Below are 121,896 nucleotides of genomic sequence, written 5' to 3' on the forward strand. Positions count from 1 at the left end.
GTTATATGAGAAGTTCAATGAATAATGCAGCCTTCATTAAGTTATGTAAATGAATGTAACTTCGTGGGTGGGTTAGAAATAAAATATTTAACAAATCTGTTTACATCCAGAGAGTAAGAGCAGCAGAGACAGCTTTTAAAGAATCTCAGATTGAAATATTTAAAAGGTGACAGACAAGGAAAGTTTGGTAGTAGGACATAATAGTGCTGTTTTAATGGGTGTTTACAGCTCGCCTGTCAGTTGTAACATAGGCAGGGCAACATATTAGGTATTTTCAGTTAATTAAAGTGTTATTTGTTCCTTTATCAGCAGTCCCACCAATGCTGGTTCACTTGTGCATGCTGTTGGTGCCCCAGGGACGTGTGTGTGATTCGTGAGGCTGGAAGGATCGTTTTAGCAAAAGTGACTTATGATGTACTTGTTTGCCAGGTCATTCTGCTCACAAACACACACTCATTCATACACTGTTTTATTTCCATGCATGTTTTTCCCTCCAATTTATGACCATTTAGGACAGCCTAAGTCTCCTCGGGTGAAGTTTACAGGATAACTGCCGCAACACGAGAAAACGATAACCCAAGGGCTAAATCAGCTATTGACAGCGTGCTTTCCTACTGCGCCCACGAATGCCAACCTTTCTTATGCCTCTCCCAAAACAAATCCTTGGATTTGGGCCTCACAGCTTACCCAGAAGGTCAAAGATTGTTGGAGGCTGTTTTTGAGCGAAGAGGGGAATAAATTCCAGAGCTGAGGGCCCCTCACAGGATCTCTCCAGAGATAAGTCACCAAAAGACAGTCCCATGTGCACTCCTTCGGGTAGGAGGCAGCTCAGAGACTTTCTGAGGTGGTTTGGAGGTGAAATTACGGAGATGTGGGTCCAGAGCAGCAGTCTAGGTACAGCGAAGAGTTTAAGGAGGAGATGTGCTCAGGCTCACAGCTACTGAGATTGGGTTAAGTCATCTCTGTTAACGCTGGTTTAAATGAAATGGCTTCCTCCAGGAACCACTGTTTCGAGGGAAGAGCACCAACTTCATTTGTTTGGGGTTTTTTCTGCTTTAGATGTATGGGGTCAATGTTAATTTACTATATCTGTATCTCAGAAATATACTGCTTTTCCACGTAAAATGTCAGCAGAACAAACATCTCTTCAGGATTAGACCTGAATTTGCAGTGGAATGGTGGTAGGTCTTGGTTTTCTTGGCTTGCTGACTTAATTGACAAAAGAAGCACAGGAGTGTGGTATGCTTTATCAAATGGCCTTTATTTTACGTCTAGGCCCCTCTGAATTAACAACCTGCCTGTATCCTGTGGGAATGGGAGGAGGGGGCTGGATAGTGCCCTGCTAGCTGCAGTAGTGCCAGCCTGCGCAAACAGGGTTGGGTTTTTCCCCTCTTACTTACAAGTCCACATCATACACCTACTGATGAAACACCCTGCCTCTCTCCAAAGCTTCCCTCGGGACCGCAAAGTAATCGGAAAGGGCTCCCTGACCTGGCAATAGCCTCCTCTTTTGTGGGTTGTCCTTCACGTTGACCAGAATGGCAGCAGACAGGGTGGGAAGGCAGGGGGACCAGCCGTGACAGCCCCAGCACCCCCCCACCGCCCCGGCTGCAGGACACGCAGGTGACTTTCACCCCGGTGTCACCCTTCTTGGCCTGACTTCCCTTCCTCTTTGGTGTCGTTATATTAGATATACATTATTGATGTTAACGATGCCGCCTAGAGCACTGCAGCAAGCTACTGCATGCATTATAAATCTGGCAGTTAGAGAGAAAAGTTCATTAATCTTATCAACAGATTGCTTGAAGTAATGGAATGTTGTGACCTTTTTGCTTATTGTATGAAATGAAATGGCTCAGAATTGTGACATTTCTGAGGGAACCTTTCCTCTAACTGGGACTGAGATCTTGATGGTCACTGAAAAGCACTAATTGTCAGTCAGCATTTCTAGAAAAAATTGCAAATTTCAACCACGGAGACGTACACAGAAAAGTACATTTTACAGAGACAAGTTACATGCCTGCAAAGTGGAGCCATCCACTTTTTTTGGAATTGTCTTATCAGTCTCCTGTTTTGCATACTCTTAATACTTTTTTTTTTTTTAATCAGCAGTTTACAGATGTACTTATTATCGGAGCATTTAGAAGGAGGGAGAGGAGACGAGACGGGCCGAGCATGCTGATGCGGAAAACTGAGAATCCTGGAGCAGTCAAAGGTACTACTCGTTTATTTTGGTGGCTCCTGGGTGATTGTTCTTTTCACCTTTTACTAACCTGCAAATGGATTAGTCCTCGTAAACTAAAGAGGAGAGACCAGTGCACAGCCCACTGCCCCAGAGATAAGGTCACAAAGAGGGGACGTGTCCCGAGTACAACCTCAGAGAAGAAATAGAAGTCTGAAGGCATTTACACGAGGCTGCCATTGCGCTTTACTAGCCCGACTGTGATTTACCGTATCAGTTCAACTGCTGACACCTTTATGTCCCTCCCTCCTATCCCAGCAGGCCACAGAGACACAGTCCATGATAGATGCTGGTGAACTTTTCCTCTGATCACCTTCTGAAGAACTTTCCCATAATCTATTGTTTTCTATCACAGTGGAAAACAAAACAAGGGTTTTTTTGACTTTCAGTTACCAGCTATTTTGCCCTAACTTTAAAGCAATGTACTGAATTTATTACATCAGTGTGAAAGAAGTTTTAAACTCTTGTCTCTTTATCCTACTCCCTGAACTTAACATGGTCCAGAGTAAATCAACGTAATTGCTGTTAGACCTACATTGTTGCGGGAATGTTTTATATTCCATGTTGTCAGTTATTTAGAACAGTTAATTGAAATTGCAAACATAAAAAAAGGAAAGCTACAGTTAAGAAATTAACTTTTTTTTTTTTTGTGCCTGTGGCTACTGTATGAATTATATAAAGAGCTAACATTAACTTTAATGTAAGACCAAAAGTTTCTGGAATATCTAAAAGAAAAAATACAATTATGGATTCAGGGCAAGTATTTCCTTTAATTGACCACATAAAAATATAAGAAGTCATTCGGGATTGAGAAAAGCAGCTGACCTAGCATTCTTCTCTGAAACTCCAAAATACCTACCAAAACGTTGCATTTGCTTCTAAATAAATAAATGCCACGGGCTGCACCTGGTTTTGTCTCATCAAAATTCAGCACCAGTATTACAGCATAAAGGGGAAAAGAAAGTCACAGCGATGTTAAGAAGGGGCATATTGAAGAGAGTGCTCTGGGAAGAGAAAAGGGAGGAACCGCTGGAAACCCTCTCCTGCAGGAGTTCCTCCCCTGCCCACCCTGGGGTCCCCCTTCCCGCGGGAGGGCTGAGCAGGGGTGCGTGTCCCAGCAAGCCTGTCCTGCCAGCAGAGCACCAGCAAGGCTGGAGTAAGGAGCTAAGGAGCTGCTGGTCTGGGAAGGAGGTGACCAGGAACGGCTGAGCCAGCGCCTGCCAGTCACGTCCTCATTGCAGCGCCGGTCAGCTTCATCCCTTCAGCAGAGGGCTGGGATCAAAATGTTCCCAAGTATGTTCTCACTGTCTTCCCTGAGGCTCTCTGCCCTCCCTGGGTTGTGACAATACAGCGGTGCACTGGTCTTCTGGTTCCTGTATATTGATGGCAGTGAACAATTTCTATTTAAACAGGATTTTCATTGCAGTGGCCCATGAGGCCACACTTCAGTGTCAGGCTGTCTGTCACAGCCAAAGGTCCTGCTCTGTGGTTTGAATGTGGTTGGGAAGCTGTGGATGCCCCATCCCTGGAAGTGTTCAAGGCCAGGCTGGATGGGGCTTTGAGCAACCTGCTCTAGTGGAGGTGTCCCTGCCCAGGGCAGGGGGGCTGCAACACGATGATCTTGAAGGTCCCTTCCAACTCTAACCATTCTGTGATTCTGTGAATGTGAGACAGCGGTGAGTGCAGGAAAGGCAGCAGGAGGGAAAGGATCGGTGGGAAAGGTCTGGGCAAGACGCAGGGTTACATCTCATCTACAAAGCTGAGCAGACCTCGCAGGGTGTCTCGCTGAACCAGAGACCTTCTCCGAAAGTGCCCGGCTGCCACCGCGTGTCCTCGCCCTGCCCTCCGGCTGGCAAAAGAGGTGCCATCGCTACAGGTTTCTCCCTGACAGCTGCTTCCCAGGGAACCCCCCGTGTTAAAAGCGAGCCCTAAGCCTGTCTCCTGGCAGGACTGGCCCGGGGCAGCCCAACCAGTGGCCATGCAGGGCCAGAGGGGGTTCTCTCCTCCTGGGCCGCCGCTCAGAGCTTCAGGGCCAGCAGCCTGGTCTCAGGAAAGGTGCAGCCTCAGGCTTTACAGAGAGGTTTGTTTCTCACCCCTGGGAAGAGGAGAGCTGGGCTGTGAAGAAGACTCTGAGAGGGGACAACAGTGGGTTCAATCCCCTGGTGGGTCCCACGGCAAAGGTGCTTAGGAGGTCACTGCTGAGTTACAGATACACCAGTAACGATGGCCCCAAAGCTTTTTATTTTACAGCTATCACACTTGAGCTGGCTTACAGGGATGCAGACTCAAAGTTGTTTTCTTTAAATTATTTTGATAATTGGTTTCTTAACATTGCTGCAGAGAAAAATTTGGCCCAATGTCTTTTAAAAGATTAAGTCTTTTTCTTGCTATTCTTTCTTCATATATTGAACTTCATGCTTCTCAAAGCCCTATTTCTGGGCTCTGCTATATCACGGTGGCTGGTGTGGTTTTGGAACAGTTTTCAGCAGAAGTGGCACAAATACAATAGTGGTATTACTAACCAGTCTTGTACTCCTGAATTCCTTAAAGGTGACTGCTTGCTTTATCTGACAGCATGAAGTCTGCAGTCAGATATAGAAATATTTACCCACGCTATACAAATGCATGTAGTTATACATCTACGTATGTAAGTTGGGTAGAAATACGTAAAATGTTTTTTATCTCACATTACCTACACTCTGCAGAGAAACACAGACACACTGTGGAACTGAATTTTGACCTGTCACCTCTGAAGCACAGCGTCTGTCCCATCCGGCTGCTGCTCCTTGTTTGCTTGTTTTTCCCGAAGGCTGGAGGAAGCACAAGGATTTCAGAAGCTTCTGGATCGGACCCGCTGTCCTTGCAGCCAGAGCAGAGAAGGGGCAGGAGTGGGGTCAGGCCACCAGCTTGGGACAAGGGCAGTGTGGCTGCCCTCCCGCCTGCTCAACTTCTTTGGACGAAGAGGCCGTGGGCATGCCACAAGAGCCGTCGGTGGGGAGAGCAGAAGCCCTTTGCCCACTGTTTTTACTGGACACTTGTCCCGCAGCCTAAGCTGGTGCAGGCACCGGGGCCACCTCCCTGTCACCTTCCTCCTTTCCCATCCTTCTGTCCTTGATCCCTCACCTCTGCCCCTGCGCTGTGGCTTCCCTTCCCTCCTGCAGATCCCTGGACAGAGGGTACATGTGCTTTCATGCCCCCTCATGCCCCCTGCGCTCTCTTCTCTGTTCCAGGCTTTGCCTTTCCCCTTATCTCCCACAGCAGTGCTCAGGATCTCCCCACCTCTCAGTAGGCTCCCATCACTCCCATCTGAATGCCCTTCCCCAGGCTCCTACCCCTGGTGAAGGCAGTCTCTCCAGTCTTTATTTGTCTGGGAAATAGCTCATTTAACTGGGACAGGGAGGATGGGCAGAGATGAGAAAGAGCCATTGTTATGCTGAAAGCAGTTAATGGGTGCCACCAGACACTTGTGTGATCTACAGACCGTAGCAGAAGTCCCTTAGGCGGTGCTGGTGCTGCCCAGGGCACAAGGGTTTCTCACTTCCCAGTTTTCCGATTTTCTTCCAGTTGAAGAAGAGCCTGGCACTGGTTACACCATTCCTTGGCATTTTCGAATGGATTTGATGGGGTAGGCAAAACAGACCATACTACAGAGGGAGAAACACTCTCGAGTTGAGCAAAGGCCTTAGGAGGCATCATTACAGACCGGAAGCTTTGGCTTTTGGAGCAGGGCTGGCGAGCTGTGCAGGACGTGTCCTGGGTGGGAAGGACGGGCTGAAGCTGCAGACAGGGCTCCACATCTTCCCGGAGTTGGCTGTGCCCTGGGTGGCCTGTGCTGGAGGGTGCGATTTGGTGACCTGGGTCCTTACTCTTTCTTGAGTGTTTAAACATGCCATGAGAGAGGGGGAAAAGAAATTACACTTTTTCAGGAGAAAATGCCTTTTTTACAGCCAGACGCTGGGCCCTCAGCAGATGTGTCAGTCAGCTGCATGCTCTCAGTGTCCCTGTTTGGTTAAGGAAGCCTGCCTTTGTGTTCCCTGTAGAAATTTGCCTTAGTTCTGGACTGGACTGCAGCTTTTACGGTTAATTGGCAAAAACACTGTCAAATAATTAAAAAGCCTAAATAGCTCAGGCTTTTACACCAAAAATCATTCACTGTCATATTTCTTCCACTCTTCAGGGGGCTGCCTGATGGAAGCGGTGCGATTTGTTGCTCACTTTTTCAGTTCTGCTGTCTGAAGACTTGAAAATTACTTGAATTTTCACCCTTTATCATTATTTTTTTCTCTCTCTCCCTCATCCTCTGCCTGGATCACAAGTGCTGACTTTAGCATTTAATGCTCCACAAGCAGTAAGTCTCTCAGAGTTTTCCTTGTGACCAAAAAAAGTGGAAGATGAGTAAAACTGCTGGTCAGAAATTAAGCGTTACTGATTCGTTGAAAGAAATCCAAGTGGCTGGTGGGATGTCTGTAAATATGCTGTAAGGAATCACCAGTGACCTCTGTGGGGAAGATAACATGTGAGAGAGCGCCTACAGGTACACCTTCCAGACTGGTGTGGAAGATGGCTGTTTCCATATTCCCCGAGAGGTGTGGGGAGGGGACTTGAAATAAATCTTGTGAGAAAGAGCATGGCTGGCATATGGTGTCATTCACCCACGAGTCACATCCAGCAGCTCAGCAGTGGCTGAAGTTGTTAATATATCACTGCCCTTTAATGGTCTATGAAAATGAACTTTTGATCCCAGTCCTGTTTTAAGTAAACAGATGACCCCATCAAGCAACACCATCCCATTTGGGAGCTCAGCGGAGGCTACAGCCGGCAGTAAAAGATCTGCCGTTCACAGACACTGCTAGTCAGCTGTGAACTTTTGTCCAGGGGGGTGGCGGTGGTGAAGGGACACAGGAGGAGGCAGGAGGAGTGACGCTCGGGCCTTACCAACTCCTGGTAGAATTGTTTTGAGGAGTTTTGGAAATTAATAATGTTATCCATGAGTAAACTCACGAGGCAGACAAGGTTAGTCACCCTGCTCCCCAAGGGGCTGCCCGTGCGATGGCAGGAGAGAGTTCGGGAATGGTCCGGCCGTCCCTCGCTCTGGGGACAGGGGTGTGGGGACCGGCACTGCCGCGTTCACTGGGGTGACGCTGAAGGGTGACGGTGAGCACCCGGGCAGGCTCTGGCCCCCTTGGTCTGAACTGGGTGACAAAGTGACTCAGTGTTTCCAGCAGAGCTAACATGCAGATTGAATCGTTCCCTTTCAGCGCTAGAGACCAAACATGTATTGCAACGTGCTGTGCTCAAGGGACACCACAGGCCACTTCAAATTTGATCTTAGAAGTGTTTTTTCATGAACAAGAAAATTCACTGTCTATAAACCTTTTTTTGCAGATTACAATCTTCTTCGCTAAGCCCAAGTCATTGGTTTAAAGTTAAGGACTGCCTTCCACCATAAAGCTGGATAGCCTTTTTTTGCTGGGGGGAGGAAAGGGAGCTGCACGGCCTTTCACCTTCCAGCTTTACAAGCAAAGCCAAACTTCTGGGCAATCACTGTGCAAAATGCTCTTTCCCTCCCCCTCTCCCAGCGATGGCTGCAAACAAAGGTCTTTAGGGCTGGCTACTCCAGACTCCAGGACTTTTAAGGGTCTTTACTTGACTGGAGATCAAAGGTTTCTCCCTAAAGAGTTTATCACTCAGACAAATACTCTGCAGTTAGCATTTCAAACTGGGTTTACAAGTCAAATAATTTAGCAATTTCTTCTAACCATGTGGCCTTATGCGGAGGCTGCTGGATGCCAATTATAGCACGGCTTTGACATGGAGTGTGGCACTACCCATTGACAAACTGTGCGCCCTTCTCACCAGTCTTTACCCCTGAGAAAAGAGGTTTCCACATATTCTGAGTAGGTCCCAGACTGCTCAGCTGGGGCTGGAGTTGCCTTCCTGGGGGTGTTTATTCCTTGCTTGTCACCTTCAGTATGTCTCTGCATCTCTCTCTGCCCCTGCAGAAAGTGGGTTTTCTTCCTTGGAAAGCATAAGAGCTATGAAGACACATCATCGGATGGTGGGTGTTATCATCATTGGTGTACAGTGCAGCAATGGGACTAAAACCATGTCTTAAACATTGTTCAGGTGTCCCTGACCATTAACCCTCCTCTGTTCAAAGTTATCAGCAGGTCCTGGCACTAGGAGGAAGAGATTGCCTGTTGTGCTGGTGCATATGGGCCAAGTCAGCGCCCAAAATGCTGGTGTGGGCAAACCTGCACCAGCAGCTCTTTCGTGTCAGCTGCTTGAGTCCAGAGGTCTGCTTATTTTCTGTGCTAGATTTTCATCTGTTTTGTTCTATGTAGGTTCTTTCTGTGCTCGTCACTTGGAGCATCTTCTAGAAGTGCGTTGAGCGATGACATGGGATCCCCTCTTGGATTCATGTAGCTTTTCGTTTCATCAGGCAGAGAAATGGAGTCATTGACTTGTTTTGCGGAAGGAGAAGTGTTTGTTTCTGTTAGTCTTTTACATACATCTTCACAAAAAAATCAAAGAAGGAACAAAACAAACTGGTTTGTTTACTGTTTTGTGTAAACTCTGTTTACACATATTTTATTTTAATTTGACTGTAAAATTAGGGTAGCAATATCAGATGTCCATTAAATTGTGAGAAGAGCAGTAGATGGGATTCATTGGAGGGCAGGTGCCTGGGCTTACACAAACTGTCAGCTTGTTGTAAGGGGAGCTGTGTCAGAATTATTACATATTCCTTCTTTCTGCCCCACGGAGGGAGGCTCCGCTCTGCCTGCCAACGGTGCGGGCACAGGACCTGACTTGGGCTGGTAATCCCAGAACAGCAGCATCTTATGGTAGCAGAAAGTGATCACTGGGTCAGGTTTTTCAGATAAAAGGCTGAATGTTCTCTCACAGCTTCTGTGCAAGCAGTAATATATGCAGTATTTGGGCAACTTTATTAATAATAGTTTATCTGGCTAATTGTTTTCAATTGAAAGTGCAGATGAGGTAAGGAAAATGTCAGCATATAATGGGTAACTACTTTCCATTTAGGAGAGTTTTTTTCTTTGGGGGATATTAGGTACAAAATATCCCCTCTGGTTTCATTTGGCCATGGTATCTGCTCACATCCTGATAACTTAATAGCGCTAAATTCATAGGAAGCATTTTTGATTATCAGACCCTTTCCCTCACAGAGAGGGTGGTGATTTTCTAAGTTATTGGGGAATGTATGTTTTCTGGTCCCCAGGCTGGCAGTTTCGACAGAAGCCGAGGTCATTCACCCAAACGCATTGGCTGTGTGGGTGTTGCAGGCTGGAGGATACAGGTGGTGTTGCACCTTTCTCCTGACCAGCTCCTGCACATTAGCCTGTCCCTGCTCAGCCTCTCCACCACACAGAAAGCCTTTGCAGAAGGAGCTGAAGCTAAGGGGGTAACTATGTCACTTTAGAAGCATGGAAATTAATTTCACTATTGGAGCTCCTTTGATAGTGAGGGCTTCGGCTACACCGTTTGTGAAGCTGTAACTCTTTTGAAGAAAGCTTGACTAGGCTGAGGATGAGTTTGATGCTGTCATTTTGGGTACCGTAGTGGTGGGGTAGCTAGACGAATGTGGAGCTGATGGGTTCAACTCTATATGCTTTTTACATGGCCATCTACGACCTTAGATAACAAATACCCAACCTTTCTAATCACGAGTTTGATTTTTGAGAGGAGAACGTTTCAAAGGATGAAAGCTAAGCTCCTAGGGACCCTCATTCCAAAGGCTCAAGCCTTACCCTCTGTGATTTAGCTCAATTGTTTCCTATCATGACAGTATAAATCAATGCACTGGGGAGCGCATTTGCCCATCGTGGTCCTGGGAACAGCAGATAAAACTGCCAAGGGTGAGGCAAGAAGCGGCAACACTGGTTTACTGCAGAACTGCTCGGATTTCCTAATGGGCTATCAATACTTCTGTGCCTGAATGCGAACATCGTCCACTTTATTATCTCTATCTGGAAAGAGGAATTGAATAAAAGATATTCGTAGACCTGAACCTTTCTGAGTGATTAATCAAGTAGTAGGAGAATTTGGACTATGAAGGTTAAATCTGGAAAACAGCTGTGTTATGGACTGAATTAATGCAAAATAGAAATTCCTTGTTCTCTCATACCCTATTTGGTTTGTTCATGTTATTTCAATGTAGTAAATGGGCATCCAATTTTGCATTCCTTACTCAAATGTACAATTAATGTAAAAGAATCACCTTGTCTGGAAGGGAGCTGGGACAGGTCTGAGTTACAGCAGGGGGCTGCGCAGTAAGTCATACACGGCAGACCAGTAACTCCTTAGCACAATGTCATCGCGTGCCACAAAAACTACAAACTAAAATATTCACACTGACTGTGAAAAGATCTTTCTGCACTTCACCATATCCTAAGGTATGTTTTCTTTCGGAAATAACAATATACCCAACTTCAATATTACCAGGTCAATATTTTGTACAATATATTCCTCCCATTACTATTGCGTGGTGCAGTGGTTCTTGCCAAGTTCAGTATCTGCTGATGCAAGTGGTGGGAGGAAGTGAGGAGAGAAAGAACTGTTGTTTCTAGATTTTCATTTTGAGAGAATCTATATTAATGTGTCAACATCTTGCATGTGTTACTTTACGGATAACTTTATTTTGGCAACAACGTAGTAATTTTTATATCAGAGCTAGTATTTTTTTATCATAAGCAATATGTGTTACCATAGCACTGTACTAGAAGACAACTTTTTTGACACTGTTTTTTCTTTTATAGAGAACGACCCCAGCAGACTTCACTCTGTTGCACGACACGAGCCTTTTCATTCTCTTCTCCAGGATCCTGTCAGTGCAGCAAGTCTTCTCTTCCATCATTTGATTTTGAACAAAAATTAATTTAAAATGTGGTTTAAGGTGAACAGTATTCCAGATGAGGCTCAGACAAAACCTCCTGCAGTGTTACGAATATTTTATTTCCACTGGAAATGCCTCGCCTCGTATATTCCAGCATCACTTTTTGCTTTTTACAGCCATATCATGTTGGCTACTCAGTCTTTCCATGATCAGGTAATACCTCCTGATTTTTATTTTTTTTTCCCTTTCTGTTGTTTCCAACTGATAACACCTTTAGTCTAATTTAACTTCTTGTTATTAGTCACTAAATATACACTTGTACTTCATGTATTACTTTTCATCCCACTTTTGCTGCTGTAGTCTTCAAGAGCATCTGTTTCTCCCGTGTGCCGTTCTGCTTGTTCTCTTTTGGACACCACCACCCTCTGGCTTTTTGTTGTCCTATGAAACGAGACGGTCACAAAACTGATCACTGAGAAATGGCAGCAGTAATTTCTCCTCTAACCACCTCTGACCAAATATTCTTCCTTTCAGCACCTTCCCCCCCCCAGCAAAGTTCTCATCCTCCTCACGACTCTCTCAGCTCCTACCTCCTCTACCTGAACTAACCACCACTTAGGGAGCATAGCATCATGTGCTCCGCTGCAGGCTTTTCCTGTGCCCAGAAATTCTGTTATTTTCTCAAAATGAGCCATCATAATATGTCTCACCCACTCTGATGTATTTGTTCTGAATTCTTACTGGTAGAGCTGAGCTTCATGTGTTAGTTCTGTACAATTTCCTACGAAACAATCCTTAACCGTCAGGAAAAATGTGACATGTCTGCATTTCAGATAGGGATGATGGGCTTGTTAACAGGTGCATCTGTGTGACATCCAATAATTATATATATCCAATAATCCAATATATATATATCTCCAATATCCGATATATCCAATAATATCTAATTCCCACAGAAGAGAGGGGATAGAACGTAATAGCAGGATATTTTTTTTTAATGCTTGTGTGACTTGTTTTTTTGTCTGTTGGTTTCTCCACTCAGAATCAAAATGATGAAATTCTTTCAAAGCTGATGAAAAAATACGCGTGACTACAGTTGTGCAAAAATATCATCTTTATTTAGTGATTGATTAAATCTCTGTAATAGGGACCTGGCATAGTTGATCTGTACTAAAAGAAAAACATGTTTCAAGAAATATTAATACTCTCCTAATTACATAGAGATTATGTATATACTAATGCCTTCATGTATATGCTAATGCCTTCATTTCTGTATCATTTTATGATTTTATGTTCTTTTGAGATCTAGATCTTTGTGAAGCACAACAGAATTGAGAAGGGAAAAGAGGAATTTTCTCTCTGCTATGGACAACCTCAAGCAGGTATGATTACCTACAGAAATCTATCTGTATAATATTGAAAAAAATAGAATTGAAAAGTAGAGAGGGTTCAAAAAGTCTTCATGCTTGGACTCTCTTGTAAAATCCCTTCTGTAGTTTGTATATTAGCCATTCTTTTAATAGTGGAAAAGGTTTATTATTCTTCAGATACAGACTCCTAGTATTTAGGTTTTTTATATTTTTTATATTTTTTTAATCAATTACTTTTCTCATTAGTAATTTTCTGGAAAAGGGAGTAAGTATGTGACTTGGACTCATATTTGGTCAGATGACAAATACATCTGAGAAGACACCGAGACCTTTTCTTTACAAAATGGAAAGAAGTCATGATAAATAGGTTTTTCCTCCTCAAAGGAAAATAATTGCATTTTTATAACTTTTGAAATCCAGCTAAAAATTATAAGAAGGTAAACACTTCTGCAGATGACTTCAGACTTAGACACCTGGTTTTGAGCCCCAGCACCACCTGTGCCGAGTTAAACGGGAGAGGAAGGAAGTACAGTATTCAAGGGAAAAAGTAGAGGGCGAGGCAAAGCGATGTCCCCCTTAGGTCAAACAAGAGGCTGTTTGTAAATGACCCTTCTGAGGCAGACGTACGACTTCCCAAGATTGGAGCGTTCTACAAAGGGATGCATAAATAGCAGTTGTTCACAGCAAGGGTTATACTATATGGCTATTAGAGTGAATAGAAGCAACTCACTTCTTGCCAATGACAGGAAATAAGGTCAAGCAAAGATAACAGGTCTTTGAATTAGAGGTTTTCAAAATATTAGTCTTACGCCTTCAGTATGGAGTTGAATGAGTGATTCTCTTCAAAATGTCCTACTTCTAAAACTCAGGGGCATTTGAAACTGAGTGTATGAAACAGCAATCGTTAGGCTCGATACCTGCCTTACCCAGCCTCACTTACTCCAGAAGGCAGTACAATTAATAACATAGCCAATCTGAATGTAGGTAATTAAAAAATGCAACTGAGGGCTTTTGGGGATGTTTTGTTTAATCTGTTTAATTTCTCTCTAAAAGAAAGAGACGAAATCATGAAATGTGCCATTACTGTAACAGCACTGCTAAACATCTGACTTACTTGAGAAAAAAAATATTTGTATATAACAGCATATCATTTACTACCAGTCTTTAATATCTGTATTCCTGTGGTGCAGAAATAGTTCTCCTTTTCCATAATGCTTTAGTGGATTAACTACATAATCCATTTCCAGAGTGACCAAAGCCTTTGGCATTTGACAAAGGAAAATTGATCTTTTCCTGTTACATGTTGCTGAATGCGTCTCGTAAGTCATCAACCAAAACTAGTCATTACCATGTTTTGGAATGCAAGCATTTAATATCAAGATTTGTTAGGGAAGTAGTTTTACAGTGATTCCTAGAAGTTCAGTCTGATACTGCCCTCTAATCTCATCTCTTCAAATCTTACACGTTTTTTTTTTCCTTTAAGTCATTTTAAAACGTAAAGCAATTGGATCTGTGATAGGTGATATATGAAATTAAATCACAGGCATAATTTGGGATAATTTAAGATCTTACGTATACGTACCACGTTCAGTAATCACACAATAAGTGAACCTATATAAACATGTTTCATAATGGGGTGAATTCAAAATTAGTGGAGCTATCAGCAACAGTGAAGATACGTGCAAAATGTGAAAAAAAATTAAGTATACCTTTTTTTGTAGCCCCCTTTGTAAACTAGCACATTCAATTAATTTCATATTAATATTTTGTAGTCAAAACCAGAAATGAAAAAATAATTAAATGCCAAATTATTTCTTACAACTGATATACAGCTGTAACAGTTTTGTCTCTACTGTGTATGTATTTCATATTTTTAGTAGGTACAAAATTTGATTTTGCACATACATTGTTCTTTCAATAAAATACAAATTACTGATCACTGCTAGCTAAATAATTTCTGACTAGTTAGTAAATTCATGTAGCACAGATAGACTATGTATTTTGTTCTAGTGTTCGTGTTTCAAGTCAAATGCATAAAGAACAATGGATAAGGTCATTTTTTTTAAAGACAATAGAAAGGCTTGTCTTTCATTTAGCAAGAAAGGGTAAAAACTCTTGATGGTCATTAACATGTGTTAACTGGGCTAGAAAAAAAGATTAAACATCCTTTCACATTATCCCTTAATCATAGGCAATTTCCTTGGTGCAGGAGTTTCATACCTTTCAGAGGGATGTCAAAATGTCCCATCCAAGCAGATCAGCTGCAAGACAGGGGAAGGAAAAGGTTCACATGTTTGTGTTCCTTTTGTAATGCTGCAGCTCCCTCTTTAAAACAACAAAAAGCATATTTCCACTTGGGGCTTTGCATTTAAGTGAATATTTATATTTTGTGCTTTGTTCAGTAATAAAATGCCAGTGATGTTAACTACATAGATAAATATTATGATTGCATTGTTTCTGATAAAAATGTGCTGTTTGGGCAGAAGAAATATGAAACATTAAAATATATTTATTAAAAGTAAAATGTTATAGGTATATTTCACGCCTACAAGAAATACTTCAGTTTAGAGAGTGATCTATAACCTATAATGAGATCTATAATAAGGAACAAATGCTAGGAATAATCATATTCCAGCTATATTTTAAAGATTGCTGTTTTGAGACCATGATAAGACAAGGTTATGTAGTTAATAATGTTTTCTTCACTACTGTACCTCTCTTTAAATGGTGGGAAACAAAAGAAGGAAGCAGCCCTCTTCAGCTGGGTCCTATCACAAACCAAATTCAAATCTGAACTGCAGACTGACTACACAGGAAGGGAGAGACTGTCTTCCTAGAATTTACATACTATTTTCCAAGGTCATAGATCAAATCACTTCATAAAAACTGAAGATAACATCTCCCTGCTGTTAAAATTTCTTCCAATTAATTTTTTACATACTCCAGTACATGGCCTTGGGAGGGTAAAATAGAAAGAAAAAATAAAAGGGTATGTTATGTATTTGGAGCCTGCCAAATCTAAGTAGATCGAGGTTCAGCTTTGGTTGTATTCTCTCTCCATTTTAGCCGTGTTAATGGCATGGTGCTTATTCTGGACTGCATTCACCTCAGTCTAGGTGTGCCGGAGGAGGAAACCTACTCCGTATCTGGAATTTCTTGAAGTTTAGTGGAGTTTGCCTCTAAGCTTTTGGGTGTGCTTCCTCCGCAGCTGCTATTCAGCAGCCGAGTTACGCTGAGCTATGGCCAGGGATCAGCAGTCAGCTTTCCCGACAGCACCTGCATCCAAACACGCAGCAGCAACCGGGACTGGCTGCCTCCTTCTCCCGGCATTACTTTCATGCAGGGAAAGTGTTTCTTATCTCTATTTCCTTACAGAAATCTCCAGGTCTCCATTTTCTTTTGGCCTTACCGAGGAAGTGGGAGAGGGACAGAAATAATTTCTTTCTGCAATTCAGTTTTTGGCTTTTCTCACAAATATTAGCTCTTGTTTACTTTGACAGTCCTCATGTTGTTTGGAAAAAATGTTAGAAATAATGTTTTCTCTCTCTTCCCCCCTCCCAATTTTAATTTTGCTGATTTTTAATAAAAAAAATTCTTGAGTTTTCCTTTAAACGGTGTGCAGAGTACCATCAGCTTGACAATATGTTCTAGTTCTTTGTGGTTTTATATGTATGAAATATTATCTGTCTCACATCGGTCTTTTTTTCTACTCTTCATTAACTTTAATGACTGAGTATTTCTACTGTATATTCTGTGAGCTCCCTAAAGTAAATCTCTGAGTGGTATTTGGTTTTCCTTCTTCCTTGGGTCTTTAACTTTTATTTTAAAAGATTTAAGAACTGGTGCTATGTTTCCTTGTATTTGTCCTCTTGAGCTATTCCTTATTCTTTAAAAGATTTTACCCAGAGTCTGCAGATTCTGTTAACTCTTTTGTTGATGTCATTCTGGCACAAAGGATGGCAATTTTCCAGGGTTTGAATTATTTTTTTGGTAACTATCTGAAGTTAAATATTTTTATAGGCTCTTGGGAGGTTTGCAGCTCCTTCAAGTTTGCCATCTGTACCTGGAGATGCACTAGCTCAGCGAGCATGGCTGTGCTTCTGTGCCATGACTATGCAGAGATCAATCATTCTTTTGCAATTTTCATTCCCAAACTGCTAAGAGGCTTCCTGAACAGCAGCATCTGAGATGTATTTTAAAATTGTTCTGTCCTGTGTGTGGTTACTATCATAGAATCAGAATAGTTTGGGCTGGAAGGGACCTTTGAAGGTCATCTAGTCCAACCCCCAGGCCCCCCAATGAGCAGGGACATCTTCAACTAGATCAGGTTGCTCAAAGCCCTGTCCAGCCTGGCCTTGAACCCCTCCAGGGATGGGGCACCCACCACCTCTCTGGGCAACCTGGGTCAGGGTTTCATCGCCCTCATTGTAAAAAAGTTTCTTCCTTATATCCAGTCTAAATCTCTTTTTAATCTCTTTCAGTTTAAAACCATTACCCCTTGTTGTAACAGGCCCTGCTAAAAAGTTTATCCCTGTTTTTCCTGTAGCCCTCTTAAAGTACTGAAAGGCCACAATAAGGTCTCCCTGGAGCCTTCTCTTCTCCAGGCTGAACTCCCCCAACTCTCTCAGCCTGTCCTCACAGCATCTCCATGGCCTCCTCTGGATTTGATCCAAAAGGTCGATGTCTCTCCTGTGCTGAGGCCCCAGAGCTGGAGGCAGCACTGGGGGGGGGTGGGTGTCTCACCAGATAATGTGCAATTACTGCAGTCCCAGTGTGTTTCTTTGGATTTTCTTAATGAGGAAAGTAAGTGTCATTATTCCCATTTCAAATATGGTTCAGCATGCTTCAGTTTATAACTGCCCCTGTCTTCTGGTGAGTGACATACTTCAACACCGATTTTCAACTGCTCAACTCGTCCTCACTACTGGAGTTTTAGGATGGTTACTGTGCTTTATGTGTGGTTTATAGCTCAGCCTTTTAAAGGAAAACTGTTTAAAGACATAGGATTCTACATAGTCTGAAATTCCTGAGGTTTTGGATGAAAAATGCTTATGAATTGTTGTACAAATTTGAGTCCTGCTTTGTCGTATTTTCTATCTACACAGGTGCAGGGTTTTTTCTTCTCTTGCTTTACACGTATGGACTTTGTCTATCGTAGCAACATCCAAAACCATTAATATTGTATCTGAGGTGCCTGCTGAGTGTTTCCGACACTTTCCTTGGGAGGGGCACACATGTTAGTAATGATATCTCCAGCTGCTGCTAAATAAATCATAATGCCATCTTAAAAACATTGACAAAATAGAACCAGATTCCATATTGAAAGCTGGCCAATCTTTCATATGAATGTATTTCACAGAAATTCCTGGGCACCTGTTATAAGACTTACTCTTCACTTTTAATTAAAAGATATCCATAAGTATTTTTATTAAATACCTAAGCACACGTGGTCATATCTTTTTATCTTTTGTTTCTTCTCCACAGAGTGTAAAATCATCTGCCAAGCATTGTACTCTGTGCAAGGCTTGTTGTTTGAGGGTCATGTTCAAATGGGGAACCTGAAAGATGAAAAAATTGAGGTACAACTCTGAAACTATGTTTGTACAGCCAGTACATAAAATGCTGCCATCAAATGCAGGCATTTTGTTTTATTTTGTTTTGAGCTGTCCTCTAGAAATGAAAATATAATGCTGGTATCACTTCCTGCTGGAGAAGCATGAGTATATTAGAGAAAAAGTATTACACACGTTTTAATAGTAAGGAATGAAAGCATATATGGGATAGGATTTTTAAATAACTCAACAATACTTCCATATTTTTTGCATAAAGGTACCCAACTGAAATCAAATTCCTGAACTTTGAAGGTTGCTCTGTTATTTTTTTGTTTTCCTGTTCTATGATGAATGGATAGGCTTCTGCCTCACAGTGTAGGTCTTTCTTGTAATGCTTTTTGCCCTTTGTGATCTTTTCATCTGTATTACCAGACTTCTTTTTTGTCTGAGGCAAACTGTACAGTTATAAAATCTACCACTAGCATAGAGCATTCAAATTTACTGGTGACTTTTTACAGGGAGTTCTCCATGTTCCTTCAGTACTTTGCTCTCATGGGGGCCAAGAAATCCTTTTTAATAGTCTCTTTCAGAAATATGACTTAGGGGCAATTTTTCCTAGTCTATCTGTAAGCTCTGCAGACCACAGTCTGCTTTCAACACAGGTTTTCAGGTAGTCATGTCTTCTGCTCCTGCTACGTGCTGCACCGTAACACCAGAGTAACAGCAGTTGTCTTAAGAAGGTGAAATGAGGGACAACCTTAGGGCACGCAGACTGTGGAGAGAAGCATATATATGCCAAAGCTCTTAAAACTTTCAACTCAAGTCTCCATGAGAAAGAACTGGGAAGCTGAAAACCAGAAGTAAGTTTTTAATTAGCTAAACAAGCTTCATAGCCTTCACGTGCAACAAAACCAGTCTGTATTACAAGGAGGGTATTTAAACCATTGGCTGTTCTGTACAGTGGGAGAAGTAGGGTGTATGTTCAGAGGCAACCACTGCTGCTGATATTAACCTACTGGTTTCAGTGCATACGGCTACTGCCATGCTGAAATTCTGTGTCATCCGAGAGCTATTGAGAAGTGGAATGTAAATTAGAGCAGCAGTGCAGCATCACTGAATGTTGACCTCTTCTCGTTCCTGAAGGTAGCTGATTCACAAAGGCGGTCAGAACATTTACCCCTCGGGAGCTTCTGAGGAACAGAGGACACTTGATTGGACAACATAATCCGGTGGAAATTAGCAGGTACTTGTATACGTTCTGGTATCAGTCACCAGCCAGCTGTGACTAGTATGAGTGCTAGCATGGAATCATTCCAACATACAACATCACGCACGTGTGCAAGCAAGAAATACCACCAAGAACCTTACGTCAGAAGTGATATACCACACACCTACTAATTTAACCTTTGTAGAAAATATTGCAAAATGAGGAGGCTCTGCGTGCCTTTTGTTTAACTTGCTGTATTTATTACCTAACACCTTGAAGAAACTGTTAGAATACTGTTTATCTTTATGCAAAAAGAATCCCTGAAATTGTGCCAAGTGCAATGTTAGCATGGTTTACAGACCATTCGCATACCCACAGGGCTAGAAAGTCTGCCTAGGGGCATAGGAAAGGTGTAGTCTAGTTTGGAATGGCTTAATATGATGAAGGATGTAATGTAATCACTGGATACTACAAGGTAATAAAGCATTTTGGATTAAAGATAGAATTTACAGGGTTTTTTCCTCTAGTTTAAATGTATGCAAAGGAATGACAAGTTGGGTTTTTTTCTTACGTTTTTTCCTCTAACCTTGTACTTTCAGTCATTTTGCTTTATGAATATTGCATAGTAACCATCCATATTTTTGAAGCATATTCTGTTCATTAGTTTCTTTTCTTCCAGTAAAGTACTTAACAGCCAACAGTTTAATTGTGAGCTCATTTAAAAAACATTGATAGTGTAACATAAAATGAACACAGAGTTAAAATTTAATGGATAAACCACTGAGACTATTAGAACTGTTCCATATAATAAATAAAAAAGGGGAGTAAAAACTGTCTGGGGTATTGTCATACACAAAGTACGCAAAACATCTCATCTGCTTTCTGGCATTAACCCAGCTGAGACCTAGCTACCATGTAAAAAACAGATTAAACTAACATCCATCAAGGTGAAAGATAATTATTGCTTGTGTCAGACAACACCTGTTTTTGCAGCATTCCTCAACTGAGTTAAACTAGAGACATGCTGAAGCTTTCCACTGAGTTTTACATTTGACAGTTGCCTGAAGCAATTGTGTCTGTGAAACACCTTCACCTCTTCCTTTGTTTACTTTTTGGGTAGACTAAAAATGTTAAAATACTAAACAGAAAATTTTATAATTAAGCAGAAAATCCAGCAGCAAAATATGTAAAGTCAATGATGGATGTCTATTGAAAAAATGTTACAACAGTCAGTCTTTTGTGAAGTCTACATACAGATCTACAGAAAACATTCATTTGAGAATGAATTCTGCTTACATTACTCCAGTGAGTAACGCCACTCACTTCACTGGAAGATGGTAAGAGTGAAAGTAGTAGTCCCTTGATTATGCCATAATGCACTCCTGCTACCTTTGAGCAAAGCTGCGTAGGTTGTAAGGCAAGATGTTGGTCCTACTACATACAGGAATCTGTGTCACAGGCACAAATTCCACAACACGGTCCTGCTCCAGTTGTGCCGAGACAGCTTAGAGCCCATGGATCAAAAGAAAAGTAATGATACATATGCATGCTATAGCTTTCATCAGTCAGTTCACAGAAGGATTTGGAATCTTTACTGGTTTGTTTTGCCTTTTTTGTGAGATGTAGGATAAAGTGTGATTTTGTGACTGTAAGACCAACAGAGGTCTTTTGAAATAGACGTCTTTTGAAATAGAACTTAATTTTCCTCTCTATAGAAAAAACATTGAAAACTATGTCATCAACTGCTCTGCAGGGTACAATCTAACTTGATCAGGTTAAATAGATCCAATCCAAAGTTCACTTATATCAGAAAGGGTCTTTTAATCAATTGAAGTGGGGTTTGGATGATACCAGGTGGGTGATTGTGCTAAACAGTAGCCCCTAAATTAATTAGACAGGAGGAGATGTTGCTTTAGAAGAGAGAAGGAAGCGCAAGGTTTGGTAGACTACAAACTGCACATTTTGCCAAGAGGGAAGAGAACTGGGAAGGAGTGCAAGTAATGGAGCACCAATCTTCCCATTAAAAGCAAAACTGCCAGCACATGGTGAACTGTGGCACACTGTGTTCAAAAGGTAAAGAAAATCCCAGTGCAAAAAACGTGCTTCCCAAGAGAGAAACGCAGAGGTCGATAGAAGAGAATGAGCCGAGGTCACAGATGCGGTGTTTATTGGGGCAATAGATGCAGAGGCAGCACAGCAGGCCTCGCCGCAAGAGGAGGTGGCAGTCAACAGTGAGTGGCACTAGCTGTTTTTAATGGCACACGGCTTGTAAAGACTGCACACAGATTTGAAAACAAACATGATCAGATAGAGAGATGTGAAATGAATAAAATGTGTAAGCCAAAGGTTTTAAAGGAACATGTATTGCCACAAACAAGTGAGAGGCAGTTGCACTGGTACAGATAAAAGATGTAGGATCATCTTGTGGGAAATCTTTGCTGAAAGACCAGGCAGAGAAACTATTGGGGTTACCTCATCTATTCTTAAGAGTTTTATCTGAGAGTGTGTCAGGGCAGCATGGTCACAGCAAGGGCAGTGCTGACGCCACCCACAAATACAGGGTTTGAAGGGACTGCAATGTTACCTTTTCCATGGAAAACCCATTTGGAGGGCAGACCTTGGTCAGCAGTGCATGTCCTTAAGTGAGTAGCCACACTCCTGAGAGAATTTAGACAGCAGCAGACAGAACAAAATCAACAGAGACCACAATTTGGCTAAAGTCAATCTGCATTTCACCAAAAACTTAGTAGCCTCTATAGATCCCTGAGTTTTTGTTAAGATTGTAGTACAAGAGCAGCACTAGGGACTGACAGAAGAAGGACAGTTGGTGACAAAACAAGCATGAACATTAAATAAAATGGAAGCTCTGCAAAAATCCTGGTCTTACAACAGACAACAGAATGACCAAGATATGTACATTTCATAATACTTTAGCAACACCACAGTACTAATTTCCAGAAACTTCAGAAGGATGGATGGACAGAGCCCCAAATGTAATCTGACAGTACAGTAACCAGAGGCAGGAGTTAAGAGTACGCAAACAGTAAGAGTGTGTCTATGGAAAGTGTTTTATAGACAATGCCTCAGTAGAGGATGAGGTCAGTGGAGAAAGCTGTCAATTATTTGAGCTGGAAATCTACATTGCTGGGAGCTGTATTAACAATACAGCTGGTACTGATTACATAAAAGCAGTACAGGAAATACCAGAAAGAGAAGATAAAAAATGTCCTTTGGTTTAAATGTATGAAAAATACATCTTCATAGTTATAGTGATAACTGCGGAAGGTCTTAATGCATTTCTTTACATTTCTCATAATGTTCCGATCCTGTGCTTTTGAAATTTAATGGATTTAGAGCATGATTCAGTTACATCGAACTTAACTAAATAAAAGGTGTAATTGGTGATTAGAGAAATGCAATGATATCAATGGGAGGACCCAAATAACTAGATTCCATATGATGTTTTTCAGAGTTTTATTTTTCAGACAAATCCAAGTACAGACCTAACATACATTCTTTCAAATCCTAGCCGTAAAAAACATTGGTATGATTATGAAACATAATCGCCTTCACCCTGGAGTTTATAGCTTCGAACTATTTGAATGCCCAGTCTATATTTCTAACTGTGTTAACACTTTAACCTCTAATACTGTCCGAAATGGTTCAAAACCAAATGCCCAGGGCAACATCCAATTTGAAGAACAAGTCATTGTGATTAGCTGCCAGAGAGGAGATGATTACAGCTTGAGTCTGGTTCAAGGAGCTGGTCCCCAGACCACGTGTACCAGCTGAGTCCCACGTAGCAAACCCTCACCCATGTATCTGTGTGACACCACATGAGCTGGTATCAGTGTTGACCGTGGCACTATATTTATCTTACAGATTTTTCCTGGTCTATGACGACCAGATACCTACACAGCTAAGACCTGTTTATGAAACTCACCCACTCCTATCTCGGTTTCTAACACATCTTTTTGCCTAGTTTTCACAAATTCAGTTCTTCTCCATTCATTTCTGTTCAGAAAGATGGCTAACAATTATTTTCCTAGACTGTTATTTCACTCACCTCTCTCTCACAATCATTCTCTCCATAGTCTCAGTCAGCATAAGTGATTTGTCTTTTAAGGAGTTTCGTAGCTTATATGAGCTTCTCATTCAGCATCTAAAGGTCAACTCCTATTTTTAAACTGTTAATGATGCCAGTGTCTATTTTCCACTTGTTACATTTTCAAAAGAGCAGCAGAAAGCTTTCATCCGTATATTTGGCAGAAGCTCCATTAAGAACTTCTAAAGAAGTGCCACTTATTTATCTTCATTGCCCTTAGATACAATGCCTACAAAAAAATTGCCAACAAACGACTGCTGGGGTCCTGAGATGCCTGTTCCTCAAGCTGACGAGTATTGTTCTGGTGTTCTGTTGTAAAGCTCTGTGGTAATTTGTTCTCTTTTATTTAATAGTAGAGCACTTTGGGGCAGGGACTTAGAGAGTTTTTCTGCTTTGCATTTATGCAACATTCCTAGGACCTGCAGTGATGCCAACAGAAGAATAATTAATAAAACTGTGTACAAAATTATGTATCCCAGAGGCCAGAGTTAGTTGCTGCTCCCTGTAGCTTATGAAATAGCTACACACAACAGCCCATAAATAGAAGACTTTTGCAAGATCTACAGGCTATCTTGAAATGCCTTGTAGACCCAACCTTCCTTCAGCACCAAGCATGGAGATTCTGTGTGATTAAAGATGTCGTATCTAAACAGACTTTTAAAAAGCTTGTGGCATTTGCTGCACAGTTCCAAACACCATACTCTTCATGTTCATGTGTGTTTGCTACTTTGCTTCTGCTTACTCCAGAATTAATAAAACTGGCCCCAGCCAATTTCAGTGGCGCTGCTTGCTTTTAAACTTTCTCCCTCCAAATCTCTTAAAAATGCATGCATCAACACAGCAGTCTAACAAGCCATTTTAGGAGCCGATTTGATTGATGCTTCTGTAATAGGTTGCCAGTACAAGTCCTACAACAAATTAGAAAGAAATGGGAGAGCAGGGGCACACACAGGGTCTACAGAGCAAGGGTCAGCTTCCTAAGTCTCACAGAGGATTCCGTGTTTCAGCTGGGGAATGGGTTTGATATACTGTTCTGAACTTCCCAGAAGAAAGACAAGGGGATCTGAAGGATTAAACACACATTGGTCATCCACACCTGTCATCGTGAAGGTAACGGCAGCCTCAGGGGGGCTGGCAGCAAAATCTTTCCTGTCCATTATCATTCCAGATGCCAGAGGTAACTTTCTCTCTGGAGGGCCGTTGGGTGGAGAGAACTTTGGGCTGAGGGGACTGTTGGGTTTGAGGGACCGTTGGGCCGAGGGGGCTGTTGATCTGAGGGGACTGTTGGGTTTGAGGGACCATTGGGCCAAGGGGGGGCATTGGGTTTGAGGGGGCAGTTGGTCTGAGGGGACTGTTGGGTTTGAGGGACCATTGGGCCAAGGGGGGGCGTTGGGTTTGAGGGGGCAGTTGGTCTGAGGGGACTGTTGGGTTTGAGGGACCGTTGGGCTGAGGGGGCTGTTGGGTTTGAGGGACCGTTGGGTTTGAGGGGGCAGTTGGTCTGAGGGGACTGTTGGGTTTGAGGGACCGTTGGGCCAAGGGGGGGCGTTGGGTTTGAGGGGGCAGTTGGTCTGAGGGGACTGTTGGGTTTGAGGGACCGTTGGGTTTGAGGGGGTGGTTGGTCTGAGGGGACCATTGGGTTTGAGGGACCGTTGGGCCAAGGGGGGCCGTTGGTCTGAGGGGACCGTTGGGTTTGAGGGGGGCCGTTGGGCTGAGGGGACCGTTGGGTTTGAGGGGGGCCGTTGGGCTGAGGGGACCGTTGGGCTGAGGGGTGGGCACACAGGTGCGGGCAGGCAGCAGACATTAGCGGAGCTGCCAGAGCCCAGCCCGGCAGTCAGCCGTGGCGGACCCGGCTGGCATGGCAGCGGTGCCCTCCTCTCCCCGCCGACGGGCCCGTTTCCCCGCTGCCTTCCCGTGGGGGCGGCGGCTTCTCCCTGCAGCCGGTGCCGGACCCCGCCACCGGCCTGAGGGGGCTGCCTTCCCTCGCAAAAGCCTCGCGGGTTTAGTGCCTTTTGCAAGCGATATAAGAAGATAGCGGGACTGTTAATTGCAGGTACAAGGCATCCCTTTGTCCAGCTGTTTGAAATTAAGTGGGTCTAGAGTTGGCTTTGAGTGCCAGCTGAAGTTCTTCATTGTCATTATTTGCATCTGTATAACCTGTTAATTGCGTGATCAGGAGCGGAGCGCGAGTCGCGGGGAGCGGTCACAGAGGGTAAAGTTTGCTTAATTTAGTGCGAAGAAGCCTCCGGTGGGTTGCGCGCACCTGAGAGGCGCGGAGCTGCGCGGAGCTGCGCGGGGGCGGCTGCCGGGGTGCCGCCGGGGGAGAGCGCCGGGCCCGCCGCTGGGCGGGGGGCAGCCCCGCAGAGCCGGCCCCCGGGGCCACCCGCTCCTCCTGCGCTTCTTTTTTTCTCCTTTCTATTTTTTTTTTTAAATTACCGCAAGGTAGATCTTCGCTTTCCTCGTGCCTGCAGAACGCTGTCCTCGCGGGTGAACAGAAAAAAGCGCAGACATCTCAGAAGTAAAACTTACCTGCAAACGAAGTGGAAGGGTTAGAAATGGAGCTGTATAATTAGGCTTTGGTCTTAAATGGTAAATTTGGAAGATTTAGTTGGAAAAGAAAGTTAGTAATATCAAATGTCTTTAAGTAGCTTTAGGAATCTTCTACTTCTCAGATCTGTCTTCCTGTCATAGTTCAGCTGAATAAAAATTTATCTATAACTTTATTAGTAAGCTGCATCGGGGTGACATAACTGTAATAGTTAGCGATTATTACAGCAGCTCTCTGTTAGTGATCTCTGGGTTGCTCTTTTTCACTCTTTCGGATGGAAGTAGTAAGTGACTCCAGTCCCCCAGGCTGGTGAAATACAGGTTCTTGTGCACTATGGTTATTTTCACAGGGAATTTACAGGGCTGTCAACAGTTGTAAGGTTTTATCACTCGTCTCTTGGTATTGTAAGGCTCATTTGAACCCTACGTAGTATGGCAGTCAGCACTTCTACTGTGTTCAGAAATCTTTGTCATTCATGTATGCTAGTGACTTACAAAACTGATTGTGAACTTGAAGAGCAGGACATCTTGCATGATCTTAAAAGTAATTTTAAAAGCCTGGAAATATTTTTCCAAGTTTGGTTGGTTGATAGGTCTAAAATTGATAAAGCATGAACTGAGAGTGCTGTAGAATTTTTAGTAGTGTTAAGAAGGGATCATAGCAGTTGTGTGCAAGCAGGCCGAGATTTGGCGTCTGTGAGGAACATCAGCGTAAGAATCTTAAATGCACTGTTTTCCTTTTTTTTTTTTTTTTTTTTTTTTTAAGGACTCTTTCTGGTATATGTCAGGAATGCAGGTGACAAATTTTTTCCTTTTGGAAAAAAAAAAGATTTCAAGTTCTCCATAATAAAGAGAATCCAGCCTGAACATAAAAATTAAATAGCAGTGCAGGGAGCCAAGTGAATTCATGTGTGCAGAGTATTTTTTTTTTTTTTTTTTTTTTTAACTAACTTTATCTGTGAACTCCCAGCCCTGGAGCCTATTTGAAATAAGATAGGAAGCTTCAGTGTTGTCACAAATGCAGCTACAACTTGTCCTGGGGAAGCCTTCGTAATGGGGTCAGGTAAAGTTCAATGAACTACCAAACCAGCACTATTTCAGAAATGCTAAGGTGCTCTTTCCACTGATCTCTCCACTCTCTCTGCCTGTTATTAAACTGGTAGTTTTTACAACATCAATAAAGAACTTTCCTACCCAATTGCCCCAGACAAAGGCCTGAAAGCTAGGTTTAAACTATGAAAACTTTGTGTTAGGTTCATTTAGATTGTTTTGCTGTGTCAAATACTCACTCGAGTTCAAAAGTTCAGATGAACCATGAACTTTGTCATTTCACAGCAGGCAGTTCTACAAATATAATCCAAAAGTGAAAAAACATGCCATATTTAAGGTGCATTTGTTGTTCTGTGAGGAATATACTTGGGAGTTCCACATCTGCAAAGTTCTGCTTGACTTAAAAAAACTTTTAACTATTTAAAAGACGGGAAAAAGCCTAAGCACAATTAAGCCAAATAATTCCTTGATCCCTGACCTTTTAGGCTTTCAAACCAACACATATTCAGTGACTAATCATTACTGCACAAACTAAGCCCAGCTAATCTTCTTAATAAATTGTGAAGTCTTGTATGCCTCATGGTTTCAGTGATGGCTTTTCTCCCCGTCTGGAACATTGCAGAATATCAAAACAAATGGGTCATGGCTTTATGTATTTGTTTAAAGTTTGAATCTATGTCATCTCATGATAGTCTTGAGTTGAGCAGGTTTTACAAGCGTATCTGAAGTACAAGACCGCTAGGAATGACAAATAAGTCAATGCAATTTTCACCTACTTATTAGATAACAAAAATGTGTAGGCAAAAACAGTTTGTGCAAAACTATTTTTTAAATGTGGAAATTTACCAGAAACTGAAGAGCCTGTAATAAATTCAGCTTCTGTTCCATGAAAAAGAATTCCTTATGCCTACTTTCTCCTTCCTTCTAGTAGGTCTGGAGACTCAATCTATCAGGAAGAAGCAGCATTTCTTTTTCAGACTTAAATCTGGAATCAGAAACAACTGATTTTAGGCTGTTGTCCTGGACTGTTAATAAATTGTAATTCAGGGCTCCCCAAAATTGCTACATCTGTTTAAAAAACAAAAACAACAAACCCAACATGACATTACCTGAAATGTGTTTTTAGTATCACATATATTTTCTGATTTTTACATTAGAAATAGTTTGAATTTTTGAACTTTATGCTGTGTAAGGGCTGGGACCTTGTTTTGGGGGCTTATCATATAATTAAAATGCTCTTGGAACTTCTCATTTAAGGAAAACAAAATAATTAAGGGGTTTTTTTTGTTAAAGTTGCTGTATTTGGTCTCTGTGTGAGGCACATGCTCTTTGCAGGAGGAGTCATTTTATTATTTGAAATAATTCATTGCTATTCTTGCATTACTCAGCAAAGAATAGATATAGGGAAGAAATTAGCAATTGTGTTGTTTGTGAACAACAAAGAGAAGAGAATGAGGAAATGTCAGATTTGGTGGACATCTGGAACAGTTCAAAATCTGTGCTGCTAAGCCCATAGTTGTAGTTGAGATTGTGATCGAGCTTGTGATGTGAGCTGTGGTTGTTACTAGGATCACTACCCATCTCCTCCCTGTTTCTGAAGGCTTGCGTTTGCTAAATGGAAAAAATACAGGTTGTAAGAAAGAGTGCATTGCATGTCTTGTCTGATAGCTGCAGATGTTCATTATCTTGGGCAGTTCTGCTGCGGTACCTTAACCAAGTGCACCTCTTCCAGGAGCCGAGGATACTGTTATGGTTTGAGAGAACCCATAACAATCTATTGTCGTTAGACAATTATTCTATCACCCGATGACCCCTCCCCACCCAGAAAGGGGAATCGGGGAACACAAAGAAACACAAAGGTTGAAGTGTAAATAGATTTAATAGACTAAATAATTAATAATAATACTAAAGAACCAGTATTAATCCCGATACTGATATAAGATATACAGGAATTATACTCAGCCATCTATATCAGTAGGAAGCTGTGCACTCCCAGCAGTGGATAACAAGTGTCGGACACTGGGAGCGCAATGGCTTCAGGAGGAAGGGAAGGGCTCAGGGCTCCGGCACCGGGGCAAGGAGTTGCCTGGACCCGCCGCCATCAGGGAGAGAGCCTGCTATGCAGCAAACTTTTCTAATTTATACTGGGTGTGACGTTCATGGTATGAAATACTCCTGTTGGCCAGCCTGGGTCAAATGCCCAGGCCAGGCTCCTCCTCGTCCCTGCACCTGGCAAGGCTCAAAAACACTAACCTTGAATCCCACAGAGCCTGGCTGGCTATAAAGTAAATATTTTCACAAATTCAGACACTAGAGTCTTCTAAAAGTGCAATTTTCCCCAGCATTAGAAGAAAAGTTAGTCCTGTGTCTCTCAACCCAGGACAGATACTAACTCCTGGGGCAGCTCCGCTGCAGCCAGCGTGAGCTTTCTTCCTGCATTCAGGCTGCTGTGGGAAGAAGCCGGAGAAGCAAAAGCAGAATTTCCAGAATACAAGCAGTGCATTTCAGTGGCAACAGCTTCCTACTAATGCTGGCATGAAGCATTATATACCACATCAGTGATCTGCAGCGTGAGCTACAGTCTTCTCTGAAGGTTTGGTTATAGCCTAATCTATACATATGCATTTATGCTGAGTAAAAATCACAGAGCAGTACAACAGACTTTCAGGATTCTAGGTCTAGGTGAGGAAGGCTGTCTCCTGAGACCTCTCTTCCACCGCTTTTGGAGATGGGCTGGTGGTAGGAGAGTCACTGAAGATGAAAGCTGTAGGCTACGTCATCACTTAGACTCTGGGCAGCCTTCTGTAATGTCATCAGGAAGTGACTTTGGACACCGCTATGCGGCAAAGCATCAGAGGAGGCACAGAGGTGGCTTTAAGCCAATTGAGCATTCTGTCGCTTCTCGGAGAGCTCTGTGTGAATCTGTGCAGAGCTACAACATACGTATAATAACCTGTGAGCTGAAGAGTATTTCAGGGGTGGTGGTGGTTGTTTGGCTTGTTTGTTTGTTTTTGCAAGGGACAACTGTCACAGAGTCCTGTGTAAAGTTCTAACTGAAGACAGAGCTAACTAATGGTGAGGTGGCCCTTCGTTGCCTCCAGTCGTTGAGGCTGGTATCGCAGGTAAAGAGCTGGGAAGAATAGGTTATTTTTCAGCTATTCTGAACAGTGGCTTTAAACATTATTTTCTTCTTCCATTTAGAAACTGAAACCAGGCTGCAGCACTAATAATACTCATGCAATACAGTACTTCTCATTTTATTGTCTGTTTTAATCAACTTTAGTGAGACAATAGAAGAGCAGTATTTCTGTTCTTACAGATTATCTCTTGCATAAGTAGATATTCTGGGTCTAATTCGTTATGGCAGGTCCTAACAGGTGAAAACTTCTAACTAGATCTCCTGTTTTTATCTTCAGTTCTCCTAAATGTATAGTAATTGCTATACAGTGCATTTAATATATTGTAGAGAAAATCAAAATATTAATTAAAAAACAAGTGCAACTCACTTTTTTGTTAGATGTTTCTTCCTATGGGTCATCTCAGTTCGATGTAGGTACAAATAGCAAAAATTATAGGCATTGAGATTTATTACTGAAGCTACATAAAAAAAGGTCAAACTCATCTAGTTCATAATTTGTAATTCTAATTCATCAATTCATAAATTAGACTGTATTAATCTCTCATATTGTTTTGACTGAAACAGAATAATATTGGTGATAAATACAATCCATTTTTCCATTCAGGCTGCTGTTAATTGGAGTAATCAGAGTATTTAGTGAATGGAAATAATTCTAGGATGGGAGAAAGACAGGTGTAGGTATTTTATTGCTTGTGAAAGCTTGAATTACTAGGCTTTTCTAATTATTTATTATAATTTGTTGTTTGTTATAACAAATTATGTAACAAATAGGACAAATGTGCTACATTTGTTACTTAGAATTGTATAAAGAATTTTATTTGTCTTATGTTGATGTACAGTGTGTCAGCATAGAAAGAAAGCACGTTGCCTCCTTCAAGAATGTTGAAATTTTGATTTTTCTTGACTTAAGCACATAAAATGGTGTCATTTTTTCCCAAGCTTCTTGAGAATTCAAATGTTAACTGGAAAACCTGAAAAAAAAAATTATTTCTGTTATTAACCTCTTACTGGTCCATTTGCAATTATTTGGGGAAGAGAATTTTCAGTGGTATTTTGGCCTTTTGGCTCTGCTTGCAAGGTAAGTAAGATTGAAAAATCATTAAGGTGATTTCAGAAACATTCTGTTTAGACTTGTCATAAAACCATTTAAAATATTTTTGGATGACAATGGTGGAAAATTTGTACATTTTTTCCAAAGTGGTTGAACCATTACTAATTCAGTGTTTCCTGATCTTATCCCTACGATGCAGTAGAGGCTTTGAACTTCTTTTTCAAATAGTGTCCTTTAAAAGTAAATATTAATGTTACATTTTTATTTCATAAATGTGTAATTCGGTTAATTACTAGAATCACCAGTCTTCTGGGGGCTGACATGGAATTTAAACTGAAGTCACTTAAAATAAGGGCTGAACAGCAGAAAGGCTGAGACTGGCTCTGAGACCAGAGAGAAAGGGCTTGTGCACTAGTGCATGTGTTTACGGCGTCAACACAAAAAGCGTAAGAACCTGATCGTGGGACTGCTCAGAAGTCTGACAGTAACTTAGTGGTATTGGTTTGTTCCCAGAAGGGAACAGAGAAGTGGTAAATTGCAGTCCCAACTCTTAAGTCAGAGTGGTCAAGCCTTGCACTACTAAAAACCCAGCAGCTGCAATAGTTCCAGTTTTGCCGTTGGGCCAGAGGAGCAGTGAGGTGTTTCTTCTAGTGACTTGCCAAAGTGTTGGTGTCTTTAACTGCTGTTAACAGGAGTGTTTAAATACATAGCAGCTTACTTGGGAACGGCAAAGAAACAGGTGATGAAAACAATAGAAAGAGTTGTAATTCGGTTGTAATAATTCCAACAATAAGTTTGTCTTGAATTGTGTCTGCATTGGGATTCTCAAGTGTTTTCTTTGACGTCCTGCTAAAGATACTGTCGAGAGAGCATTGCTTTGTGCTTACAGAACAATTCCCATTTTCCTGTCAAAGGAGAGTCACTGACAGCAGGGCTAATCATAAATTAACATCATTCCATGTTTCTTATCCTCTTCATCAGATCAGGGACCTGGCCAAGTTGTGGCTAGCAGGTCTAATGCTTGTATTGTTTGCTGACTGTGAGACTGGAGGTTGCCTAGATCTTCAGCGCTGCCTCTTTTAGCCTTCAGCCAGTTGCTCAGCTGCTGCCCTCTCTTTCCCTATTCTTCTTTAAATTGCTTTTACTATAACTTTTAAAAGCGTTTTCTTTACCTCAATTTTCTCCTGGCTGGATGAAAGCGAGGAGCTGTCAGTACCATCTTCACAGCCCATAAAAGACTCAGTGCTGTTGATAGTTTTCGCCCCAGTCTTTTGGAAGTTGTGCTATTGAAGGAAGCTGCCAGGATGCATTTCTGTACCGTGAGGACCTGCCCGAGGCCACACAGTGAAGTGGCACTGCTCGCTGGTTCATGTGTCCCCTTCTTGTCCTGTGCCCTAGGAGGTTATCCCACCCCAGTGAAAACTCCAGAGAATCCTCTAATTTACCGATTCACTGCAATGACAATGCTAGTGCATTGTCATGGCATCCACTGCCACAGGTTTCTGATACGGCAAGTTCTTTAAACTCAAGTTCTGCGTGTGTTTATGGATTTGCTTTTTAATGTTATGAACAAGCTTTACCATCTCCGCAGGAGCTGCTTCTTTGGTCAGTTGCATTCGTGGACTTCCTGATGGCATGTTTTCAGCTTGAACTGAGTAGTGCTGTTTATTCAACGCTTTCATAATTTCTTTTGGCTCTGTAAAGTCAGTCCAGGGAAATCAATGTCTTTCTTTACACAGTTCCCTGTGCAATCTGTAGGTGGCTGCCACTCAGACTCTAGCTCTTTCTCTTGCTCACAATTCTCTGCTGTCACTGACTGACTGCTCAGGCTACGTTGTACTTCAAGGTCATGTGTAGTCTTTGTTTTCTCTAAAATCATGAGGTCTCAGCTGGTGAATCTGAAAGTTTGTGGACATGGTGGACATCAGTATCTACTCCAAGTTCAAATGATGCTGTGTTTGTTTCCTTTGCGGTTTAGATTTTGTGTGGTTCTAGAAGGTATTAATTCTTTAAAACTCATCTGTTTTACTAGCAGTCTCATCTATTCACCTTCATATGAGCCCCATGAAAATGCCACTAAGGAATGACACTGCTACTTCAGCTGTTGTGTTAGTAAATGCTTTTTTTTCTTTTCAAAAACACTGCATTTTAATGGAATGGCTTTCTGTCACAAAAACATGCAGAAAACACAACTCAGGAGAGGCAGAACAAAGGAGATATCATCTTATTCTACCTTCACTCTAGGAGCTGGTTAGCTTCTCACACAGACGTGCTTGGAGCAATCTTACTTGAATTCTGGTGGGCTAGTGCATGGTCCAGGATAGATGAAATACCTGGCTCAAGACTCATCTTCTATATGGAAAGAAAGCATAGAGCTTTCTATCTCAGACTCTTGTAATGATGTTTGTATGGCAGCAGAGTAGCAGAAAGAGATCAGAGATCTTTTTTGGATGAACAGCATTTGGATCTGCTGGAAAACACGCAAGTCTTAAGACCTGGCTGCGCTGTTTCCTAGAGAATATCTCATCCCCTGTGATATGAGGGTTTTAGAAAAATCATGGAAGATCACGATTCTTCAGATCATCCAATATTTAGAGAAGTGCAGTATTGTTAAAGTTAGGATTGGCCTATTGACATTTAGTGAAAAAAATGGATTCCTGGGCAGGATGGAAACTCGGGGAAATGGACATGACTGCTTAGAGAAGTGCAAGAGAGAAGGTAAAGGTAAAATCAAGAGTTGATGAGAAATTGTTTGGCCTGAGAGGATGGATTCATCATATATGTCAGTGGCACTTTCAAATAACAGTCTACCTTTTAGATGTTGTTTCATCTGTGATCTCTGCTCTGAAAAATCTTTCTTCTGCATTCTTTAATCTTACAGCTGGAATATTGAATAAGTGACCTTTTCTGACTCAGACACATTGTTGTCTCTGACCTCCTCAAATCGTGGTTTCACCTTTGTTTCTGCCAGATGCCTGACTGCCTTCCGTCTCCCTTTTCTCTGCACCTCGAAAACTGTCCTTCATTCCTGGTGGAGTCTTTCCTGATGGTCTGTCACAGAGCTGCTTTTCTCACCACTTGCCTCTCAGATCATTATAACTGACAGGCATTTACATTTTATTCCACTTTAGGAAAGCAGCTTCCATATGGAAAACACATTTTATTTGATGTTTGATTTATCCAGGAGCTGATCTTAGTCATAATAACTGTTTCTCATTCAGGGTTGCTGCTTTTCTTTCTGCATTTTCCAGCTGGACTGTTGGAGGCATTGGAGGTCAAGTGACTTGTCCCAGACTATGAGTCAGTGCTGTGAATTTGGACTAGGACCCAGTATCCTAAAGGCTCCCAGTCTTTGCCTCTGACCACCACTAGACCATGCAGCATCTCTGAAAGGCTTGGCTCTATGGAAAAATACAAATTAAGAACACTGGGTTTGAATCTTTCATTCCCAGAATGTAGTTATTGAGCCTTGTTCAGATTACAATGAAAACATGTTTTTTTAAGTAAATAAACCACGTAACAGCTTTTTGGGTTTTGGCTTTGTCTCCTTCTCTGCCCAGCTAAGTAGTGGCAAAATGTTTTTTATCAGCAACTAATACAGGAAGCAAAACACGAAGGGGAAGAAATCTAGAAATGTTTGGTCTCACTGTGGCCATGATTTAACATGTTTTGGACAGACTGACTCCTTTTGTGGCTGTATGCAACTGTAGTTGGGTGCCTCTTCCATTTAATTTGAGCATACTGCTGCTTATAATTTGAGGTTCAAACCCTCCTTTTTATCTGTGATATATACTGGGTTTTCTCCAGGGTGCCTTCTGGATTGCTTGGGCTTCAGAGATCTTAACTAAGACATTTTGTTTTCAGAGCAGCTCCACAAGATGATAGGGGCACTCCCCCATTTTATAAAGTATCATAAAAGTGCAGGGAAGGTGGTGCAAGCATTTCTGCTAAGTTTGGGACTCCAGTCTGAGGTGTTTAGACTTGATTTATCAGGGAAAATGAATTAAGTTGCTTATGCTTTAAAGGATTTTGGCTGTTATTGGCTGATTGGTTTTTAAAGAAAACTGAATGCAAAAATTACTTGGCTGTGAACAACTTCAATGTATTTCCACAAGATGTGGTCTTGTGAATTTGATCCCACAGAGACTTCTGTCCCAAGTTTTGGACTGACAGCACCTGTAACTTCTTGTTTGCTCAGTGAAGAAGTAATTAGTCTGCTGACGTGAACTCTTTTGCTGAGGTCTGATCAAACCTTTTTCTCTTTTCTTTCCCTATCCAGTGGCTCCTTATCCTAGTCTCCAAACTGATCTTATACAAGTGTGAAATAATGGTTTCCGCAGCCAAGTGTTAAGTCCTTGTTCTTAAGCGTTATAGTGGTAGACATTACTGTCTGAATGTATCGATGGGGCAAAGTTACTCTCATTTCAAGGAGCTGTGCTACAATTGCACTGATGCTCTGCAGAAGACTGTCCCAGCCACATAAGAGCAATGGGAAAGTTCAGATTAATTGGTTGGAGACTTGCAAAATTATAGGTAGTTGAAAAGAGCCTTTTATAATGCAAAATATTGGATAGCCTTAGCTTTTGCTGAATCAGCTGTGAATAGAATGAAGCTGACAATGGCATGTTGGCTTGGCAAGGGCCACTGTTACATTATCAATAGAGCCATCAAGCTGAGTTTGGAAGAAAGCAAAACTTGATTAAGAGACTGCACTAATTTTCTAGGTACCTCTGCTCCAACTTTTTATTTCCTATTGTCTTTTGAATAACATACAGCCCCCTGGCTGATGCCTCCTTCTTTGTCACCTCATATATGATGAGGGCTAAATTCACTTTTAATCCTAGAATACTGATAAATCTCCCATCAGCGCTTTGACTTGCATATCTGTATTATCATAAACTGATGATAACAGCACTGCCGACGATACATTATGTAGTCCTCTGCTGGATACTTAAAATACAAAAGCTCTTCTGGTTTTGAAAGTCCGTTAAGTGTGATGATGTCAGACTGCTTTTGGTCAGCTAAGCAGACTACCAGAGATGACTGGTTCCTGTGTCAAATGTTGTTGATGACCTTCAGAATTTATAACACAGTACTGACGTTCATTTCCCTTCAGATTCTCTCTCCTAGGTAAACATAGCTGTAGCAGATCTGAGACCCTTCCGCCACACGTGCAAATTAACCAGCTTGCTAGGCTTAAATTTAAATTTGAATTTAAAATTTTAATAGTTTTCTAAGCCTCTCTACAGGGGGAAATACAGATGGCACTCTCACTGGTGCTTACCTAAAAATATTGAGTAAATAGGTTTAGGTACAGTGTGATTTAAGGTTGCGTTGAAAAAATGGGCACATACGAAATGGCATCCACATGCCATAAGATTCCAAGGGAAATATTTCAAGGTTAGCAATTCTTATAAGTTGTCTGCTCTTTGAAATTCAATCCTCAGGGAAATTCATATTCTCATGAAAATTTCAACCAACTCATAACAGACTAGAACTGGAGCAAATCTGTCTGGTTTTGATTTTAACTGGAGTCAAAGCTCTTGGTTCAGTATTGGACAACTTCACGGAGATGGACTCACATAGCTGAAGTTAATTTTTTGCTGAAATGTTGGGTAAATCATGGCATTACAGTTGAGGTTCTCATTATTAACTCCTCTCTAACAGACTTCACATTAATTATGTGCACACATAAGTTTTTAAACTCACTTTATTTATGTTTATCCTGGTACACAGCGTGAGGAAGCGTTGCATGCGCTAGAGCTTGCGAGGGGGGAGAGTGTGTTGGTTCAGTTTGGGTTTTTTTTGTTTAAGCTTGAATTTGAACTCTGGAGGTGGGATTTTCCAAAGGATATCTGTCTTGGGTATTTTTTGAGACATAGACACTTGTGAAATAGAGAACATCTGGTTCAACATTGTTAATCTCCATTTAGAGAATGCCAGTTAGTTATTACTCAGATTTTATGGTGAAAAGAAGATATTTTGGTTTCCAGCATTGTCTGTTGTTTTTCTGCTTTTGAAACTTTTCTGCCATAGTGGGACAGGAACAGTATGCATTTTGTAAATACAATGAATGTGTTATGTAAGCAATGGATTTTTTTTTTTATTTTTTGTTAGCTCCTCAACTGTGGAGTGGTTAGTTTTAGTGCTAACTCAGTCTGGAAAGATGAGCTACTCTAAATAGCAAATTATGGTTCTGCTCACTTTATTGTGGGACTATAGTATGCAAACGGTGTAAACTGTTGCATTCAAATGAGAGAAAATGAGGGCTAGGGAGGCTTGCCTGGTTTTTCACCTGCTGCAGTGAACTTCTGACTGCATAGGATTTGTATAAAGCCTAGAAAAGCATTAAAGTTTAACAGCTACAGGTCTTTCAGCAAATCATTTCTAACAACCAGTGCTTGGAATACCAGTTGCTCCCTTGGGTTTCATATGTGCAACACAAGAATGCAATTTTACTTTCACTCTTTCCCATTTTGCTTTTACTCTTATTTAATAAAAATTACCAAACACTTTGTAAGGTCTACTTTGCAATGTACTTTGCCAGCCCCCCATAACTGTAGCCAGTAGAGAAAATGGAAATGTTTCCTTTTTTCTTCCTTTTCATTTTTTTTCCTGCTCACAACAGCCCTTTATATTGCCAACAGCGCTTGACATGACATTTCTTCTTTCTTCCACAGTATTCCACAGACTGGGCAGGTGATAATTTTTGCTCATGACACAGAGCATTTTAGCAAAAAATCCCCATTCGATGCTGCTCTTACCTTTTGAATTTCCACTGTCCTATCTTTTTGTTCTAGGAGCTCTGCTCTTGATGTTAGTTGCTGAACATAGGAACAGGTAGTTTGTATCAAAGGCTCTACCTCATTATTACAAGAGGTTAATACTGTGGAAAAGAAAGGAAAAGTGATAACCCTCACTTTTTTATTAGTAGGTTTACTTTTTACTGCAGTCATCGCTGAACTTTTTTCTGTAAGGAAAATCCTTTGGAGGATTTAAATAAAAGCAAACAGCTTCCACAAATTTTGCTACTTAGAATAATTGGAAAGTTAAATTCAGCAAGTTCTGGTGGTGTTTTGCTTGGGGGAGGGGGAAGGTACCTATATGTATTAGAAGTGGGGGAAAAATCTGTGGGAAATCTGTTTTATCTTTATTAATATTTTTTTTTTTTAATCAGTTATGACATGGTGCACCAAGAATGGCTATTTCCCTCTTCCCCCCCCCCCCCCCCCCCCCAAAGAATTCTTCAACAAGTAGCAAGTTATTTAAGATAAATGCCTACTTCTGTAGACAGCTGCCAGAATAGAAGTGAAAATAAACTGGTGAAAGGAAACTGCCCAGTTCATGGAAAGGGCAGCAAGGATATAGTGCAGCAAGTCCATGACACTTCTGGATACACATGCTGAAAGACTTACCCTGGCTGGCCTGCTACAAATCTCCCAGTAATTCATTAAGGGGAAACGCTCCTTGCAACATTTCACTCCTATTTTAACACCCTTTGTCTTTACCTTCCATACTCAGTGGGTTCATTCCTATGTCAAGTGAGCCTCAGTGAAACCAGTTTTTCATTCCTGATAGACCATACTGTTTTGCTCGAGTAGAAAGATTAGATGGATGCTTTTACTGTAAGTATTTTAACAGTCTGTGGTATTTTTTCAAGGTTTGGGGTCAAAAGAAGGATATGATCATTGTGATCCAGTAAATAATGTAGAATAAAGTAGCGTGACTAGTGACTGAAACGGGTGAATGTTGTCATGTTTTGCTGTAACTTTGAGAAAGAGCCTTGAAGAAAGAGTCATCCTCTAAATATAATGCAATCAGCTGTATATTAAGATGGAAATATAAAAATGTATCCTGGTTGTTCTAATCTGCTTCAGATCTTTCAAATAACAGAATTAATTTATTTTCATTATCACAGGGGCCAATTTGCTATAATTGTCTAGGGAGGAATCCCATTAACTTCACTTTGAATTTTTCTGAATGCTGACCATGGGATTTGACCTGTTTAAACAAAGCAGCTTGCCATTTATTTCAGCTAGTATTTAGTTACATCAAGTGTCTCTGTTCCTCCTTATGTAACTTGACAACCCTAAAGAAAGTTGTAGCGAGTCCTGGTTTAGTAATTTTGTATTTCTAAAACAGATGAGAGTGACAGGACAATACTTGAATTTACACAATAGTTACTGAAATATGTTGGCAGAAAGCTAGGTCTGGATGACTTGAGTGTATCCACAGAAGTAAAACTGTCATCTTTTGCTCGTAGTTTACAGTTTTATGAGATTAGGCAGGTTGGGAGGGCAAAGTATGGCAATACCAGTACTTTTTTTCCTTTTTTTTTTTTTCTTTTTCTTTTTTTAACTGTAATAGCTGCATAATGGCATGCTGGCAGTTGCTGCTGTATCTGGAGCTGATTTGATTTTCTAAACAGCAGTGCAGATCCACGAGCATAGCTTGTGGAGAATGGTTCTATCAAGAGAATGTTTCAGGATGGTTCTAGCAAGTGTGCAGCTCAAGAACAGTCTGTTTTACATTAGCGTGTCTCTGGGTACAGATTCCAGTTTTTTTAAAGTCGTCTTGTTATTTCCCAGTCTATAAAATGGCTCATCACTGATGGCATTCTGTGGGGCCTCTGGATTTCATTCATAAACCTTTAGTCTGATGGGATTTCCATGGTCGAGACACATTCCATTACACACATGCACATACATACGTGTGCCAGCTGCAGCCTTATCTGTGTAAGGGGAACTCCTCTTTGCTGGAGGCACATAAATGAACCGTCCTCTGACTGAAAACTCTTTATCCTGGGCCAAGAGTGGGCTGCGTGCTCACATTGTCTGGCAAGAAAGCTGACCTCTATAATTCTTGAAAGTTTTGCTGCCTTGTCTTGTTTGTTTGCTTGTTTTCTTGTTTTCCAATTGATTTTTAATAGTACTAACCAGTGTGACTGAAGGTACCACAATCTAGGTCGCTGTGATCCTGTTCACTCTCCTGTGGATTTCAGCTCAGGAATTCAGTGAGCTGCTCTTTCCTTGGTTTAACACAAGTGGTGGTTGGATTTGCTTGTTGTAACCAGGATGGAAATATCCAATGTTATAAAGCAAAGAAAGCAAACCCTGTGCACAACAGTTAATGTTTTCACTCACTGCATTGAGACTTTGGCACTAATTTCTTTAAGTCTACACTGTTGTAAGTGATTAAAACCATCTCACTTTTGTATGTGGGTGTATGTTTGCTGTTCATTTCTTAAAAATCCTGAGGAGTCTGTATTTGGCATGATACGGAAGTGCCGTGCTTGACACTCTTTCTTATTATGCACATAGAACATTAACAAAGGTTCCTTTTCACCCTTATATTTTAGCATTGCTGTTTTCCCTTTGTGAAAGGAAGAGAAGGCTGACAGAGGTCTAGGAAAAAATGTCAAAAGCTCTTTTAATAAAGTCCGGGGAGCTCTGCATAGTACAGGACAAAATTTTATGGGGGATATTTCAGAAAGACACCATTGCCTGTAATATAGCCTATATACTGATCTCAAGTGTACACAATTCTTATACAATTTTAAAGTTTTGTTTAAAATTATATTATCAGTTTTAATATAGTTATATACATTTCAGAGATCTCTGTGCAAATAAGGTGATGTATGCCCTTAAAATTAGCATTTAATACATTTCTACAATCCATAAGAATCTATTTTTTTCTAAAAAGTCTATTCATTGCTGTATGTGAGGTAGGAATGAGAATTATATATTCCACGGGCTTTAAGAAAAGGAGAGAATTTGCTGTTAAAGATGTGGGGGCTTTTATTTGTTTTTCCCAGAGCATTCCTTCTTTTGGAAACAATTAGTAACGTTGAATAACTAGATAGCATTTTGAGAATGTTTCAGCTTCAGAAAAAGGATCTCTACCTTACTGAGACAGCACTAAATACTTTTGTGTGTTTGAGGCTGACAAAGTAAAATATCTCTAATTCTTAATCTCTTTTTGTAGGTAAAGTAATAGGTTAAAACCTTCTGTTACATAAATCATTATTTGCACTTAAAGATTATTTGTATGCCTTGTAGTTTAAGCAGGGCAAGTGTATGGAAGCAAATATTGTTTAAGTTCAAAATAAGAATCCCAAAGCTAAATTTTAAATAAAAGGATACATACAGACCTGTGAGGTGGAGTGTCTACCTTGTCAATATATGTTTGGTATAGGAAGGAAGAGAATTTGTAACGCATAGTAAAAACCTGAAGGGGCGTTATGAGCAGCATTGCTGTGCTGGTCATGCGTCTGCCTCAGGAAGTCACCCTTACTTTAGGAAGCATCAAAAATAGGAAAATGAGAGGCTAGGAAGAATAATGATGGAAACAAATCTAACTGGGCATGAAAAGAAGCAGCAGTGTGAGTTAGAAACGTCAAGATTCCATAAGGCTTTTCTCCAAGTGGAGCCTTAATCCGGTAGCCCCAAGTGTGTGCTCCAAGAATTGGCAAGAATTGTTGCTAGAACAGGAGACCTGGAGAGATTGCTTTCATCATGCTGGTGTTTGTTTGTAGTGTTGTGCCATTGAATGCATGGTAGGAAGCGTGTCCTGCCATGCTTCTGTGATGTCCCCCAAGGATCTGAGACTAGTGTACCCTGACCAATCCATTACTTTTCCATCTGGTAGAGAGGGGAATTACGGCAAGTGTTAGGGAGGAAGGATGACATGCGGAGAGCGGTAGGTTTCGGAAATGTTAAGTTTCCAAGTGTTCCAAAGCCTTAGAGGTACATAGACATGAATAAAATAACTTTGCAGAACAGTGTACGCCGTAGTGGAATAGCTGCACATTTTCTGAATTGGGTCATATAAAATGCTGAGTTAGCTCATCCCTACCTCAGCCACTTCAGAGAGGAGCCAGAGCCTTTTGGAGTTCTCAGACAAGTAACAGCTCAATCATGGGTGAGGACTGAAGGCACAGCCTGATAGTCACGTACCTTTTCATATGCTTAGCATTCTCATTCCTTTCCTCCTCGGATTCTTGCTCCAGCAGTTAGTTCTCCTGTGAACACCTAAGTATTTACCAGAAGTAAAGAAACCATGTACCTCTAAATTCAGGGCAGTGGCCCGTTTAGAATTGGGTTTAGGTTTTAGAATTCCTTGTGATAGTCTTCCTTCAGTTGAGTTGGCAGTTGCCATAGCTTTTTCTCCTAGGTAAAATAAAACTCAAGACACTTGCATTTAGGTTTGCCTTGTCATTGCCACTCTAAAATACATCACAAAGAGACCAACCCAGCACCACTAAATTTTACTGAGCCTTTAGTAATCTGTGAAATCACTGCTAGAAACACTTGTACGTGATGATGGCTACTTGTTAAGAAAGAAGAGAAATGAAAAGAAATTAAATTGTATTGCAAAGTAATTGGATACATTTAAGCGAATGCCTGTAAGTGGGAGAGCCCACTGTGGGTGGGTGTGCTGGTATTGACAAGTAAAATCTTGTTGATATAGAGTGGTGGAAATCAAGACTCTTACTGTATCAGTAAAATAACACTGGAAAAATGTGTGTGTATAGCTGAGTAATGACATGAGTCAGATAAAGTAAAACCACCAGGTTTTCTTCACCTTTTCAGTTGCTGTAAATAAGGAGCAGGTCCACTGAGCAGAGTTGCACAGGTATGGACTAGCTTGAAGTCCAAGGTAAATTGAAGTCACAGCAGCAGGAGCAGAGAGGGTAAACTCTTCTGTAAGGTCAGGAAGGAGAACTGGTAAAGTTCTCTTCAGGACAATTGTGAGCGGGGCAGTTGCTTAATCCTGTGTCTGCCCAGCAATGTGCTTTCTGTGATGCTGTCGGGATGTCTGGTGCACACTGGGGGATCTTAAACATTACATAGTGCACGGTAATTCTCAATATCTCAAATGCATTCGCAGATTGGACTTTTGAAGCATCAAGTGGTACTGGCTGATGGCCAGCAGCCCCGTCCCTGTCATCAGTGATCTCTGGAGAGGATCTGAATGCCAGATACACTTCTGTTGTCAGTTATGCCTCTATTCCTTGCCCTTTGTTTATTGCCTTCCTGTAATTGGTGCTGCACTTCCCATTGGAACTTTATCGTAAGAACACAGACAGTACTGGGATGCAGAGGATCCCTGTGTGTCATTTGGAGGCAAGAAAGCAGTGTTGACAGCAGGTTATGAGAATGGGGATGACGGCCACTGGCAGAGCAGGCAGAGCCCAGGGAGCAGAAAAATCGTGCCTTAGTGAGAAGAAGAAAACAGGCAGGTGTTGAGAGTCCCCAGCAATGACACTGGGTGTGTTTCCATGCCCAGCAGTGTCAGCACAGCTCAGATTGCTTTGATCCAGAGAGTGGCCCTGATTTGAGGTGGGATCTCTGTAAGACCATGGGGCAATCTCATTACTCTTTGCTTTTGTGATATTTTGGATTCATGTTTATTCCTGAATTGCATTATGCTCATGTTCATAGGTACTCTTTTTTTTTTTCTTTTTTCTTCTTCTTTTTCCTTTTTTTTTTTTTTTTTTGTTCCCCTGGGTATTTGAAAGTATCAAAGAAGGAAAAAACCGATCAAGGAAGAGTTCAGAAATTTGTGTAAATTTTAGGCTTAAAATTTAAATTACTACTGTATTCCAGTCACTAAGTATCTGGAATACCATCTTGCTACCTTCAACAAAGAATGTGCAGTGGAAAACAGGGATATTCATTTATTTCTCGGGAAGAAAAGTGAAAACCTCCAGCTTCATGCTTAGCATGTGATCATGAGCAACAAATGAGTTCATCTGCTGCTCAAGGGAGAAACCCAATACAATCACCGAAGTGCGTAAGACCTTTATTGGAACACAAATAAAGTAAGAAGATGGCAGTCTTGTCTTAAAGGATTTCTGAGATGGACATCCTCTCCATGTATGGATAGTGAAACTGGGCTGGCTCACAGGAGTTCTGGGATTGATTGTAGGGCCCTTAGTACAGGATGGTCAGTGCTAAAATGTGAACTTATTTGAGAATGAACTTCAGTGAGCTGCCATGGGCATTACTTGGATGATTAAGAATCACTATGAGTAAATCTGGCTCACAAAGATTTCCCGAGGATCATGTGGCAACTTAATGGCTGTGCCAGGAATACAGCCTGGGTCTCTTGGCTTCCACTCCAGTAACTTATGCACTGCCAGAAGCAAACAGGGTGATTAACGAAAAAGCATCAACTTGGATTTGGGCAAAAATAGGAAGCCATAATGCGTTTGAGATGACAAATGCCAGAAGGCATTTAAATTCACCTCTTAAAACCATTCAACTTACAGGTACTTTAACAAGTCTTAGTTGGACAAATGAGCAAAAGAGAACAAATGTAAAATTCCTTGTTAATCTTCTTTCATTTAGTTAGTTCTGTAATTCATAGAAATTATTCTTGCTCATCCAGAAGAACATTTGCAAACTAGGTGGGAGAAAAAAACCAAACAACCCTCTCCTTTTATTTTTGTTGAGTTCTTGGTTAATTGTAAGAAATTTTATGTACCACTGACTTTAGTAATGTCTTGGGGTTTTGGATGTTTCCCCCTTTTGGTTTGTTGTCATTTCCAGATATTTTTAGTCCTGTTTTCAGAGAGCATACCTGATTTACTATGTCCTTTTTAACTTGAGTTTAAAAGTTTTAGAAGTTCAATAATAGTTTTTCTTGCTATGAAAAATTAAGTTCTCAATGAAAAAGGCTTTTATATGATGATTGATAGGTCTACTGTATTTCTGGTTTTAAAATTCACTTTGTTCATTTTTTTGTAAAGCAGAATAGTGTCAATATTACATTCTTTTCAGACAAGTCCACTATAGGCACTCAGATGTCAAAATGTTTCAAAAACGTATAAAAAATAAAGAAATGAATAGAAGCTTCCTTGTTCCTTAAATTATTACTGTGTTACCCTGAACTGTAAGTGAACCCTTTTTGCTTATAAAAGAAGCAGCTGTTCATGCGATTGAAACCATGGTTCATTACAAGCTGACCTCAAATTCAGGAGTAAAACTTCCTCTATTTTACTACAACTATTCAGACGTGGAGTAGAGATAAACAATAATCAAAATCAGGATGAAACTTGACTGGGAAACCCTCTATACTCTTTGGCAGAATTATAGCAGCTCTTGGATCACCAAGAGTGATATAATGTTAAATGACCCTAAAACATTCCCTTCTCAAATGCAGCAGGTCTGTGCTGCCAACTCTGGAGCAAACAAAGGCTGATTGTAATGACTCCTTAAACATAAGAGTATAGAAACATTAATTATCACATTTTTTCACATTAAACATTTACAGAGAGTCAAGATGAAAATAGACCTGTTTATGTTGATTTTACTCTTCTTTTTGGGTAAACCATGTGATTAAAACAGATTTTCCTTCCTTGTGTCCTATTTGAGTTTCATATCTTTCCTATATGGGTTTGCTTTTTAGTTAATTTTGAAATTATTTTGGATGTAGAACTAACAAAAGTAAGCTAATGTGCCACTACTCTGTTTTGACTGGAGGTATATGTCTAGAGTAATGTCATACCATTATAAAATGTAAACTAAATTAATGCTCATTACTAGCCAGCGCTTTTATAAATGAAGTAGGGCAGTGACATAGTGCCTTGGATGTATGTTTCTCTCTTTTGGCCTATTGTGTTTGTTACCCCTCTTCTGTAGCTCCCTTGTTTGTTGTTGTCCAATTTTGAGACACAGCAATCCTTTCTAATATTATTCATGACCCATATAACGAGACTTAGAGATAAGATCTTTTACTATTTACTGGGTGCTGTACAGAGTTCCTAAGATTTCCTGATCAAGTACAAACAGGAGATTCTTTATGAATGTGTGTCTGTTTGCCATGATACATTTAATTACACAGATTGGGGACAAAAAACTTTGAGTCACAGTGAAATACAATGTGCATCAAGTGGTAGCAATATTAATGATACTTTTTCAGTAAACTGTAATTCTTCCTCATATTGTAATTGTGTTCAGAACAATTTTTTTGCATTCTGACCTAACTTTCTTGTGGGGATGTTAAAAATCTGGTAATGGGAATGTATCTCTGGGCTTTTTAAATGCGTTATGGAAGTGTCTTAAGAAATTGCTGGGGAAAAAAAAAAAAGAAAAAAAAGAAGAAAAGCCGTTCTATGTTTAGAAATCTGCTGACTGGAAAAGTGTAATATTGTTTTGAGATAAACTGATACTATCTTCCATTGGTACTTAGTTTTCCTTATGCCTTATTCACCTGTTGGAGTACTTGTGTTTGACTCTCATTATTAATCTGCGTAACATCTGTTTATTTCCTTCATCCACATATTTTGAGAGGTTTTTTTCACCAAAGATGAGCATTTTAAGCTGTCAAATCTGTGAATGTTAGGAAAGCAAAAAGCACTTCTGTTGAAGTGTCATTTTGAGGGAAGGTAATTGAAAACCTAAAACTTTAGATTTCTCAGAAATACTTTCTTAAATTTGTTGTATTCACTTATACTGTGTGCATTGCATGCAGTGTCTTTTTCCCTACTCAGTAGAATTCTGTGTCATCTTTGTCCAGGTCTATCCCCTGCCCCTCCTGAACAGAAGCCAGGAGGAGACCACCTAACGTTCACATCACAGTTTTACTGATTCCTGTTTGGTTTGATCCATCACCTGCGACTCCGTTAGATTCCTCGTGCCTGCTGCCACCGGATCAGGGAGCCTTACCTGGAGTCACACATGGAAGAGGTCAGAATTCCACTAGACTAGACTTTTTTTTTTTTTAGTTCTTTTTCTTAAGCTATTGCACTACTGATGCAAACCCAGTCTAAGAAGAGAAGAAAGAGGGAAAGAGGGAGACAGACTGGGCAGCTGCTTGGCTGGGTCTCTACAGGATGACATGGAGCCATGCTTAGCACAGACCATTGCAAAATGTGACTGCTTTTCTCTCTCTCTGGACTCTTGGGGATGAATCCCGTTCACACACTACATGTATCCTGTTTTCAGTTGGTCTGTACTTGGCCTGTTTTCATTTAGTTGCTGGACTCTCGCTCTGTATAGTTGTGCCCTCTCTTTCTTGTGTTATAGGTCTTACTCTTAACAAGCCTTTCTTCTCTGCTTTTGAATCTCTGACTTCTTTGCTTTCAAGACAGACTTTCTGGTTTTGTTCCTTCTCTGGTCACAGTGCTGCTGCTGACTCGTATATTTTCTGTAAGAGTGATAATATTTTAGATTTCATCTTTTTAATTATTAGTAAGTGGTATTAAGGTCATTAGCTAAGTATTACCTTGAGTGTAATACAGGATCCTATATATTATGCCTGATATTTGGACCCAGCTATTTTCTTCTTGAAGTTACAGTCTGCAAGTACGTTTCCACTCCAAGTGTGCAGTGCTGTGGCTCTGAGACAGTGCTTGTCCTCGCATGGAAGGTGTGTGTTCATGCTCTGCTGCCTGAGGGATAAAACAATCTGCTGTAGAGAAATCATTAAGATTTTGGTCCTACTATTGCTTGTTGCTGTCTTATCATCAGTCTTCAGCCCATGTAAATGCCTGCTGGGAAAAAAACCCACAAAACCTGGGGCAAATTCCGTTAAGAGCTTTGGTTATCAGTGTTCTCTTACATCACTTGTCTGTTCAAGTCATCTTACTTCGATTTTGGTGAAAGTAAGTCCAAATGGTCTACTTTTGGGGTAGATGTGTTTCTGGCCCAGAGTGGCACACTCTGCTTCTCAGGTATGCTGAGTTCTCTGGGTCTCAGCAGCATCACATCATGATTCCTGGCCTGTTAGAGGTGACACCATTCAGCGCTGACCATACCCAACAGTGATCAAGCTCCTCTGGCCACCACAGTAAAAGGAGGATACTCTCAATTTCAGCCCCATGCCTCTGTGTTCATCCCCAAAGAAATGTGTCCATTGCATCCACTGCAGCTGCTTAATGTCATCCATGTGTCTGTAATCTTGATTTCTGGCTGAGGAACTCCTACAGAAGAAAAAGAGCAAAGGCAGATGAAGACTTAGTAGATCTCTGTCTTCCACTGAAGGAGAAAGCTGAGCTCACCCATAACCTTTTGGATATTTCTTCATGGTCCATTAACTGTTAGGGTAGCCCTTCCACTTAACGAAGCTTTTACGGTTCAAGGCAATATCTTGCGGTTTATTACATCCTCTTGTCACCTGATTATGAATTGAGTCAGCAAGGTGTATCAGATTTCCACTGGGGAGAGTGGTTTCTTTTTTGGCTGGCTGCTCGGTTAGAAGTGTTTAAGCAATCTTACTGTTAAGACAGGGACCCAGGTTGCTCAGATGCTTTTGGTAAGTGAGCATCTCTCTTGGTACTGGGGTGATCGGATAATTACCTGACCTTTTTGATATTCTTATTGATATTTTAATATTACGAGCACAAGCTCATTGGTCATCACTGCTTTCCAGATCTCTAGTGCACTGGATCCAAGGATGACTTGGTGGTGTTTGAGAGCTGCAGCTAATTTCAGAATCTCTCTTGGGCTGTTGTAGTCAGAGCAGGTCTCAGGTCTGCCAATTTTCTTGTATTTTCTATTTGTTATTTTTGCTTCTCTAAGAACAGGTGAAACTTAGCAGTTTTTGGAGTTACCTTTCAACAACACTGAAATACACCAGACTGAGAAATTACTGAAGAGATTGATTAGGACAATGTTTTTCAATTGGAAAAGATTTATAAATTCATTTGAAATTGCTTCATCTGCTCCTAAAATCGAGCCATGCCATTTCCAAGAAAGGGAAGGAAGGATGTGCACTCTGTGGAGCTATAAGGAGAGTAGAAGAATGAATAGAATTGTCCGGTGGGATCGATATATTTCCCCCTATATGTGTCTTGAAATGTGTAATGATGTAAGAGATGAGGAATATTGTGTGCCTGTTGTAGCTTCAGAGCCGAAGGGAGCACTGCCACTTCTTGAACCCCGGTTCCCATTCCTTACAGCGTCCGGATTGTCCTGAGTGCTCTCTCCTCTGCCCAGGTGACAGCAAACTCTTTAGGTGAGCGTGCGATGGCACAACTCACAGACAGTCTGCCACTTTCTGTCTCACTCCTCAGTCTCTCAGATGAATTTCATAGATAAAATAATCTTTGTCATTTTAACCTTTTTTCAGTGGTTTGAGTTAAAGATGAAGTGTCAGATGTAACTTTTAATTTCCTGCCTATTTCACTTTAGACCAGGTCTTCTGGCGTTATTTAACCAGCGTGATATCTTAATGCATCTATTGGCGTGTGACTCTTGCTCTGGCATGTTTTAGAAACTCACAAAATGCATGCAGTTTGAAAAGCAAATTATGCAAAACTGAAAAGTGCAAGGAACAAAGTAGACTTATTTTTCTCCTTATTCTTAAAAAAATCCCAAACCTGGTTACCTTAATGTATCCTAGAACGGACTTCTGAAAAAATGACAGAGATCATCTGTGTTTGGAAAATGCTATTTAGATGTGGCTCATGCAGATGAGAAACTAGTTTAAAATGTAAGGGACAATTACTTTAAGGGACTTTTTGAAGTTTGGAGCCTTAAAAGACTGGTAAATGCAAAAAGTTATCCACAGCCATTTGTTAATAGTAAATAGGAAAAAAAAATTGACGAAACCCTAATATTAGGATAAAGCCTATGCAGAATTTAAATAGCTGGTTTCAAAGCTAGCAGTGAAGGATGCTGCTTGATGTCATTCATGGCCTCTCTTTTAGGGAACTTAGATTTCCCTGTGGTTGTATTGGATTGACTCAGGAAAACATAGAGGGGTCTAAACATCTCCCAGGGAGGTCTTCAGTTGCCCGATGCAGTGGCTGCTCATGTAGTCATGGAGATTATATTCTTTTTCAAAGAGAGTCAGAACAAAACCGCCCCTCCATGACCAAAACCAAAATATATGATACCTCAAATGTATTAGCCTTTCAGTGCCTGCTTTGTTCTGATGCTGCACCATCTGCCACGTGCTACACTGTGATTCTCTTGAAGTATTTATTTATTTCTGTAGTGTCTGAAAGTCTGTGCTATAGGTGTTAGAAACACATGAGAAGGTAGCACTACACCTAAAGATCTTACAATTTAAACAAATGGAATACGAAGGGAGAGAGGACATTTTAATTTATTTCTCCTTGCCTTTTTTCTATTATTTTGATTTGTCCATTCTGCTGCTTTATGTAGCTACTCTATTTTCTAGCTGCTTTCTATAGCTACTGGATATTTTCTTTAATTGCACACACATGCTTTGTTGTCTCTTGTGTGACCCTTTCTTAATCTATCATGCAACTTTTATGAGTTTTTCCATTTCCTTTTAGCTTTCTTCTGTTTTCACACTTGTGTACAAACATTTATTTCAGCTGTAAAACATAATGAGTTTGTATTCTTCTTCAAACTGTTTGGTTGTCCCAGGCCTCTGGGGGAATCTCTAGCATGTGTGAAAAATGCTGATTAGTCTGTAGTGATGTCGCTGTGCCAGAGTCACTGGGCATCTCCTTTGTGGTCACCAAAGACAGGCCTGAAGCAAGAAAGGGAACTGGGCTGCCTTTACTGCTGTGAGTCTGCTCTGTGCTTGCTTACCCCAGGGTATTGCAGTCTGGAGCATCTTTCACTTGGTTGCAAGGACAGTAACAGTGTGACCTGCACATGTGTGTCCCCAAACAGAAACACAGCAAGTTGCTTCCAGTGTCAGGATGTTGCAGACTCTAATAAGGAAAGCATGGTGGACTTCTGTCTCTGCTGTGATTACCGAGAAGCTCAAGAGGGATGCAGACACTAGCTTTTGCAATTCAAACATTTTAACAGGACAGATTATTTGCAGAGGAGGAGAACATAAGATAAGTCATTCTGTTCTTGTTATTTTAGCTGTCATTTGTCTCTATAGCTAATCTAATTTAAAGAATAATGCAGTATATCAAGAAACACTGATAGCTGGGCCCAAAGCTAACAGCCGCTGCAGTACTCTTCAGTTGCTACTCGTGATTTATTTTATAGTCTCACTGAATGGACTCTCAAAAAAAGAAACCCTTTTTTTATTGTCCCCACGTCATAAAAATCACACTATTCTGAAAATTATCAAACTGTTAACAAAGTGAGCATTAATACTTTCAGAACAATTACTGAATGAACCAAAGAGCTAGGCTGGGACAGTCATATTTCAGCTCTGAGTTCAAGATCTGTGAACTGGCTTAAATCCAAAGGCTTTGACATATTTTTCTGCTACTGCACTCATGTTGTCTTTTGTTTTTATTTGGTTTGGGGTTTTTTAATTCTTATTTTGGTCACTTACTTTCTGTATGAAAAAACAGATACAGTGGAGGGGGCGGTGCAAGTGGAAATTGCACGCAAAAGGGTTTGGAACTTGGAAGTTCTTTAAAAAAAACAACAAACTTCTTAAATCGCTTCTTTGGTTTAAAATCTTCTTACCAGCTATTCTGTATTACCAGCAGTAGGACACATTTGAGGTGAGTCAAGACTTCCAGCGCAAAGCTCAGAACAGCAGGTTTTCAACTACCTAAAGATGAGAGTTTTGCCTTGTTGTTGTTCCTTGACAGAAATCCCAGTGTGAGCCCCCCTCACTTTCTAAGACACCAAGTGATGATGCTGGCTCTCCTCCAGCTAAGGCAATATTTGGGGAAAGACAGCATAGCTGAGCAGTCAGCTGGCTAAGAATGCCTGTGTTAGGAAGGAAGAAAAGGTGAGAATAGAGAATGTCTTCTCACGTAAAAATAAAATTTGTTATTTTAATACAGATTTTCTAATAGATTTTTCTGAATTCCCCGTAAAAACCCTCAACAGTTTTTCCATTGGACCCCAAGCTTATTGTCCCTCCACTGGAAGAGGTTGGTTTGAAAAAAAAAGGCTTTTTAAAAAAAAAATAAAAAAGTCCTCTGGTTAAAAAAAAAACAAAACCAGACAAAAAACCCCAAACCAATAGCACCCACACTAAAACATAAGCTGAAATCTTTAATCGAGTGTCACCAAAATTTTATTCAATCTGAAACACATCTCCTCCAAAGCTGAGATGGGAGAAAATAGCAATACTTAGTTTACAAATTGGTTATTTAGAGGCATTTGAAATTCAACACCATTTAGTGCTGATTGTGAAGTAATTGTTCTGTTTAACCAGGAGATTAGATGAAAGAATATGAAATTGTTTAATAGGTGGCTGAAGTAAAAAATCTTTCAGGAAATGTCACCTCTTGTCCCGTAGTAGCCTCCCTGGGCTAGTAACTTCCATGCAGCTGAAGCTTTGTCCTGTGTGGCTTCACCGCAGTTTGGCACTGTCTTTTCCCATGGCACACAGAAACATCATTTCCATGGAATGACAGCAGTTCCTAGGATCACAATGATCTTTTTAATTCTGTTTTTCTTCCCTAATATAGCTACATATTTCTAAAGGCTTGGCACTATCTATTTGTGTAGTAGCTTTTGTTTTCAAACTTATTTTCATAAAACTTCAGTAAGTCCAGGTTTCTTTAGTGTGCTTCTAGAATTAAGAATACAAATGCATTAAATCTTGCTCTAGTGAAGGACCTCCAAAGAAATTGCATTCAGCTGTAGTTCTTTCCGCTTTGCTAAGATTAATGAAGTTCGGTGCTCAAAAGGCCAAGTCTCTGTTCACCACAAGCAGGAAATCCAGAGGTGGGTGCCTTTGGTGGACGGGATAACAGAGTCTGGTGCAAACAGAAAAATTAGAAAAGTCCTGTGTAAGCATCAGAATCTTGAATGCTTATGCCAGGTGGTTCTGGATTCCGTGAGTTCTTTTGTCCCATTTAACCGTAATACCAAGCTCACTCAGTACGGCAGCAGAAACAGTCCATGGGATGAGCCATCGGCTTAAAAATGGCAGGAGCATGATACCTCTGCCTGCCTTTCCCATTGCTGGCTGAAAGCTCCCTCTTGCACTCCCAGTTTATGTTTTAGTAGAGATTCCCCCTCCTGTCACAGCAAGGATGTCTGCCCTCTTGAGCATCAGCCAGTGCTAGTGTCACTGCAGCTGCTGCCTCTGCAGAGTTCAGCATCTCTTAGCACAGAGGTAAGGCTCTGCTCCCGAAAGCAGGGCACAACTGATACTCGTGGGACTGCACTCTTTCTCAACAGAGTTTATTTATATGGGTCTGGCACTGGTTTGGCTATAGCAGGTTTTTTGCTTCTTAAAGTGCTCTTTTCTGGCAATGGCTATGTAATTGTTACATTGAAATCTCAGAGGAAGTTTTTTCTAGTAGATTAAACCTTGGACCAGAATTTAATAAATCTGGCTCCTCTGGCTCCTGACCTGTTTGATGACAGCGAGCAAGTCATTTTATCATCCCGTGGTTGATGCTTACCTAGTTAAGCCTGTTCGTATGCACTGAAGCTAGTTATTTTTACACCCCAGAGCCAAGAGTAAGAGTGTTTCACTAGAATACGAGATGTCTTAGTCTGATGTGACATTTATCTTAACTCATCAGAAGTGCAATCAGTGGGGAGTTACCCAGGTCTTTGCTCATGGAGATAAATGTCAAATGTTATCTGTCTACATTCTCGTATGGTGTCTATCACCATGGTATCTGAATGCTTTCCAAAGCAATAATGTACACACATCAGACCTAAACCAGTCAGCAAATGATCATCATAAAGATGTCACTGACAATTTTCTGGCAGTGACTGTTTGGATCGAATCTTTCCTGTTTCCTTTCATTCTGTAACAGACAGTGAGAGATAAGCTTGTTTAATGATTGGGAGGGGAGGGCGGGGGGGATTAAAAAAGATAGACTCGTACAGTATGATGGAATACTGAATTCATAATACATTCTTTCTTTCACCTTCCTTCTAGTTTCCCTTTCTGCCCAGGAGGCTAAAGACATGTTCTCTCTTCTAAAGTCTTGGAGTAAGCACTGCCAACAAGGCCAGGTGTAATTTAAAAATATTTATGCATTGTCAGTTCTGGAATTAATCTTTCTTAATTGAATTGACACGAACTCATGTCTGCAGGTAATGTAAACTGTCAAAGGCTCTGCCAGTGACAGCATGTTGGTCAGGGTGGTGAAGTTAACGAGAGATCTAAATTATGATGGAATATCTCAATGTTGGCTTTGGAGCCTGGTGTTTATAAATGCATTAGTAACATCACATTAACTACAGGCTACAGACTCTGGAGTTCAGAAGGGCTAATTATTTGTTTGCAGTTTCTGAAAGAAGCGGGGATGACATATTTGTACCTCAGAAACATTTCAGTAGTATATTTGCTGCAGTGAAATTTCTTCAGAATTGAGTTTCCTTTGAGAGATAACATTTTGCTCTGAAATTGGTTAAAAATACTCATTTTTGTCAGATGTAAATCTTCCATAGAGATGTACTTACCTGAGGGAACTAAGAAACGTAAGCAAAATTTTAGGTTTGGGGGGTTTATTTTTGACTCTTGGCTATTGTTAATCTCAGATGATCCAATACCACAATAGAAGTGGTAGCTAAGAAGGTGCCCCACAACACTGATGTTGTGTGGGCAGATCTGCTTTGTATGAGTAAAGAGGAGATAGGGTCCTGCTTGGTGTACCTGTGTCAAAGGGGTGCTACCTTTGTGAGAAACTTGGTGTGCTGTCATCTTTCTTGTTTAATAGTCAAGGATGAGTAATATAGGTTTTTGGAAAAGAAGATTTTTGAGAAACAGTCCTTTGATGGACCCTTTGGATCAGATCCAGAGGAGGCCACATAGATGCTGCAAGGGCTGGAGCCCTTCTGCTGTGAGTTGGGGGGGTTCAGCCTGGAGAAGGCTCCAGGGAGACCTTATTGCAGCCTTTCAGTACTTTAAGGGGGCTACAGGAAAGGTGGGGACAAACTTTTCAGCAGGGCCTAGTGTGACAAGCAGTAATGGTTTTAAACTGAAAGAGATTAAAAAGAGATTTAGACTGGATATAAGGAAGAAACTTTTTTACAATAAAGGTGGTGAAGCACTGGCCCAGGTTGCCCAGAGAAGCTGTGGCTGCCCCATCCCTGGAGGGGTTCAAGGCCAGGCTGGATGGGGGTCTGAGCAACCTGGTCTAGTTGAAGATGTCCCTGCTTATGGCAGGGAGTTGGACTGGATGGACTCGACTTTTGAGTCAGTAGTGCCATGCAGCAGTGGACAGGTATAACACAGTTGAAGTTTGACAGAGCAGGTGGCCACACGCTGAACAATTGCCATGAGAAGGTGTTTCTGAGGTGCACCAGCATCTGCGCTGCTGAGCGTTGCAAAGGAGAGGCTGGTGGGTGGCTGGACGGAGGACGTTTCCCATGCTCCGGGAGGGACGGAGCACAGCTCAGCCGGCAGGACCCGGGCTGAACGCTCCAGTAGTTCCGCAGGCTGGCCTGGCTTTTGCTGTGCAAGAAGGATGTGGGGGTCCAACTTATTTGCTTCCCTTCTTATTGCCCCGAGTGACAAGTTTGTTTTCAGGGTCTTTTGCTAGTTTGGGAGCAGGAGAGGTAGGGTTCCCTTTCATTGCTTTGGAAGATTTCCATTCCATTTTTCTTTAATTTGCTCCTCCCTGTTAATCGCATAAGAGAAGCTTAGAGTGTTAAGTGAACAGATAATTCTTGGTCCATGTATATGAGCAAGAAGAACTCAGATTTGCATGAAAATAGCTGTTCTCAGGTTAGACCTTTACATCTGGAAATAAGCTCTTTTCAGGTCTATTTTCCCTCCATTGGTATGTGGTTTATTTAATGTGAATGGTGGATGTTTGGGGAGGGACAGAGGTTTGTTTGACTATTCAGATTCATTGACGGGGTTTAAGTTGGCACAGCATGGGTGGGAGCAAGATGAGTGGAGACATCTTATTTTTAATTAAAAACCTACACACATATACTCATGCAATTGAAGTAAAAGTAAATCCTTTCTCAGAGCTGATTGCTTCTACCTGCCTACTTTTTTGTGTTTAAACTCACAGCACAGCGGGGCCACCCCATTTTGTTTCAGGATTTTTTAAGGCAAGAAACAGAACCAAAACCTGGAGTAGGTCCCTGATAACAGAGCCCCTGTATGGCAACACCAGATTAAGATCTCACTAGGTGTTCCGGTTCCTTTCTTTCTTGCATAAGTACTTGTCTCAGTCTTTTTTTTTTTTTTCTTCCTTTTTCCCTTTATTAATATTTGAACAGTAGCAGGTATACATACATAGACCATATGCAGTGCAGGCTTTTGCATGGGGGCTGATGGATTGTGTGGTAGCATGTGTATATTTTGGGCTAGACTGACCTGATGTGGGTGGGATTAGTTTTAAAAGCTTAATTGGCTGCCTCCTACTTCACAACAGGAACTTTTTAGCTTTGACAAAAGCCCTCTGAAATGGATCTCCTGTGCCTGCCAGGAGTGTCTGGGGCCCAGGCAGGAGCTCCTCGCTGGAGTCCCGGAGGTGCCCGGGCCACAGGTGGCCTTTGGAGGCCGGTGTGCGGTTCTGGAGCCCAGAAGTAAGGGCAGAAGGCTGGAGTGAAGGCGCTAATTAACTGTGCTGTCAGTTCTCAGCCAGATAGCTATGTGAACAAAACATTTGTTAACTATGTTAATTGAAACAAAGGCTTCATGTATGCGGGAGTAAAAGCACAGCAGATTCTGATACAAAATACTTCTGCAAAGTTTCTCCCCTTGAAATCAGGGAAAGGTGTGTTAAGAAATATGGAGTTTTGCTGCAGAAGCCTGATGCTTTTCTCCAAGATAGCGATGTCTAACTTTTTGCCACTCACTGGAGCTTTCATTCTTTTAGCATATGCTAATATCTGTCTTTTATGTTTAGAGGCAAGTGTTGGGCTTCTTAAAAGATTCTTTATCTCGACTGGTAAGTTGTCATGTTTGCAATGCCCCACCCCCATTTTGGTACATATGTGGACTGGTGGCAAAGTACTTTTTTGTTACTTTATTTTATTTTTCCTATTATATTTGTCCTCCTGTGAGCAAATAAATTCTCATTCCTGTGCAGTTGATGTATTCTAGTTTCCCCAGGTCTGCCTGCAGTCCTGAAATAGTCTTGGGGCAAAGGAACTTGCTGCTGACTCAGTCTGAGAATATTTTGTTTGATGACTACATCAGCTTAAGATATTCTTCTCAAGGCCATAACGCTTGATTTCTATCTTTAGAGATCACTTCTTCCTGGTATTTTCTCTGATAACCTGAGGAGTAAGGAGTGTGCACTCAAGGCTAGAAAACGTGGGAATTCTGCAAGGAAGGGCATCTCTCACAGGTGTGAGTGTATAGTCCTGCTCCCAGGGGCAGAGCGCTACCCGGGACTGGATTCTGCCAGCGAGCGTGGGGAGTGGTGTGGTGTAAGAGCTGGTGTATTCTGTAATGTTGTCTGAATATTTAAGTGCAGGTGGTCCCTGTGCTCCATCTGGGATGTCTGTAGCTCCTGCTGTGTTCTGAATGTCCTGGTGCTTTTTTGTGCCAGTCCTGACAGCCTGTAGGTCTGGGAAGGGAACAGAACTGCCTTGGAGGCTTTCATAAGCAATTGCAATGCATTCAGAGGTTTTTGGTGACTTCAGGGAGGTATGATTTTTCCCTACTGTGTTCCTCATGTTGCACTTGCCAATGGATTTCATCTCTTAGCCACAGCAAAGGTTACAAAGGAGACAAACTTTTTCAGAGGGTAGCTTTGTGGTCAGAGCATGGTCAGACTCGACAGACATAACGTGTATTCCCCTTTCTTTTCTGTATATTAGTTTTTAAAGAACTTTGTCATTTTCTTTCTCTCAAGAATCCTGTTTCTAATTCAGGTCCCTATCTGCACAAATGACACCCACCCCTCTGAGCAATGGGAAGCGCCGTGTAAAAAGCTGGGTGTGATTTACCATCTGAGCAAACACCGACACAAGTCAGCCAGCACCGAACGCTGCCATGTCACCCCTTGGTACTGCCTTCCTGGTGCTAAATAGTGACTAGGGCACCTACTGCCACGGAGTGGAAATCCCACCTATACAACAGTGTTACCGTTGGCGAGGACCAGCCTGGAGTCACTTTCTGCGTGTCTGTCAGCAGCAGGGCCCGCAGGCGGCTGCACTTTCCAAGTGCACGTGGGAGCAATGGGCTCGACGGGACTGTGTTTTCCCTAAACTGTGAACTGTACCTTGTTGTTCCTCTCTGTGTGTGAGATGTGTTCAGGACAGCGTAACACAGAAGTACTGGAAGGACTCTGTGAACACATGAGACTTGGGATGGCATCTTGTGGTTGTTCAAAGAAATGCAAGAACACTTGCAGATGATGAATTTACTGCCTCTTTATTTTACACTGAGATGCTTTAGGTGCAGATTTTTCTTCTTGAGCCACGTGATGATTTTTTCTTGAACAGTCTATCTAGTTGTCAAGTACATGACAGTAGCCGTTAGCCTCCTTACAGCCTGTTCCAATAGCCAGGGCTTGGGGTGACTACAGCCAGCAACTGCTGGTGGGTACCTGGGTGTATGGGAGAGTGCCCTGCTCTTGTGTGAGCCTCCCTGGTGTCAGAGACAGGAGGACTCAGACGTACTGCTGCTATTGAGCCATTGTTTGTTAAAAGCATTTGCTGTTTAACTTTGGCCTTTCCCTGCCTGTCTCAGCCAGCAGCACAGCTGAATGGCACGCAGGCCCAGAGAAGGTACCTCTTCAGACATTTCCTTTTCCCAGAACAGTCATTTCAGACCCAGATAATCTCTTCTGCGAAGCACAGGTCTGTACTGGGGACCTAGGGACTGGAGCGCAGCTGAACCGGCCCCGTCAGCTCCCAGGCCAAAATACGTCAGCTCTCCAGGCTGGGGAAAGCAAACTCGGGGGAGGAGGAACTCCTGGGGTAAGTAATGTCCTGTTTTAAGGAAGAGTGGTGTCAGGCACATCTACGTTCTGCCCTTTTCCTGTGGCAGTGGGGCAGTGGCAGAGTGCTCCCGGCCAGCCAGTGCCCAACAAGAGCAGCATGAAGCTGTTCCCTGCACAGGGCTAAAGCTTTGCCAACTGTTTGAACGAGGCAAAAAGCCACTGTATGTTGGAGTCACACACAACAGCTACACCGGGGATTACGGATTTGACTGGTATCGTATGGTATTAATGCTCACACTGTCTGTCTTGTGAGCATGTGTTTCCTTTTGTTGCTGGAGCGGGCTGGGAGGCAGAATGGCTTCTTGGGCTTTTCAGGTCTGTTTTTAATAGTGTTGCCTAATTGTAGTGACACTCTCAAGCCTGTGCGTCCTTGGCAGCGGGAAGAGGGTGGACTCGGCTCCGAAAGGCAGTTCCCGCCGCTGTTCAGCGCTGGGCGAGCAGCTTGCTCAGGTCCCGGCTCCAGTGCGTAACTGTTTGCTGGGGAAGGCACTTTCAAGGTAAATGCTTCCCAATTACGGCCATTACAAGCAATACACTTTCTTGTCTTACAATGAGAGTAAGGCTGCGTGATTTTTTACTGTGCGTCAGATTTATGGCATTGATTGAGACCCATTTTAATAACGGACAATCAAACATCAGCTGCTACAAATTGCCAGTTATTTCTGCAGTGCTGTTTTGTCATCAGTGAAGGGACGAGCCATCGGGATGGTGGTTAGTTCCAGCTCTGAGCTCTCGTTCGTAGGTCAAGATGCTTGAGAGTTTCTTACCTAAAAACTGAAGGCTTTCTGACAGGATGACTGCTGCTTGCTCTGCTCTAGCCAATGGGACTTCACAGCCTGGAAATTACTTCTTGTAATACCTTTATTCTAGCTTGTTCACCAGAATTAAGTCAGTATCATTTACTTATTTTGCCTGACAACTGTATGGTTATTTTACAGTGCTGTGTTATAAGAAAGCATTAAGTGTGCCACTAAATACAATTACAGAGATTGTTCAAGACTAATTCATTCTTGCAGTTGTTTTTGGCATCTTTTAAAGATAGCTGAAGTCTTTATCCAGGCAAGAGTGTGGCAACGGTACAAATTGCTGGTTTCAGGTTCTGCATTTCAAGCACCAGAGAACGTTCAGGGACATGCTTCTGCTTTGCCCTCCAAGAGGCAGGTGGAACCCCAGCCTATAACCTGATTTTTAGTGTGGGTTATGTTTTACTGGGCGGGATCTGGGTTGTGTATCCTCTTACACTTTGATTCAAGTATAGTGAAACTATAACAAATTTCATTTCTTTATTAATTTCCTAATTAATGAAGAAATTCATTAGAACTTTGTGCAAAAGTATTTCCTTATTCTTCACTGTAAAGATAACAGTAGAATACCTTAAACTCCAGAATGGTGGCATTGCGTCCTCTGAGAGACACTGTAAATACCTAATGCTTTGTAGTTTTGCAATACATAAAGAGAACCAGAAACTTGTGTTTTACTTATGGACATTTTATTTAAACATTTGTAAATGATACTAAGTAAACAGCATATTATTTATTTCTATGTGCATGCAGTTGTTGTCAAGTCTTCAGTGCAGTAATTAAGAATTTTAAGCAGCACGATACTGAAAACTTTTCTAGAAAGAGTATCTGACCCTTCTTGCACTGCACCATGAGGTTTCTTTGCTGTACATAATGAGACGTAGTGCTTGTTTTTCATTAAGTTAAAATGCAAAGTTTCAAAGTGTGCCCAACAGAAAGGAATTCTCAAAAGGAAGTATCCACTAAAAAATAAAAAAATAGAGAGAGCAATAGCAGGCAGCTTTCTGAGTGATTTTTATGAAAAATCAAATTTAAAAACAAGGAAGTCAGAATTTTACCAGGTGTAGATATTACTGAAGTAAAAAAATGTCCATGAGGGGGTTTATCCTTTGCTTTTTAAAAACACCTGTAATGACCCTGTGAACCTTGGCTAACCTCAGTCAAATTCTTCCTTATCCATTGTACAGTTCCAAATAATAGCAGATGAGAAGGATGGAGAGCTTGCTGAATTTGGTCCACAGCCTGAGGCCAAGCCTCAATACTAGTTACAAAGATGAGGTAAAAAACTCTTCTTTAAATTGGTTTCACGATCTTCATTGACAAATAGTTCTGTTGGGGGAGAAAGGAAGAAACACTGGAGGTAAAAAGCTGTACACAAAATACTTCAGTGTAGTTTTGTAAAAGACATTTAAGATATTAAAATAGATCAGAATGTATTCAGGTGTGATAATTTCAGTTCAAATACAGTAAAAATGAGTAAGATATTTCAGATTAAAGTAGACTGAAATCCAGACCCTAGACCATATATGAACTATTTTTAATTGTGTAGGTTATTAACACTTCTAAAGCATTCATTTGCTCCATCTTTAGTTAATAGGTTAATTCTAACATAATTTTTTTTTTTCTCAATAAAGGTCAGTTGAAATTGTTTATAGCCATAAGTCTGTAATAATCCCTATCTCTTAAGGAGGTCTGTTGCCACAGGAGCAGGGGTGGTGGCTTTAAGCAGTATCACGTACGAGTCCTTACCGGCAGCGAGTAGAGGAGGACTGCTGCAAACAGGAGTAAAACCAGCAAGACGATAAGGCCGATGAAGAGCCATTTAAACCTGCGCCACACAATAAATTTCATTGTCTTGCAGGGATTTGTAAACCAAAGGAAGGAAGTATCTGGTCGGCTGCATTTTGAAAGAAACAAATATTACTCATACTATAAAAACAGGGAAAACTTAAGCATGAAGAAAACACCGATAGTTTTGCAATGTAAGACAGCAGTTTCAGTAAACGTGTGCCATTAATACCAAAAACACCTTGCAATTTATCCTAGTGCTTGCAGAAGGAAACAAGATTGGCTTTTACAAATGTAGTTTTGGAAAGGATAATTGCTGTCTAATGTATCCTTTACTGCATGCGGATTTTGTCAAGGATATCGCAGTAGCGAGATGGTATCTACTTCTCAAGCTAGTGAGAGAAAAAGAGCTTACTTTGGTAGGTCTAGTTTGGGGTTCATGTTGGGTTCATCTCTTCCTTTGCCAGCTGGCCTTTCCTCAGCTTCTTTTTCATTGACAACTTCCAACGTCATTTCAACTTTACCCTTCAGAAAACATGTGGCAGGAGACAAGCATCTTACTGAGACAGCACTAATGGCACTCGTTTGGTACGTACACAGCGCAGCCTGGCAGCAGCTCACCGTGTGCTGCTGTGTGGGTTCCAGTTCCTTCTCAAAATAGACTTACTTCTGCACTATGACAGTCACAATACAGTATCAGAGAACGACATAAAATGGCTCTGCTAATTAATTTGTCGTTTTGTTTTAAGCTACCCGTCGTTTTTTTCCAATTTAGCAAAGGAAAACCAATTCTCTTCTTTCAAGAGCAAAAAAACCCACAATTCTTTTCTTTCAAGAACAAACCAAGGACTGTGCCTTTTCCAAATGACTAAGCATCTCATTGGTTATATTGCTGTGGCTGAGAGATGGTTCTGAATATGTTTCCTCATTTATTAAATTCCAGGAGTAAAGTTTAAAGGCAAAAAACACTAGAAGAGACAGACACGCTTGAAAGGCTTATTATTCTAGCAAGTGATAACTACGCATTTATATTCTTCACAGAACACGTTAAGGTGCTTTAGGTCTTCTCATTGCCCTCATACTCACGAAGCCAGTCTGGGGGCTCAGTACACAAATTGTATTTGCTGTGTACAAAAATGCTTTGGATTTAAAACTTTTTTCTGTAGCCTTTAATGCATTGAGGATGTTTCATGTTTCTCCTAAGCAATAACGTGATAAACTCATTCACACGATAACTGTTGGCTGCTTTGGTGAGATAGCATGACTCAACCTGGTGGCGGAGTCCTTCAAGTTAAACAGAGCTAAAAACAAAATAAACACATTTAGGTATTAAACTCATACTTTGAAACAAAAAATTATTGATGGAGCAAAATTCCTGACCTTGTGCATGGAATGTTCTGTTTACTCCTCCTCTGTCTGTCCACTGAAAGCTAACAGCCAAGCGGGGACTCTTGATGGTCTGTCTTTATCATTTGAAAAGCAAGGTCAGCACGTTTTAAGTACATTTTAAAAAGTACTAGTCATACCGCTAAAATACGGGAGCCATCCTTTTCTACGTAGCACGGCCACCATCCTTTCATGGCTTTCTGCTCAAAGAGAGAGGCAGTCCTGGGAGCCTTCTGGGAGCTGTCTGCCTGGAATTCCGGGATCATGGCTATAGTGCACTTCTCTGGAGTCTTCGCGGGAATGATGGTTTTATGTAAATCAAGTTCCACAAAGCCTGGGAAATGGATAAAAAACCAAACTCTGCATAACACAACCAAGCCTACAGCACAGTGGTTCTACAGCAGCCTTTCCTCTCTCTAAACGCGGGATACAGGAAAAACAATCAACAGACACATTGCACCCTGTGGTGAGTAATTTTACTTAAAGAAAGAAACAAAGTAAGTTTTCAGGCACATTATCATTTTGTGCACGTTGTGGCAGGGCTGACCTGGATAGAAGTACCTTGGTTTACCTGCCAGAAGGCCTCTACTGAGCGAATATCCACTCGTTCATTCACGAGCAACCCTGTACTGCGTGGGAAAGCAGGAGTGTCTGCATGCTCAGGGGCTCATTTGTGAACACAATCCTTATGCCATAGTTTAAAATTGTTCATTTTTATCTCTTACTTTGAGACAAGAATAATTCTTTTCTTAGAAGTCTTACCCAGATAGTCATCCAAGGAGAACTTGTCATTATCCCATATTTGAATGATCAGTTTGGGTGGGATTCTGAATTCTGTCTTGTCAAGACTCCAAAAATGTTCCTAAAAATTTAAAAAAAAAAAACCAATCCAAGCACCTTTTTAAAATTACTTAGGAAAATTCAAAGCTGTGGTCTGTTAGTACTTGTGAATTCCAGGGTTGGTGGAAGTGTTAAGGACCTAATCTTGCCCCTGCTAAGAGGAGACTGCTCCTGCTGCCAGTGTCTTGTTCCTGGCTCAAAGGCAGAACTGAATCTGCTCACAACAGCAGTTTAGGAAGAGCATGCAGAACTGAGCCCAGCTCGCTCTCTCAGTATGTAGGTACAAAATTAGCAGACTAATTTTACAATCTGTATTCTAAATATGAAAATCTTTAGAAATACTTACCTTTTTGGAAACTACACAGAGTTGCTCTGCTGGGAGATAGTCAAAAGGAAAAACAAATCTCCAGTTGAAGTTCCCTTCCCCATCCAACGATCGGTAGTGAACATCGGTTTTCTGCTTATTTTCTTCATTACCAGGCATCCATCTGAAAATAGACAGAAGTGTCTGGTCTTTGCAGTGGGGTTACACTGGGGCTTGTGTGTGCTGTAGCCACAGCACTAAGTGGCTGCAAACAAGCCCTAAGAGCTGCTCACAGATGGCTGGAGGGTCTTTCCCACCCCCTTCTCTGTTTGCTTCCAGTTTGCACTGTAAATAGGAACATAGGAACAGAATTTCTGACCTGCTAAGACCAGCACTGTATCAGGGGTGAGTTACTGGCTGGGGTTTTTTATTGCCCTTTTAGGAGAAATTAGATCAATAGCCTAGTAGTATATTTCTCTGATTTCTATTTCATTTTTTACATTAAGACTAGAAAATGTAAAAAGAATCCAGGTTATGCAGCACCAAAGCTACCTCGCTATCTTTTCAGTTGCTTCTCCTCTCAGGAGATGAACTGCTGGGATCTGTCACGGCACACTGCCTGGCCATGCTTGATCTCCTCGCACCTCCGTACGGCTCAGAGGCCAGTGCTGTCCCAGAGCTGAACCAAATCATTGTTGGGAGCCATGCTCTAGGCATTCCCAGGACATTCTAACATCACTCACTTGTAAGTGTTACATGACAAAGTGCTCCTACCCCTTTACGTAAATGTCACTCATTTCTTCCCCTGTGATGCTCTTTTCATCCAGAAGGACATCTTTGGTGTTCCAGACAATCACCCGCAAGATATACCTAAGAGAGAGGATGTTTGGGAAAGAGAATTGAATGGCTTTGCTGGGGCTGCCGGACAGTGTGTCGTATGCGCGGGTACTCACTTCTTGGCCTTCCGGGGAGTGATGTTGAAGGGAGGGCCTGGAGGTCCTAAGCTCTTGGGGAAAACATCAACCCACATCTGGAGCTTTCCCTGTAGCAGTGGAGAAGACGGATAAGGGGTTGTTGCATCCAGGTTTGTCCTGGTAATTCCATGGCAGTGCTTATTGACACGCTTAGTACTAATTCTAGCCACAGAGCAGAGCTCACTCGCGTTACCAATGTCAGAACTTGTACAGACTTTAGGTAGGAGCACGCCCAGTCCCTCAGTTACATACGCTTCAGTTCTCATTCTGTAGGTCCAGGTTTCTGTTCTCTCACAGGTGACATTAAGTGCAGTGTCACACACGTGGCTGAGAGTTTGCAGCCAGTGGCCGCTCCCTGCAGGCCACCACTGCAGATTCTAAAACTCATTCAAATGCAAGCCCCTCTGTTTTTGCAGGTACGTTTTCTGGTTGCTGCAGAAACTTTCTTAAAAAACTCACCACTGGTGAGTTACTAAATGCAGAAAACAAATGTTGGCCTTTGTTCCTCCCTAACAGAGAGGTCCAGGTAGAGAAATGACAGGTTTGGTTTCGTTTGCTGAGCGTAGCTCTCGAGCCAGGCTTTCTCCTTTGCTGTTCGTGAGGTACTAAACACGCATTCCCCTTTATTTCAGTAACAAAGTAATAAATAAATCTTTCCCAATTTCCACTCTGTCAGTGTTTAAGGTGTCATTTTGGGGTCGTAATGGCAAAACCTAACTGCATTTTGTTGTTTCTAGACTAACCTGCTTTAGTTTCTCAGCCAAGCAATATTAATCCGTAGCCTCTTCCCCTGAGTGATCCCACTCTATTGACAATACACTATAAATGCAGCACACTATAAATTCTGCACCCCAGAAACCAGAGGTACCTGGGAGATGTTGGGCTGGAAAGTGCTGTATAAGGTCCTCGTCTCCACGTGTTCAGGAACCAGGCCCTGGGTCCTGAGGATATGGAGAGCCAGCCGCTCCTCACCTGGACCAAGATGCTGGTGCAAAATTTTGTTGGTGTCTGAAATAAAAGAAATGGAAAAAGAACAGGGGCTCATAAAAAAGAATTTGAATTTGAACTTTAAAAAAAAAATTAAAACCAGATATTTAAGATTGAGCAGAAAATCCCACTCAACATTTAAAAAAATCAAATTATTTTTCTAATTTTCCATAAATAACTGAAAAGTTTTGTATCAATATGAAATTAAGACTGAAATATAAAATAAGTGAACAAGCTCACCGGCTTCCTCCAAAGTGTAGTCTCGTCCCCCGTAGTTAATCTTTCTGCCATTTTCCGAGAGGACAGGAGGAGCATAGCCTTTAAACCTGGCTACATTTTGCAATAACTGGGTTGGTTTTAGCTGATCACGCCAGGTATTCACACCTGAACTTTTAGGAAAGCAACAGAAACACATCCTAAAATTATTCACCACTCGGAGCATATACACGTCATGTAAAATGTATTCATTAAACCAATTCCAAAAGGGCAGCGCTGTAACTGCCTACATTGAGGCCACTCCAGTTTGACAGTGACATGATTTTCTACCAGCTCAGTTACCTTGCAAGACAGTGATTTTTTCTTTACAGGTCAAAATAATTTATGCTAACAGATGCCTTCATATTTATTTCCGTGAGTGGGTCAGAAAATGCTGTTAAGTGTATGTTATCTGGACAGAAATAACACACATTATCATATAAAGAGAATATTAAAATGTTTGACATCATGGCTTTTAGTCAAGGCTCTTCTGAGGACTCTGCAGCTTAACTTGGAATTCAGTATAATTGAAGGAAGTCCAGATTTTGTACAGAGACAGGGTACTAGAGCTTACAGATCACAACTTTCAATAGAACAAAGGACCTACACGCAGTACTGCTGGGGGATGCCACAGTGGGAGCCGTAACGGGAAAGGAATCTGTTCTCAAGGTCAATGATGGTCTCACCCACTTTTTCATCACGAGTCAATGTGTCATAGTCATAGACAGAAATTTTCAGATCCTTTTCTTGCGGCAAGAAGCAGCTGAGCTCATACATTCTAAACATAAAAATGTCCAGTTAATGCTATTGCTCTTTTGAGCAATACTTTTTATTTTTAAACTTACCCTTCCCCCAACCTTAAAAACCCCACTTTTTAGTTTTTGAGCAATAGGCTTTACAAAATATACAAGGGATGCTTCCAATGCTGATAAATCTAGCAGTAGTTACCACTCATGCTGCAATTTCCATTTGCACTTATTAATAATTCCATTTGTACTCCTGTGGCTATTACAGCCCTCCTTTCTGCACAAGGTATTACTTAGATGTTTCCTGTGCAGCAGCTCGGATTGGACTGAGAAAGGAACTGGTGTGGCTGCAGCCACTCTGGAAAGGGGATGGTTCTTCAATTCATGGATTCTATATGATCAGAAATGTTTGATTTTTTTTTTTAACCACAGTACAAACACAGTTGGAGCCTTAAAAAATATGATTCAAATGTTTAGCTTCTCTGACTGGAAAGGATTACTCTGTTATCCAGTCGTCCTACACAAAACAGACTCCAGCTTTCTCAAATGAATCCTCTGAATTTACTTTCAAGATACGCAGCCTCATGGTTTCTGCAGCTGCTGAATCCATTACCATTGAGGTAAAGTATGCCATGGTTAATGATTCTCTTCATCCTTTTGTTTGTTTGCTTTATTTGTAGGCTAACTTTTTAACTTCCAGAATCATTCTGGAAAAACTTGGAATGGTGAAGGTATTTTGTACCTGTAATCAAGTCTCTTTGCTGCCCGTTTCTTTGCTTAAGCTGAACATGCAAAATCCCGTAGCACGTCATTGGGAAGTGTGCTTTCCCAATCCTCTAGAATCCTTCTCGTCCTCCACTCCTAACTCTCTAACTCATCAAAGTCCTTTTCTAACACTGGACACCAAACCAGACCCAGAATTTCAGCAATTATAAAGATGATGCAACCTCTCCATTCCTAATTAGGCTTCTTCTATTCATGTATTTCAAAGATCTCATTAGCCTTTGAAGGAAAGGCCAGCGCACTGGGAATACATGTGAAGCTGATTACTCATCGAGACAGCCAAGTAGCTTTTCAGAATTAAAACTTTCTCTATATTCTATAAGTATATTTTGTTACTCTTGTACGCGTAACACAGAGCAGTTTGAAGGCACAGCCAGTGTTTCAGTCCAAGCTACAGAGAAGCTATAGACCGGCCAAACACCCATCTTGTCCAGTGGTTTCAAAGGGAAATGCCTTCTGCAACTCTGCTCACAATTAACTCTCTGTATAGAACTATGAATATGAGCATTGGATATTTCAAATAAAGATTTACCTTAAAAAATAGGAAAACATTCTAAAATACAATAAATTGGAAATACAAAAAAGTTTCTTACCTGCCAAAAATTGGGTTGAGAGTATTAGGGACATAATTATCTCTGTCTTCAATTACTTTTTTACTTAGGGATATTTTTATATAAGGATCACACTATTCAAAATAAGAAAAAAATATTAAGAAATAGTTAATCAAGGCAAATTTTATTTAAAGTATACTACGGCAGAGTTAGCTCACAGACATTCCAAAAGCAAGAAGCCTCACCAGCCCGTTATTGTCCTGGGGTTGAAGCTGCAAAGCTCGAACGATGTAAATCCGCACAATGCACTCCTGGGGCCCGCTGTCCGGCAGCTCGCGGAACTGGCGAGGAGGAGCTGGGAGAGTGGGGTCGTCAGGTAATGCGTAGATCTTAAAGGAGCCCTGAAAATAACATAAACACTCAGGCAAGATAAATGTAGAAAAGTCACTCTGCTAGGTTTGGGTTTTCTTATTTATTATATATTGGAAGAGCAAAGTTCCAGCCTGATCCCAGCCACTTAGAGGTCTCGTGTTTTAGGTTAGCAAAGACTGACTGCAAAGGCACAGGCGTGTCCTTAGGGATGTAAGTCAGTGCAGCTCTTCGGAGTGCAAGTCACCCGTTTTGCTCCAGCTGAGAACATGTAACACACACTTCATATCTGGGTCCCTCTCCAAAAGCATCATTTAAAGTTTGGGGTTTGGGTTTTTTTTTGTTTCTTACATCCAACGTTAACATTATTTTAATCTTTAAAAGTCACAGACAGAGTCACAGAAATAGTACAGAATACCTTTTCCAAATTCCTTCTAAAAGTGTCCTTCATTCAGAACATCTGCAGGTGAAACTTCAGCCCTGTTGAAGAGGTTCTGGCCAGGTTCTGTTCCACAGGTGCCAGGGAAGGTCACTTAAGCACCAACAAGATTGTTTTCAATTAACACATCTCACGTTCAGCGTGAGTGATGTGTAGCTGTCCCTGCCTTAAAAAGCATAGCCTGCACCTAAGCGGCTACGAGCGTCTCCTGCCACATGAACATGTATTTAAACACAAATGCTTGCAGGCAACTTACCTGAGAACTGCATTGGGCTTGCACACACAAACCTGCATCCAGCACTGGGCTTGCACACACAAACCTGCATCCAGCATTGAGCTTGCACACACCCCCCTGCATCCAGCACTGGGCTTGCACACACAAACCTGCATCCAGCACTGGGCTTGCACACACAAACCTGCATCCAGCACTGGGCTTGCACACACAAACCTGCATCCAGCATTTGTTTGTTGCCTGCTATTTGAAATTTACCTTGAATTCCCCAACCACTGATGGATCATCGCTGTCCTCAGATTTGCCTCTGTATAGTTTAAATGTGTCACAGAAGTCTGTTAAGCTATTAAATTCAGGTACTTTTTCCAATTCACAGTCGTACACCTTAAAAAAAGAAAAAGGAAAGGGAAAAAGTGCAGTTTAGAACTCATCCCACATACCAGCCGCAGCACTGTGGCACTGCCCAGGCTATTGTGTGTTTGATGGAATATCTTAAGGAACCAAAGCATTTGCAACTAATTTTATTTTTACAGCAAGTGGAAGCGAATGCAACGTTTGAAGACCGTGCTGTCAGGCTTCATTTAGGCCCTGTTAAAAATTAATAGATAGCATTTCAGAAGCTTATCTTTACTGTCTTTGTTAGGTGTATGAGATGAGAAAGGGAAGTGGCCTGGCTTCAGCTTGTAACCAACAGCGGGAACAAGCGCTGAGCCCCGCGGTTGGCTCTTTGTCAATGGGTAAGTTGGTGTAGGAGGTGCCTGGCACCCAGAGAAACCCAGAATAAAAGTCCATTTGACTGAAGATTGGATTAGACACTGAATACATCGCTTAATAAATGTAGTTAGGTAGAAAAGAAGCAAAGATACCTTTTCTTAAAAACCTTAATTTCACCACATGAATTAGGAATGGACCATTACAGGAAATCACGGCCAGTTAAATTTTGAAGAACATTTAAAAAAACAAAGGGCCCAGCTCTGACTGGGCTTTAGGCCTATAAACATTGAGATACATTAATTTACTTTATCCTGAACAATACCTTTAAAATGTCATATCCTTTTTTAATATACTGTCCACATTTTTCGTGTTCTCCTACTGAAGCATAAAATTTGCTCCACCAATCGACAATTTCTTCCTCCTTAAAGAAAAGCAAATAAAAAAATTTGTTATTGGGAGATAAAGCCTCTTTACTGTCACACTGCACAGGGGAAACAGTGACCAGTGAAGGGAACTAAAATACAGGGCACACAGTCAGTACAAGCTGATCACAGGTTCTGTGTCAGATATTTTCAGAGATTACTGTTCTTATCCATACACTGGATACGCTCATTTAGAAGGCAGTCTGATACACTGATTTTCAGCTCGTTTACAAGAAAGCAATGTGTAGGTTTTTAAAAGTAGTGTCCATTACCTTTTCTGTCAGCTGCTCGTGAGGATCAAGTCATAAAAAAGAGCAAAATAAAAACAAGGGTAAGGATAGGATCTGTAGAATTTTACACAGTTAAAAAGGCTTTAAAAGTTTAGGTTTTTATATATAGTATGTACGTAAAGTAAGTTCCCACTATCAATAATTTATAAATACTGTTAAAATATATTCGGATACCATGTGTTTGACTTTTTGGTTTTTTTCAGCTGTCGGTATGTCCTAGATATTAAACTGGAGTGTAGATACATATATATACACACACATATATATATATATATATATATATATATATATATATATATATATGAAAAATTTAAAAAGCAAGTTTTCAGGACATTATCAGCCTGTGCTTTGTTCTTTGCATAACAAGCAAACCTGAGAGAAACTTGGTTTTCTTGTGGTACCACTGCAGCGTTACACTCCGGATTCCATTTACTGGTTCCCACAGTAGCACCGCTCCCCGCTTTCATCTGCGGGTGCAGAGAGTGCTGCAGCTCATTTGTTTCACATGAAAAAGGGTTTTTAAGAACACTTAGAAATCCAAATCTATTCCAGAAATTCTTTTCCAAACAAAATTCACATACATAAAATTCAAGTAATTTTTTTTTGCATTTTTTTTGAACATTTACTTCTTTATAAAACAATGTGCTAATGCTTAACAGCCTTTCCTTGTACTATAGTGTTTCAGTTGTTCACAGGCTGTGGATTTTCAGGAGTATGATAAAAATAAGAAGAATTGTAAATTACAGCATCAACCAGTTTGTGTGTCTAGAGATTTATGGGTGTAAGTGCAATAACAACCTGCACAATCCAAAATTCTTCACCTGTTACATGACAGATACCGTAATTATGCCCAGAGAGGCCGTTAAGAGCAAGCCCCACGCGCCCCACTTGGAAGCTCTGATCAGCAAGTGTGATTAAAACCCAGTGTTTTAATTTAAAGGCATAACCCATAATCTTTTGTGCAAAGCAGAGGAAATATGGAAAACATTTTATGAGTAGAAGCCCAAGGCATCAGTAGGTCAGGACATGGCTCTGGTATATCCTGCTGATTTACTCCCGTTTCTATCTGTAGGTAATTGCCTGCCGGGACGCTCGGGTCTGCTGTCTCTCAGTGCCCCTTAACTTCCACTCACTAATCCAGCAGCGGTGTTTCAGATTTGCATGGGACGGGCAGATTTTCTACAGGCAATTGGAGTGATTTACTCTCAGAAACCATATCATTAGTGATTGGCAAGACTTACAGGCAGAATTCATGGGGTAACTTTGAATCCTTCGCCATATTTAAATTTGACACAATGTTTGTGACACTGACAGCATGAAGGGTAGCTTGTGTAACCATGCACTCATAACTCAAACTCCCCATTTAGAGCCTTTTCACAAAACATCCTGTGGAGAACTCCAGATTTTTCATCAAAACGTACTCTTGGAAGAGTTTAAATTGGGAGGAGGGTGTTTGGTTTTTTGTTTGGTTTTTCCCCTTGATATACCTTCAAATGTCTCTTCAAATAATGCACTTTGTAGCTTAAGGAAGAAGAGGTTAAGAAAAAAAAAAATCAAAACCTTAAGACCACCTTTAAAAATTCCCAAAGCAAATGATGCATCTTCAGTATCTGAACTATTGTGACTACCACTGGTAAGCAGGATGTGCTCACAGAATGCCAAAACACAGCAGGAAACGCCACATGAGAAATTTGAGATTTTGGAGTGAAATATTCACATGTAATGGTTACTGTTGGTTTGTAGTGTGCCCGGTGACTTCACTGTACATTGTGAAGTTTGCAAGACACTAACACTGAACTATTAGCTTTTTGAACATCTAGAAATTATGGAAAGAAAATCAAGAGAGATAGTGGATACCTAGAAAAGTTAGAATTATATTTACTGTAGATTTATTTTTTTCTCCAGGAAGTTTAAATATTAATAGTGTGGTTAAATAAATCTGGCTGATTTGTGTGCTTTAGTACATGGAGTCCAAATAAGCTGACACACACAAAAATGTTTTTGAATATTTCATACATACGGTACCCATCTAGTAAGAGTTTCAGAAGACAGATACCCTAATCCTACACAAGCACCATCTCCTCCAAAATCCCTCTCCGCAGTGAGTGACGAGATCGGCACAGCCCCGCGGCCCCCTGCCCCCCGGGTACCTACGTGCACTGTGGTGGGAGAGGCCATTCTGCTGACTGCTGCTGACACACTGCTCAAACACTGCAAATTGCAATGGAATTGATGAAATTCTGGCACTTTGTGTCCTCAGGGTGTTGTCTGCATTTCACTTACACTTTCCAGGTGTACTTATTTCACTTTAAATAGCTGTGAATATTATCTCCCTCTCATATGGACGCTGTCACTGGACCGCGCGTTACAACACATTTCTTTTGGGCGATGTCAAACGAAATCGTATTTCACCTTATGTAGCATTTCACATTTCCCCTCATATAGTTGAAATCAAATACACAAAGTCAATCAGTTTTGCCAGCTGGTTCAAAGTGCTAAGTTTTCTTTATTTTTTTTTATCTATTTTCTTAAAATTTTTAAAGGAAATAAAAATTCTCTGTACTACCTATCAAGTGTTTCTATTGGAACAGAAGGTGTAATTCAGATAAAAGTTTGATATGTTCTAAATGAAATATTCAGGACAATTTACTTGTGTGATGAAAGTAAACAGAAGAAGATGGTCTGTGAGAGCCTGAATATCATTACATTAAATACAGGAGAAGAGATGAAGAAGAACTGCTGCCAAGAACGCCCTCAGAGAGCAGAGAGAGTTGGAAAGGTTAAATTCAGTATTTACTTTGGGACCTCTGTAAGAAAATAAGTAGTTCTGCATTTTTGAAAAATCAAAGTTGTAGATTAAGAGCCTGCAAAATTACTATATTAAAGGGTCTAACTTTTGTGCTTCCTTTAAAAAACAGGCCACCAGAAATTTATGAAAAGATCTTCTAGGTAAGGGGAACATTTTACAGTCGTAAAATAATTGAAAATTTTTCCCTGAAAGTGTAACTGTCTGGAATTTGTCTTCACTCATGTTTCAAGCCAAGGGTAAAATTCTGCAAGGTGAATTATTGTTTACCTGGAAAGTAAAGTTGTATTGAGGTGGTCCTGAAAGAATTGGAGCAGTCGAGAGATTCACAAGGCAGAAGAGGAAAGGAAAGAAAAGAGGTGTTTTTGCAGAAAAACCTGTTTGGGTGGGATGAGCTGTAGATGGTGTTACAGTGCCAGGGGCCAGGCTGTGACAGGGACACAATGAAGGTCCGTGTCACCCTTTGACCGTGCACAGAGCACATACCTCCTGCCCGTCCGTGCGCCAGAGCCACTGGGCCTGGGCAGCAGGGGACACCTGGGGGATGGTCTGTCACACGCCTCCAGCAGCCACTGCACACATGGGTTCATTCTTAGGCTACTGGGGAACTCCACCCTGCACAAAAAGCTGTGGTTTGCTGTTTACTCTACGGAATCGGTGGTAAAAATGATTTAACATGTTTCCTTTGCTTTCCTGTCACCAAGTAACTTTGCTCCACCTGGCTTCCCAGAAGGCTGCATGTCTCTGGCAGGTCTGTCCAGAGAGTGCCTGAGGAGTCACAGCTCTGAAGGAGAAAGTCCAGCATCGAGTGCCAAAGGTTACCTGAGCTGCGAGCAGGGGCTGCGTGTCCTCCATCTCAATCACCGTCTCCTGGCGCGGCGCAGCCGAGAGCAGGCTCACTGCAAGCCAAAGACTGCATTAAGGCAATGTGGCCTCGGAAAAATATCTTACCAAACACTTCCATCAGATTGGAAATCCAAACACTTACAGAAGATGTAAAATAATTCATTGGCTCTATGTTTGATCCTCTAAAGAAAGCAATTAGTTACCATTTTTTTGCTAAAAATACACAGTATATTTTTGTGCAGGATATGCAAGCATTTCTCAGATATTTAGAATTAAAAACAGAGTAAAAGTTGGAAAAAACATGGAGGAAAACGTCAGCATTGTGTTCAGAGAGTTTTGCTGGATCACTGCATTGGTACCCAGTGCAGGGGTGCTCTCCCCGCAGGTGAAGGCCAAGCTGAATAGAACGGGGGCTGTCGAGGACCCAGAGCAGAGCACAGCCCTGCCTTTGCACTGTCCCCTCTTGCACCCCACAGAGGAGTGCACTAATTAACACCCTGAGCTAGACTTTGTTTTTCTTTCAGCTAACATTGCCTCCAAGTAAGTGCCCAAGAGGAGGCGGCTGCTTATCAGAACACCAGGAAGAGTTAACACCAAAGCCAGGTTATTCTGGCATCTCGTAAGGAAGTAGAAATTTCCATTTCCCATCGGCTACCTTTCATCTGGGGGGCGATGTCTTCTGTGGTGGTGTAGGGGTCACAGCGAAAGCTTTCCAGGAGATCGATAGTGCACTGTCCCACGATGGGCTTCCGCCCAAATGGTCTGTGGTCAATGACTTTAATCACAAGAGAGGGGCTGTATAACTCCTCTTTTGGCAAAAGCTGAAAACAAAAGGCTAGATGTCGGTTATAAAGCGAACAGAAGGAAAATGAAGAATAAAGATCCCCCCCAAGTTAGAGCTGTTACTTCATTTACTTAACTACTACTATGTGAAACTACTGCTGCATAGAACTACTATGTTCTATGGCCGTATGGTGAATGAAAATTTCTAACCTTATATTACGGTTCAATAAACGTCAATAAGAATAATTTTAATTGCCTCAAATCTTGATTTTTCTTGACTCTTGCACAGTTCCCATCCGAGCAGTGGGAAAACAGCCACACATCTACAGGTAAATCGATGCCTTTTCAAATAAATACATATATACTACACTGGATTGTGCATATAAAATTGTATAATTTATCAACATCTTACAGACATTTACATGATCTGTATTGGAATTCTCAGGCTCAGCAGATTTTTTAAATCAAAAAAGGATGTTCAAGTTTTTCTGTTCATTCTCTCATAACAAATCCTTGCCCTTTACAAGTGAGGGAGAACTGATTTTTGTATAGATAGCTGGCATATAATTTTTTGCAACGTACAACTTTCATGAAGAGAACAGAAGATGGAAAATTTGGTGTCTTTTTGAGGTTTTTGATGACCACAGATTCCACCATTTCACCCCCGCATTCCACAATGAGACTCGGAGACATAACAGGGGCCAGCTGGTAGTTTTTCATGTTTCGCAACCCCCAAGCCAGAATCTGTAAAATAAAATCCAATACAAGCAAAAGTGGGAGAGATATCAATATACTTCAGATGATACTCGAAAAGTAGGAATGAAGAAATGAAGTCTTTTCAATAATAAAATGTGATGGGCAAAATATTTCAGGGTGGTTGTTCTAGGAAAGTTGATGGAAAAAATGAAACTCAAAACTACTTAAAGACAATAATCCCCTGTATTTCTGACTATGAAACACGCACCAGCAAATACACAGCCCTGCTCTAGAGGCCGAGGGGACTGTACGTGTGTTCCCTTAGTTTAAGGGCAAACTGTACCTCAACTGCAGTGAGCTGAACGACCGGTCTGATTCCCTGAGGAACCATGTAGAGCTTTGGTGCTCGTTGTGAGGGAAGAATCGGAAGGTTGGTGCCACCCTGGTAAGACACAAACACGAGTATTAGTTTCTCTCATCTTCCTTAAATAAGTCTTAAGAAAATTCTGCACATTATGACTCACTGAGAAAGGCTATATAATACATCACATTATATTATATACACACACAAAAATATATATGTGTAAGAAACAGATACCTTGTCCCTCAAGATAAGCTCTGCAGCAAACAGAATGTCCCCAGCAGCTTTGCCGTTGTTTGTCACAGGGTACCAGAGCAGTTTTGGTGTGATGTCCTCCTCTGGCACTAACTTGACCATGGGGGAACAAACACTTCTCCCAAGGAATTCATCTTTACCCTGCAGCCCAAAATGGCAATCAAAGCCAGTAATGTCATTTGCAATTAATATCAATAAATAAAAACTAATCAAGGTAAAAAGCATTCACCTACCACTTGGTCACTGTCAAAGAGTTCAATGACAACATTAGGAGGGTTTTGGGCTACGGTCTGAGGGTCCCCGTAGATGTCAATTTCATTAAATATGAGCGTTTGGTCCCACGTAGGATTTAGAGTTGAATGAACGATCTCAGTCGTTTTGCTTTGGTGGAGGAAGGAGACGTGAGCGTAGGGATCTGGAACACCACACAGAGATCAGAAGCAGATAGTTACAAACAAAACCCCACCGAGCCATAAGGCACACAAGCACAATTCTAATCAAATGTAGTGTGTTATTTTTCTTCTGCCATTACCAGTTCTATAAGCCATTCTATATAAAACAAAAGCACGCACACACACAAAATTTACATTAAAGAGAGCAAATTCCATTTGATTACTAAATGGCTTCCTTTATACAAGTCTTGATTAACAGAGTAATAAATGAAAATGGTAAAACAACTTGTAAATCAGAAAGAGAACCTGCAAACAAAAATGCAACACTGGCTATATTAATCTCCTCTTAAATACTTCTGTAGAAGCTTTTTTTTTTTATTGTCCCCATTGATATATAGAGCCTCATAAATGACACAGAGAAACCATTCCAGCCCTGACTAGGTGCCAAACAACCAATTCTCCCAGGCGGCATTGCGCAGATCAAGCTTTGGGTTCAAACATGCTTATTTACAGCAATCTCTTCTTGTGAAACAGGGCTGGAGTGGTCCAGGCCCAGGGTTTGGCAGGTCTTTAACTCATCAAGAGCTCAGAGGAAGCTATCTTGATGAGGGTCATTAGCATTTCCCCTTCAAATGGCAATTCCTAAGGACTAGAGGCTATTTTGAGGGTTACCTGGAGGTCAGTCACTAGCTCCTAGCCAGGTTCTTGATCAGGCTGTTACAAAATTTGGCTAACTCTGCAAACTAGTTTTAGAGGAAAATAAACTGTAGATACGCTGGTCTATGTGAGACTGCATCTGAGGTACCCATCTCGAATTCTACATATGCAAATTAGAGGCATTTATTATTGGTTCTTTGTATTGTTTTTAAGTGCTGCATATTGAAATAAGATGAAATACACACGGGGAGCTGTACAAACCCCCCTTCTTTCAGGAAACAGCACTAAAATATCTATAGCTCTATAGCTTCTGTAACAAATTAACCAATGCATTACACTTACTCAATTATTGATGAAAACAGGGAGAAAAAGAAGGATACAAATGGAGATTGATGAGGAAAGAAAATTCTAAGCTGCCCATTTCATCTTTATCTTTGGCTGAACTTATTTAAAGGAAGTGTAAAGTCATACTCTTACAGAATCTAATTTCAATTTGTCCTCTGACTTCCCAGTGGAATTTTAATTCTAATTAGCAACAATTAAATACCTGTTAACCTGAGTATTGAATTAGCCTGACTACAAAGACGCTGAATGGCTACAACGCTGCTGGAATACCCATGAGCTGGGAATAGCAGGTAACAGGGACACTGTATAAACAAACAAAACCCACGCTTATGAGTAAGGCAGAGTGTAGTGCTCTACAGGTTCCTCTCAGTATCGATTACTATGAAACACTGAACTCGGAGAGGCTGTTGGTGACTGACAGCCCTCCAGCCTCCCTCATCCCTGCTCTTGGGCCAGCACAGGAGCTGTGGGCAGGCCCTGGTCAGGAGGGGAGGCCAAGGGCAGGGGAGGGATCCAGCCTGGGAAATTCCAACCTTACTTGAATTCCCGTTCCCTCACTGGGGATTCCTTGGCAGCAGCAGGAGCTGCACGTTCAGACACTTCTCTTGGCAGCCTCTGGGGCAGAGATAACCACGTCTGGGTCACATGTAATGGAGCTCAGACTCCCTCTAGGGCAAAGTTTCAGCAGCTGAGACCTACACACAGAACTTACGGATTTCAGGTATTCTAGAGCTAAATCAAGTTACACCTTCATTGCAGAAGTGGGTTTTCTGCACCCAGGAATAGCAGAATTTTTCCATACCTGAAAAACTGTCTTTGTCTAAAGCCATGAGATTTCTTGCCTGGTAGACGTAACAGCGCAGGTGGTAAGTGTATACTCCTGTATCAAATAAATACAAAAAGTTCAGCTGCATTATACATGGTTCTTTTCTGTAACAAAGTTTTTTTGGGTTTACAAAAATGCCTTACATGTTTTAACTCAAGCACAAGCTGTAGTAACATTTCTGCTTTTCTAGTGAGGTGTGCTAATACCAGCGAGCCAGCACCTGAGAATGTTTGTTCCAACACAACTTAATGCAGAAATGAGAGATACCCACTAATGTTACTTGGGCTTTTTTCACCATATGATCATCTAAAGAGCCTTCTATTCAAAATTCCTGTTTGAAACGGTGGATAATGTAGCTCCTCCAAAGTGAGTCAAGACATAGGCATTCCTGTGCTTAATTTAAGTATTCACCGCAGCACTTGCGGGGACCTGGGAGTTTCACATTTTTAGCTATTAGCTCTAGAAAATTACTCCAATTACAACTCTGTCTCTCTGGCTAAAAGATTAAAAAAAAATTTAAAAATCCCTGCAGGGAAGGTGGAATAGCTTAAAAGGAAGATGTGCGGGAGGACCAAACCCAAGACAGCACGTAGGTAAGTGACTATGGCTTTTCTTTAGAAGATGTCAGCCCTTGGGAAATCTGAGCCACTCGCAGTCTCAATGAGCTGAAACTCTGAACTCTGGTGCTTTCCCCCTATTATGGTCATTAATTAAAAGAAACAGCAACAATCTCCCTCAGCTTCTGAAAGACAAGAGTTAAGATTTAGGCACCCTTTCCCAGCAAGGAGGTAGAAGTTCTGTGGAGTCCAAATAAAGACAAGGATTCCAGTCAGAGACCCTCAGAAAGGAGTCTTGGGAGTGGAGAGACCTCTGTTCCTCTTAACAAACACTGGTGGCTCCCATCTCTGGGTCCCTGCTTTGGGGAATCCCATTGCGGGGATTCCAAGGCATTTGCAGCCAGTTCAGGTTGGCAAAGTTACGATTTTGTTCACTTTGCCAACTCAGCTCCATGGTCTCATTGCTTCCCCTGGGCCAGGCAGTAGTCTGAGCCTGCACTGAGCTCTTACCTGAGCCAAACCAGCACAAACTGAGCTGGCCATGCACCTCCTCTGCTGGCCTAGCTCCCTGCGCTGCTATGGAGGGACCCTAAGGCTAAAAATGCATCATTTAGGACAGCCTAAAATTCAGATGCTGCAATAATTAGCTTTAGAATTCCTGTTCCATACAGATTCTAAAAATGTCTGCTTGACAGTGGACTGAAATATCAAAAGGACTAACTGTAATTTCTCTTTGAGTAGCCAAAATAGGCCCCTGTCAAGGATCAGATGGTAATTGAACAGAAGGTGTATAAACCTAGATGTAAAGCACAAAGGATTACAATTCTGTTTGAGGCCAGGCAGAAACAGCCGTGTTTTCTAAGACAGGAATTGTTAAAGAACGTACTGTCAAAGTAGCAGGAGACAAGTGGTGTGTTGGCACCAAACACAGTTGTAGCCGACTCCTTGGTTTTGTCTGGACTCTTCCCTTCGCCCTCATCGACACTCGTGTCCGCTCCCTGATGTTAGAAAAAAAAGTTACTGCATATTTGCGAACATAGAGGGAACCTGATAGCAGTGGACTGTGGGGGGAAGTATATGGGTTTCCGTCTCTTTCACAGGTCAAGGAGAAATTTACTTTCCTGAGTAAATGTACTTTAAAAAATGTTTACTCATGTCTGAAGGTCATTTCTTGTTGCCATTGAAGCTGTGGAGAAATCAGATCCAGTAATTTCATCTTACCCTCCAGAATGTCTCCTTTCTGGAAGCCCAGGAGCTGCCCATTGGCCCTTACTGAGGGGGGCGCTGCCAGCCCCTGCCCCGCGCCGTCGCAGAGAGCGGCTCTGAGCCCTCACCCAGGCAATAGCCCAGGAACTACCATCAAAAGAGAAACTGAAACGGGGATTTTTAAACTCTATCACTCTGATGATCTATTTGTGATGTGTGACATTCTGGCTTCTCCAATGCTTCGCTCTCCTTCTGGTTGGCTGTTCAGACACGCAATATTAACCCAGGGCAGCTCTTCCAGTGCCTGTGTTTTCTTGTGCTGATGTCAATACATCTAAATTACGTGCACGAAAAGCCTGAGCTGTCTTTTCACTTCATTTGCAGAAGGCTCAACGTAATGTAATAATAAAAAGAATTTGAAAAATTAAGTAATAAGCAGGTTATGAGAGAGTCTCTGCTCCAACTTTAATGGTCCCTTTCAGATTTTGAACAATTTAAACAATATAAACTGTATTAGTTCCTCAGTTATATATCAATCTGGCAATTCAGGGACTAAAATAGCTGATATACTTAATTGTTTACTTGCTGTAAATTAACAGATTGAACTTTTAAAGACTTTTGATGAACTGTCCCTTACCAGAGCACCTTCAAGTTTGAAGATCGCTGCTGCACCATGTGTCTCTGAGGGAGCCATTTTTCGTCTCCATCGTCTTCGACGGAAAGTATCAGAACTGCGTTGTTTCCAGTGAAATTTCCAGCCGATCAAGGAAGCGTATTCCCATCCTTCCTGATCTTCATATGATGACATTGCCTGGAAGACATAAATCCTTGTTATCCAGTGTGTTGCATGAATGTAAAAAAACCTGGCACTTGCTCTAGCTGGCATAGTAACCCCCTCCCAAACCACAGCTGGAAATACCAATTTAAAAAAGACAAAGAAAAGGAATATAATGAAAACGTACAAGGTTGTTCCAGATTTTTTTGTTTGATATTAAATTTTTTCTTTAATCAGAAAATGAGTAATCTCGTGGATTTACAATAACCGAAGCCTCAAGCTGTGACAATGTGCTAGTCTCTGAGTCTCTCTCTCTCCTCTCTTACCCTTCCTGCTGCTCCCGCTTGAGCCGGATCCCTCTTACGCTTCCGCACCATCCTCCGCCGTCGGTGTGTGTGGTACATTTTCTCTGCAGCAACCCATGACTTGGGCTTCGTGTCCGGAGGAATAGTAATTCCATACTCCCATCCTAAAGCAGAATTGATGAGTTGGTGTATTCCCAGAAACACAAGCAAGCCCCAACAAAGATCACCGGGTCAGGTGAGTAGTACCCCCAGCCTGAAAAACTCTGTTGAGCAGCATCACATTCTTCCCAGAAAGACTTTGAAGTCTTTTGAATTTCAGAATTGCCTAATAACCAGTTGCATACTGTTAGGACTTCATCCTCATCAGTCCTGCACGGCTCTCTCCCCACACAAGACCGGAATCTCAATCCCTGTGTGGTGTGACCAGCACACACAGGTCCCAGACCCCTGACTCACTGTGTGGCATTGCCTGGTGGCTTGTCCCCTGGCTAGAGGCTCCCAGCTAAATTACCAGACAGATCCAAACCTGCCTTTGCCACATATTCTTGCTGCAATTACAGAGGCCTGATGTTCTCAGCTTAAGCTTCTGACTTCTCTAAAACAAGCCCAATTACTGCTACTAATCCACATTTTACAGGCCTGAACCTAACCCCTGGACTGCATTAACACTGGATTTGGGAAAAAGGTTCTGGAAACTTATGTCAAACAAGGAAGGGTTTGATTTCCAAGCTCACAGTTTATACATACAGTTTTCCCATCTGGAACCTCTGATGTTAGTAGACTGTTGTTTGCATTCGCTTTCATTTTTTTAATTTGTCAAAGCTTTTGGCTCAAAATTGTCATCTGCTGCTGCAGTTAAGACCCATGTACAGCTTCTTAGATTATGTGATTCTCTCTCTAGTAGGCACTTCTAAATGTATTCATTACATATACGGTCCCTTTTGATCCAAGAAAGGCTCAATGAGAACAGTGAGTTTGACGGAACAGTGATTAAAACGGAAATAGAGACAGATGCAAACAGTGAACGCTTTCTCAATGTCATTTTATCTGATTCCTTAAGCAACTACTATCCAAATATTTCCTTGATGTTGCTACAGTCTTGACATGCATCCTCCTTCAGTATAGACTATGACAGATCGTCCTCATCATCAGCAGACAAACAGTAAATCTTACCGTGCTCATCCACTGCTCGATTTAAATCAGATTTCCAGGCATCATCTTCCCACATCCATCCAAGAGGACATGTGAACTCACGTGGCGGTGGAGCTTTTTCTCCGTTCTTTTATGTAGGGAAAACATAACAGTTCTGTGCATTAATGGATGAAATACACTGTGTAGCAAATCCCAGAACTCCTTCTCTTAAGCCTTTACTTATTCAGTGAAAAATATATATCTCACCACATCTGTGTAACCTTCTTCCGCTGCTTTCCACTCTCCTCCGGGATAGCGACTCTCATTTTCATACACTTCATCAGTAAACTCAGTATGACCAGCATCAGCTTCAGTCAACAAGCTGCAAGTCCAAAGCAAACATCATACCACAGCAAATATATTTTAGTTAGCTACAGAGAATATGGAGAAACTATGCACAGGTGCTGGAATTCTGGATTGTCCAGTTTGGGAAGTTCTCTGTATTAATAGAGTACAGCACAGCCCTCATCTGTCCGAGGGCTACTTATTTCCTTAGAATGTCTTCCCAAAGCTGGAGCAGCTCCAGCAGCAGTAAGCAACAGGAGGCCCATTACTCCTAAGAACAAGCGACAAGTAGGAGTGTTTAACTGCTGTGTTAGTCAGGATCTGCTTCAACACTTCCTCTTGGAAAAAGAGAAAACATCATATATTTAAGTGCAGCAAACCCCAGACTTCACATGACAGCTAGAGGTACCCCTGATGTTCATATATCCAGCTGTGCACTAACATCTGGCGTTGTACTTTGTTTTGTGCCCCTTTGTGCTGTTGACAAGGCAAGTAATCAATTGGTTAATATTTTTCTAACTTGCAAGCAAAAGAAATAAAGGGAACATTAAATCAGACAAAATAGCCTTGATTTCCACTTGTAACTGTGCTTCAGAAAGCACTAAAGTACGTTCTAAAATGCCATCTGCTGGTCAAATAAAGCCATGCAGATTGTTTTGCAATAAAAGCAGATGCAAGGCATAACCATGCTTATGCAGTTTAACAGTAGGGGTGTTTTCCATTTTCTGAGAAAATATCTCCATGTCTGTTATTGCTTTTCTTCATGTCTGATTATTCATTGAAATAAAAACTATTCATTGAATACGAAAATAAATGCATCCATTCATACCTATAAACCGATATGATTTTAAAATGGATCAGATAATAGCAATTATTTTTCCTGCCCTGTTTTTCTATAGAAGACGTAGCTGTCTAACGGTCTTCTCTGGAGCCATCACAGCAGGATCCTAGAACCTCATGCAGACACAAGTGATCCTCACAGTAGCTTTCTAGGAATAGGAAACTACTACTATCCCTTTTTTAAAGATGAGGCACTGAGACACAGAGGATATAAGCAATGCGCCCATCAGCGCTTCCCAGCACTTCCAAACCCCAAGCTGGTTCCTGGGAAATGGATGCGTTCTTCCTGTTGTATGTTTTATTTGACTTTTTTAAAAAGGTAATGTCAATTTTAGTGGTATTAACGAGCTTTCATTATTGGCTGGCTTTTGCTGTCCTACACAGTTCATCTTAAAATCTCTGTCTCAGCCAAGAAAACAGAGAGGAGCTTTTACTCTGCAACCTGAGATTGAACTCCTCTACTCCTGCATGCATAAAATTAAAAAACTCTGACCTTCTTTCAGGATCAACCATCCATTCTCCTTCCCACTCCCAGCCTTTTGGGGGTAGAAAGTACTCTCTTTTCAGTTTGATTTTTCCCGTGACATCAGAAAACTTGTGGCGACCAACAAGGCCTGAGGTACCCCACTTTCCGAAAAGAAGAGCCTGATTTTCATACTGTTTGAGAAGAAAGAAAAAATCAGTACTTCAGGAATAATAAAAAGCTTTTAGGAGGACAAAAATTAAAAATATTTATGTAATTGTTACAACTGAAACATTCTACTATATGTTTCCTTTCTCTGAAATTAAGTACTCCCTTCCCACATTACTCTGCAATGTCATCATTAACTTCTTGCCTTCATTCCACTGCTAAACTAAACTGGCTTAATGCAATGCCTCTCTACAATCACAGTCAAACTTCCTCCAAATTAAAGCTTTGTTAAATAAAATTCTATTACACTATTCGAACAAGTTTCTTCTGTTCCCTAAATGCATGGTCTTCTCATTCTTTTCCACTCAAATCTCCTCCTACTTATAATCTCTTCTTTTGTAACATGTGAAACTGAATCATAGTCTTCTCATGGAAGCTACCAGCCTGCTGGGAGCCCAGTTTATGTAGTGCAGTTTCCTTTATGCTAATGGGATTATTCATAACTTATGATGGTCTTGAGTTTTCTGTAAAATTGCTGGATTTCTGTATGAAGAACAAAAAATGAGATATTCAATAGCCTCTTAAACTCCAGACGTAAAGAATGGCTTTGAACACCCACTGACCATTTAAGTGCCTGACTACAGCACTACTGACTGTTCCAGCAGAGGGGCAGTGCTGACACAGCTGTTACGCTGGTAATGGATTATGTGCACCGTTAGGTGATGGGGCATATAAAAGACACCTCCCACTTACCATTATATCCTTCAAAGTCTCTATTATATGCTGTGGGACTATTTCAAGCATTTTTATTCCAAATTTTCTACCATTGAAATGTTATCATATTACACCCTTTTGTCAGCAAAATCTACTGGGTTTGACCAGTTTTTCCTGTAACAGTAAATTTTCTACTGATACAAAAGAACCATTATTAAGCAAAACCACTTGTATCCAAGTATCATTTGTAGAAGTGAAGAAGCAATTAAAATAAAACGGTTATTCACATGCCAAAACATAATGATCTAGATCCCAATCTTAATTACACTGATAAAAATCTAAAATAAATGTCTTTGAAATCACTGGAGTTAGCCAGATTTTCACCTGATTAACCAGTTCAGAATCTGCTCTGCTGAAGTTCACCTGGTGGGCACAATGGACTTGATCATTAACTGCCTGGAACGGGGTCTACTTGTTTCAGTAGAATAAGTAAGTACTACTCTCCCTTCTGCCTGGTGTGCAAAAAAACATTCAGAAGAGCTCCAATTTCACTGAATTCCTAACACTCATGTCCAAGTTTAAAGTAAAAAAGCAACAACAGACATACCATTTCTGCAAAAACACTGAACGTTCCCTCTGCAAAGCTATTAAACTTCTTTTCCACTGCGCTGAGCCCAAGCCAAATGTTAATTCGCAGCTCCACAGGCATTTTGACATCTTTCGTCTTGTCCTGTGGGTACTGGCACATGAACAAAAAAAGTTATTCTTTGTTATGTTATGCAGGTATTGTAGCTTTCAGTAAAATATACACAAGAAGAGAGAGATATGAGTTAGAATACATGATTTATTTATCTCTTCCTATACTGCATTTACTCAAAAGCCACTAATAAATATTGCAGGAAGAAAACATGAATTAAATGGTACCTGCCTGGGGCATGTAAAAACCAAACACTCTAACAGTAGGATCATCCCTGTTCCTGTGTATTCTCTCCCAGGTTTCATCCAGCAATGAGGTTTTAGTTATGCCAATAGCTTAAAATGTCAATGTTGATTTCAGTGTTTGTGATCAGGACACTCAGAGATGCAGAGGTCAGTCGGAACGGGTCGCTCAACGCAGGAACAACGCGCTGTAACTGGCGTGGTCAGAGGGTGGCCATAAACCCGCGAAGATACAGGCTTGGCAGCACTGAAGCATTCACCAGTATAACTGCCAGCACCCCGACAAACGCCGTAAATGCTAGTGTTTGACAGTCAGATTGCCTTTTTTCTGGTTAAGTTTATCCCAATTAAAGGTAATATAAGCTTAAATGGAGAAAGTAATTCCTGTTCAAGAGTAAGACTCAATACAGAGAACACATCAGGGAACTGCTGGGTGTAGACACGCTCTGTGTTACTTGCAGAAAACCACCCAAAACTTCTAATAGGTTTTTGGAACTTCTCTGGCTTACACTAGTTATTCCCTCTGAAAGTCTCCATTCACATCCAACCCGAAAACTCCAGCCCCAGCCACACTTTAGAAGTCCTATCACAATTCGGAGCTCTTTCAGAAAAGCCTCAGAGTTAGGGGCTGATGCTGGTTCTAACTGGCTTATGATGAACTTCACACTGTAATTTCTGGGACGTGTTGAGGAAGGTTCATGCAGCTGCTTTCAATCCGTCCTGAGTTTTGACACCTCATTGTTCATCATTTGTCTGTGTTCCATGCTCACGTCAGAAGGCATCACAGTTTAGGGAGTTAATTATTTTTTAAGGGGGGGAAAAAGTACCTTTAAGAAGATTGTTTGGATCTTTCCACAGTATTTCCCAGAGGACTCGGGGCTCGTTGTGGAATAGAGCACTTGGTGTGCAGGAACTCGAGCATACGCCAGCCTCTTCTCCCCTCGGATCATCCAGATGATCACATCAGGCATGCTGTTCTGTGGCTGTGCAGTATTTGTGGGGAAAAGCAAGGTAAGAATGGTCATTAACAGAATGTTAAACTAATCTAATGCTTAGATGACAGAAACATATATTAGGATTTACGTCAAAGGATTTATCACTTCAATAGTTTACATGAATTTATGATAAAGAGAGGAAATTGTTTTACTTTGCAAGTAACACAATATATAGTTCTCAATCATCACTAAAAATACCATTGAGGTTGTTGGAAAGCAAGTAAGTTCTATTAAAAAGCACAGTTCCTGTATCTTTTGCAAATTTTTCCAGAGACGTTTTGTATCTCAATTAGTTTACCACGACTATAGTGACTGATCCCAAATACTAATGCTTTGGATTGACCTGCTACAGAGGTAGATGCTGGTAGTGCTTCCACATTACGGGTAGGTCATCACAGGACTTTTAGCAGAAGTCAAGCAGCCTGTTGGCAGTTCTGTGCACACCTCTGCATGCCAGCTGCAAGTCTGCCAAATTAACTGCTCTTTTTAAAAAAAATCAGTTACTTTTCAAAGCAGAAATGACAAAGAAAAAATCCCAAAATATTTCTACAATGTTGTGAAAGCCAATTACGAGAGAACTGAGGTGAAAACTTAAGATGTTGTTGAAAATTTAAAAATGACAGAAACAAGCAGATTTAAGTCTGTAAGAAGTTGATTACTCTGGCTAACAAGTGCGGAAGTACAACATACATCCTGCAGGCCCTGACCCAGCAACGTGACTTGCAATTCTGGAAGAAAGGAAAGGACAAAACACCGTCACTTTAACCAGAATAGAGTTGATTCTACAAATTGCAGAGGGGTTATTTCCCAACGCACACTCTCAGTGAGGACAGCTAGCGAACTAGAATGTTATATTTAAGTCAATCTTCATTTCGGAGGGGAACATGTTTGCTTTCACGGCATCTAAAGTTACTATTCTAAGGAGAGTGGATATTGCTCAATCAGCAATGAACATCACACCAGTTTGTGTTAGCTGTTTCTAAACTGAGTCACTGCTATTGCGCTGTACCCACCTCTTCACTCAGCTGCAGTAATTTATCCAACCAATCCTCAATTTCTGTCAGGGTGGCTTTGACATCAGTAGCTTCATCCCTCATCCTCGCTGCTGCTTCCCTGATCTGCTTGAGAGACTTGAGGCGCAGCTTTTCTATCTGAGTGTCAAGGACTGTAATATTAGATTTGCCTTCTATGAGGGGAAATGGTTTACTGAAAAGAGAATATTTCTTATGGTTAATAATTGAAGAGGATTTTATTTAGCCACACACTAAATGTGGACATGCATACAGTGGGAACAGCTTGAGTGCCTTTATTTCCTGTGATACAAACCCACCCAAATAGTGCTAGAGCATCTATTTCTGCAGAGATTTCCTCCTGACAAAGTGTTTACAGCAAGCAAGGGAAACGCTGTGCTTACACAATAAGCACCGACCTAGAATAGCTCCAGGTGTGTGCTTTAGTGTAATTGCTGCTAACCAAGCAACGTCCTTGTCCCTGGATATTCACATTAGAAAATCATTGTCTCAGAATGTACATCTCAAAGATTAAATCAGTGCCTTCAGACCAAGATTAGGCTCCTTTCCTTCAACGGAAACTGTAAATTCTCAGAATCTCAATAAACAAATATGGCTTGTGTGTCTATGACCACAGTTATCTAACCCTCTGGCATGAAAATGTCTAAGAACTCTCAAAGAAATCCATGACACACAACTTCTGAGTCACCAGAGGGCAGAGTAACTTCAGTGGAACCAAGAAATCCTGGCATCACAGCAGAGCCCAGGAAAAATGAACGTTTTTGAGTTGGTGCAGGTTTGAGGAAAAGGCAGCTTTTTGAAGACTAAGACTATATCTCTATATTTATTTTGGTAGTTTAAAAAAATATTTTCAAAGACACTGCCAAGTTTGAAAAGACTAACTCTTCTCTGACCTATTTTTAGTGACAAGCCATGCACTTCTAAGGGCTTTGATTCTGCAAAACCTTCATGCTGACTGTTGTGCCTCCCGCCATAGTTCTGCTAACTAGGATGCAGGTGCTGCCTGCCCTGGTGCCAGCACTTATGCATGAATCCAATGGGCCAGATCGGAACGTCCAGGAAGTCACCTCATTTTAGGTTTAAATGGTGCACTGAAAACTCTCAGACTCCTAACTCATTTAAACTTTAGCATGGCAAGGAAGATTGTTCTATGAATTCAACACAGGGAAATATGTCTTTGACACAGGTTTCATGAGTTTGCTGAAAAAAAATCATATAGAGCATTGTATCCTATGAACAACAGGAAGCTCATTTGGTGGATATATCTAGGTGCTATTGCTCTGTAATTGTTGAGTGATATTTGACAAAATAAAGGACTGAATTACTAACAGTGCAGGTGTGTGTCCGGAGGATGGGCTGACATAACTGATATAAAACCCGAAGTTCCTACACTCACTAGATGGATCCAGGCGACAATAGTCTGCCCTCCACATTTGGCTCTCCTGAAGTACGTCACCTCTTTCTCTCTGCTTTCTTCCCCATCCCAGCAGGTACGCTGTGAAGTTACCGGTTTATGTTTTGACAGAAGCTTTCTATCATGTAATTCTTTGCTAGTATATACTGATCTCCACTGTTTGCTTTTTTCTCTGTTCACTTTTATATTGGCTCTATAGCTTGATGAATTTGTTCTCTCATTTCACATTCTCTGTTATTTCCTCTAATGGATAACTGTTCTCTCATTTTCCCTTTCCTTTTCCTGTGCTGTCTCACCACCCACTTGTTTAATGTTTTAAAGTGTCTCTCCCCACCTCAATGTCTCCTTCTATTAACGTCTCTTTCTCATGCAATTCCTTCCTCTCTATTTAGAACTTATTCTCCTTCAAAAACTTAAGTGTTGACTCTTATTGCCTTCTCTGAACCTGTACGTACAGACATGTTGACTAAAGGCTTATTCAAAAAGATCAGCTTTATAGCCCTTAAGCTCTAAATAGCTTTTAAAGTTTTTTATTCTGGGCTTACCAGTAAATCACAGAATTTCTTCCCTTTTCGGTTTCAGAAACAACATTGAAACATGGACAAAAAAGGTACATGAGGAATTCTAAAGGTGGCAAGATGGTAGAAAGGCAGCAGAGATCCACAATTTCACATTTTCAGAACGGTCCTGCCTTAGGCTTTTTCAAGAAATGCTGTTTTATTACTGACAGTGACTAAGATAACGGAGAATTACAAAACTAGATGGATGACTTCACTGGCAATATCCATGCTGGTTTACTACTTTCAGAGACTTTTGGAATTCCAGTTCTCAGGTCAGTTCATTGGATTAATCAGGTTATAGTCCTTAGAATTTGTTTCCTGACTTACTAAAGGCAATAGCGAAGATTCTGAGCAGGCCTAGAGAGATAACGTAAGAGATAAAAAAGGTACTTTTACCTTATATCTTCTGCAAGCTCGTCAATCAGCTTCAGCCACATTTCAGCTAATCTGTTTTCAGGCATTTTAGCCTGCATTCCTGATTTTAAGGCGGCTAAGTTGGATTGCTGAGGAATTTAAAAGAAAAGGATTTGCATTTATAAACTTCCATAGTGGTTCATGGTCAATATGTTTCAAGATTTTAATCTTATTTATTTGGATGTATAAAGCCCAGTCAAAAAAGACTCAGATGTTCAAACTTGATACGTACTTTACAGAACTATTCCTGTGTTCTTTCTCACTGTATTTAACAAAACATGATACTGCACCTAACTTCAAAGCAAATAGCAGTTCTACAGAGTCAACGTGCCCCCAACACCAGAGAGGATGCTCCCTTCCTGCGGGAATTCCCTGCAGATTCAAGCAGGAGTGTGTTGGACCTTTCCAGAATCCAGACCTACGATCAGCAATGCCATGTGTTTCACTGAGCTATGTTTCATTTTAAATAGGAAAAGAGGAGGGAAAAGTGTCAGAAAACTGCTCCATAATTTGGTCAAATGTCACTTTTTGACTACACCTCTAAATAAAAAGAAAGTAAAATGAAAAGCGTGTCAGCCAAAGAAAGATCTTCAGTGTCTCACCAGTCTTTCAGCCATGTGGAGGATTACGTTCACGGGGTCTAATCTGTGACTTATGTCCTCCCAAAAGGATGTCAGCGTAACAACCGGCTTTGTGTTTGCCCACGGCAAGTAGTAATAATAGTTGCCTGGGGTAAAACATTTGTGCGTTAGAGTTAGAGTTCATGGCAGGATACACACTGCACAAGTTGCTGTAATTATTTCATTGATGTACTACGTTTCATCAAGAGTACACAAGTTAGTCCAAACTCATCAAAGGACTGGTATTTTTCAGCCACTGTAGCATCTGTTGGATGGTAAACTTTTACTTCAAATTGCTTCCAAATCCAATGGATTCTTTTCAATAAATTATCTGTTAACATGCTCATTATTCTTTCCCATAACTTACCAATATAGATAGCACATTAATATAAGTGTATCTCTGAAATAAAATACTCAAATAATTATTTTCCAGAGTAAACCTGATTGATTACTTCATTTAATACACCGAAAAAAAGAACTGCTACTGTTTCCAGTTAATAAAAAAAGCTATAGCTAAAATATATTTTCCTGTGACCTACCTAGCTAGGTTGTTTTCTCCTAGGCTGCCAGACACCTCGTTTAAAAACAAGTTTTTCTTTTATTGTAAATCAGAATGTTCAAAGGGTATTTAATCCCTAGTTTTTAAGATATCTGTAAAATAATGTGATCTTTTTCTTGCCAATTTTCCTGTGCACATCTAGCACACGGTCAAAAGATTTTACTGAATTCTGTGAAAATTTCTCTGATAACCTGAGTAGGCTTTGCAGCACATATTCCATAAATGTCACTTCATCTCCGAAGCTGTAAAAAGCCACACGTTCTTTCTGTCACACTTTCAATAAGTTTTTAGTGCAGCTCGGGCTGTTATTCCCAAAGCTATAAACTGCTCCTCAAAAAGAGCATGTTCCATGATTTTATCCCCACGCCAGCGGCATCCTTACCATCAAACACAGCTCGGCTGTACTGAGTTGTGGATGCCAAGGGCTTGCAGGTGGTATCAAACTTGTTGCCGTAGTTACCGATGCTGACTTCGAACTGGAGGGGCTCCCCGGGGTCCTGCAGCATGGTGGCAGAGTGGAACACCGCAGCCAGGCAGAACTTCCGCCGCCGCTGGTATTTCTACGAAAAGAACCTTTTTAGATGCAATTCAATATTTGTAAAACAGGATCCACGATTATAGACAACCATAGCAATTTCTTAATGGAAATAATAATTTTAATATTTTTACTAGTTTCTGAGAAGCAACCAAAAAGATATAATGTGTGTATAATAAATTACTGTATTTGAGACTATAAAAATGTTTCTAATTAACATTTCATACTACCAGTGTATGACATTTTTGTACCCACACCATTAATAACCACCTCTCTTAATTCTGAGATTCAACTAAATTGTTTCAGTTTTACTGAGCTAGATCATTCTCCAAAAATAACCAGCCAAGACACATCCCCACTGCCAATAGCGACAATAAAACAAGGATTTACCTCAACAACCAGTAAGTCATCATTAGGAATCATCTCTAACTTTTTATTAACAGGTTTGTTTTCAAGTACTGTAGACAGTTCAACCAGAATTCTCCCTCTGTAAGCAACTCCTTCTCCCTGTAACATAATCAGACATTGAACCAAATTTCACACATTTGTCCAAAAGTAGCATACTCTTTCTTTATGATTCTGTATTCACAGAAGTGTTCTCAAAACTCCTGCAGAGGCACGGATGGACATATTTGAACAAAGGAAATAAAGAGTTGGCTTTAATTAACGCTAGGAGTGAAAAAAAATATTTAGAAAAACAAGGTTGTAAGAAATACAAATGCATGCAGAGATGCAAATAGTTCAAATCGTCATAAACACAGCTGCTCCTTCAAAAACACCTTTCAAACAAAACCAGGTAAGAATCAAAAATACTACCATACTTCGTTATTAATCACAATTATAAAATATTACTCAAAAAGAAACACCAAAGTGAGTGTAATGTGAAACATAAACATACTAAAATAAATTCATTCATTAATTAAAAAGAATTGGGGTTAATTCTTTTATTAGAAACAATGAATAAAGAAACTGACCTTTCCAAAGTTTAGTTCATCATACGGGTCTGGGAATCCAGTGTATTCTCTCGGACTTCCGTAAAAGTTGAGGTAACAAGGCCCAAATGTTGGTAAAAAGCCAACTTCAGTTTCTCCGCTGTTTGCTAACAGAAAACATTACCATTTTATCTTTGCTACTTATAATTCAGAGCCGGAAAAACAATTAACATTACTATCAAACCCAGTAGAACAAATGTCAGATATTAGTCAGGTATTAGTTATTAGTAAAGTAGGAACACTTTATTCTCTGGGTATACTCTGTGAATTTAAAGTAATTATACCAGTGACTGTACGTGTTCCTGACCTCCTCCTCCACTCCACAGCACTTACTGCTTCATGCAGTGAGAACCCACAGAACGAACCCACTTCTGCCCCACTCCAAATATCAGCTTTTCACCTTATGTTAACAGAAAACATATTTTCTAGAAATACATGAAACTGAGTAAAACAACATGCAATCATTTAAATGCACAGGCCATCGGTAGCTAAACAGCTACAAAAAGGATGCACATCATAGTGGAAACCCCCCTACTGTTTAGCATAGTTAATCCTACTGGGCTAACTTTTAGTATCATTTTTCTGTGGTAATATGTCAGGGTAAAACACAGGCTGCTGCAAGTGCCTTGTTTCTCACAGACTCCCTTTTCAGTAAGCAAAAATCCATACAAGACAAAGTCTGCAAATTCAGTTAATTCTCAGTTAATTCCGACAACAATAAACTCTAATTCGTATATTATTCTTATTCCATGACTAAAAAAATTACAAATTCCCAATGTCTTAGTCTAGCTAAAAAAAAATAATAATAAGGATTAAGATATTTTTGTCAGTTTTAGTAGCTAACTTAGGAGATTGCACACCAAAGCTATTCCTTATTTTCAGGTATTTAAGATACCTGAGAACTTGAACAGGTATTTCCATTGTTAACGCTTACTGTCATAAGTTGATATTTTTGAACATTTTGTCATAAGTTTGTATTTAAATACTTGAACAGGTATTTCCATTGTTAAGGCTTACTGTCATAAGTTGATATTTTTGAACAGTGTTTTTTAGCAGAAAAATATATATGGGGAAGCCTTAGTTATATTACTACTGTTGTCTTTTGGGTTTGCATTCATGCCTGCAAATTTATTAGATGAATGAGATTCTAAAAAGCTCTTGTTGGAGCCAATAAAACTCCGTACTTGAGGGAGTCGGTTGCTCTGTCAGTACCAATCACACAGGCCAGGGCTATGGCTGATAAATGTGATGAGCAGCGCAAGGAGAATTAGAACAAGGTAAGCACACACAGGCAGAGAAACACTGCACAGCTCTGAGAGCAGGAGAGATTCTGTTTCTTCTCCTTCTTGTGCCCCAGGCTTTGCCTTTGAGGAAAGGATCCCGTGTAAGAGGTGAGAACAGGGCTCCAACCCTCCCAACACACCGCCCGGGTGACCTGCAGCTCACAGGAGGGTGCCTGTGTCACAGGAAAGGCTGGCCTAGATAAGAAAGTGAAAAAAAAGGGTTATGCCTTGTATGACTTTGCCCCTGCGACTCCTGAGTGACACAAATGGAGAATAAAAAGGAATGCGATGCCTTGATGTCATTTCCTGCCAACATAAAGTCACCTAAAATCTGCAAAACACAAAATAGAGATTTGCAGCTGTCTATTTTGTGTTTGGGTACTTTCACATCCTTACATCTGAATCAGAAACAGATAAAAATTTGAATGAAAAAGAATTCAGACCCTTGTTAGAATACTGCTCGATTTTAAAAATTCTAACACTGAACTGCTCACATCAGATCCCAATAAGACTAGAGTTAAGGTACACATCTGTGTGGAACTGATACATTCATTACTTACTGATGCTAATAAATTAAACAGAATATAAATTTTAAAACAAAACAACAACAAAAAACCTTTCCAAACTTAGAATAAAAAGATTTTTTTTGTATTTGTTTACATTTAAAATACAATTGTTTACATTTAGACGGCTGACGATCATGTATTATAGAAAGCGATTCTGAAAAATTATTTCAGCCTTTAACCTAATATTACTTTAAGAAAGACAGACAGTAAGTGAAGTGTTTGTGTGGATGAAGGTTTGTTACCTTTCAGCTGCACTCCAACTGTATTTATTTCCCACTGTATATATATTTACCACAAAGTCTTTCAAAACTGGGTGTCAGCCTGGACAGTATGGAAAAAGCCATCTCTCCAGGTTTTAAGAGAATCAGATTTCATTTTTCAGACTGTTTATATAGCTAGCTACGTACAAGCAAACCAGCCACTGATTGTCATGGGAGTTACTGACTCCTGCAGGGCTCTGCCAGCACAGGGGTCTCACAGCCAGGTTACAAACGGCAAGCCATGGTTAGAGCGAGCGCTTTAGAGCTGGAGCGATCCGTAACATGCTCAGCTCTCAAAGCCAGCCTGAAGCACCAGCCAAACAGAGAGAATTGCAAACTGGTTCCAGTGCCAAAACTGTTTTAGACAGTTAGTGTTGCCTGACGCTCTTTAATCATGAAGGTGAAGTCTTTTAGACAGTATTTATGGGCTTTCTTAGGCAATGCTTCTCAGTTTGGGCAATGGAAAGCAAAATCAGTCACAGACAAAGATATAAACCTTCATACGATGAAGCCCCTGTCCCCGAAGATGAAAATTCTGTATTATGAAAAGAGAAGAAGTTACTTGACAAGTGACAATAGCATTTTGAAAACAAATACATCACAAAGCAGTCTGCTTTTAAAATATAGTTGAAGGCCTGAGAAAAAACAGAGTTCATGTGGGCTAGAATTTTACTTCCTGGTTAAAATATGAAGGTACTACTCTGCCTGTACAAACTCCAAAGCTTTCTGAATTTGGGAAAGTACTCACAAATTTAACTAATTCATTAACTTCATATATATACAAAGGAGCCAACTTTTGAATTAGTTACTGATATTTCCATGATGAAGTGGTTTAAACACTAAAATGTCAATACTTTACTTTGAAAAGTCCCACAGTATGTTTTCTAGGAGCATTCCTTTGAAAACTTCAGAAACAGAAAATCTTGCAACAGAATTGAGGAACTATAGGAAAATACACTTTCTTAGAACACTGATCTTTGCTACACCTCATAACAAGAGAAGACAGTAAGTTACATACTGCTCCATCAATTACCTTCAACTTCCCCTCCAGAAGAAGCAATTTTTGAGAGACTTAAATATGTTGTTCCTACTACATCATTTTTTGTAAGACGATCCCTACAAAAAGAAAAAAAGAAAGATTTTATATAAATATAATGCTGGTCATCCTATACAGAAGCAAGCTCCCAGTGACTAAATGCACTCCGAGACAGTGTAGACATGTTTATATTGCCTGGAGTGTTTTCATGTTACTGGCACAGGAGGGGATGGCTGGTGACAGAAGTGGCCTGGATGATGATGAAGTCACCTGCCTTTTACACCAGCACCTGAATAGCGCCAGTGCTCAGTGCTCCAGGCACAGGATTAGCAATATTCTCATGTCACACTAACCAGGTCTCTTGTACAGAAACCATAAAGGAAGATACTTAAACTCTTACTTAAATTCTCTCATAGACTGTAAAAATACCTGACACCTATAGAACCAGACTTTTCTTCACTTAATATAATTTACCTTGTCTAGTATTTGATTAAAAGTCATAACTCACCAGTCAACAACTGCAAGTTTTATTTTCTCACACATTGAAGGAAACTGAAAAAAAAGCAATTAAAATCAAATAACCCATCACTTATTTCACCTCTGTAATGTTAATGCCCTGAGTTCCAAAAGGACGGCTGTTTTCCACAGAAACAAGAAAAAAAACAACTGACCTTGATCTGAAGGGAAATAATTTGATTCCACTCTGGATTAGCATTTTTCTCAATTATATTTGTGCAAACCTACAAAAAATGAAATTGACTATACAGCACATCAAAGATAAAACAGCCAAAAAAGCATATACCAGCTATGATTTAGGATAAATCATAGTCTGTTTGGTAAGCTGAGGGGTAGTAGTTAATGATAGATCCTGAGTGGTTTATGCTGCACTGAGCCATTAGTTTTCAATTGGTAAATACTACTAAATGATGTGCTTATGCAACATTAATGACTATTGGAGGTAAAAAGAAATTTTGAAACAGTGTTTAAACCGAAGACTGGATTTACCCTCCAGGAAAAAGCTTGTTATTTCCACCAGCTACAATTTAACATGCTGTCCCCCTGGTACTGATCTCTCTACCACAGCAGAGAAACAAGAGGAAGGAATGACTTCATTCCAGCTTGCTTTAGGCACGTCTGAGAGTGGCTGAAGAGTATATTCTATGGAGAGACTGTATTGTTTGCTAGTCACCTCTTCTGAAGATACGCCACATTACTGGGTGTAGCACCGTGATATACACCCTAATACAGGACTGACACTTTTCTTCTTAAAAAAAAGAAAAAGGACTGGCGAGCAATGATTACACAGGTTGTGCACCTGAGCTTCAGCTCAAATTTGGAATTCTGAGGAACACATTAGTAATAAATTGTACAAAGGCTGTTACCCTGTCCAGAAAGGTCTGCACTATCAGTTCCAGAAGCCCTCAGAAGGGCGGGCAGCAAGCCATCTGGCAAGTGTTGGTCCCGCAGTTACTCATACGTTCCTCATGTGAGTCACCAGCTTCACACCCATTCCGCTGCACCTTCCAGTTTGTCCTCAATTTACCAAGTGAACTTTAGGGCTAACACTTCTTTATTTCCATCATTTCAGCAAACTTAAACATTTACATTGGCATATTACGATTAGAATGCAAAGATTCACTTATTTACTAAATTACCTTTTTCCCAGCAAAAGAAACTTCTACAAATGGATCTACCAGGTTTTTCTTGTCTGCTTCTCCTCCAAATATTTCTTTGACAGTCTGTGCAAAAGCATCATCCACTGGAGAGGTGTCAAAAAAGAAATTGAGGTTTATGCTTTTTTTTTTTTTTTAATTTATTCAGCCTAAATAACAAATTGCCCACAGCAATCCCACCAAAACGAACCAGCTTACAGATCTAGGTAGGGTAAAGTCTAACACTAGGATCTAGATGGCCTTGAAAAAGAGGGGACAGGGTACCAGCTGCTGCAAACCTCTTGGAAGCGGGCAGGAACTGGGATCCAACAGGACGCTGACACGGGCACTCTACTCTGGAGGTGGACACGCACAGAGCATCCAGCCTTTCTGCACATCAGCTGCACCTAAACGTCAGTTACTGGCGTGTAACTGCTGCAACTAGAGGAGGGCTAATGAGGATGACCCCTTCCTACTGCCAGAAGCTGTGTCCCACTCAGCAACAGATGACCATTACTAATCTAACACCTAACACACTAAATTATGCCTTACAAGAATTAAGCAGATGTACTGAGCGTTACCAAATGGGCTACGGAAGCCATCACAGAATTAGTGGCTCAAGTAACAATGTCAAACACTCAAGATGTGCTATGTGGAACGAATATTTCTGAACAGTAACACCAATATTTCTAACAGCAATCAAATACACTGATGGACAGTAGTAAGAAGGTACGTACTTTGGGGAATGTCCTCAGCTCTGTAGATTTTGAGAAGGAAAGTGACCCATCGAAGTGCAATTCCAGCAGGCAATAACAGATTGCTCTCCACATCATCACCTTCGTTATCTCTTTCCCTTTTTTCAACCTGTTGGGAGATACAGTGGTACATAGTATCTGGTACATAAGAAAGACAGAGTTATGTACAGAATTAAGGTGATTAGTTGAACTGGTGCCCACAATACTCTTCAGATAGAAGACTGTTATCAGTTTCATTATAAAGAGTAAAATTTAATCAAATTATCAAGCCACAAAAATTAATTCTACCTAAACTATTTCACTTACATTTTTATCTCTAAAGCACTCAATTGCAGGAGCCCATTATAATCACACTTTTAAAATCATCATCATCAGATGATGATGATTTTGGTACCTGTACAATGTTAACTTCATACAATTTTCATACTTATCTCAAGATGAATATTGTGGTAAGGCCTCGTACTGCAATTAGAAAATGCACACAACTCTGATCCAGGGAGTGGAGAGGGCAAGAAAAACATTTAAATGAAACTTACTGGTGGCTCATCTCCAGTTCCCAGGACGAACATGCTGACTTTCATATAGCCTTTAGCTCCTGAATTTGTGTCTTCGGGATCACTCAGCAAAAGCCATTTTCTCATGACTGCATGGCCTAAAGTAAAACAATAAATGCCCACCCCCAGTAATATCCATTAGAAAATGGAAGAAATCAAAACATCAAAGTCAGCTGTTCCAAAAGCATGCTTTATTCTCAAACTAATTGTTTTAAAAATTTATTGTCTCCTAGACAGATCTCAATAGAGCCATTCAGAACAAGAAATCTGGTGGTGTTAAAATGCTGTGGCAGACTAATTCAGGGACATAATTATCAAATATTTTTTGCATTATTTTTCATATTTTAGGTCTTTGATACCAAAACTAATATCCAAATTTTAGGTGCTCATACTTCATCTTGAAACCACTGAAAGGAGTTACATATTGCTGGATTTTTTGAAGTTAATATTTAAAGCAGCAATCTCAGATAACTTTCCATTAACTTTCTTCTTTTACTTTAGAAATTTAATGAAGGTTTCAACTTCAGGTTTCCAGCTGGGAAAGAAGCTCTGAAGTAACTGTTACTTACCAGGCTCATCATAAACATAGCCAATGTCAATCTGAAATAAAGAGAAAAGGTATTACCTCTGAAGAAATACCAAAACAGAAAAATGCCAGGGCAACTCCCCTTGAGTGTTTCAGGAGCACTACTACGTTGTTCTCTTGTCACAAACAACAGAAAGTTTACCATAACAAACACAAATTCAGACAATCTCACTAAGAACCCTAGAAATTACTTTAACTAAGAGACTTTTCCACCATTTCTTTTACTTAACAAGCTTCTCACCAAAGGAACACCTTTCCACATCACTTATGAATGTTTCTTTATGCCTTCATACATATCACTATTCTGCCTATAAGGAATCCAATAAAACTGTCTTTTCAAACCCTACCTCATACCAAATAATCACCCTGATATCTTTTGAGGAAAAAAATCTACCTTTTGGCAAATATTTTTTCTCTTTGATTCAAGTCAAAGAACGTGGTATATAAAACATACAATTTGCTTTAACAATAGTTCGTACTCAAATAAGAAAACTGCTAGTGCTTTGAGCAAATGGTCTCTAGCAGGAGAAGCACAACATCGTCAGGTAATTCTTTGGCCTCACGCTAAAGTAGTATAAATTTAAACATTTATAAAAAGTACTTAAAATTTCTTATTTAATTTAGTCAAGATACAGAAGTTGTTCCACACCCACCTTAAATTCTCCCATGAGACAGTCTGCCCGCAGGGAGTGAGAATCATACACCTGAAGAGACAAGACAAGCATGAAACAGGAGCGTTCCTGAACAGGCCAGTGAAACGGGCAGACAATGCTATCTGCACCCAGCAGCCTTTTGAACATGCACCACTCTCCTTACCCGGATGCTAACTGTTTCATCAAGCAACTCTAACGGAGTCATGTGGACATTGTAGAAAAATATCTGTTAAGGTAAAAAGAAACAAAAAACCTGTCTCAAAATGACAAACACATAATTGTCTGCACAGAAAATCCAAACACATTAAGAGGCTTGTGAAGCATGCCTGCTACAGGATATCTACCTGCCTCCTTCCTGGACACATTATATGGCAATTTAGCACTTAACAAAAAACAAAATCTAGTAAATAAACTTAGTACAAAATAGCCAAAAGTCAGTCACAACTTCCATTTGAATGAATGCAGTAGGCAGAGCTGTGCTGCAAACTTCCAGTGTAGCCCTTGCTCCTTGCTCTGCACTTTGCATTTCCCTCACAGGAACAACTTCAGGAATTATAAAGGTTGTTCATTTTCCAGGACATTCAATCCTGGTATAGCCATCTCCCTGCTTTCTCTCTTCCCTGGTTTTTACCAGTGCTTCATAACTCTTGACTGCTACCTACAGCTTAGTGCAAGTATCCATTTTATAACTTCCTTGGTTCTGCCTGTTCATGTTAAACATGATTGCCACCTAGTTCCAACGTCTTCTGAATTTCCCACACATGTGGAGAGTTACCCCTCAGCATGCTCTCTATTAAGCTTAAGCTTTGCAACAACAGTCTTTCAGACATGGGATTATTCTTGTATCATTCTTGCGCGGCTTTGAATTCTCTCCTGCATTTCAGTGTGTTTGATGTACAGATCCCCGACTGGACAAAGAAATCTAGTTGTGCCTTCACAACCCACGGGTAGCGTGGCGATGACAGCTCCAGGCTCCGTGTGCCAGTCTTACTGCCCCACAGCACTGCACTCAAAGCTCATTTGCACATGCCACAGAGGTCTACAATGATTCCTAATTAATTTTTCTGTGATTTTATAACATGCACACAACTATTCAAAGTCACTATTAAGTCACATGGCCAACTGTATCAAGGAACACGTTCCTATGTCTCAGCTGAAGTCTGACTTCCTTCTAGACAGCTTCATCTACTAAGGCTGCCAGCGGCAGAGACGTGTTTGAGATGTGAATACACAAAGGAAGGGACTGGGAACCGCAAAATGCACATTAGCCGTAATTACTCTTAAATACTAACAAATTCTTATTCATGGATCATAATGAAAGCAGTAATAGCTATTTTTCTACATTTGATAGCACCAAGAGTTCAGCTACAGTGTTCTTATGCCACTCACTTCATCAAAATATGGGTTGTTTCCTCTTTTGATTCTCGTTCGGTGTGTCTGACCGCAAACATGAACTTTGACTACTGGTTTTATGTTATTTCCAGGTAACTGACGGCCTTCAATGACTCTAACACGAATCTGGGAAAAAAAAAGTCAAATATTTGTATTAATTCATTCTCTATATTATCTGTCATCCTGGTGACAACAATTTCTTACCATACCACCAAAAAAGTTACCCAGCGCCTGAAGGAGCTGGCAGATATGGACTGGACAGACTTTTTGAACTTCATTATGATCACAAGTATAATTTTACTTGAATCTTACAGGACAAGTTGGAGATCATTATTTCAGTAAAATGCTTTTTACTTGCTTTTACTACTTATTTTTAAAGCTGCTATTGTAGTTTGAAATCTATGAACTATACAAACAATAAGGTTCATCTAGATTTCAGTCAGAACTGTACAAAACTGGACATCTGTATAAAGGCAAGTTGGAAGAATACTTTTGAAATACAGGTTTTCAAATGAAGAGGTTAATTGTCTCTACAGTGCATTATATTTACACAATCTGATATTAAGTTATGCTCAGGCTATGTGAAAAGAGCAATGTCATGCCAGGTAGAAAAAAAGCACATGCAACATTTAATAAATCTCTTACCTGGAAATCTTGTGGTTTGTTAGAAAGGATTCTCCGTGTTTTCTTCCCTTTGGTGATGCGCTTCGCCAGCTGGGCTTCCTTCGTGCCACTTGGAACTGTTGGCGTGACACCACCAACTGGACCATCCACGCCATCCTCATAACCTCCATCATCTTCTCCATCTCATACAGTAAAACAGTGCAATTAATAAGCAAATAATACAGGTTGATGTTAAAAACACAGGAGTAAGAGTTTGATATCCAAGACTTCCACTAAAATTGTATTATTATCTCACTTCAACAATTTTTTTTTGCTACCCACATGCTTCCAACTCCTTTTGAAAGCTAGTCATTTTAGCCTGCTTAAGAACAAATTTCTATCCTAACCAAACTAACTGTAGATCTGTCCCTCTCCAGGATGCAGATTGTCTAATGCAATTCCCAGACACTTTTTTGAACCAACCAATGAAGTTTTAGCAAAGTACAGTTCAGCTGTAGCTGTCACCAGACCCGTTCACAATACACCAGAAGTGATTAATTTTATTCCAGTTGAAGCTGTTTCCTAGCAGCAAGATAAGCATATAGCATAGCATTTGTTTTTACTTCAGAATCTTGAAAACATTAAGACATTTAGGGTCTGCCATCCAAAATAAAACTCTGAATCCTCCCCCACAGCATTTAACTGTGGAATAAGTTAAAGTCTCTTAGTAAGGCTCTTTGACAGCTGTGAAATCACAACACCTCTGTGGAAGACTGTTCTACAGCCACATGACACTACAACACTGGATCACACAGTGAGGTTCCAGTATTGCAAAACAGGATCCATAAATATCTAGACCACAAAAGTGTGTCACTCCCTTGTGTTTCCAGCTGCTTTTCTTAACTGCAGGACAGTGACTGTGGGCAAACCTACAGAAAGAACAAGCTGTGTCTCTGATGGTCAGCATTAGCACAATGCTTGGTAACTTCATGAATTAGTTTGCCACCACAGGGTTAAAATCACTTTGCATACTGAAGTCCTCAGTGATCCTTGTAAGAGACATATAAAACCACAGAGACTGACCTACCATGTATTTTATAACTGGGAGAGCCCACCTCCCTAACACCTCTCCGAATCCAGCTGCCTGGATGGATCCATGCAACTGATTGATTACACACCCGGACTGAGCACCACATTTGTAATTCCTGAAACCGAGCTGCAGCAATCTCAGCTGGGGCAGTGATTTCATTTAATGGGAAATAGCTATTTACAGTAATTAACTAAGGTACATTTGATAATTTGCACCGAAATAATTTTCATGCAGTTGCTGGGTATTAGCTAAAAACCTGCCATGTTTTATTTTACCTGCATTACCTTATAGCTTAATTACATTTTTAAAAAGCTATCAAAATAAACTCATATAAATCAAATTACCTTTTTAGCCTTCAAGTCCATGTTTTTATAAAATTCTTTTGAAGTGTAGCAATTTAACACCCAGCTTTCGTGTTTGTGTTACCTATCCTTCCACTCCCCAACACCATCTCTCAGTGAATTAAGTGGAATCAAAATTTCCCCCCAGAAGACTCCTCATTTCAATTTTTTCTGTCTTACATTATCTATCTGTGGTCAAACTGATTTATTTCTTCTCAAACATATAACATTATTACATTTGCTTCTTTCTGCACAAACACAGCCTGGATATTAGGGGAATTGTTTGCCTGTCAACTGCAAAAACCTGTTGTTACTTCACAGCTCTTAAGAGTGCGGAAAACCAGAGAATCTCAAAAACATTCTCAGCAAAATCCTGTTTCATGTGATGTCTACAGACCAGAGAATATTCCCTACTGACCACAAGATTTCATAGGCTAGTCAAATAGCAAGCCTAACAGAAGATCACAGAATCATAGACTCGTCTGGGTTGCAAGGGACCTTTTCTAACCCGATTCCACTGGAGAAAATTATGCTAAAGACCATTTTATGTTAAGAAATGCCAATTTTCTTCATAGCTGTAGTTCTGAATCATCCATAATTTCTTTGACATCACTGTCTGGCAGTCTTGACATGCTTGCATCTGCTTACATTTCTTTTCTGATGAACAATGCTGCTGAATCACTTTCTTGCCTTATCTTAAATATCTCCATGATCTTTCAACAAAAGTGTTCTGAGAGAAGATTAAAATACCTTCTTGTGTATTGGTTCCTCCTGGATCATTTGGATTTGCGGGTCCAGCCGGTGGCTCGTACCCTACTACCAAATCAATTGTCGCCTAGAGAGAAATACATGGGTTTTTATGTAGCACACAGTATCCACAACAATGGATTTAAAGCAGTTAAGTTGTTCTAACACAGTACAAGAACAGTTAGTTATTCATAGTCATAGCACAGTCTATAATAAAATTAGTAAATTAATAAACTGTTATTAAGCTATATATACATACAAACAATAAAGGTGACAATTTGCAGTTAATAGAATAGGCTCTAAAATAATATCTAACAAATGGAATCACTGTGTTTAGATTTAGAAAAATCTGTCACAATACTGTTATATAACATGTCCTACAAATGTTAATTTATTTAATTCCACAATATTCATGGCCAACTAGGCGACATCCTAAGTTTGTAGATGGAAAAACAAAGGCAGTGAGAAATAACACTAACAACGTACAAGTCTGAACCATAAGTAAAATTTCCTATCTGGCTCTTCTAATTGCTTGCTCATACCTCCATCCTGGAAGAAAAACACTACGTAATTTTCCATTCTAATTAAAGAATTGTCTTTTTTGCGCTTGACTGTGGTTTTGGATTATTGAACAAACCATTATTATTCCTAGTTGCCACAGTAACATGAGGAGTCAGCAGAAAAAGCCCAACCCTGTGACCAACTAACCATGATATTAAACTACAGCTGATGAGATACTGAAATTACCCTGAAATCCTCTTATTATGAAGTGTACTAGAATGCAATATGAAGTGCCTTAACAGCCAGACTGCACAAACACGGTAAGGGCCCAGTTCTAGAAACTACGTAATTAATAACTAAGTTAATAACCAGTTACTGACTGTTAAATTTAAACAGTGCTAAATCAAGTTAAGCGAGTCCCTGTGTAAGTCTCTGGACTGAGCTGGCCCTGAACACGTACAGGATCATGTGCTTTCTGGAGCCAGCCCTATGACACAAGGGGATGTTAGAAAGGACACAACACAACAGTGCATGTGGGAACTCCAGCTGGTACTTAGGAAAATGCTTTTTCTCAACATCAGGCTGATTTCCATGCATACTTTGTGGTGCATAATATTTATAACACATATATACAAATACCTAATGTATACACAGAAAACAATTTATCTAATTTAAAGGATATTAAACAAACTCAGATGGTATAGACATAATTATATCTTGTTATCAATTTCCTCTGTCTGGAGCTTTTTCTATAAAATTCCAAGTATTTAATTTACAAAGTAAAAATAACTTGAAAATATTTTCTCTCATTATTAGCCCTGTTGCTGGAGCGTTTTGATCAAGAATACAGTAAAATAAGGAAATGTAAGCCACTTACTCCAGTTTCTTGTCCCTTTTCATTTAGCAGAGGTATGAGTTTGAAGGGAAAAGATCTGCTTTGGTTACCTACAAGATCCTTAAGTGCTATGGATGCACTGCCAATTAATCTGAAAGGAAGTAAGAACCATTATTAGAATGCAAGTGTACATCAAACACAAGTTCCCTTCTGTCGTTTGCTAGTGTCTGTCAGTCTACCAAATAACTCCAGCCATGACTTGAAACGCCCAGACACAACAAAAGGTCATTGCAAACGTTATCTAATGATTGTGTACTACTAATTTGTATTTGCTGTTTCACTTAAATGTGCTGGTGTTCTTTACAGAAGACACAGCTTTAACCTAAAAGAGACTAAAAACCTAAATTTAAATAAATTTTGTGTGTATTTTTGAAAACAATCTGTATAACTTTCAACAGCCGTGACACTTGTTCCAGCCACTGGACTCTCATTGGTAATCCAAAGGGCGTTATACTTCCTTTCCCCATACAGCCCCGAGGGCTCTCAGCTGAGCAGCACTGTATGAAAACGAGACAGGACAGCCATGTACTACACAGAGAGACACAAAAAGACATACACACACCTCTGCAATGAAAACAATGGAATAGAACAAATGCAGTGTGCTCACTACAGGCTTCACAAAATCAACCTTCTTGTCCGTACTCGACATTCTGGAATGGGTTCATCTCCTCGCCTCTAAATTCCCAGAAGGTTTTGCTGTGGCTCTAGGGAGGCCAGGAGATCTGACATCACGTGCTGGACTCTCCTGAGCTACTTCTGCCTGCTTTGGGACAGCATCTCTCACCCCCATCCTTCAAAAAAGTGACAGTTGCACACACTTTTAAGCTGAGAAACTGCTTTCAGGCAGAGTTTCTAACGGTGTGGCATTGGTCTCATGATACCTGGCACTGTATTTCATTCCCATAATATGCGATGAGAGTTTACTCCTCTACTGAAGTGGATTATTGGAATAACTGAGATTTTTGCCAATGAAAAAAAACAAGGCTAATTTCACCCTGTAAATATTACAAAGAACATGTTTTACAAACAAAATACCAGCTTTGCTGCCAAAGCGGAAGAAAGATCTGTACACAGAGAGCTTAACTTTGGTGCCTTTGAACAGACTATAGTGCTTTTTCACAGGGAAGCTAAGGATGCAAGGGCATTTTTGACATGGAGCAAGAGCATTATTAGAGCTACTCTCAGGGGCTATTTCATGAAAACACAATTTACATTTGGCAAAGTACATTAGAATAGGTAAGAATAAAACATTGGTTTCCTGCAAATATACATTACAGGAATTACACAGGACAACTTTTGTTTAAATGTGCACAAGAAATAACTACAGTTTCTGTTTGAATGACTTGTTAGAATTCCTTTGGTGCTACCGCCTCCTCACTGAACTCTGCTTTCCCAGTTCATCTCACTCCTCCAATCCCAGTTGTCTTTTTGATAGTCTTGACTCACTCCTCAAACCTTCCACTTCTGCCCCCAAATCGCTAGAGCACAGTAATATTCCAGGTATGCCTCACACTCTCGTCACACGCAGGGGATGGGCCAGATGGGAAAAGCAGTTTCAGATCAGGCCATGCTGCAGAGGAAACGCAAGAAGCTGCTCTGACCTTTGATGGCCATAACTGAAACTTGTTTCTGACACCCTACTGAACAGACACCTAGGTTTAATACTGAAGTCGATCCAGTGTCCTTTAAAACACTATGGAAACACCCCGAGTCATTTCAGGGAGATTACATTAGCCCTAGGTACATTTTCCCTTTTACAAACTGTTGCCCAGAGCTGGACGTTGGCTGAAACACTGACTCCATCATTTCCCAACTCCAGGGAGCTCAAGAAGCAATCTCTCCTGTTAGGCAATCAAAATTGCATTCAACCCACAAGACAAACCTAGATTTGGAACGTCAGCTATGTGCGCAGTGGTCTTGTTTACCCTCCAACTGTAGTAGTATGTGAGATGGCTTATGGCTTGATGTAGCAAATCTTGACACTAAGAGCAATGTCCGCCCAGCTCAGGAAACAACAGCAACTCTCTCTAACACAAAGAGGCTTTATTCTTCCCCCTGTGGCTTCAACACTCCAAAACCTGGTGTTATAGAGAAGTCAAGTCAGTCTGACATTACACACCAAAGAGAACATCTCCCTCTAGGTTGGACCAAACTGTTCAATGTAAAGAGCATGCGTCATGCAGACAGACACTGACACTACTCAACAGGCAAAGAAAAGCAGAGAGGGTTCATTCCTTAACGACTGCAAATCCCAAAACAGTTAAGAGAGAAAAATACTGTGCAGCTTAATGTATCTTTCTCATTATTACATAGCCTTCTAACATACTATTCCTACAGTTGGAAGGAACAAATTCTTGAATTTCATTTACACAGCTGGATACTGAAAGAACCAACTTCTCGTCATTCTTTCTCCTTAAATGCAAAATTAATCAATGAAAACTTTCAATTCCAAATATTCTTATTTTCCCCAAATACTTCAACCGTGACTAAGCCTTCCCATTTGAGAATTACAGAGAGAAACATACATAGTTTGAGGCATCATAGAAGGGCAAAACCCAACGAGACCACCCAAAACCAGCCAGGCGAAATCTGATTCGAAAGAAAGGCAAAGAAAATCTTTTCCCATGTACATTTGCAGAAAAATTTTGTAGACTTGTTATTTTGATTTGATATGAGCTGGAGTGACTTACATTAAGTCCAAAAAGAACTTCAGAAGTCACCCAGTCTCAAATCATCTGGATGACTGTTTCAACCACACCCTCCTCTCTGGTGACATTAACTCAAGAGCAGCTGCTCAGCAGCAGCACTTCTGACATTTTCCAGTGTAAATCTCCATTTCTGCATCCTCATCAGGGCCGTGCAAATGATAACTGTGCAGACATTTGACTACCTAGTAATTGTTTTTAAAATTCCCATCACCTTCAGAGGACTGAAGAGGGAATCAGGTACACAGACTACTTGCTTGCTGCCAGTTGCCTCTAGTGTTCTTTGTTTTCCCCTCCTTTAACAGGTTGGGCAACAACAGTCTGCAGTCTTTTGCCACTCTACCAAGAGTGAGAAATCTAATATTCAGCCTGTACACTATCCTGGCCTACTTCTAAGCTGTAGCCAAACTCTAAGCTTTAGGCAGTTAGTCTTTTGCCTTCCCCAAGTGGTTCTGTTCACTGGATTTGGGATGTTTCAGCCCTCCCTTGGCAGAATCACATAACTGATGAGATTGGAAGGGACCAACCTTCCGCTCAAGCAGAGTCAGCTAGAACAGGCTGACAGGCTGAAGTCAGAGAGCACTAGCTGTTGTGACAACAGGGCCATGAAGAGTTCATTGCTGTTTAATGCTTTGCTGCAAGGCCAGCTACTGTACTCACTTCTGACATGTAACTACATCCCTAGTTCTCTGCAGGACCACTGTGACGTGCTGTGTTCCTCTGGACTCTAAGGACTCTTTACCTTCAGGCAGGAGTGCGTGCAATCTCCCTCTGAAGTCATGACTTCCAAGGTTACAAGGAGCCCAGTCCTTCCAGCACAGGTGAGAAGACGTTTGTCGCCTATTCATCCTCAAAGGACACTGCTGGAGCTATTCCAGCTCTCTTCCTCTTGCCCAGGCAGACAACATTTGCCCATTTATCTCCAGATCACACTGGGCTCTTGACAGCACCCACTGGAATATTTTCTGCTTTGGGAATAGCTCAGTACATCCTCTGACAGTGCGCTCATCAGCTGTTTTGTCAGCAGACAGCAAATGAGTATCACTTCCTAACTCTGCTCAAGTACATTTTTGGCCATCCCTAGGGCTTGTACATGTGGTAGCCAGGTATCTTAAACTTTTCCAGCTTCACAGAAGCAAAGCAAAAAACCTGTCCTGCCACAAGCAGTTTAAACACTCTGGTCTACCACTAGTAAGATACCAAAGATAAATGCCAAGTCCACATTCAGAAGCAGATTTTAAACCACTTCAAATATACCTTATCAGTACTAGGCCTATGACACTTTGCCCGAGTAATCAAAGAGAAATACATAGTTTATCAGCATGAGATCAATGAACCAATGACCAACTATTAAACACAGTGTTGCACTTGTGCCAAAGCTAATTAATCCGTTAGCGCTGTGGTTAGCACTTCCTGTTAACTGTCCAAATAACCAAGAGAAGTGAAACTTCACACCCATGCCTGGATCAGGAAATGCTAACTCACAGTTCCAACCACTTTATTACTTCTCCTCTCTTTGAAAGTAGCAATTTATACTAAATTCTTTAGCATATCATGTCTTGCAGGTGCTTATGTGTTATTTCTACTGGAAGCCCAGTGATTTTAATCCCTTTGATTCTTTTGACTTTTTTTTAAGGGTTTATTTTGGCCCAGGTTTATATTGATTATTCTCCAGCAAACTTGATCCCACACTGCAGCTATAATCAACCTTTCTTTCTTGGTGTGTCTCGATGATCTCAAAGGTCCCTTCCAACCAAGAAGATTCTGTGATTCTGCATGTTCCTTTATAGATTCTGTGCTACAAGACCCAACACCCACCTTCTGTTATTCATGCTGTGTTTCAAAATTTTTATTAAGAGCAAACCAACTATTTTTATCTTCTTTAGTTATTTGATAATACTCTCTGCAAGAACAAACTTTAAAAAAGAAACAAAGCATTGATATTATTTTGTACAAGGCACAAACCCCCCAAACTGAATCTTAACTAGGCTGGATCTTGCATCCAATGTACGCGAGGAAAACCTGCAACTATGCACAGCCACACTGACGTGGAAAAGAATCCACACAAAAGGGTACAGCTGCAGCAGGATTCAAACAATCTAGAAATTATTTAGCTATGGAAAACACTTAAACACGATTAAATAATTTGCTGCACTGTTCAGCTGTGGCTGCATTTTTCTGCTTGAGAAAAGGGTGTGCCAGATCTGGTTTTCCTCTGTGTCGCTAGGTTACTAACTACCCAAAGAACGTGGGGAAACACAGAATCCCAGCTCCCTCTCAAACAGAATGAAAATCACTTCATTCGGACACTACAGTAACTTCCTGTTAACATTTTCTTTCATAACTTTACAGGGACAACTGAAGTTACTGGGGTTTTTTTTTTGTTTTTTAACTGCGTAAAGATTTGTGTTCTGAGAGTTTGAAATCTTTCTACTGGCAGTATTAGACATAATAGAAAACAGATGTGTTCTCTTTTCAAACATTCTTATGCTGGAAAATCCAGCTAAGCATGGATCATATGAATCCTCTCTAGTTTATTCCTATGATGGTCTGCCTACATACATGTCACTGTGGTTTGCTTTATTCATCTTTTCCAATGACTGTGTCTTTTACCATGAAAAGCACTCATTTAATCTATCTGCAAAAGTTTAGTGATCCTGTAAACAAAGCAGTAAATTCTATCTCCAGGAAAAAAGAAATGGAAAAATACTCAAAAGTTCTTTCAGGCTTGATTTACAGAAGCATGCCAAAGCACTGAGTTAAGCATATTGGCACAGTGCTAAAAGATAATAACATCCTCTGTGCTCCTCCTCCTCTGTCAGCGTAAGAATGGGCTGGATGAACAGCAATATAAGCTGTTTCTAGGAGCGGGGTTATACCGCAGTCTCCTGCTGTGCTGTTCCAGAGGAGAGTATGGGTTCTGCAGTCACCCCTTAGGCACAGCAGTGGCCCAGGACTAGCCAGGGGTGACTCTGCGGGAACAGCAGGGTGAGTATGGCCGGGAGCTGTGTGAGCAGAGAGAGGGAGCTGGGGTGAGAAACACATCATTCTCCTTCTACCCTACACTGCAGTGAAGAACGGTGGCAGAACATTTCAGCAAAAGTTGTCTCTACCTTGAACATAAAAATAGCAATAGCCACTGCTGCTTTTCCTCCAGAGGAGAGCAAATCAAGCCAAACACATGGTGTAGTTTCTTCTCAGTGCTCTTTCTTGGGCAACACGATCCCCTAGATGTACTGTTTAAACTCAAAAACTAAATTCCAATTCAATGTGGACTTTAAAGTAAAAGATATAAAAACATGAACCTCTAAAGAAAAGGCTACTGATTTAGACTCAAATACCACTTAACACCAGATACACCTCCCAGGTTAATGGATCTACTCATGAGTAACGTCCAAAGCATGCGGCAAACACTGGGTTTCTGAAATAATGAGTCTTTACCTCTGAAACACTTCAGTTCAGTTAACTACATCAACTTTACATGTAAAAATAAATAGAATATTGTGCAGCCCTCAATCTCCCACCCCCCTTCTTTTGAAACTGTCATGATAGTAGCTCTCGGTAGTAAGGACCTCGGGCAGGTGTACGTCTCCATCTCCCCAGTCCTGAACACACAGACAAAGAAGGGAGTGTCATTTGCCCTCTCTTCCCCCAAGCATCTTTTTGCAATGCTGCGGGCATGTCTAACTACAGACTTTTTCTTAAGTATTAAAAGAGGCTAGTGTGAAAGAATGGCAAAATTATGATATGGTAGCCCTAAATCTCTCTCAAACTCAGTATTAGTAAATAGTTCTGTAGTAACCCTACAGGAATACAGGTTATGCATACATACAAGTAATATGTGGGAAACTTATTCCACACTTCCTCTTTCACATGCTCCTTTGTCTAAATGTGAATGTTCATTAATACCAAATCTCTTCTGCTGTTACAGAGCTTTGTGTCTTTAAAAGAAATCCAAGATTACATTTCCTATTAACTTGTTAAACATCAGGAAAACTACTCTCGTGTTTCCCACTTCTCACCCACTTATCCTGTTTCCCTGCCAACAGCCCTTCCAAACACATCACGCACTGCAAATACGTGGTGGTTATTGAGGATTTATTTTCAAAGAGAATTACTTTGAAGGCGTTGCTCTCTATTTGGTATGGACTATATATATTTTTGCACAGCTCCATAAATGGAAGTCATTTTCCCAAAGAATTTTAGTGGTTTACTTTTTAAATTGTACACAGAGTAAGTGGCAGACAACTTCTTGTGCATAAACCCAAGCAAAACAAACAGGCATTTGCTCAAGCTGGGGGTTAAGCACTGCGAATACAAGCCCAGATGACATTTAAAAACATGGTTTGGAAAAAACCTCCATATGCCTGCTTAACTCTGAGCCCACGAACAGAGTGAAACACTTCAGAACCTTCAGATAAGTAACTTACTTTATTTTCCAATACCTTTAAAATCCATTACAAAATCCTGATTACTGGCCAGCTTTCCTTTCTCAAGTTCTGGGATTTCTGGGATTTCCCTAAAGGCAGAGGCATGCAATATACTCCTGCTTTACTGACCTTCAGGAATCTCAAGAACAAGAGATCTGAGGGCATCGGCTCGACTCAGTGACTTTACAACGGAGCTCTTGGACTATTGTAAAAACCTGAATTCACATACTGGGAGGAGGCAGTAAGTAGTAAAGAAAAGCTAACAATGGAAGTGGACTACTATCATCAAATATGAACGGATGCGTAGCTCAGTGTCATAAAATATCCAAATTTGCCACAAAAAAAAAGAGGAAAGAAGATGACATGATATCATATTCCCTTTCAAAATAGCAATAGCCAACACTACTTGGCATTGACAGAAAAGGGAGAGTGCAAATGTGCAGCAAACAGAGAAATGGATCCTTGCTTAAAATCTAGGAGTTTATACAAAGAAGTCGCTAACTGGCATCTCATTTTTGATAAGCTGTTCTTTTTTTTCAGTACAGATTAAAAATAATCTCTATTTTGAAGGAAATGTATTTGTGCTTTGTGTGATATCCTTCCAGGCACATGGCTACTTTTTGTTTACCTTCAGTTCTCTAAAATGAATAATAAAGCTTGGTTTTGTTAAAGCTAAAACTAAGCATCTTACAACTACATGAAGAAGTTTTTGTCTGAGCACTAAGGACTCAACAAACGACTGCATAAATGAAACTTTCCTTTAGCCTCTCACGAATGAAAAAAAAAAGGACCATACATAAAAAGATCTGCAACCTTAGATCCCATGATACTTGATTTTTAGATGTCTGAAAACTGCAGAACTCAATTTTAGGGATATAGGTGCTGTACATACTGCCCTGGGAGAGTATAGACTTTTAGAGCAGGATCCAGGCCTATTGATGGGCACCAACAGCACTAACCAAAACTGAAGTGGTGCAGGAGGGAAAGAGCCTTAAATTCCTGCATGGTAGGGGCATCATGAGAAAGGGTATTTCTATCTGCTGAAGACCTAAACTCTAAATCCTTTACTGATAGTAAGTCTCTGCCTTTCCTTTCTGAGAAATCAACGTCAGAAAAGGCAATTCTCAGCAGCCTCCCAAAAAAACCCAGTACCCCAGATCCCATTCCCAAGACAGTTTTTGTATTTTACCCAACATATTTATCCTGATGACTAAGTGTCCCAGGAGATGAGTCTACGACTTGAATCCCTCCAGACAAGATAGGAAATTGAACTTAGGCTTCCTAGGCAAGACTTAAAAGTTACCTAAAATATAGCCTCTCATGGAGATTTTTAAAGATGCTAAGAGCCTTAGCTCCATTTTGTAATTTTTGGTGGTTTGTGTTAGCTGTGCTCTGAGAATGCCAATTAAGAGTTCTTCAGAATGACTTTCTAGACATTTGTTATGTATTGCAGTCTGGGGTACTGCCCTGCACTAAGTGTCTGGAGTGGCATAAATCTAGTTACACAAGGACCTTTATTATAAGTAAGCACCAACTGAAATATGGCAGCTGTGGTTTTCAGATGACAGTAATAGGTGAAGGGATCTAAATTTTACCCAAATTCTGCCTTAAATGCCTAAAATGTTCCTTGAATTTTGCTTCACCATGTCTAAAGTTAAGTACAAAGAGAAAGCTGGCACTTCGCTTCAGAGTAATGATGCAACTGATTAGGGATGGAGAGCCCACTGGCGTACAGGCTACAAGCAGGTACTACATCAGAAGCCATCTAATTGCATTCTCATTTCTCTCCAGTGACTATCAATTCCATTTTTCCCTGGACTTCTCTATTGAAAGTTGTCTTTAATACTGGGAAAAAAAAAAAAAAAAGAACATACTTGTTTTGTCCAATTGTTTCGAAATCCTTCACAATAATTGTCAGGGAAGATGAATTATCCAGAGCAATTCCTTTCAAGTCAAATTCAAGAATCTGAACAAAAAAATAGAGCAAACCTAAATTATAATTACAAGTTATGTGTAAATTAATTGAACAGCAGAGTAGTGTATACAACAAAAATATTCAGAAATAACTTGCATTTTGTGAAAGACAGACCACACCTGCTTACATTTGCAAAAGCAAAGTGAAAAATCTGGGAACATGCTCATAGCACATTCTTGATTTGCTAGTTACAGTAACAATAACAGAAAAAGAACTGAATTGTTTAATACTGAGCCATTACCTCTTCTGCAGTTCCACTTCCTCATGCTAACATGTGTTTTCTTATCATTCATAACATTTGATACTATTCCCCTGCAATACTTGCTGAGGTCAATCACTGTTGAATTTAGACAAGTATTTATAGGTTTCCTTTCTTTGTATTGCTAATTACAAAATGTAAAAATAATTTTTAACTTTCATTTCTGGTTGTGAAAAAACACTAAGAAAACATTTTCCCCAAGAAAAACATTACTTAAGACGTAAAACAGGACCAGTCCTACAAAGAAACCATAGGAACTTCCATACACGATTCATTCTGATTCTGTAGGATTTTTTCCTAGTATATAATAAAGGATCTAATTACATTCCCATACATGTGGCTAAGCAATGGCGGAATATAATTTGGTCCAAAAGTAAGAAGGAACAAAACCAGGCCACAAACTCACCAGATATCCATCTACTTTTACATAAAAACATTACTTAATGAATTGCAATACGTGGTGCAAAAAGAATCCATTCACCTGCATTTACTACCACCTTGTAACAAGTCACTCGTTCCTGTTTTAACCCATATTCAGAACTGAAGAAGTTGACTTATCAATTTTACAAGCATTTTGCCTTTAAAAATACCAAAGATTGATTAGAAACAATTTACCTCATTCCAAAAAGGATTAAGTTCACTGTCAATTTTCCTTGTTTTCTTTTTTTCATCTGCAAATACAAACAAAGTATGATAATCTGTTTTTGCTGAAGCACTACACAAATATCACAATTTTTCCTTTCACTTTTCAAAAGAAAGTTTGAGCTTTAAACCAAATGTTCCAGTTCTTTTTGCCTCTTCCAGTAGCTGCAGATTTTACAATCAAAAAGTCCCCTGGGCAATTTTAGTAGTTGAAGCATTTTATTCTGTTTTGTTTAAGCATAGCTAGATGTATTCCCAAGAAGCAAAGGTAATGGTTAGGTTTCTCAACCTTTTATGACCCTTAACTGCAACTTCAGTAGTGATGAAAGAGGACAGGCTAAAGGCTTGGAGCCATCAAACCAAACAGTAACCTCACAGTGATGAACCTCAGTAGTAAAGAAAACGTGTTACACATTTACAGTATCTGAGTTACAAAATACTTGTGTTTAGCTCTGAAATAAAACCACTTGAAAAAAATATCTTAAGAATATATGCTTACAGTGTCAGCACTTTCTGCTTTAAATGAACAAGTATTAGCAGAAATACACATGCATATGAGGAAATGCAGTTCTTCCTGAAAACTGGTTTCCAGAGGTTATGCAGATCACTTCACTAACATTTACTGTAGCCTAAAAATTACACATTTTCCATATTTCATGGTAAAATTTGCATTTGGTCAACCTACAAATCACGGGTGTGTGGTGTAAATTATATATAGTGTGGCATTTCGATTCAAATTCCTTCCCCTGCGAGGAATAACACAGGCCAAGTGTTGCAGAGGCCCCTGCAGGCCCCCCTCACCTATTAAAAAGGAAAAGAAAATTCAGTTCTTACAGCAGGCTGAAAGCAGGTAACGTGCCACAGCTTTATTTTTACTTTTTAGTTGCACTATAGGTATACAGCTCCGATGGAGAACAAGTCTTGACACGACACTCAGAAGCACAAAAGAACAGTGTCAAACAAGCAGCTCTCTAAACAGACATTCCATATAGCAGTGATAACAAATGAGTATATTTAAGTAGTCGGTAAACTAAGTGCTGATCTATCAAGTGCTCAGCCACCACAAGACGACTAAGTTTCAGACATCTCCTTGTCTTTAAGGACTACAGTAAAGGTAATAGCATTTTTATTACTTGCAAGTTATGGCTATACTCTGCCGGGAAAACACTGCAAAGGCCTGGGAAGCAAGAGCAAATATAGACCCCATGGGCCAGCTCATACATGCCCTATAGAAGCAGCAGACTGGTGGTGCTTTTTACTGGGTGAGAGTGGGATGTACCAGAACAAAAAAAGTCAGCCCATACTGCAAATTGCGAGAACTGACTCACATTTATGTAACAGGAATTGTCTACAATTTATACAGGATATTGACTCACACAGTGCCACAAAGGAAAGAGCATTCATAACATACCATGCTGGGCACTCGCATTTTGCGGAACAAAGAACTAATTATCATGCTAGTAAGAGAAATCCAACCTCATGTTAGCTAATAAGAGACAAAGCATTTTCAAAAGTGAATATGCCCGAATATCTGGGGTTTGGCACTGGGACTCTAAGGCCCCCTCAACCAGGAGCTGGGAGCCAGGGAAAAGACGTTCTCAGTGCTGGTGAGAAAGGAAGAGTTGAGGTGTTCGCAAAGCAGAGAGTGAATCACAGACCTGGTCCTGACGGGACTAGTGGACAAAAGCTCCATGAGCCCTGCCGGTAGCTTATCTGTAAGGTAGGGAAATCCCTGGCTTCAACAACAGTCCAGATAATTCTTGACAAGGAGTAAAATCTTCCACTTTGGACTGCCCATTTTCATAAAACCAAGAGTAAGATGTTGTTTAATACTCTCAATTGGAAATGAACGTAGAACTTAGTAAGAGTCAATGAGATGACATAGTGTTCATAAAAAAATCATTCAGGATGAGCTGTTTAAATAATAACTGTTCCATCATTAGAAAGATAATGGCAGTACTGCAAAACTAATGCTTACATCTTCTTTTTTTTCCCTCTATTATAACTAGCATTTTTATCAATTTTAGCAGTTGGGGAATAGGAGAAGCAAACATCTGTTAGAATAGTCTTAAGGCTAAGATTCAAGAGAATCACGTTTTAGTTCACTGTTTTCCATAAAACTCTTGTGAATGAAGAATTCAGATTGCACACTGGCAGCAACTGCAGCATCAAACGGGCAGACCTCTAAAACCCAGGAAATTAAAGTTAGGGTAATTCCACTCTCTGCAAAACAGAAAATATAAATTTAGGGAATAACTACACTCTTAATACTCTTTTCTTTCACATGCTGAAATATAAACTAACATAGCTATGAAATACTGCAGGCCTCCTGGAAAGCTCCTACATTATGCACAAATGGAAAAAGAAATTTTATTCAGGTTGGCCCAATCAAACTTGTGAATGTGAATGCCATTTCACATCGGTTTTTAATGCATAAAGCTGAAAGAGGCAGTCAAAAGGGATGACCAAAGCACTCAATGTCCTAGTATTGACTGCACATATAAACAATTATGTCAATTTTTACACACCCAAAGACAAGAATCTGACACATATTTCTCCAGCTTGGTGTGCCTTACAAACCAAAAGAATTGTACTGGTTTAATCATTACCACTTAGTGCCACTTCAGCAAATGGCAACAGCTTTTCATATTAATTCCACTACTAATTTTTCTCGTGTGGAGTGACAACAAGCTCAGAGTTCTGCAGTAACAGCCCCCGGTTCCACACAGCAATACACGCGTTTACTCTCAGGGTGTAGTTCTCTTTGAACAGTGAGTTGTTCTTAAAGTAAATAAAAGTACCGTCCCACTGGAACCTTAATGTGTAAAAAAATGTTGAATGCTTGCACAAAGCCCCTCTATTGCAAACGAGGTATCACAACAGAACCAGCTGTCTGCTTCCTCTGAGTATGAACCCAGCATATCTCACTGCATTCATGGTACTCCCTGCATAGTCTATAACTAGCTCAGTTATACAAGTTTGATGAAGCCTATTTCGTACGTAGATGAAACTATACTAATACGTGTGTTAACATACACAGTGTTTGCAGAGTCACACAACAACAGTGCACGGATCATGGCCTTTTTCCTCACAGCAGCCATGTAAAGGTCTGTTCCTGAGAGGTACTGGGGTTTTCATTGAAGTCTTAACACTACGGAACCTGACATCAGCAAAGGCTGTGTAACTTAAAGCTTGAAAAAGCGAAAGATCAAACCACTGTTCAATGAAATGTCAACCTCCACAGCAATTTTCTGCCATGAGTGCTGTTCTCCAAGACTTCTCCAAGAATACTCCCGAGTCAAACAAGAACATGAACATGTACTGCAGGGCTATGGCCAAAGTCCTGCAAGATGCCAAAGTTTCTCCCAGTCCCAAATAAACTCCCAATTGTGTTTTTTATGTCCCCCAGGAGGTACAGTGGGTATGGACTACAGTTAAAGACGACTGCCCTTTGACACACACCTTCCCCAAAATCAGACTGGTTTCCCATCTGTACACACTAACAGGGTGAGGGGGAACAGGCTGTATATAAAAAACAACTATAAAAATGAACAGCCAGAAGTTCAACATATTTCAGATATGATCCCTATACCCTTGCACCTGGCAACGAGGTACTCCACTTACAAATTAAATCAGAGCTCCTCAAGAGCTGGCAAAAGCCCTCCTTGAATCACGCTGGACAGAAAACAAAAAATTAGACTGTTGGTATGTAGTAAACCACATAAAAAAAAAAAAGTGGCAGGTATAATGAGAAATTAAATACCTTACTAAAAAACTGTTACAGCTATGAAGTTGTATTTAAGACGATGATTAAGCATGTCTGTGAACAGGAAAAAATCCCAGTTATAGCACATAAAGGGTAAATATAAACTCATTCCTTTAATGTCTGTTGCCCAATTCCTGTGTTACTGAATAACAGCCCTGGATAACTGAAGGACTAAGAAGCAAATCCAGCAATGCAGGAGAAAAAAATAAATCCATAACTTATATTTCCTAGGTAAAACTGAATTGCATTAGAGCACACAGGGGTAACAAAAGATTACCAGGAGGAATTAAACAGACACTTAAGGTGTCAAGAAGCAAAGGCACAAACCAACTCTGGAGTTTGAAACTGCAGCAACAGAGGTGACAGGCAAAACTGTGACAGGAAAGCAGAGAGAAAGACAAGGAACTGAAAAGAGAATATGAATGCTTAAGAAGCAGCAGAAAAAATGTAACAAACCACAGAAATTACAGAACATCAGTAAGAGCACTTCTTTCAGGGCAAATAGAATCATATTTTAAGAATTATAAAGTTCCAAAAGCTGACACAGGGTCAGCCACTTGCCCTAACACACAGGGGGGTAAAAAAACAAACCTGAAAAAGAGGAGGAAAAGGAAGGAATTGGAATGATATCACATCTTTCTAAGGCTGAAATGAAGTATCTGAAAACATTTTATTCTGGAAGTTAAGATACTGGCTGTGCACTGCCTTGTCCTTTTCCAGCCTCCAGCAGAATGTCCTGATTTCAGATTTGGTTTCTAAAGATGACAAACCCCTGCAATGACTTTTCATACTTTAGGAAATACCATTTCCATTTCAGTGCACAGTCAGGAAAGCAAGTCACCAGGAATTAAGGTGACTGTCACAGCTTGGTTTAACTTATTACATGATGCACAATTGCTGTGAGGTTTCTGCGCCTTAAAGATAAACTAATACTTGAAATAAAGTTCCTCTGGTCTTGCCAAGTGAGGAAATGATGGCAACAGGTAAAATATACTGTAAAATATCATTAGCTTTACATATAAATGCTCATTTTATCACACTATTTTCTCCCTCTCCCATATGTATCTGATGAGCAATGACAGTATAAAATGTGGTTTCCTCCCTAAGTCTCTATTTTAAATTAAATAATTTCAATAGGCAAAATTTTGAAATGCAATTTAGTTTGTAAAAAAAACCCAACCAACAAACAAAACAAAACACCTTCAGTAATGGTACTACTGTTTTTCAACATGCTGTAGTAACAACAATAAACCAGCCACAATAAAGATTGGTGTAACAGTGAGCAGTGGCTGTGCAAAGTAATCAAGACAGAGGAATGATTTTTTCAGCTGGAAAACAACACGGTAATCTTAAACCCACTTTTAATTCTGGTATTGATCTGTGCAGTTGGATTTGGGTTTTTAAATCAAAGGGCTAAGCCTTTGCAAAAGCTTGTAAAACGTGGATCTGAAACTGGCCAGAAAAGACCGATGCACTCCACCCAGTCCAAACTTCATTCAGGTAACTCCTGTCTCTCCAATTAAAAAGTCTTCCCCAAACTTACACCAGGAAAACATGTTTTCACAGATTTTCAAACACTTATATAGGGCACTGTCCTTCAGAATACCTCCTCCCTGAGTAATTTGTAACAGTTTCCTTACCTTTAAAAATAACAGAAACAATAGGATCTGGTTTCCCAAATTTGGTTTTAGGTATATTGCTAGCAGATTCCACAATCACCCGAAGCATTGTTCCTGGTCTTGACTAAACGTCGATTGGTACAACAGAAATTCAAGGAAGCCTTAAGTTCACACTCCTGAAGTTCTGGACTGAAATGCTAGCAGGAAGGGGAGGCAGGGAATAGCTGGTTTACAGTAAAGGAGGTCTATGGGTGGATCCATGACGGACTAGCTACCGCAGGCTATGAAAAAAAAAGAAGTACCTGTAAATCGACACCCAGTTCTGTCTGCAG

General features: G+C 40.6%; 1 protein-coding gene across 2 annotated transcripts; it reads right to left on the minus strand.

The window, feature by feature from the left end:
* Nucleotides 1-60,320: 60,320 nt before the first annotated feature.
* Nucleotides 60,321-121,673, minus strand: MYOF (myoferlin). Of its 2 annotated transcripts, XM_074154824.1 has the most exons (54): nt 121,586-121,673; nt 116,153-116,208; nt 115,178-115,269; nt 106,151-106,259; nt 104,776-104,860; nt 102,637-102,797; nt 101,989-102,117; nt 100,763-100,825; nt 100,600-100,650; nt 99,930-99,960; nt 99,343-99,458; nt 98,789-98,915; nt 98,055-98,158; nt 97,071-97,139; nt 96,908-96,951; nt 96,397-96,479; nt 95,860-95,898; nt 93,237-93,361; nt 92,653-92,769; nt 92,110-92,287; nt 91,151-91,275; nt 90,531-90,637; nt 88,143-88,335; nt 86,962-87,117; nt 85,803-85,934; nt 84,344-84,507; nt 82,933-83,047; nt 82,708-82,813; nt 81,556-81,698; nt 81,092-81,265; nt 80,135-80,246; nt 78,668-78,745; nt 76,705-76,886; nt 76,454-76,612; nt 76,199-76,297; nt 75,742-75,903; nt 75,032-75,197; nt 74,353-74,429; nt 70,707-70,718; nt 70,335-70,433; nt 69,557-69,682; nt 68,504-68,659; nt 68,301-68,392; nt 66,786-66,956; nt 66,164-66,312; nt 65,805-65,944; nt 64,916-65,004; nt 64,737-64,832; nt 64,005-64,146; nt 63,581-63,680; nt 62,959-63,152; nt 61,848-61,957; nt 61,394-61,541; nt 60,321-60,973 (listed from the first exon to the last, which is right to left on the minus strand). In XM_074154824.1, exons 1-54 carry the CDS (start codon nt 121,671-121,673, stop codon nt 60,938-60,940), a joined length of 6,177 nt encoding a protein of 2,058 aa, XP_074010925.1. In that variant the 3' UTR covers nt 60,321-60,937. The 2 variants fall into 2 exon arrangements, with proteins under 2 accessions (XP_074010925.1, XP_074010926.1); XM_074154825.1 differs by lacking the exon at nt 95,860-95,898.
* Between the last annotated feature and the right edge of the window lie 223 nt (nt 121,674-121,896).

The sequence above is a fragment of the Numenius arquata genome, chromosome 10, assembly GCF_964106895.1.
Source record: "Numenius arquata chromosome 10, bNumArq3.hap1.1, whole genome shotgun sequence".
Taxonomy (NCBI): Eukaryota; Metazoa; Chordata; class Aves; order Charadriiformes; family Scolopacidae; genus Numenius; species Numenius arquata.

Bases quoted from the DNA above. Each gene is read 5' to 3' on its own strand.
- MYOF (XM_074154824.1), bottom strand. From the start codon at position 121,673: ATGCTTCGGGTGATTGTGGAATCTGCTAGCAATATACCTAAAACCAAA. The intron at 115,270-116,152 runs GTAAATTGTTTC...TTTTTTGTTCAG, and splicing joins TTAATCCTTTTTGGAATGAG to ATTCTTGAATTTGACTTGAA. The intron at 92,288-92,652 runs GTAAATCCTTGT...TTCTTTTCGTAG, and splicing joins ATGACTTACTGGTTGTTGAG to AAATACCAGCGGCGGCGGAA.